Consider the following 121,896-nt stretch of genomic DNA (forward strand, 5'->3'; position numbering starts at 1 on the left):
CTGTTTACGACTAAATTATGCGTTTTTCTTTATTGGGTTTCTGATTCTTTATGCACTTTTAGTTTGTTTCTTCTTGATTTTTCTTGGGTTTTGAAGGGAATCTTGAGGCTTACTGTTTGATGGGTTGTTCTTGAATTCGATTCTGATTCTTGTTTTACACTGATTCCTAAGAATAAAAAAAGATTCTTTGATGGATCACAAGACTCAAGGGAGTTTCTTTCAGTGGAAGTTCCATTATTTTTATGACTTTGTTTAGAAATCTTTAGCTATAAGGAGACAATCTTTTCGGCTCAAAAGTTTTTGTACTTTGAGAATTTCATAACAAGATCTTTCCAGCATCTTTGATTTTGACATCTAATTTAATGTTTCAATCAGTGAAAAGGATCAAAACAAGATGACTAATTTGATTTTTGCTCATGTTCATATTGTAACTTGAATGAAAAATTTCTCTATCATATATCCTTACATATTAATTATCAAAAGCTTAAATGATTCTGAAACAGATCTTTTGTTTTTTAATTGCAGAAGTTTGTGCTGAAATTGGATTTGCATGATGACAAAGCCAAGCAAAAGGCTTTAAAGACAGTCTCATCTCTTGCAGGTATACATCTCTTGCATTTCTTCGTACCCTTCAAAGCTTAAAAAGCTTTAATTTAAGCAAATTTCTTTTCCTTTCTGTGTTTTCTGTGAGTTTAACATTTTACATTCATCTTTTTAAAGTATGTATCTTTGCAAGAATTCCATCATTTGAAAAGTTTAACTTTTTAACCTTTTCTAGAGGCCTCTCTTTAGTTTTTCAAATTTGGTGATGAGAAATTAATTTCTATAAAAACAAAGATTTTCGCATAAATTAGTGACGTGACTCTGAATAAAGAAAATTTCCTTTAAAAACGAAAAAATATTCATATATTATTTACTAGATAGCTGTCCAAATGTTTTCATATTAAACACTGAAAACGATGGGACTGCTTAATTTTGAACTTTGTTTTGGATTGTTTTGTTGTCTCTTGTTAAAATATCTCTTCTGCCAATGACTTGCGGATCTTGATGACAACAATTTTCTTCCTGCAAGAGGTATGATTTGTTTTTAACTTGAATCTAGATGAAAGCATATTAAAATGATTGAACTCATGGAAAAAAATTGTCGTCATGTGATTCTTCTTTGGAGCTAGATTTGTAGAAGGAATGGTTTTTCCTTTTGATTCGCTTTTTTTTTTCTATGCAAATTTGATAGGAATTGATTCCATTGCCATGGATATGAAGGCAAAGCAATTGACAGTGATCGGAACAGTTGATCCTGTAAACGTGGTAAGCAAATTACGCAAGTACTGGCCAACCGACATAGTGTCAGTAGGGCCAGCTAAAGAGCCAGAGAAGAAGGAGGAGCCAAAGAAGGAAGAACCCAAGAAAGAGGAGGAACAAAAGAAAGAAGAGCCCAAGAAGGAAGAGGAGCAGAAGAAAGAAGAGCCTAAGAAGGAAGAACCAAAAAAAGAAGAACCCAAGAAAGAGGAAGAGAAGAAAGAAGAGGAGAAAAAGCCACAGCCACCGCCAGACCCCGTTTTGGAGCTTGTCAAGGCCTACAGAGCATATAATCCTCACATGACCTCTTATTACTATGTTCAAAGCATGGAAGAGAATCCAAATGCTTGTGTTATTTGTTGACTAGGCATTGGTAAAAATGGTGAGGGATTTCTCAAATTGGTGATGGATTTGAATGTCATCGATGAGAATAGGAGGTAAACCAAAGAAGCGAACTCCTTTGTATATAGATGGTGACGCCTCGTTAATCCTTTTTTTCATGTATAAGTAATGTGATGTGTAGGGACTAGACTGAATAAATGAAAATTTGGAATTTGTTTTGAACCCATCAACCATGGCCCATAAATGTACTAAATTTATACTAGTCTTAATCATCTGCCAACTGTGCTTCTTTTTGAATCTTCCTTCATCCCCCATCCCAAGCCTCCCCCACAGCCACCGCCCAAACAAAAAGCTAAAGCAAAATCAAAATCAAAATTCTACCTTTGAATTTGAAACTCTTTGAACGTTAATGCAGTGCCACTCAATCAGTCAATTGATCTTTATTATTTTAGGCTACTTTTGCTTGCTACGGTTATTGGGGGAGGAGGGGTGGATGGTAGCTGAAAAGCCAAAAAGTTAGCTCAAATGTTTGACTACTCCATGTCCATGGTGAGTCTGAGAGCAATTCTCATTTGAAGATTTCCTTCCTGTCTACATGTTTTGTTACAATATGTTGTACATGTCATGTTAGGTCTGTAGCCTTTGTACTAATCTATCAATCAAACCTCTTACGTGAAAACAGATTGGTCCCAATCCATTGGTCGGTTCATTCAAGTAATCATTATTTTTTGCAGGTTTCTATCCCCTTACAGAATTTAGCCATTGTTAGCTGGAAAGCAGAAGGTTAACTGATTTACCTCATGTAATTTTCTGTATGGAGAAGCATACTTGTCATTATTCTTTTCATAAAAAAATTATTTCCTTGTTGAATCTACAAACTTTGGAATCTCCTGTACTTCACTGTATTTGTCATCTAGTAACCCACCTTAATTCGCTTCAAATTAAATTCATCAACTCTTTGAATAATAAATTAATTTAGCAGAACAAGAATAAAACACAGGTAACTGTTTTAATCCAATATTACACATGAAGACCACGCCATGGACCTATACCATTCATGTATTAAAATTGAAAAATGCATGTGATCCAACATGTGTCTACTTTTTCCATAATTTTATTCTTTCTTTCTGATAAATATTAGGTGGCTCCTCTTAGGCATGTGCACATGATCTTAAACAACTGATTAAATTAATTTTTTTATGTATTTTAAGATTTAATTCTAATCATTAAAATTAAAAATTCAATATTCTTTTAACATTTTACACAAATTTTACTTTTCAGCAAATGTAAAACAGTGGAAAGCTGAAAGACTTTGGAACCAAAGAAAATTTACCATAAAGAACCCCAGAGATACTGAGAAAATAATGACTTTGTTTTCAAGTTTCTTCATCATGAAAAAATGCTTTACGCAAACTTATCAATGTCTATCTCTTCAGCTTAATCCATCTTTGTCACATTGTCTATTGGCCAATAACAGAAGTTGTGTCTAAATTAAGCCTCTCAAGAACTTTATCGTACCTATAACCAATAATGTACATATCGTATATTGAATGCACTTAACCAATAATATCATTCCCCAGAGGACGTATTTACCAAGCGATAGAATCGGAATGCAAGGGCTGGCCCCTTCACTGCAGTATGGAAAAGAAGCCTAAGTTTAGCCAAAATAATTGTGAACCATCTTGTCTCTTCCATTTGTTTAAAAAGTTATAAAATGCCCAAAGATTTTCCAGGGTGAGGGATTTATATGTTAAATTTATTAATAAAGCATTTTCTACTACCGAAAAAAGGTTGATGATTCATCGGCATACATTATTGAAAAATCAATCTTTAATGGCAAAGTAAAGCCATAGCATTGAGCACGACCAAGTTCAGTTCCATCTAAAGATCAAGGCTTTTAGATACTATTAAAACATGATTAATGTTTTATGCTTGTCTTTAACCCCCCACATACTTGTAAGACATAATATATGAGAATAAATTTATCTGTCATATTTATTTACGAATGGTATATGAATGATGATATTTAACAGATGTGACATAAACTAATAAATAGTAATAATTTTGTCAGGTTGATTGGAGAAGCAGAGAGTAGAGACGTGAAGAGTGAATAAACCAGGGAACAGAGCATAGTTTTGTTTTGTCAAAGGGTCGAACCCCATTTAAACAGCTAATAATTGGTTAACAAGCATGCGTGCCTAATGTTCTCTTGACCTGATTGATTGTCGTCTCAACCTTATCAAATTTTCTTCACCTTCACTTCCATAATTAGTTTCGTGTTAGCTCTGCTAAGCTAGTAATCAATATAAACATGACGAAAGCAGTAGAGGGAAGTAGAAGCCATGGAGGGCAAATAGAAGCTTACGCAAGTCAATGTTCGATTGAGCTAACAAAGCCAAAATTTATCCTGTCTTCTTCACCAAAATAACAGCGTTTAAAGATTTGAGTGTTCGGTTCTGGACTCTGGTAATGAGATATATATATATATATATATATATATATATATATATATATATGGAAAGTAGAAAAACTGGTGTCATATATACAAGAGATAACTTGAAGGGGCAACCAACTGCAGGTTTGGTTACAAACATATTGCTCTTGGTGGGGGGCAGAATGCCTATTTTGGTTGGAGAAATTACTTCAATTTTACGTTTCTATAAGGATTCACATTCAACCAAACTGATGGAATGTAGATCCAATTGCCATCTGCCACTATCACAGTTTGGTTGACAATAATGACCTGTTTTTGCACTGATCGTAACAGAGAACATGTCTATATATATGTGTCCTGATGCTGATAAATTTCATCTATAACAATAAAATATCCATCCCTACATTTTTTTTTTCCAAAACATTGATAAGAGTACTTTTTCTTTTTGTTATATTAACTTTTTAATTATTATTAATCTCCTCTTTCTCTTCAATCGTATTTTCTCAAATGCACCAATTGAGTAAGATACAAAAATGACTTAAAAATGAACAGAGCATGCACAGTTGAGGTTGATTTTAATTAATTATTAACAATGCAGAAGTATATATAAAGATATTTAATTTGGAAGATAATCATAAACATGCATACAGCACGCACCATGCTAGTATCATATATAATAAATAAATAAATATATATATATATATATATATACCTAATTTTTTTACATCAGCAAACCTAAAGTTAGACGTCAAAACATCCATTGTCCAAACTTTTACGTAAACACATATATTTTTGGGAATCAATGCATTCATAGGTTACCAGTATACTTCTTTCAGGATTGCCATGGAATATTTAGCAATCGGATCATGACCTGAAAACTTCTCAATTTCATTGAGTCACTGTTTCAAATGGGGTATATATACAAATGTCCAAGAAAATTTGCATATAGTTTTATCCATAATGCACATGCCATGATCACATCATGTTCCATGCCATGGTTGTTTGTCTGAGCTGTTTTGTTTATATGTTTGCTCCACCAAAGCAAATTGAAGGCACGGATACTGTTATTGCCAATCCAATGATGTCATATTGAGTATTTAGCATCCACTTAGCTAACCTTTAGTTAGTGATTAAAATGTTAAATCAAAACCCATAAGAATGAAGATAATTGAGAATCTTAGTGTTCTCCACAGCGACCTCAAGCTTTAGATGCACACCACAAATTCAATTCATAAAAATAATTAGAATCCTAAATCACATTTATTATTATTATTACTATAATCAAACATCTTGGTACAAACTAAGACTCCTAGAATAGAACAATTACTACTAGTACAATGCATATCTCCACAAAAATAATGCTTACATACAGCATAGACTTTATAATTTGGAAAAAATTAATTAGAGAAAAAGATTATTATTCACCACCTAAGCTCTAAATCAAGAGGTTTAATAAATCGGCGTCAGACTAAAAAGACTTAAGTACCAAATTAATCTGAGCCATAATAATCTCTTAAAATGATATCTATGACAATGAATTTCCTATTGAACTTTTATGACTTAAATTACTAATTAAAGATGAATACGATGAACTACGAAGATTAGACATGCAATGCTACGTTGTAATTATTACTTAAGTCATCGCCGGAACGAGGGGCGAGTGAGGTATCGGGGAGTGAGGGGAAATCATGGGTGGAGACATGATACTCTCGTCGTATAACCTAGAGGAAGAGAAGCTGAGGCGAAGATTTTTCTTTTGCCAACGTTTTGACGTCTCTGGCGCCGCATGATCTTCTTCCTTTCCTTGAAGCACAAATTTTCGAATTCTGTCAAGTGCTACTTCCACTGTCTCACCATCCATGTTTGCAAAGCAGACCCTGAACCAGCCAGGTTCCGAGCATTGGAAAGATGAACCTGGAGAAACATTGAGTTTCACTTCATCGATAATCACACGCCACAATTCCATTTCTCCCTTGACAGTTTGTTCTTTAAGGAGGGGTCGCATGTCCATCCAGAAAAACAAACCAGCATTGCTTTTTAGACAAGAAATCCCCACTTGTTCGAGTCCCTTGGTGAACACATGGTGCCGTTTGGCTAACCTCTTTGAGCTTTCCCTTAGGAAATTCCCAACAAAATCCTCGTCAGAAAGCATTGAAGCAAGTAAGTATTGAGTTTGCGAGGAGACTAATCCGAAACTTGACATCTTGCGGGCACAATTCACAACTACATCATTGAATGAGTAAACAATGCCAACTCGAAAACCAGGAAATCCCATGTCCTTGGACAAGCTGTAAACAATGTGAATCAGATCACGGTTACAATCCATATCTTGTATAATCTCAGCAATGCTAATGAATCTAGGAGAGCTGAAGACTGTAGCTGCATAGATTTCATCGAAGACAAGGTGGATGTTCTGTTCGTTAATAAAACTGACTATGCTTCTCATTGTCTCTCTGTCCAAGATTGTGCCTAAAGGGTTTGAGGGGTTTGCTATGATCACGCCTTTGACATTGATGTTTGATCTTTGAGCTTTTTCATAGGCTTCTTCCAGGGATGCTCTTGTTATACGAAAATTGTTTGAGCTTTTGCAGTCAACTGGAACTATTTCTAACCCGGTGCGCCATCTTAGGTCCCGGGCAAATCTGCATAGTTTTTAAATAAAAAACAATTGACTAAAACTGATATAGGAAGAGTATTAGAAAAAAGAAGATTGACTATATATAAAAGAACAAGTTGTACATGAGCCTTTTATAAGGAAACCAAGTAAGAGGAGAATTGTCCAAACAATTGGCTAGCTATATCCTAAACTTAAGTCAACGTAAAGATCTACTGCATTATTAGAATTTTCTGCAGGTCAAAGTTCAATGACGAAAGTCCAATTTTCTTCATATACCATATATGTAATATTCATCATAAATTTAGCTATAAAATGTTTATTTATATATTTACTATATACTGCAAATTGGTTTCTTAATTTTTTTAAATCACGCAACCTCTGAGCGTGACCTAACCTATTGAATCAAGATATCCAACCAAGTTTGAATTGTTTTTAATGTTTACTTTAAAAGCCTAATTCTACTCTTCTAGGTATAGGAAATTGCCCCCTATCTCACTAGCATTCTATAGTGAGAATTAATAGAGCACTTGAAATTTTAATAAGCAAGAAAATAACCATTTTTGGTTAATATCTTCCAAAACCATGTAGCCGTGCCTCTCTTTCTATATTTCCAAAGAATACTTTTCTTTTGTAGTTTTGAAAACTTAAAAATTTCATCATCCCTAACCCACAAAATGTATTAATAGAAGCAAAAGTCCTAGTAAGAGTCGTATTCTATTTTGTATTGAAAAGTATAGTATTCTATGTTTGCAAGTCAAAACTCAAATTAATATAAAAAAACCCAAATGAAAATAAGAATTGACAAAAAAAAAAAAAAGAGAAAGAAAGAGTATGTACGCTGGATAATAAGGTGAAGGTACAAGAAAAGCGTCGCCGGGGTCGGCCAAGCAAAACATGACCGTCTCGTTTGCTCCTGTGGCTCCGCCGCTCATAACTATACGGTTTGGATCAAATGTGACCCTGTTTCCTCCTACCCTTCCCATAAACTTTGCCAGAGCCTGAAGAAGAAAGTAATAATTAATTAGAAAATGCCGCCATTATTTGTTCTCCATTGGGTTTGAACTAATATTTTGTTAAGAATAGAACTTAAATTTTATAATAGATTTATTTGAAATTGATTAGATATTACTTGATAAATAATAATAATAATAATTTTAAAAAAAATTATTCTTAATTGGTAAGTTTGACTTACATAACAAGAATTTTAAGGAGAAATGTATTTTTAATAGATAAGTTAGTATGATTATAAATAGTTGAAATGAGTTACTTATGAAAAAAAGATGTAAAAGAATTGTAAGATTTTTTAGGATAAACACCTTATAGGATTACTAAAAATTTACATCTTATTGGTGTGTATGTTAGAGTGGACTAAAGAAGACTAAGAGAATCTACATAAATATGGTGCATGTGAGTGGATTAGAAGAGACTAAAAGGGTTCATGTAGGTATGGATGCATGAGTATATATAGATTTGTATTTGTTTATGTTAAAAATACTTTATAGGACTAAAAGAGATTGAGAGGGTCTTATTAGTATTGACTATTGAGTGAGATTGGTATGATTTGTGTATGTTTATAATTTTTTATAACTAGTAGCTCTTTTTTCTCATCAGTAGGCGTAGGTCAATTGGACTGAACCACGTTAAATTGCTATTTCTTATGTGCTTGATTAATTATTTGATTATGTTTTCGCTGGCTTGATTTGATAAAAAATTTTTACCTAACAAGTGGTATCAGAACTGTAATGATCCCTAACAAATGATATTAGAATTGATGGTTTGAACCATAGGAAGAGGCAAACCCTGAAGAACTCGATACAAGAGAAGAGTTCGAATTCATGTTTTGATAATTAAAGATCAATTTACGTGAAATGTGAAGATATATAAAAGAAGATAATTGTGAGATTTTTATTGCAAGTAGAGCCAAATATATCTAGCATGAAGATAGATGTTTGATGAAATTTGAGTCAAAGTAGATATTGTTGGGAATAATAACTCAAATCCTATAAGAGATTTGTTTGGAATTGACTAAATATTGCTTGATGGACAAGAAAACTTACAAAAAAAGAATTTTAAAAGAAAAGTGATTTTTAATAGGTAAATTTGACTTACAGAAGAAGAATTTTAAGAGGAAATGAATTCTTTATAAGCAAGTTAATATGCTTATAAATAAGTGAAGTCTCAATACAGTTAGTTATAAAAAAAATGTAAGAGTTGTAAGATTTTATAAGATAGATACTCTATAAGACTACTGAAGATTTATTTATTATGAGTATGTATGTTAAAGTAGACTAAAAGAGACTGAGATGATCCACATAGGTATGGTGCATATGAGTGTATATAGATATGTGTTTGTTTAGGTTAAGAATACTCTATAAAACCAGAGAAGATTAAAAGAGTCTGATGAGTATTGACTGTTAAGTGAAGTTGATATCATTTGTGTATATTTATAATTCTCTACAATTAGTTAATCTTTTTTTTCATTCGTAAATATAAGTCGATTGAACTTAACCACATTAAATTATTATCTTTTATGTGCTTAATTAATTGTTTGATTATACTTTTGCTGATTTGATTGGATAGAGACTTTTTAGCTAACATGTTTAAGTATTTTCGTACCTCTATAAACTCTTTCAGGCCGTGATAATCTTGGTAGATAGCAATATCTTTGAACTTATCAACTCCTTCAGCAGTGCAGATGGAAGCATCAGGGTTTTCGAGCATCCACTTTTTTATCAAATCAAAGCAAAGCTGAGAAAAGAAGAAAGATGGAAGAAGAAAATGGTAACTAGTTTGCATGCGAGAAGTAGATAATTGTAGTGAAATTCAGGGTGCCACCCAAATAAAGGATAAACCAACCGACCTGATTCTCAGCTAGTCCCATTTGGATGACCCCATTAGGATTCTGAGAGCGGTGGTAAGGGTCGCTGTCGTACGCTTTCCACCCATCAAAATACGGTGAATTCTCTCCATGTCCGTCGTTAGTGGCTTTCCTAGATAAAAGCTGTTTATTCTTTCTAGTAAACTCCATTTGCTCCTCCTACAGTGTGCTGCTTTAAGTTTCAAAAATTGAAGTGGCAAATAGTGATAAAAGGAATGTTTTATGGGAATCGGTGAAAGGTTTGGCCTCGATGGCAGTCTATTTATAGGAAGAAGAATTAGACTGAAGGAGGCTGAAGGAACAATGAAACTAAAAGTCTATTTTTCATACACACATGGTTTGAAACTCGAAAGTAATTAATTTTGCGAAATCAAAGGGATAGTACTACACTATGTTTTAATTTTGGTCTTTTACACGAGCATCTTTATGGCCGATTGTCAAAGTTATCCCCAAATGTCTTGCAACTCACAATTATCACAATTATCATGGACAAGTGTCAATAACACATTTTCTTGGGGATCCAGCTTCCCCAACTTTCCCGGGGCTGCTTCTTCAGCCAGGGGCAAACTCCTCTTCGTCTCTTCCCTTAAAATGGCAAAAACTTATCTTCTCTTATTTGTTTGTGACTAACACAGCGTGAACCATCAATCCAACTAACAAATATAGGAAGCCAATTTCAGCATGGCTTGGGTAAAGCAACTAATGATATTTTGGGTAATTATACGATCCCTGCCGTCCACGATGATCGTCTTTGATTTTGCGTTTGACTTAATTTCTCCTACCAGGTTTCCGGGCATTAGGCATTAGACATTAGGCATTAGGCATCAGGCATTAGCCGTTTAAAACGTGATAACGTGTTTTTCGTAGCCAGTATTTCCTAGAGAGTTACTCCAAATTCAATCCAATGAAGCTGCTGCTCTCTTACTCACCTGAAGTAGAAATCAAAGTCTACAATACGACTCAGTTTTAACGTTTATCATGGATCAAATTAAGTACTATGTGATCAGTTTTATGTCAAGGAACCATAGCCTGAGAAACTTTAACCACGTGAAGCTTTTATATCCCGATGGTTGAATTTTGCTGCCATATTAACATTCATTGCTCGTGATGCATAAAATTTGAAAATTAACACAAAATTAGGAAAATAAAAAATCACATGCAATTATATATTCTAATTAAACATGTTTATCGTAGAAAAAATAAATAATCTTCATTACAAAAAAATTTTTTTTTTGGTATTTAAAGTTGTCAATGATTTAGATGTTTAATTTAAGATATAATGTTTGGACGTTTTCTTAATTAAAAATATTATCTTTAATTTTATTCAATATAAAATTAAATATTTTTTAGTTAAATTAAAATAGAATTCCATTACTACCGTGTAATACATAAGTGTTAAAATAGAGTGATAGCAAAAAAAAAAAAACAAACAAACAAACAAAATTGTCATTTAAGCTAAAATACAGCAATCATTTTCTCTCATTTTTCTACATTTTTTCTCATTTTCCTAGTCTTTCTCGGGCAACCAAACATTTAAAAATAACCAAGTCAAAAACCCAAAAAATTATCCTTCTTTTCAAGCCTAACCCATCATTTTTTTTTCCATGCTTTATCAACATCCAAATAGCTACAAAACATATCAAAAAACTCTAAATCAAAAAATAAAATTATATTAGATAACCAATCTCAAAGAATCAATTTTAAAAAAGAAAGCCAAACCCATAAAAATATTCCGGGAAGATTAAAAAAAAACTCCTCTAAAAAGGATCAAATTCTCAACAAAAAAATAAAATAAAATTCATGCATAAAAAAAACTAAACCTTTGTCAAATATTAAACAAATAAAAACCACTAAAACTAGAACAAAAAAAGAAGAGAATCCAAATTTGAAGAGGAAACAAAAACCAACAGTCTCTTTCCAATTGAATGAAAGAAGAAGTTAAAATTACCCGAATGAATAGCTCCTTGATTGAACCATTGGTGCTTGCGACTATTATTGAAGGGAATATTTTTTGACAAGGTTTCATTTTAGCATAAAAGATTATTATTTAAAAGATAAAAAATATTCCTTTTCTAAATTAACTTATTATTTTTTTCTTATTTTTTCACACTTTCTTGACATCCAAACATCCACAAAATATATATATAAAAAAAAAGTGAGATTCAAACTTTAAGGAGACAAGAAGTGAAGAAACGATAAGAGAAGCGACAAAAACGTAGATTCAAAAGCAAAGACAACTACAACAGTAAAGGAAATGCTTAAAGAACTATTTTTAAGATAATTTGGTTTTGAGTTTTTATTTTTTTTTGTCTAAAATTTTTGAAAAAATTAATATTTTTACTAATAAAGAACTTAACGATTTTAAAATTTAACAACGTGTACATTACACTTCTATTACGAAGTATTATTTTGAACCAGTTTGAAAATATTTAATTTTAAATTGAACCAAATAAAAAATGATATCTTTAATTAAAAAAACACTCAAACGTTAAGTTCTAAATTGAGCATTTAGTAATTTTTACTCACTAAACTTAAAAATTCAACATTTTATCAACAAATTATATAACTATTGATATTATTAAATAATTCAATGTAAACATTACTCATCAGTAAGAACTTCATCAATTCTACTTTATTCAATATGCCTAGCAAATTCTTTTGCACTACCAATAAAATAATTTGAAATATATATAATCATGTATTTCATTTTTTTTTTCATTCACTTAAATAGTTAATTGATCTTGTATGTTTAAGAAAATCATCCTTAATTGATTAAATCCTTCATAACTAAAATATTCAAAGAAAAATATTTTAACAATCAAAGAATCAAAATTACAAAAAATAAAATTAAAGGGCTTATGTTATTCTTTGTCAAAGTTAATTAGTTTTTGTTATTTGGTCATTGTATTATAATGTTAGGCATTTTTTAATTATGAAGGTTTACCCTACCTAGTAATTTCAAGCCCATGTTAGTTGAAACATATCACGTTCTGTCACAAAAACTTCTTTTTCAGCGAGTTATAACATTTCAAATATTTGAATAAACTCAAAAAAATTAATAATTAAATAACATAGAATCTAATTTTTATTCGATGGAATCTAATTTCAAATTCAAAACTTAGACAGATTAGAATCACTTCTATCTTATGAAATTTCAAATAGTTGAATCAGTCATATTTGAGTATCAAAGGAAGTCAAAGAACAATATACTTCCACAAGATGGAATTTGTTTCAAATATTTTATTTGTACTTTTGTTCCACATATATAAGAATGAACTTGAAAGCGAAGTCTGAAACCTAAACACGATCTGAGCGAAATTCCATACATTCATTTTCCACAAAAAAATCAAGTAATTGATCAAGTTGATTGAACGTCATGGGTGAGATGACTAGGATTGAAGTGTCAGACTTTACTAGATATGCATTTGTTGAAAAGTGTTGATTTTTTCCACACACACAAAAGCTCCGTAATTTCGTAGAAAATAACTTTTAAAAAATATTATCCTATCATATAGATTTAAAAATCTATAATTATACTTAATTTAAAGAATTATCATCAATCTTTTTTTAATTAAATGTGATTGATCATTTAATAAATTTATCATTTTAATGAGTTCTTAAGTTTAATTAAGAGTCCCTAAAATAATAAATTTTGATTTACTAATTAAAACAGGGTTCGAGAGTTTGGTTACATATGAGAAATGTTATAACACTCTCACATACCCATCTAAAAAATGTTATATATTTTATTTTAAATTATCTTAAAGTCTTAATTCTAATTGTCTTAAGTTTAATATTGAAAATAATTTTTAAAATTTCTCTATCAATCTTGTAGAATTCTTAAAAATATTTTCTCACCTCAAGAGTAGTCAAGAATCTAATTTATTTTTTTGAAGAGGCTCTGTCGTCGGAAAAAAGTTTGATCATTTTTTTATTTTACTTTTATTATTGATAATATATCTAATTATTTTACTATTTAGGTCAAATTAAAAATATCATCTCAACTAAAAATTTTTTAAATAATCAACAATTTATGATTATTAAGAATTTCACCATCAAAATTTATTTTTTATTTTAAATTTTTCACCAGTTGGGTCTATTTAAAAAAAATTTTCTATTTTTTCACCTTTAGAAAAAAAAATAATATGATAACTATTTTCTTAAAGTTTCATTTAAATTCTTCTACCATTTGGGATAAATTTAAAGAAATTTTTTACCTAGAGATTTTTTTAGAAATTTACATTTTTGAAATTTCTAAGAATCTTATTATTGGATAATTGTTAAATATTTTTCAACCAAATTTTTAATTAAAAAAGAATACAATTACTTTTATTAAAATTTCATCTAAATTATTCCACCATTTGGAATAAATTTAAAGAAATTTCTTACCTAAAGATTTCTTAAAAAATTTATTATTTGAAATTTCTAATAATCTTATCATTGGATAATTATTACATAATTTTCAATCAAATTTTTATTTAAAAAATAATACAATTACTTTTATTAAAATTTCATCTAAATTATTTCACCATTTGAAACAAATTTAGAAAGTTTTCTCACTTAGAGATTTCTTAAAAAATTTACCATTTAAAATTTTTAAGAATCTCATCAATAGGTAATTAGTAGTTAATTCTAAATTTTTTATTAAAATTTTTTTATTTTATTGATTGAAAATAAATATTAATTATTATTATTATTATTGAAACTTTATCTAAATTATTCCACCATTTGGGATAAATTTAGAAAAAAATTTCACCTAAGAATTTCATAAAAATTTATCATTTGAAATTTTTAAATATTCCATTATTGGATAATTATTATTTGTTTTCAAAAAAATATTTTATTTTGTTTTAATTTTTTATTTTTTCTTAAAATTTAATCATGTAAAAATACTTTAAAATAAATAAATAAATAAATACTAAATAGAATTGGCTCAGTTTCAGCGACTGCGACGTGGCTTGGCTTCAGGCATAGAAGGTAGCTCCAAAGATATGGCTCAAAAAGTAACTCGACTCAGCTTGAGACAAAGGTTAGAATGGGTTAAAAAGCAGCTTGGATCAGCTCGGCTTGAGACAAAGATTGGAACGACTTAAAAAATGGCTCGACTCGACTTGAAACAAAGGCTAAAATTGGTCAAAAAATGGGTCAACACTTTGAATCGGGTTGAGCCAAATAGAAACATGGATCCTGAGGCTATTAAACCTCTAAAATGATGTCATTTGACCAGGCATATAAAAGGATAAAATTTTTCTTTTTCTTTTATATTTCTCTTCCTATCTATCTCTCATCTTCTCTTTTCTCTCTTTCTATCTCTAGAACCCCAATAACACTGGTTGAACTTCATTAGATTCTGAGAATTTACGTCGAAATCTGGGTTGAATCATCAAAAGTTCATCGATTTATAGAAAATTAACATCGAAAACTGAAAATCATGCCGAAAACTGAGAATCTTGTTGGAAAGTTGCCAAAACTTCAAAGGTTGTCAATAAATTTAATTGAAAACTGAAAATTTTTCAAAAAAATTTTCAAAGAAAACCTGTAAATCTTCTTTTCAAAACAACAATTTCCTTAAAATATCTAACTTCTTTCATGTGTGCATTGTTTTACTTTTCTATGTGTCCTCTGCTTGGTTGATTTAGGTTTGTATTTATAAGGTTCAAATCAAGAGAACCTTATATCAATAGAGTTTCAATTTTCCTTTAATTCTCCCTTCAAATTTTAGGTTTAACTCAAACTTTACACCCTAGACAAACAATTTCATTTAAACTCAAACATTTGATTTCTTTTTCATTTTTTCATATGTTTTTCATTTTTTGAATTAACAAAAATAAATAAAACCCCAAACAGATTTGAGTGTCTACAGCTGCCTCTCTTTAAGCATTTTTTACGAAAGAAAAATTATGCAAAGACGTAGACAACCTAATCATGAATCAATTTGACACCTTTTTTTTAAGCATATTCAAACTTCTTGAATAATATAAAAACTCTTCTAAACAGAGGCTCCACAATTTTTAAAAAATAAATAAAGCTCTTCTAAGTAGAGGCTCATGACTTCTACAAAAATAAATAATGCTTCTCTAAATAGAAGCTCAACAACTTTAAAAAAATAAATAAAGCTTCTTTAAACAGAGACTCACAGCTTTTAGAAAAATAAATAAGGTTCATCTAAATAGAAGCTTAACGACTTTTGAAAAGCAAATAAGGCTCTTCGACAATGATGTTCAAAAGTCTTATAAATCATCAGAAGAAATTATAGGAGATTATACCCATAGGTCATACAAATCATTCCTAAAATAGAAGAATGCTCCTTTGAGCAAAGGCTTTACAACTTCTATAATTGTTTTTTCTTGAAACATATTTTTTCAAAGATTAAAATTTTACCTCAGAGGTCTTTTTTTTTTTCAAATAAAAATTTAAAGTTTTTTCATTAAAAAGTTTTCATATCAATCTTCTCCAAATGAGATCTTGAAATATCCCTACTTCATGCACTAGACATTTTTAAATGCAATGCATAATATGCACTAAACATTCAGAAATGCAATGCATGCTATTCAAATGTCAAGCTTTACTCCAAAATTTCAAAATCTCTTGACATGAAAATTTTCAATCTTTCATCAAAGTTAAAACTTTGTAAAGATTATCAAGATAATGATATAAATACATTTTTAATGATGCAAATGCAACAGTCTAGATTTTTAAAAAACTGTAGATGTCATATTTTAAATTATGATTCAAATGTTTATTACATGATGTAAGTGCATAGCCAAACCAAATTACATACATGTATTGTTCAAACTACAATGCAAACGTAATAAATGTAATGCAAATGTCACTAACATTAATGTCATGAAATTCTAATTAATTGTGGTAATATGGTTATCAAGACTCTACCATCTCTCTTTTTTTTTTTAGCCTCTCAACACTAGCCATTTAAAAATAAATTCTGTCAATTGATTCATATTATTTTTATCATCTAATCACAACTCACAAATTATGTTGATCAATCCATCACCATATTCATCACTTGGTCACATCATGTGTCATTTTAAATCATTTTTTGAGGTTTCTGCCATCTTTTCATTTTTTTTCTTTTTTTGCCCTATTATCTTGGATTTCTATTTTTTAAAAATGCAAGAATCTTTTATGAACATTATCATTCATTCAATATCATTTCAATTCTTCACAAAATATAATGCAATCAAATATTTTCTTAATTTATTCTGAAAATACAAAAATAAAAGAATATAAGGTGAATTGTGAGAAAGGTAATCAATACATAAATAAGTCAAGTACAAAAATAAATGGGCAAAGGAATAAATTCAAAGCATATCACTAGAGATGATATTGAATGGTACCATAATGTTCAAACAATGAATACTTAGATAATTCTTAACATTAATCCAGAATTCTTTTCCAAAAACTCATTCTATTGACTTTTGAAATCATTTTAAGTACATTAAACTTTGTCACAGCTTTGAAGAATCTTTAGATGTATTTAATTTTTCATATATTTGAACTATCTATCTAACTCTTAGTTCAAAAATTTTTTTACCCAAATTACCTTTTTAAATTTTTAATTTGAGTTTTTATTTTCTCTCATTTTACATTTTTTCATTATTCATTTTTTTATTTTTTTTTATTTTTTTCATTTTTCATTTTTTTTCATTTCTCATTTTTTCATTCATTATTGATATCTCTCATATATCAATCTTTAAAATAACATAACATGATTTCATTGTTCCATCATAAGCATACATTAGCTCAATATATGATCATTCAATTTAAACATTCACATTTGATCAAAATAAATTTTTAAAGGTTGTGATTTAGGCTATGGTGAGGGATCATGAAAGAAATTGATAAAATATGGTCAAAATATATGTTTAAAGGGTTCAAAATCAAATGATCATTTTTCATCATTTGATGAACTTGATATTTTGCCTCATTCCACATCATTTCATTAATTTTTTTTTCATTCATCTTATTCCTCACAAAAAGATTTTTATTACTTTACCCCAACTCATTTGTGGCATTCATTTTTTTCTCTTTTTTTATTTTTTTATTTTTTTATGTACATGGGTTCTTATTTCTCTTTTTTTTTTACTCTCTATCTTTGAAAGCTTTTGCAATCTTTTATCTTTTTCTTTTTTCAAATATGTTCTTCTCAAAATTTACCCCTTAATATGGAAGGTGATCTTTGGATGGAGTTTTTTAGAAAAAAACAAATCTTAATAGGCTCAAAATGGATAGAAATGGATGGTTTTATGAATGAAAAAAGAAAGATAGCTAATTTTCATCTCAAACGCGAATGCTTTATTTGAAAATCATCTATTTGATAAAAATGAACTCATAGATATTTATAAAGAATTGCATATCTTCAAAATATATCTATTTTATATTTGTTAGTAGCTTATTTTTTTTACTCAAATAGTCTTTACAGATTGAATGAGTTTTTAAAATTAAATCCTAAAATTATTGTTATCATTGTCTAAACATTCATTATTTAGAATTTGAGAATGAGAATAAAAAGATATAATAAAGCATGGAGTAATGGTTTGAATGAAAGAGCAAATATAATGTAATGTATCAACTTGCCTGTTTAAAATGATAAAAAATAAAATTTTATTGTATAAAAGTGATCCTAATATTTTTTTTAAAAAAATCTCAAAATGACGAGCAACTTTCAATTAGCCTTAACATCCTTGTCCTTTTCAAAATTATGCTCCCATGTGATTAAGTGAAGGATTTTTATTAACATCTGGCCTTCTTGATTCGTTGGAGCCCACCAAGCCTTTTCAGATCAAACCCATTTTTTATCCTCATTCAGAGCATTAACATTGTGATTGGGTAATGGATTGCCACTAGCATTAGGTGTTGTTATCCTTCTTATATCAAAGTTTATCATTCTATCCTTGATCAATCGTTACACTTTATACTTTAGGACAATGCAATTTTTAATGAAATGACTAACAATTCTATAGTGGTAGTCACAGTGAGTTGTATAATCATACCATTTAGGATAGAACGAATTGAGTGGCTTCAATTGACTAAGAGCAATCAAATGGTTGTTATAAAGCTCTCGATATAATTTTGTATAACTCAAAGGGATTAAGTCAAATATGAATTTTTCTCAGGTAACTCGTAACTCTCATGAACCACTTACTGGGCTAGCAGGATGAATTTGAGATTTTGTAGAAGATTGAGTATTAGGACTATACATGGCAGCTTAGAGTCTCAAAGTAGGCTGATATGTTAATGGGTATGATGGTTGTAAGGTAGGTTGATATGGGTATGGGTAGGGTGAGGTATTATTCACTGCAACGTAGTATATAGAGTAAGCTTGTAGTGGATAGAGTTAATAACCCCTGAATTATTATCTGTCAAAGCTCACAACTTGAGCTCTAATCTCTTTTTTCTTTAGAGATTTCTTAGTAGAAACTTCTTCTTCTTCTAACTTACTATTTTTAATGGCATTCTCAATTATTTCACCCGAGATCACTATATCAACAAAATTTTTTACTGCATTTTCTATCATCTTTTTATAATAGAGAGATTTTAAAATGTTGACAAACAATATTGTGATCTTTTTCTCAGTTAAAGAATGTTGCACTTAAGTAGCTATATCCCTTCACCTCTAAGCATACACTTTGAATGATTCAATTACCTTTTTTTTCATATTTTAAAAGATAAACAATGATCAAGAGCTAGATCTATGATATGACAATATTGACTCATAAAGTCATAGGTCATATTACTCCAGAATCGAATACAGGTCTTATCCAGCTGGACATACAATCTAGCAGCAGAGCTAGTAAGATTATCTTAAAATACGTGCATCAATAACTTTTTATTATTAGCATGTGCAATCATTTTTTTATAGTACATGATAATGTGAGTCTTTAGACATTTTGTACCATCATATTTTTCAAACTTTAAAATCTTGAACTTCGAAAGAATAATGACATCTATGACTAAACAGAGCCCAGCAACATCCACGAAACCATAAAAATCAATTTCCTCTAATGCTCACAACCTTTCTTCTACTATATGCATCTTCATGTCAGCTATTGAGTCCTTCAGTGACTCAACCTCTTTTGATTTTAATTTTTTTTTGGATCATCCAAATTAGGGATTTGAATTGGTTCTACTGTCTTTTCAGTAAAAATAAGATTTATATAGCTATGGTAATGCCCTAAATTTAAAGTTTATGGCATTCTAGGGTATGTGAATTATTGTGGTGGTGCCTTTTGTATAGACTAGGCTTGATGTGGCCCAAAATCAAGAGGGTATAAAGGATCAGCCACCTCTTGTGATGGATGGTCCAGTTGGCTAGTATTTTTTTTCTGTACATTTACCCTCGTTCAATTTATTCAACGCCTTTAAAATCTTACTCAATTTCTTTTCAAGCTTCTCTTGAACTCTCTCTATCTCTTATGATTGAAATTTTCTTATTACATTTATCTGGCTCAAGCTTTTATATTGTATTGGTGAGTTGATTGTGTGAGGTTCTTACTTTGTGAAGCTATCCTTAAACCATGAGTACCATAATTGTGTCATTATTAGAAATGTTATGCTTTATGTTTGGTATTTTAATGCATGAATGGAATATACATTTTCATGAATGAGATCTAATATGTGACAAATATTTCCTATAAGAAAATGATGCAAATACACAATGTTAAATATGACCATGAAAATAATGCATGATATGATAATGCAAATGCATAAACTTAAGCAAACAAAATTATTAGATCACAAACTATTCCTTCTTATGTCTTAATTTTGGGATACATCTATCAACGGGTAGGAATGACTCTATCTTAAGGTTGACCTCTTAAGTATAGATTATATGTAGAGTTAAGCGACTTTGACTACTAAAGGTTCTCAAATTGTTCCTTACATCATTATCTATCACAGACTAGTAAGGCATTTCATTCCTCACTCATTACAAGCTATGAACGAAAATGATTCAATTTAAGTAAGAGTATTTCTCTAGCCATTACGAAGATTATCATCTCACGAGAGCGTACATACTTTATTTCCTCCTAAAGGGACGAAACCTGGGTATAAAGCTTAATAATACAAATGCGTGTGATAATGTGTGTAAAGGAACATAAAATTTTCAACCCCTATAAATCAAATGAAAGACAAAAAAAAAAACATTAGTGAACAAATAACAGAATCTCTATGTTTTAAAACCATTAGATCACAGGATAAGATAAATTTAAAATTATTATGGTCTGATTCTTTATGGCTTGTCCCCAATAGAGTCGTCAAACTGTCATAACATATAAATTCAAAAATCTATAATTAGACTTAACTTAAAAAGTCGTCATTAATCTTTTTTAACTATGTGTGATTGGTCACTTAATGAATCTATCATTTTAAGGAACTCTTAAGTTTGACTAAAGGTCCCTAAAAGAATAAGTTTTGATCTACTAATCATAATAGAGTTTAAGAGTTCAATTACATATAAGAAAGGTTATAGCACCTTCACATGCCCATTCAAAAGATAGTATCATTTTATTTTAAACAATCCTAAGATCTTGATTCTAATGATCTTAAGTTTAATATTGAAAATAACCTTTAAGATTTCTCCATCAATCTGATAGAATTTTTAAAAATATTTTCACCTCAAGAATATTCAAGAATTTAATTTGTTTTCTTGAAGAGGCTTTATCGTCAGAAAAAGGTTTGATCATTTTTTTTATTTTGATTTTTTTATTAAAAATATGTTTAATTATTTCACTATTTGGATCAAATTAAAAATATCTTCTCACCTAAAAATTTTTTAGATAATCGATCATTTATGATTACTAAGAATTTCATCTTCAAATTTTATTTTTTATTTTATTTATTTTTTTATTTCTAAATTTTTTACTATTCGGGTCTATTTGGAAATTTTTTTTTCTGTTTTTATCTTAGGAAAGAAAATAATATGACAATTATTTTCTTAAAGTTTCATTTAAATTCTTTCACCATTTAAGATAAATTTAAAGAAACTTTCACCTAAAGATTTCTTTAGAAATTTACCATTTGAAACTTTTAAGAATCTCATCATTGGATAATTGTCAAATATTTTTTTAACCAAATTTTTATTTAGAAAAGAATACAATTACTTTTATTGAAATTACATCTAAATTATTTCACAATTTAGGATAAATTTAGAGAAATTTCTCATTTAGAAATTTCTTAAAAAATTATCATTTGAAATTTCTAAGAATCTCATCATTGGATAATTGTCACATATTTTTCAACCAAATTTTTATTTGAAAAATAATACAATTACTTTTATTAAAATTTTATCTAAATTATTTTACCATTTGGGATAAATTTGAAGAAATTTCTCACCTAGAAATTTCTTAAAAAATTTGTCATTAGAAAGTTTTAAGAACTTTATCATTGTGTAATTAGTATTTAATTTCAAAATTTTTATTAAATTTGTTGATTGAAAATAAATATTAATTATTATTATTGAAACTTTATCTAAATTATTTTACCACTTGAGAACAATTTAGAAAAAATTTCTCACCTAATAATTTCTTATAAATTTACCATTTGAAATTTTTAAATATTTCATCATTGGATAATTATTTTTTATTCTTAAAAAATATTTTATTTTGTTTATTTTTTCTTAAAATTTAATCTTTCAAAAATACTTTTAAAATAAATAAATAAATAAATACCAAACAAAATTGACTCGGCTTCAGGCACAGAAGGTAGCTCTAGAGATGCGACTTAGCTCGGTTGGCAGGAATAAAAGTTAGAACAGCTCAAAAAGCGGCTCGACTTGGCTTGGCTTAAGACAAAAGCTAGAACGAGTCAAAAAGCGATTCAAAGCTCTGAGTCAGGTTGACTCGAATAGAAACACACAAATCTTGAAGCTATTAAACCTTCAAAACCATGTCATTTGACCAGGCATATAAAAGGGTAAAATTTCTCTTTTTCTTTCAGATTTCTCTTCCTCTCTGTCTCTCTCTCCACTTCTCTTTTCGCTTTCCCTTTTCTCTAGAACCCCAAAAACACTAGTTGAACTTCACCAGATTCTAGGAATTTATGTCGAAATCTGGGTTGAGTCGCTGAAAATTCACTGGTCTTTGAAAGACTGACGTCGAAAACTGATAATCACACCAAAAACTAGGAAATTTGCCAGAAAGTCATTGAAATTTTAATAGTTGCCAGAAAATTCAATCGAAAACTAAAAAATTTTCAGATAATATTTTTTTAAAAAATAAAACTACTAATCTTCTTTTCAAAACAATGATTTCCTTAAAATATTTGGTTGCTTTCGTGAATACTTTTTCTCTACCTTTCTGTGTGTCCACTGCTTGGTTGATTCAGATTTGTATTTATAAAGTTCAAATCAAAAGAACTTTATATCAACAGAGTTTTGATTTTCTTTTAATTCTTCCTTCAAACTTTAGGTTCAACTCAAACTTTACACCCCAGGCAAACAATTTTATTTAAACTCAATCACTTGATTTCTTTTTCATTTTTTCATCTTTTTATTTTTTTTTTTGAATTAACAAAAACAAATAGAACTCCAGATAGATTTGGGTGTCTACAAATATTTATATTTTTTAAATTAAAAGAAATTTTTTGTTGTTTTAATGAGTTAATAAAAAATATTTTATGTTATCTGGTTATTTTCTAAAAAAATTATTTTTTAAATAATATTAATATAATTGTTAAAATATTAAAAATTATTTTTTATTAAAATTTATTAAAATTATTAATATAAAAAATAACTATATTTTAATAATAATATTTAATACTAAAATATTATGTTAATATAAAAATACTTAAAATAAAACTATTTATTATTCTTTATATTATTTATTAATATATTATAATATTATTATTGATAATATTTATTAATATATTATATTAATAGTATATTATTTATTAAAATATTTATTAATTAAATTATTAATATTTATTATTATATTATTTATTAATATATTATATTAATAATATATTATTTATTAATAATATATTATAATATTGTTCATAATATATTATAATATAATACTATTTATTAATATAATATTATTTATAAGTAAAATGTTGTTCAAAAATATTAATAATTTTACTTGTAAACAACTTTATTTCGAAAAATATCTTTTTTTTTTAATTCGTAAAATAATTTTTTAAAAAATTATCTCATTTTTTTTAACTAGTAAATTATTTTTTATTGATTAGCCAAATTTTTTCTAAACAAACACATAAAAATGTAAAAATTATTTTTCAAAAATCATTATTTACAAAATAAATAGAGCCAAAAGATCAACAACATTTAGTTTTATGAACAGTGCTCTTTTTAAGTAATATTCAATTTGCTTAAAAAGAAACCATTGATTTCGTTGACTCCAAAAAGAAACTGCACTTTCCCCTGTTTGGTGGAGGAATTACAAACTATACGCCATCCACTTTCGTATGTATACATGTTGACTCTTTGTCTCCATTTGTCTCGTATAAATTGATTATCAAAAAATATTTTTTAAAAAATATTTACATTTTTTAAATTAAAAAATATTATTTTAAGCAATTAATGAAAATTTTTTTTAATTGCTTGATTGTTTTTTGAATTTTTTTTTCAAATAATATTAATATAATTATTAAATTATTAAAAATTATTTATTATTAAAACATATTAAAATTATTTATTATTAAAATTATTACTATTAAAAAATAAGTATATTTTAATAATAATATTTAATTGTAAAATATTATGTTAATATAAAAAATACTTAAAATAAAAGTATTTATTATTCTTTATATTATTTATTAATATATTATAATATTATTTATTAATAATATTTATTAATATATTATATTAATAGTATATTATTTATTCATATATCATTATAATATTTATTAATTAAATTAATAATATTATTTATTATATTATTCTAATATTTTATAATATAATATTTATTAATATAATATTATTTATGAATATATTATAATATTATTTATTAATATATTATATTAATAATATATTATTTATTCATATAATATTATTTGTAAGTAAAATTATGTTCAAAAGTATTAATAAATAATTCTATTTATAATAGTTTTTTTAGAAAATATCTTTTTTTAATTCATAAAATAACTTTTAGAAAAACAATTTTATTTTTTATTTTTTATTGATCAATAAATTATTTTCGATTAACAAATTAATTTTTAGTCAAATAAATATTTAAAAATATAAAAATTATTTTTCATAAAACAAACGAGGAAATGTCCATCCCGACATTGATACGAGTTTTGTTTTGATTTGGTTTTTAGTTCATTTATTGAAAGTCTAACATTTTTTTTATCCCCGCGTTGAAAGTCTACAAACGGAGCCTAATGGTTTTTATCATTAGATCGAAAGTCTCACATTTTTTTTTTTTATCATTAATGGTTTTTATCATTAGATTGAGTCAGTCTGTTCACCTAAACAATAGGCTTGCTTGATCATTTATTGAGGATAACCCTAAATTATAGAATCTTAAATGATTAAACCCTAAATTTTAACACTAATTAATAACCATGAAAGAAAATTTTTAGTATTTATCTTCATTGTAATACAATTCACTTACAAAAATTAATATAACAAATACAGCTATTATACAAATAATTCACATCAGCTACTATACTTTTTTTTGGTACTCAACTACTATAATTTCATTACAGCGCTGAAGTAAAGTCTCACTACTGTTATTTACTACTGAGCAGCAACTCAGCAAGCTATTGTTTGTTTCTCTTCTAGTTTTTAAATTAGTTTTTTTTTTCATTATTAAATTATCATTGTCGTCGTTAATCGGCACTAGTAGTATATTTTAAATTTATAATACCAATTCAGTGTAAATTATATAAAACTTAAGAGAAATCAACGAATTTATATAACCGACACGGGTAAACTAATTAGGTGAGTGTTGACTTTCAATGTCAGCGGAACTGAAAATTGGTTTTAGTTTTCCACTTAGACCCGCCTGTTCGGTTGTCCTCCATTTGTTATTTTCCTGTTATCTTTTATTTTTCTTTTCAAAAAAAAAAAAAAAAAAGCCCGATTTCACCACTCAAGTCATCGGGGAATGACACGCGTACAGTATTTTGTGAGACAACACGTGGCAGCTGAAACTTTTGAAAAACATTATAGCCGTCGGTGACATACCAATACGTGACTGAGAAGTACGTTAGAAAGAAATTGTTTTAAGGTTTTGCAACGTGATGTAAATCTAGAGTCTAAACTGGCAAAAAATAAATAAAATAAAATTTACTAGTCATTTATAAGTTTCGTTTGATTAATATTTTATTATTTATTGATTTTTTTAATAAAAACAAATAACAAAAATAAAAAATCAATGAAACTAAACTTTATTCATTTTGTTGCCTCACATTCAATGTTTACATGTGGGTTTTACGAGAAAAATAACTGTTTTAGTTTAAATTTTTATAATATAAAATTATAAATATTTAACAATTTTTTACACAAAAAGTAAAAAATTCATAGAATTATTACAAAATATATATAAATTAAGAATAATACTTTTTTAAAAAAACCTACTAGTATAAAATTAAAATATTTTTAAAAAGGAAACAGGCATTCAATTTAGGACAGAAATTACTACTCTTCATGAATCACGTGCTTAATGATATTTTTCTTTTTAATATTTATCATAAATATATATTGAATCGTGCGCTTAATGACCCTTTTCCTTTTAAAATTTTATCACATAAATAAATATTTTTAAAAATTTATATTTGATGTAAATATTAATTAATTATTTAATATTAATTTTTAAAATATATATAATTAATATTTTTAAAAAAACTATTTATTAATAAAATAACATCACCTAATACATTTTATTAATAAAACGACATAAGTGCATCAAATATCAGTTTATTGTTTAATTAAAAAATTTACTTTCTAGAATGATTCTGCACCCTGATACAGTCTCGAGAATTTTCAAAATGCGTTAAGACTACCTATATCGCTTTCTAGAGTTTTTCTCTTAGTTCTTTCTACCCGAAAGACCACTTATACTCAAAGGTATATGGTTTGTTTTATTTTCGATCATTTTAATGCCAATTCTTTTACATGGAATAAGCAATATAGATGGAGCCAGAAAGTTCATATACATACTAAACTACAAGATACTGATGCATGATGTATTTAATACACATTCTGAGTTTGCTTTATTTTTTTTCTTAAACCTAAAAATTTGTACTAGACATAATTTTCCTTTTTAATTTCAGAGATGATAATCAAATCCATAAAATTTTAAAAAATGTCGTTCCAATGAAAATTCATGAGTCAGTCCACCAAAAGACTTGGTGCAAAAAACTACCCTCGACAACATGGCAGTCCGGAAGACTAATTTGGCGTTAATCTAGGGGCAGCCATAAATATCTGAATGATGGAAAGGGACTTGGCAACCTTCAAATAATCTTTGTTCTAAGTCTTTTGTATGAAGAGCATAAATACGGTCATAATCTTCTACATTTTTCAATTCTATGTCAAAAAAGTATCACTATCGACAGTACTTCATTCTCACTTTCGCTCAGGGTTATCTTTTTTTCTAGCTATGGCGGTGCTATTTGTTCTGGAATCGTCAATCTGCCTTAAAAAATTTGTGGTCTTTTAACTAATCTCGATACATAAAAAAAGGTTTCAGCAATTGTAATGAATCTTGACAATAAATCCAATACTGGCAATATGAGGTAAAGGTTTGTGAAGGCCGAATCCAGAGAAATCAGCAACACATGCTTAGTGAATAAGACAGCAAATTGACATGTTTTAAGACCTAGGAATAGGACTGGCAGACCAGTTTTGTTAGAAAACGTTTCCTCTAAAGCCATCGAAATTCTCACGCAAAGAAACAATAAATTCCCCAATTCATGTCTCAGTCTATCTAATCCATCCAGATCCACGCGTGACTGGTGTCAAACTTGGGAGGCACTTGGGAAGCCAAGAAGCAAACGACAGCAAAATAATGTTTTTCATTGATAGCATAGTAGCCGCAGACCACATTTTCCCATGTCACCTAGGGCAGACATTCAACGGAAAATAAGCAGGCACGAGGCAACTATTTAAGTCGTATTTAACCTACTTCAAACAGATGAAACACTAAATTTTGAACTGGCTTATTTTCGCTTACAAGCAAATTTTCTTCGCCTCGGTTCATCATTTCCATCTATTCAGGCTGCTGAAACCTAGCTTCACACTGCATCAGAACACAGCAAAATTTGACTTGATTTATGTAGAACAAGGGTCTGTTTTAAGCTAGTTAATTCTTTACCCAATCAAACTATCAGAATTAACGCGCATGAAAAGACTACGGAAGAAAATTACATAAAGCTTTTAACCGGTCAGTCAATCGGCCAATAACAATTCATGAACTGAATTATCTTAAGGTTAAATGTTAGTAATGAATTAACTCAGTTGTGTATACCAATGGAATCCTAGATACTATGTTATTTGATAACCTTCTTCACACGGCAGTTTGGTGTAAATTATAACCATTCCGCCGCCTTATTAGATTCTAGAGTGCAGTGAACTCCATAATGTCAGTCAGCATATAATTGCTGTTCTTGTTGTTCATAAAAATTGAATAGGAGTCTTCAAAGACCTACCGTGGGCTGTTCCTTCAACTTTCAATCAGTAATGGGCCTTTCCAAAGAAGTGCTCTATTTGCAAGCATCCTTGAGACTGCAAACTATTTGCTTTGGCCACATATTTTAATCTCTTTGCACTAACTGAATTCTCCTTATCCTGCATCGATGGAAGAAATCACATGTCATGACAGTATGGAAAAAGATAAAGAACCATATTAACACGATACTTAGGATAAATGTACAATTTATCCAAATGATTCTGTTCTATCAAAACATTCTCTTTGCTATATCAAGATAAAATACTGACTATTACCAAAGATAAAATGTGATCATTAAGTTATATATAAGTAGATAGTATAAACTGATCTATGCTTTATACTGGCCAAAAATACTGGTAAATGGTCAACAGTTAAAACAAAAAATTTTCAACTAAATAGACTAAGAACTAGTTTATGAACCCACCAATGAAGATTGATTCACAGATCGCATAACTTTAATTCTACCACCTCTCCCATCAGCACCAACAGTAATTAAATCACCACTACTTTTAGTTGAACCTTGTGTGGGCATTGATCCAAGCATCTTGCCACGCTTGCACCATTTCCCTAAATGCCATTTTGTTCCATCAGGACCTAGCAAACCACCAGAGAAACAAATATTCCCTGGAAATATTCAAATGTTCCAAAAAACCGATATAAGAATTCCAAATAAAGATTCTGTTAAGAAAAGACAATGTGGCAAGCCGTTCCAAATTCAACATATAAGATCAATGCGCTTGTTAAACTTTCGCCTAATTAACACCCTAGCAACCTACTTATCTGACATAAAACGGTCACAATAATATAATACCTTGTTCAGAAGGTGGAAGTGAAAATGGAGTCTCTGTTTTAATGTTGAACATGGGCTTTGTGGCAGCAGCAAGAGTAGCATTCTTATCATTACTTGAACAAGTTCTAGAACCATAAAATCCAATCAAGCTATCTGGCCTGCCAGCTCCGTTAACATCAGAAACTGCCTTTGACATTGATGTTGCAGGCTCTCGAACAATATTCTCACGGTGACATTTCAAATCTGGACTTGAACGTCTAAATGCATCCTCACCCATTAAAGGATTTATCACTTCATCAAGAACCACAGCACTTGAACGTCCTTCCCTACCATGATTTGTAACCATAGGACTACCAAAATGGATGTTTTCATTCATTGAGCATGGTGAGTCTTTGGGTGATCCTCCACTTAAATCCAAGTTACTTGAAGTTAAAGTGGATTGTTGAAACTGATGTTCTTTTGATGAATTTTTGGCAATTAAAGTATTGGAATTATCATCTACCATCAGAATAACCCCTTTATCAGTCTTCTTTGAAGTTTTAAGAGCCCTCAAGATTTCATTATCTTTCACTTCAATAGATGTTTCCAGTTCCTGGATTCTTGTCTGATGAAACCACATAACAAAAGAACTTTTCAGCAATATTACAGCATTCATGGAACAAGATATTTATAATGCTTCATGGCAGACTCACTTTCAGTTTGTCAATCTTTGCTTTTGCTTTCTCAAGTTTCTTCTGCAAACGAGCTTCACCTCTACCAAGAAGATTGCACTTGGCCATCAATTCTTTGTAACTCCTGTTGAAGTTTTGAGTATTGCCAAAGATTAAAATGCACCAGTAAATATGGTAGATTGCAACCATCAATAATACTTGAAAAATGAAATGGAAAAGGCAATTACAACAAATTAACTTGTTATTAAAAAAGATTATGGCTCGAACATTATAACAAAGGCAGAACATCAGGATAAAAACAATACCACTATAAATATTTTTTCATTTGTTTATCCTGCACATTCGGGATAGATATCATGAGAAAGATGAGCAGATATGCTATCCTAAATCCTATATTTTTGTTCTACAACTACTAGTCTTCTAGTCTACTACCATCCGATGATCAAATACATATTTGAGCATTTGAGATGGATAGGATATGATAATGTTATCCTCCACTATAAGGAGGAAAAATTATTGTCCAGGTCAGGAATGAATACATGGTCAACGGCAATAGCCAACAGAGCATCAACGATGAGCAGTATTAAACTTCCAAAATGCATTGATAAATCCTAAAATCAAGTTAACCCAGCAAAAATTAGCTGAGCTTGTAAAATTCATCAAATCCAGAACACACTTCTAGACCCAAACAATATTGCTTGAAAAATGTAAGCATATTCAAATGAAGATAACCAACTTACTTTTTATGGCTGGCCAATGACCTAATCAGATTATCTATTGTATCTTGGCTGTTGGCTTCATTCCCCAGTGAGGCAAGCTTTAAAATCTCATCTTGCTCCAGGTCCAAATCTGACACCCTAGCGTAAACCATACAAACAAGTAAGTAACAGATATCATAAATTAGAACCCAGCAACAATACGAATACCACGCACTCACAACTTTAGTACGGCAAGTTCCTTCCCTAGTGCCATATTTCTTTGTTCCAGCCTTGAACATTCCAAATTCGATTTACTAAGCTCCTAGATTACAATTGCAGAAAAAAATAAAGAATATTATTCAAATTTCATTTAACCGAATTTGCAAAACAAAATAAATTCTCCAATGGAATACATGATAGTCACCTCAGATTTAGAATTGAGCTTTTGTTGAATGAATGCCTTTTCTCTTAAGGCCTCATTCTTCAATGTCATTTCTTTCTTCATCTGCTCCTTGCAAAGACAAAGCTAAAACTCCACAATACAAAGGATTTGAGAAATTGAAACTACAAAAATCGAAATTTTAAATTCAAATTCCATTTTAATTTATATTATAGTTTTTGTTTTTCTTAAGAACCAACAAGAAACAAAAATTACCTCCTCGTTGATCTCATTGTGTTCCTTCTCTTGACGCTCTAAGGTGGAACTAAGCCCCGATACTTTGACCAGCAACCTCTTCACTTCGACGCGCAATGATTCTGCATCTTCTTCGCGATCGATCAAGTTTTGGGAGCAAAGCGAAACGGATTGATCTCCAACTGATTGGAAATAAAGACGAGTCGCATTGTGCCCTGCACATTTCTGCTTGCATACAGGGCAGTTGTATTTCTTGGTAGAATTCGAACAGTACTCAAACCACTGCTGTAAACTATACGGTTCCAAAAGAAAAACGCTGTTAAAATATAAATTTGTTTGAATATTAATTAATAAATCGGTGTGTGAATACTGACCAGAGCTCGTGGAAGACGTGGCCACAAATGGAGATGGATTGCAGATCTTCGACGATTGGTTTGAGATCTTCGTAGCAGATGGAGCATATGGTTTTGGAAAAGGAGTTATCGCCTATCATTTCTTCGGTTTCTCTCTCAGTCTGCTTCGGTGCTCTAGTTTTTTCTAATTTTCTCTTCGTTTTATCGCCTCCTTTTTCAATTTTTCTTGGGAAAATGGAGCGGGATTTGAAAAAGGGAATTACAAACGCGCCACTAAGGCGGGAAGAGGAGGGAAATGGTTTTAGGTTAACTGGTTGGCTTTAAAATTTGACTCAGCGCACATGCGGCACGTGCAAGCATTTTACCTTCACCTAAAAAAAATTTCGTAAAATCCAGAACGGTAAGTCGGTAATGATGAGCTGAAACGCAAAAGTTACCCCCAGTGATCTAAAATGTGTATGAATTTGATTCCATATTTTCCAAATACAAATCCCGATTCGTCCAATGAAACAATTAGAAGGAAATATTTTTGAAAGAAAAAAAGAAAGATGAGTTGAAGAAATTATATGGGTTTGGAAAGGCAACTACTTCGTTTCACAAAAAAGAATCCAATCGTTTTGTTTTCAAAATGAAAATTCAAAGGGGGAAATTGGAAAGGAAAACAAAACTTCCTTTTTTTCCCTTTTTAAAGAAGAAGAAAACGTCCCCTGGAATTGTTGGTTTCGGCTTCGTTTTTACGAAATCCACTCCTTCACCTTGGGCCTTCTCTTCTTTACATTTATGTTATCTATGGCCATAGGGCTGTATTGGATAGCCAGTGAGGCCCAACTTCACCATCGCCGTACGTTTTGTTGACAGCTTTTTTTTTTTTTTTTTTTACATTAAGAAACCTAGTATAAAAAATAGGAGGGGAGAGACTTGGCTCGAAACCAGAATTTTGATATTTCTTTAAACATCTTTAATCATTAAATCAAAGATTTTGAAACGTTAACAGTTAATTTTTAAATCTCCTTCAAAGCTTTAAATTTGTAATATGATAAACGATATCTTGTTTGTATACTCTTATTATCCTTTAATTACAACTATTCATTTTTTTTTTTAAGTAATAGTAATTTGAGAAGAAACTTTATAATCAATAAAAATAAAATTAACTTAAAATTTTTTAAATTTTGTTTAAAGCCAAATTAAGACACAAAATATGGGACAAAGTTACTTTAAACTTTTTATTTTAGGCCAAAATATGTAATAATTTAAGTTAATTATACATGTTATTATCATATAATCATATATGTATTGGTATGTTCATGCTAGTACAATCTATTCGATAAAGCTTGTAGCTATTTTTAATACTCTATTTAGAAATAAAAAGTTTTAATCCAAATATTGAGTAATGTGGTTATGAATCTCAATTATTAAGTTAAAAAAATTGTCATTTCTCTTTTTCTTTTATTCTTCCTACCACACCAAATAAAGCCTAAGTACAAGATAAATAAATTAGGTAATGCTAATCGGTTTCAGTATTTTCAAAATGCAAAGATGTATCCATTCATTTTCTTCGTGAAAATCTGCGTTTTATTTTTCTGGTTCTCGTATCAAGATGAAGGCAATGATGACTTCGTTGAATATAACAATGAACTCATTGACCTTGTTAAATTTATTGAGTGCAATCTTTCATATGATATTGTCTGTGGACTTACAACACTACACACGAAAATAAAACTAGAATATCTGCCCTAATGATGGAGACCGCACAAATGAAGGCGAAACACAGTGAACATATACCACAGTTTCCCTTTCCTGACCCCAAGTTCATGAATCACAAATGAAACGAGGAAAGTAGATTAAAAGCGTAGTTATAAGCTACTGAGTGTGACACCTGGGCAATTGGGCATTACTACCTTACTGTGGGTGGTGTGCCCCCTATATTCGTTAGTGTGGCACCTCCCCCTTCCACTATAAATTGTTTTCCTCCTTTCTTTTTCTCTCATGGATTTGATACAAACAAAAAGAGATTGATGGGAAAAAGGAAAAGCATGGTATGGCTTGGCTTGGCTAATCTCTTTGATAGTAGCCAAGGTGTCTATCAGAAAATCCAATTTCCTCGACCTCTCTAAGTGCTAAAATGTTGAAATTATTATAAATATAACCCACATATTCGGCATGGTTGTGAAGCCTGTAGAGTTGTAGTCATCGATCATGCTCCATGCATCCCAAATCTTTTCAAGTCTCCATCGACCTATACTCCATATAGCCAACCAATCTTCAATCTAGTATAACTGAAAATATCTTTCAAAAGTCCTGTTACATTCCAATGCCTAACTAAGACTGAAACAAAAGACAGGCCTTTGTGGGAGTGTAAATGTTGACCAACTTACCAAAAAAAAGCTTAAAGGATCCTCCCTATAATCTTGGTCTAAGGAGCTGTCACATATGGAAGATCTCAGCCAACCAAACCCAATCTTTAGCGAAAGATTTTATGCAATCACAAATCAATGGACATTGTACATTTTGAAAATTAAAATGTAATTAAAACAAAAAAAAAAAAAGAAAACTTAGGGTTTAGATCAAATAATTCATTTATTTTCGTACTCAGTAGATTTTTGTAAGATTAAAGTTTGATTTTTAATATTTGTAATTTTTCTTTTTAAATCTCTTAAACTATGGATTTTTTAGTAGAAAAAATAGTTAAAAAGAAAGATAATTAGAGTTTGAGAATTTTGCAAAGAGCAGGTCTTTTGGTGTAAGACTGTAGGTATGGAGATGAAGAGTGGACCAATTCTAGAAATGCTTATATCTGCGTCATTATTATCATCACTACTTTGTGGAAACAAATGCAAAATGCAATTTCTTTTGCTTTGCTGCAAAAGGCAATAGTGTTAAGGATCCATCACTTTGATGGATTTGGCAGGCTCTCTTTAGGGAACCGCTCTTTCTTTCCTTTTCAACTAAAACCTAACAGGATCCAAGGAAGAAGAACAAAACGTTGGGAGCTGCTATACCGTGAAAAAAGTTGATGAACAAAATAATAATGCTCATACCTTTGCTTTGCATTAAAGTTATCACTGACTTTTGTAAAAGCGTTTCCTCATCACTCTCTCCCCCACCAAAAAAAAAAAAAGAGAAAAAAATACTTAATTATATATATATATAAACACATGCAAGATTAATGTATGATAAGAGTAACATAATTAAATATATTTTTTTTAGATAAGCTAAAAATTGTATGTATCCAAAAAAAAAAAGGATTCTGCTACAAAGTACAAAGATAACAGATTACAACAAAAATAAATCAAACAACAACTCCTAATTCGAACCCCATTATTGACACAAAGAGAGGTTTGTAGGATCACAAGAAATAGTATGTAAATCATAAAGCTTTCGCCCTTACAATGCCAGCTATACTCTTCAGAAGTGTGTGTTAGTCTCCCTCCATGCATAATAAATGTCTACATTCTAAGTAAATTTGGTAATTCATCTAGTATAAAATATTAAATTTTATATATTTATATTTTATTTTATATAAAAATTATGTATTATAATTTATATCGATAAAAAAAATATAAAATATATTTTTTTTATTTTATTAAATTTATATATAATTATTACTATAATTTTAAATTATATTATTTTTATATTTTATTTTTATATCATATTCATATCAAATTATCATGTCATATTTTAAATTATTAAATTTAATTTCAAATAATTCAAAGCACAACAGAAATTAAAATCTTGCCATTTAGTTTTCCCTTAAATATTTCAATTTGAACCGAAAAAATTTATGTATTTTCATCAACAATCATAATTTTTCTTTATAATAGTTTAAGCCGTTAAAAATTAAATTCTGATTACTCATCAATTAAAAAATTTATATTTTACTAATATTGACATCGACCATCATTATTGATATATAAACATTTTTTAATTATAGAATTAGATATACTATAAAGAGCTAAACTTGATATTTATCGAAAAAAATGATAAATATTAATTAACGTATTTCAAACACTGATAAAAGTTTCTTGCATTTGCCACCATCACTTTCGCCTCTATCCTTTGCAGCCATTTCTGTCCTTTTCATCAGTACTTCATCTTGTTTTGAAGACCTTAATGTGCCAGATTTCTCCTGACCACTCACCACAGCAGACACCACAGTGGAGAAAATTATTATAGGTTCTCAGAGCATTTCTACGTGTTGAGATGATATGTATCGCCGTATTGACCCAACCCAAGAATTCCTCTTAAAAGAGATATATATATATATATATATATATATATATAGTACTCTATAAAAATATATCGTAACCCATCCATTTCGAATTGACAATCTGATGGGATAAGTATCAAATGGTCCAATAATTTAGTGGCAAAAAAGATAAAAAAAGATCAAACAATATAGTAGTAATACAATTTTATATTAGCTGTCTCCAACACTGTGATTCAAGCTTTTGACTGGCTCGATGTCACATATAATCCATATGAAGAGTTAAAAAAATCATTATTTAGTTATCATGCTATTATCTTGGAGATGAGGTGATTTGGAAATGCTTTTCTTTTAATTTTTGAGTTCTAATTCTCAATAACAGTAATAATTAAATCAATGTCGTAACTTTAGAGATTATAATTTATTAACTAAAGTTATATATTATAAAATTTTTTAAAATTTTGTACAAATTATTATTATTATTATAAATATACGTACGTTAGCTTAAAAGAGGGTTATAATGCAATCTCAGTCTAATTAATTAAAGTTAGGTATAAAAAGAAAATCAAATTCAACATTTGTCGTGATGTGAGTCTCATAAGTCGTAACTCTTGAGTCTTAGCCATAAATCTAAATCCTTGTCCTTTTTATCTACTAAATAAATATTATTGTATGTTACGCTTGGAATTTCAAACAGTTTCTTTATCATGCACAAAGTAATAAGTTGAGTAAAGTCAATGTAACAAAAAGTTTTATTATAGGACTTTGACACTTGAAATTGGATTCAAAATTAAGGTGTAATTGAATAAAGCTTTGGATGAATTGTTTGTAAATATATTTATTTTATATTTGTTTATTAAATTTAATAAATGATATTAAATATTATTTATATATTTATTTATTAAATGAATCCAATGAGAATAATTATTTATTTATTTATTTACGTTCATGAATAAATTCGTTTAAAATTTATTTTTTTATTATTCATTTACTAATGATTTATAATAATATTAATAAAATTATTTTTTTATTTTTTATTTTAATCTTATTTTTAAGTTTATTTATATTTATTTGAGTTCATTTATGTTTGTTTAAGATTTATTTGTTTAAATTTATTTAGTTATAATTTATTTATTATTCATGAATTGTTTATATATATATTTATGAACATGTTCGTTTAATATTCAAAAATAAATTTGTTTAACTTAATTGATCGAACACGAACCAAACACGAATAATTTATTATTTCAAACGAATGAATATGAACAAATAAAACAAATTTTTTAACGAATACGAATCAAATATAAATATTTTTAAAAATAAATGAACAAATATAAATATACATTCATTCATTCATGTTTGATTTATTTATAACTCTATTCAAAATCAATAATAAAAAATCAAATTTCAAACACATATATACTCAAATAGATTATAAATAATTTAAATACTTTATCAAGTCAGCAAGTTATTTAAATACTTGAATTCACCCTTTCTATATCACTCAACAATTAACGAATAGATTTAAATTAACTTAAATGCTAATTTCAAATAGTTTCAACCCTATGCTAATAAAAACTAACTAGGAAGAAAGGAAAGAAAGAAAAGGGTCTCAGTGACGAAGAGTAATTACCAAAGGTAAAAACTTCCTAGAAGTGGCTGCTATTGCTACGAGGATTGCGGTCTGTTCCTCTTGTTCGAGTTGCACTTTCCAAATCGACCCCACACGCTTGCAATTCAATGCCCTCGTGCCATCCACGTCGCTCTATTAAAATAACACCATTTTATCTCCAAACATTCAATTAATGCCGCGTCAACTGTTCATTTACGGTCAAAACCACTGATAGAAATAAAAGAACAAGACAAAGAAAAGGGTTTTAGCATAAAATCACTGATTCATAACCTAATTGGAATAATCTTCGGCCGTCGATCTCCCATCATTGGATTCTGTCAAAACAAGCAAAGAAAGTGGTTACGATTGATCACGAGCCACTCGATGCCGGTTGTAACGTAAAAAAGGAAAAAGAAAACAAGGGCCCACAAAATCTCCGAGCTCTTATTTGCCAACTCACCTTATCTCCTTTCACCCCCACGCGCTAGCCGGATTTCGTGTGTGAAATGAACAGCTACTCTCAACCGTCGATCTAGAAGACTGGTTAACTGGCAATCGACGCAAAGTGCTAAAACTCGCTACTTTCGAACGAACACGTGGCTAACGAGAAGTTGTCTTTCGGTGTCTTTTGCGTTTTTGCTAAGTCCAGTGAGAATCTACCAACGGCAAAGAAATAATGGGGTGGCGAAAGCAAAACTTTTTTCCTTTGTAAGAAAAAAAGTCAAAAACCAATGGCGATGCTCTGCACGTGTCAGTCACGGGAGAGACAGAGGTTGTCCCGCGTGCAGCGTGCCACTGTCGAAGGGAAGGTACAACACAAAAAATGATTTTCGGGAAGCCCCCAAAAACAAAATCCACCAACATGCACTGCCGCTATTATTTATTGATTGTACCCTTAATAGTTTACAAATTTTCGGTATTTATGGAAGTAGAGATTCAATGTATGCTAATTAAATACGGTTATCATTTTCTTTTTGAAAATTATCATCTCCCTCATTTTTATATAAAATTTTTTAATTATTGTTTAAGACCGTCCCAAGAAAACGAAAATCATGAAAGACTCCTTCAATAATTATCCAAATAAAATTTAAATAAATAATAAATTATTTATGTAAGATACAATAATTTAACATAATTTTATACTTAATATATTTATATTCACAATTATTTACATCAAACTCTGATTTCATAATCAGATGTTAAAAATATAAAAAAAATGATGATTAAAGACAAAAGCAAAAATAATTATTTACATTTATATTTCAACGTATAAATCAAAACATATAAAACCAAAATTAGAATAATAAAAAAATTAAGAGTAGTTTAAATTTATCTTAATAATGTATAAATTAACATATTTATAAGTAAGAAATGAATGATCATTAGAGAATAACAAATATTATATCGAGCTAATATGACACTAAATATGTCATATCAACTTGATATTTTAAGTTAGTATAAATGATAAAATTATTTTTAATTGTCAGGTGGATAAAAATGATAAAATTATCTTTAATTATCTGTTAAAGGTTTTTAACATAAAAAAATTATTATATTATTTTGATCACTAAATATTCGTAACAACAATAAAAAAAATATTAATTAAAATTTACAAACATATCAATATTAATACTCAATCTAATTCAAACATATATAAATTAATATCAATCCAAACTAACAATCATCACCACCAAATACATTCTCATTATCCTTTTTATAAAAGCAATCCCAAATCAAATATCTATACACTTTCATTATCCATTAGTCATATGGAATATATACACTAAATAGTTAAAAATACATAGATAAATATTCTTAATCTCATCATATGTTTATTATTTAAAATCTTACAATCTTTTAAAATTGTTCTTATATCTCATTTTATAATGATTCATTATTTATAAAATCTACTAATTTTATCACCAAAAAATTCCAAAATTATTGCGTTTCAAATTTATTATCTATAAAATAATATTTAACTAACTTTGAACAAAATTTAATTTAATATCATATTAAATCAATAAATCCTTTCATATTTTAGTCAATATCTTCGACTCTATAACTATATATATATTCAGTATAAATAGTCAAGTAACAATCGAGAATTCTTCATTTTTTTTTTCCATTCCATCTCTCAAAATTTGAATAATAATCTTAATTATAATCAAATAAATAACAAGATCAAGTATGGACTAGTAGGATTTAGGAACCTCCCTTTTCTTATCTTCTAATAAACATGGTAGCATACAATCACTTGTTTAACTGGTTAACCAGGTATGACATTCAAATGTCTCAAATTTTATATATACGTACTATTAAGTTGGATTTGGTCGGGCATTAATGCATATTAAGGTTTTGTCTTTGTCAAATTTTAAAAGTAAAATTTCAAATGTCCTATTATATAAAAATACATTCTTAAAAGCTGTTCAAAGAAAAATAAAAATATCCTAAATCATATTATTGAAAAATATATTTAAAATTTTTTTATCAAACTAGCTAAGTGTGAACAAGAAATATCCATGCATCATACGAAACAAAAAGAAGGCTAGAACCTGAAGCCAAAAAGAAGGAAGAAGAGGAGGCGACGAACACTCCATGAGGTGTGCGAGTGTGGGTTAAGCTGTAAGCCCCGACGACACACCAACGATAGGAGTAGGAGTGTAGGATCCACCCTGTATATTGATGGGAGCACCCAAATTAACTGGCCTATATTTTTTTTATTTTAATTTATGTTTTTGTTTCTTTCTGCATCTTTCTTTCTCTTTTGTCGGTAATTCACGGGCCACCATCCTCCACTCAGAAATAGGAAAAAGAAAGAAAGATAGAGAAGTGAAGACAGCCGTGTGGACTTTTTCACCATGAATTAAAATCCTCTTTGACAATGCCCACAAGTCAACTCCAAAACCAGAAACGGTTTTCGATGTCGGAAGCTAACTGTAAATCAAAAAATTAGAGAGACAAAAGTGACAATATAAGGCTTTGATATGCCCAATTTTGCCAACCCAAAATGCCACCTTTCGCTCTCTCTCTCTCTCTCTCTCTCTACGTGTATATAATTGCAAAACCCCACTCTAATACAACCCCCTACATTTTCTTATTTTTCTTTTTCTCTTTAAAACCATCGCAAAGTCAGCGCCTTGTTTTATTTTCTTCTCTCTAACAGTTTCTTGCCAGAGGAGTCAGCTGTAGATTCAGAAGAGGTTTTTTTTGTTTTTTTTTTTTAGTTTTTCCCCAGGATAGAGAGAAAAAGATTCAAGACTCATGGATGTTGATTGGGATTTGCATGCAGTGGTGAGAGGCTGCTCCAATGTTACAACAACTGGCAGCGGTGGTGTTGCAACCAGTTGTATCACGGCGGATTTGTACCCTCAGTCTTTTTTTTCTTCGTTTGGTAGTCAAGAAGCTTTTCAGGGTCAAGTTCTGTCTTTTCCAAATCAGTTTGAAGCTCGAAATGCTACGGAAGAATTACATGAACTTTACAAGCCTTTCTTCCCGAAATCTCAGCCTCTTTCGGCCCAGAGCACGCCTCTATCTTCACTTTCTTCTCTTGGCTTGTCCAAAGATCAAGCACAGATAAAAGAAAAACACCAACGGCCTAAGCCATCTCACGCTGGCTCTGTTACAACAGCTGCTAGCAATTCTGCAACTGCCAATTCTCATAATTCTCGATCTAAAAGAAGGTAAATTTGAGTATGACATGTATTTAAAAGTACATATTTTCACAGATCCATCTCACAAAATTGTCTCTTTTATCGATTTTATTAAAATTTTTTACTTTCCCTTTTATCAGAAAGAACCAGCTAAAAAGGGTTTGCCAAGTACCAGCAGAAGGTCTTTCTTCAGACGTGTGGGCATGGAGAAAATATGGTCAGAAACCCATCAAAGGCTCCCCTTATCCAAGGTAAACTCCTTTAGAAAAAAAAAAAAAAGGAGAAAATCATGTGTATTTGTTTCTTTGCATGTTGGATTATATTAAGTTTGGATTTTGCTTGGATATTCGATTACAGCTTTTGGTTGTTTGTTTCTTTGAAAAACAGGGGCTATTACAGATGTAGCAGCTCAAAGGGATGTTTGGCCCGCAAACAAGTGGAACGAAACAGATCCGACCCGGCTATGTTCATAGTCACATACACAGCTGAACACAACCACCTTGCTCCAACTCACCGAAATTCACTTGCTGGCAGCACCCGCCAGAAGCCTTTCACTGCACAAACAGTCACCGCTGGTGACTCCACCAAAACCTCTTCAGCTAAACCTGCCAACAGTTCATCTCCAGCTACCTCCGTAGAGGAAGAGCTTGTAGCTCAAAATACAAAGGTGGAGAGCAGAGAGGATTTGGCTGAAGATGAAGGGGAAGATGATTTTGGGATGTCAGACACGGCGGTGAGTGATGATTTCTTCGAGGGTTTAGAAGGACTTGCTGACATGATCACCGGAGATTGCTTTTCTGATCGTTTTCCGGCAAGTTTTGACCTTCCTTGGATTGCTAACAATGCAGCTACTGCCGCCGGTAGCATCTAAAAGTCGCCTGGGAATATTTCTTTCTTGGCTTTCTATGTTTTCTTTTATTCTTGTATATGTCATATACTGTAAAAGGTAGAGGGAAATGACTTATACCCTTTTGGTAGAATCTAAGCCAACAATGCTTTTGTTTGGTACCTTTTAGGATTCCATTCACGAGTCTTGTAGAGGAAAAAAAGAGTTTGTTTCCTGTTTCTGGTCTGGGGTAAAGTTAGTTACAGAGCTAGGAGAGTTGTAGTTTCAGACACCCCTTTATTGTTTGTAGAATTTCTTTTCCTAGTCTTGTCGGATACAATTAAAATGGAATCGGTCATTGATATATCAGGACGACAGGATCATGACCATCTTTGTTTACCTTTCTTGTTTGGATCTTGATTTTTAGTTTGATCCTCTTTGTATTTAATTGTATTGACTTTAAGGAAATTTGATGCTAATGAGTGGGGATATATGGGCAACAGCATTTGGTATATGCCTACCTGCCTGCCTGCCGTCAGATTATTATGGCAAAGGTGTTTGGTTTGATGTGCCCTTTGGTTTCTCAGTTATAAATAAATTGCAACATTTATGAAACATAGAGAGAAACTATTTGTACATGATTTATTAAGGTTTTTCAAATAGAATAGTGAATCGGAAAGGGTTTTGAAGCTGAATAATACACGGTGATGATTGCTAATTCAGGCAATCATATTAATAGTCCGGATAAAGGAGAATGAGAAACCAGTGAGATGCCAAAAACAGGATTGTGTTCAAAGTTTGGCTTCCTGATCTCATCTGATCCAGCTTCTCTTTTATGTAAATCATAATTCGAAGTGTCACTACTCACTAGGGAACTATTGTGCATAGCAAACAGTTTAATAGGTGAAATTCCGACAAGCCAGTTATAAATGAACTATTAAGAAATCTCTGTTATTCTCGAAATTTTCAATGGTACACGGCATAATGTAAAATTAAGAACATCCACTTGCCACATACAATGTAAGCCTCACTGTTTGGTTGTTCCAGAGTTGGTGGAATCCGCCGGTGAAACAATGACAGATAATTGCAGGCTCAAGCGGCTAATTCAACTACAAGTTCAGGTGAAGCGCTGCTGCCTGCCATTATGGCGTGAACAAAAATCGGTAGGCTGCAAAAACAGAGCCATTTTTCTGATTTCTTCCGAGCTCTGACAATGGCCAAATCATCAAATCAAGCCACAAAAAAAAAAAAAAAATCCAATAACACAATCCTCATCTTGCAGCCATTCTATGCAGTGGAGGTAGAAACCTTGCATCCTCGTACGAAGCTTTTTAATTTTTTTGATTCACCAACAGCAGAAAGCCATTCAGTGAGAATCTCCATGGTTATATAGTCTGGATTGCAAGCATGCTCAATCATACTGTCCATCAATATAAACGCATCTTCTAACAAATTCTTCTCCTTAAGGCCTTTAAACATTGCATTGAATGTGTTGGTATTGGGCTTCACTCCCTTTGCTTTCATATCATTCATCAGAGAGAGTGCGAAGTTGACATCGTTATTCTTGCACAGAGATTCTATGAGAATGTTGTATATTATGGTGTTTGGTGAAACCTTTGATACGGAACTCATGTCTTTGAAAAGCTTCTTGGCTTCCTCAAATTTTCCATTTATGCAGTATGCATGTATAAGAGCTCCATATGTGGCAATAGTAGGGACAAGACCTGCCTTAATCATCTGTTTCATCATCCTACAAGCAACTGCAAAATCCCCAGCTTTGCAAAAATAAGCAATCAAAGTGTTATACGTGACACCATCAGGCTTCATTCCTGCTTCCTCCATTTCCTTGATGATTTCATAAGCTTTATCTACCTTCTTCTTCTTGCAGAACCCACTAGCAAGAGAATTGTAGCATACAATGTCAGGGCGGAACCCGGCCTCTTTCAGCTTTGACAAAACATTGCTGGCATCATCCATCCTTCCGGCTTTGCAAAATCCAGAGATCAAGCTATAGTAAACAACGGCATCTGCAAAGCATCCACTTGTCAACATTTGATCAAACAGATCAACAGCTTTACCCATATTGTCAACATCACAGAAAGCAGTAATTAGTATAGTATAAGTAACCGCATTGCCCTTTAGTCCTTTCCCCCGCATATCACCGAAGAACTGAAGTGCACTACTGATCCTCCCGTGTCTGCACATACCATCCACCAATGCATTAAGAGATATCACATTAGGTGAAACCCCCTCTTCATTCATCTGATCAAACAACTGCTTTCCTCTCTCAATCTCTCCAGCTTTACAAAACCCATCAATCAAGCAATTATAAGTAACTGTGTTTGGTGCCAAACCCTTCATGGACTTCATCCGCTCCATCAACTGCAACCCTTCTTCTTGCCTCCCCACTTTACAAAGTCCATCGATTAAAGTATTATAAATAATAACATCAGCTTCAACTGTAACACCATCACTCCCGCTTCCTTCACCCAACTTGTTTAACACCTTCATCGCCTCATCAACCCTCCGTAACTTACATAACTGATTAATAAGAATCCCAAAAGTTACAACATCGGGCTGAATACCACTCTCCTTCATCTCAGCCATAACGGTATTCATTCTTTTAACATCTCCACTCCTCCCTAACCCAGTCAAAATTGCATTGAAAGGAGGAGTTTCAAGAGGCGCTCTCAGTCTCAGCAGTTCATGCAAAACATTCCAAGCTTGATTGGATTTCCCACTCCTACATAATCCAGAAATCAATTGGGTCAGCCAATTTGTCTTTGGAAAAACACTATGTTTCCCAAATTGTAAAACCAACTTAATCAAATCTTCCTCGCTTAAGTTCCTCCCTTTCCTGCCTCTCTTGACCAACGCGTTAAAAACAATATCCCCAGTAATTTCATTCGGCGGAACCTCGGATATCGGTTGAAGCATTTCATCAAGCACATTCATCGCGTAGTCAACACGACCATCTCTTAATAAAACATCGATCAAAACGTTGCGAACGTGCGTGTTTCTAAGAGAAGGGACGAGTTCGTTAAAAACAAGAACAGATTTGTCAACCATTTCGAGTCTCCCGAAATAGCGAATAAGAAACGCGGCGGCCTTGACAGTTAGAGGAACTCCCCATTCTTTCGAAGCTTGATGCAGTTCAGGTAACCGGGATGCTGCATCGGGTTCTCGACCCGTTTGTTCGAGAAGGGCTTGGAATGAATAAGAGAGGAACTGGGTGTCTTGAGATGACGAGTTTTGTTGAAGGTGTTTGAAGAAATTGAGGGCGTGAAAAGAGGAAGGAAGGCTGCGAGTAATTTTGAAGAGAAAGAGAGGAGATGGAGGAGGAGAAGAAAAGAGGAGAGATTGTAAAGGTTGCGAAGAGGACCATTCTTGGTGTGGGGTTTCGACGAGGAGTTGAATTGCTTGGGCGATTTTTGATTCCTTGTCTTGCAGTCGCAGTGGAGGTGGTTGGGGGTTTGGTTCGGTGCAGAGGTGACGGTAGAGGAGACAGGATGCCGGTAGGGGTTTAAGGAGGCGGCGGATTTTGGAGTGCTTTGATACGGGAAGTGCAGTGTTCATCCTTTTTGTGGGAAGTTACGTTGACGCTCGAAGCTTCGACTATTTGACAGAAAAATACGTTGGGTTGTTTTTCTCTATTTGATGATGAAGACTAAAGTCAACCCTACCAGGCTATGGTCTTTGTTAAGGGGCTTTCTTGGGCTTCTTCTGGGCTTTGTTCGAACTTGCATTTTCTTGGGAGTGCTCTGGCGACAACAATTTCGGCGAAATAAGGATGAAGCCTCATTAGGGCTGTAATTCTCTTTTCTGCTGTAATGTTTACACGATACGGCCGAAGATTGAACGTCTACATGGATGCTACTTTCAGGTTTTCCATTAAAATGCAAATAAGAATTGTAATCTGATTATTATTCCATCCAAGAGCAATTAAGTTCATACAAAAGCCATTTCTCAACCATGAAAAAAATGGGGCAAGAGGGATTAACTACGATAATTAAATGTCAAGCGGTATGAACTATGAAGAGCTTGTTAAAAGAAAATGCATTGCCAAAAAGAATGGCATTATTTGGTTCTTAATAAATTTGATTAAGGTAAAAGCCGAAGAAGTCTGGCCGTATTTTAGTCACTATGGGAATTCTTGGCGTCTAGTCATTGCTCTTTGTTCATCTTCTCAGCTGCTTCAGTTGCCGCAGATGCTGCCTGGTGCAAACCCAATTTCTCTAACTCCTCAAAGAAACCATTTACATCACCAGCATTCATTTTGTATGGGCTGTGGGAAGGACCTGGGAATGAGCCATTTGTTACTTCTTCCTTGTACTCCAAAAGAGCTTTATTAATGACATCTCCTACACGAGCATAGTGCTTACAAAACTTTGGAGTAACCTGCGGAAGGTAAAACAACCTTTTTTTTTTGACAAAAGTTTTGATACAGAAGGAAAGAATATGCAAGGCAAAGGGGCAAATGTGAGCTTAACCTTCGCATGATGCGGGTGTTGCAGCATTCCCAGTAGATCATGGTAAACTAGCACCTGTATCAACAGTGCAATTATAATAACTGCATGATTTCATGCATGAAACAAAAATGACAACCATTTCTTTCTTGAAGTAATAAAAGAAGATCAAGAGGTAGGGAACACAACCATTCAACTTCATGACAGAAAACCATACCTTTTTAGCCTCTTCAAAGCAAATATCATAATGTCATAGTGCAAACGCAAAGCAATATGGTTGAAAGAGTCGATAAAGGATTAAGATGAACTAAAAGCATTACTAATGTTCTACCACTAGAGCAGTACAACCATTTTAATAGAAACTTGTAAAGAAGCTAGAAAGCAACATGCATGAAGCCACATTTTTGAGCTTTTGCATCGAACGTAAGCTTTTCTCTACAATATTTATGAGAGAATTTGTGTTTTTAAAAACCTGCTATTGCATAAAGTCTAAGCTTTTCTGGATGACATAACCATCCAAATACTTTAGTTGAAACAGTTAAACAAAACTCCCGATATGAGTAAAACTCTGTTTTCAATGCAAATTTCAGCTAATGATTCATATATAAGAAGAAACTTGAGGTCCAAAGAATCCTGAGTGGAGATAATAGTGTCAGCTAAATAAGTTGGTTATATGTCACCAGCCCCGAATGGAGATGCTGATCAGGAACATGTTCTCTTCTGTTTATTTTAATATAAAGAAGAGACCACCTATGGAATCAGATAACAGTTATGCAATAAAACTAGTCATCGTTGACTCTCTGAATTCCCCAAAACTAAAATGCAATCTGTAGCTCTTCTTTTCTAATGAAATTTTTACAGAATAGGCAACCTACTATATGCTCTAAGCTTGATTGAACTACAATTCTTCTCTTTTTCTTATTCATATTGACAGGCAGTTATAAAAGCAGAAATGCATGTAATAAGTATGTAAACTTAAATATTTACCAAGACCTGCTTGTCATAATAAAGATACAAACAATCCTACAATTTATTATGATAGCAAAAAGAAATTGGTTAGTTTATGATGCAAACACAGAATTCCATACCAAAGGCAGGTACATAATTAAGGCACGGTGGGCACATAGATTTTAAAGAGAGAATAATAGTCCAAAATTAACCTGTCCACTGCAAAAAGGACCAGCTCCAATGCCAATTGTGGGAATTTGAAGAGCAGATGTGGCCGCAGCAGCCACAGGTGCTGGCACACATTCCAAAACAACCGAGAAGCAGCCAGCTTCCTGCAAAGCCATTGCAGTCTCTACAACCTGCAAAAACCAAACCAAATCAACATGCTCAGAAAACAAACATATGCACATATTCACAGGTAATGTAAAAAAGACTAGGAAAGAGACCTTGATGGCACTAGAAATAGTTTTGCCTTGTGGCCTGAATCCCCCAAGTACACTAATTGCCTGAGGAGTAAGTCCCACATGTCCTATAACGGCGATTCCAGCTTCAACAATAGCTTTTGCAGCAGTGATTCTCGCAGGGAATCCTCCTTCCAATTTGATAGCATCCATCCCTCCTTCCTTTAAGAACCTAACCGCCGTATCAACTGCCTGCTCATAATCCAAACTGCAATAATATCAAACATCACCAACTATCTTACACTTACCCCAAAAGCCAACTTCCAATAACACCGTTTGCTCCATCAGATTATCATAACATAAAAGAACAAATGGTCCTAAAAATGTAAGCACAAAAAAAGGAAAATTCATTCAAACAACGCTGCTTCATCAATTCCAAACAATACAATGTGAGAAAAAAGGGAAATTTCTTGTTGATGGGGGTACCTGACCGGTGTTGGTCTCATAGGTCCCAAAAGGCAAGTCACCAACGAGAAGCGGCCGATTGGCGCCGCGAGCAACAGCCCGGCAATGAACGAGCATTTCCTCAAGTGAGATAGGGAGGGTAGTGTCATGGCCGTGAACGACCATGGAAGCAGAGTCTCCGACGAGGCAGATATCGATGCCAGCGGTGTCGAGGTGGACTGCTGATGGATAGTCATAGGCTGTTACGACGGTGATGGGCTCACCCCTTCTGTATTTTTGCTTCAACTGGTTAAGGGTCACTCTCTGGTTGGAGGTTTGAGGCTTTGGGCCGCCATAGACGGTATTCTCCGGAAGGTTGCTCATGCAGCGACTTAGGCAGGCTCTGGCGAGTGAAGAAGCCTTGGACAGCTTGGTTAAAAATGCCATTTTGGAGGTTTTGAGAGAGTGAGAGAAAGAAGCTTTTAACGTTTTTCGTGTTGGAATGAGAGTGAGAATTGTTTAGTTATGGTAGTAGTTGGAGATTTGGAAAGTGTAGAGTGACAAATTCAGTGAGGCAAAGAAAAGGTTGAGGCGGTGTTTTATGGCAGCGCCACCGGCACCAACTTGGAATGAGGAGATTATTTTACCTGATTTCGAACCGCCTTTGCCCCCATTTTGTTTATTTAATCCCACGCTCTTATTGGCCCATCCCCAATCACCGCCCTCTCCATCTTCACTTTCTCTTTTTTTTTTTTTTTTAACTCAAATAACTGTAAGGAAATATTTGCACTTTTTTTTTTTTTTTACTTAACGGGATTATCAAATCTTGGAAAAGGTCCAAATAAAGGCGTAGGAGGTGACATAAGTAACCGGCAAAAAGCAATCCCAATTTTAAGTTTAAAGTTAGTAGTACTTGTGACTAAGTTAGATTTGTCCAACTATCATATTACTTGTTTGATATTTAATTCAGATCAAGAATAAAATTTTTTAAATTTGAGTTTGATTTAAATTATTATTTAATTAATATAAAATTATTTTTATTTAATTTTAATTTAAAATGTATTTAAAATATTTAAAAATTTATTTCTCAAATGAGCCTTCAATAAAGATATTAAAATATCAATATTAAAGATACGGTACCTGTAGCAGCTGCTGTATATTACGAGGATATGTATGTTAATTTCAGCATTGAGCTTGTATCTGCATCTTGAAATTCGATTGTGTGGTTTGTTTGGATAAATAATCATATCTTTGGATGTGATTTATGAGCTAATCTTAAGTTCAAATTTAGTTGCAAAACAAGTAAATGTGTTCTATTTCTTTGAGACTATTGTATTGAGGGTCTTGGTAAGGGGAGCTTGTTTAGTTCACCAAAGTTTGTATATTTGGGAAATTGAAGTTCAAATTCTACTGAATGCATTCGATCGGTTGAAAGTTTTCGGCAAAAGCCGAAAGCCTTCCTTTCATTGTTGTTCACCTAAGTTACAATTTACTTCTGACTTTGTTTTATATATAGAGGAAATTATTAAGATTTAAATTTTGTTCAAACTTTGAATAAATTTTGAAAACAAAATAGTCAAAATAAAGAGAAAATGAACTTCCATTAGCAATTATAAAAATTGAAAACCTTAAATTTGTATACTTTTTTATTTTATCCCAAAAAAGTTGGATTTTTTTTTTTTGGTTAAACCTGTAATTTTTGGGTGCAGAGTGCAAAATTTGCACATGCTACAAAATAAAGAAAAAAAAAAGAATTTCTAAATACAATTTTATTTTTTTCTCTACACACTAATCTTTTTTATAAAACTATTTTAGATAAAATTATTTATTTATTTTTTATCTTAATTTTAAAATTTTTGGATTTCAATAAATTATATAATTTATCAAAATTTCATATTTAATAAATTAAAAAAATATATTTAATTTTGAAAAAGAATTAGCAGAAAATATTTTGCAAAAATTTTTAAACTTATTTAAAAAGGTGGAAAGAAAAAAAAATATCAAATTTAAAAATGAAAAGGTGTAAAGAAAAAGAAAAAACAAAATAATTTCATTTAAAAGGAAAAATAAAACAACCACTCGATAGGAAATGACTCAAGGTCAGCCAAAACGAAAATATCGAAAGAAAATAAAAACCCTCGCCTCACAACTCTTTTACTAACAGGTGCAACACTCATTTCTTCTTTCTCACTATGGCTCTGCAACATAATTTTAGGGTTTAAGCAGGGTTTCTCAACTACTGAATTTCAACTTCCTCTTCTCATACGTGCGTATATATCTACGTATACGGTCTTCAAACCTTTTTCCCATCCCTCTAAAATGCTTATTCTTTTCAGGTCGAGAATGCATAGATCGTTAACGTCGCTGGTTCGGCCACTCGCGGGAGCGCGTGGGTTTTCCACGAGTTCTGAGAAAATCGTTGCCTCTGTTCTATTCGAGAGATTACCAGTCGTCATCCCCAAAATTGATCCTGTGGTTTATGCATTTCAGGAGTTCTCGTAAGTTTTCCTTCTCTTTTCTTTGCTTGGCTGCGGAGAAAATGTGGGAAAAGTTCCTGCTAGGGTATCTTAGATTTCCATTTCCTTTGAAAGCAAATTGATTAGCTCAGTTTTGCTAGAGAGGCACTAATTTCAAACACGGATGGTAAGAGAAAAGAAAAAGCTGAAATATTTACTGAAGACAGCCTGATCCGTGGCTTATTACTCGAAATTGTTTTTCTTTTTTGTTCAATTTTTCAGCCACTAACTGGGGTTTTAATGAAAGAGATAAAAGGCTTCGTATTTATGCACGTAATTGGTTTTGTTTTATGCAGCTTCCGATGGAGGCAGCAGTATCGACGCAGATATCCTGATGAATTTTTGGACATGTCTAAATCTAGGTAAGTATGTTTTATTTGAGCCTATATTCTTATGGAATTTGCTTCAGTTGTATTACATATTATGGTTTAGGACCTTTGTGATCCATATGTAAGCGGTTACTCGATAATAGTTCTTGATTTGATGCACCTGCATAAACTGATAAATAAGTAGATTAAAAAACTGGAAAGCAATTGGTTTATCAAAATGAATTGCGTGTCACATGGGATTTACAGTTATTAATTCTATGAAGAGGGGATTCAGGAAAGATTATGTGGAGTATTTTAGACCTAGTTTTTCCGATCTGATTATAAGAGGATCCTCAAGGTTGATTCAAGATGTCTATTTTTGGCTCTGCTATGAAAGTTTTCATGGAACATAAAAGTAATTAAAGTCAATTTTCATCGGGTTATATATGTTATGCTCTTTCTCCTTTCATTGCACCGTTGATGAATACATGCATACAACTGCAAATCTGCACATGCAGACAAAGTGCAGAGTGCAACATAGGTCGTTTTTTGTTCTCTGCTAATGAAGTGAAAAATTGGTACAAACAGGGGAAAAGGTGACTACCAAATTGAGTACCATCCAGCTCCAAGGATCACTGAAGCTGACAAAACGAATGACAGAAAGTAAGTGGTAGATTTAATATTGTTCATTGGAACATTGTTACGTGCTTATCATTTTGTTTGATAGAGACCAGGTATATCTGCGTGTTACAAATTTGAGAACAAATTTCTGTTCTAACTATTAGAACTGCTTCCTTTTGGAGGTTTTGGTCTTGTGGGGATAGAGGATGAAATTAGTAAATTCAAGCCATTATTAGTACAATATTCTGATCATGAAAATTGTGAACTTTCAATTTATTAAGGTCATTGCAGAGAGCACTTGATCGAAGATTGTATCTTCTTCTACATGGTAACGCTCATGGTGCTCCTAGTGGGAAACCTGTGTGGCATTTTCCAGAAAAAGTTTATGATACGGAGGAGACATTGCGCAAGGTAATGGTTGTTTTCTCTTCTTATTTCCTTCTTCATTTTGTTTTGTTACTCTGATATAAATAACAAATGTTTGCAGTGTGCAGAGTCTGCCTTAGAATCTGTAATTAGAGACCTTTCTCACACTTACTTCGTTGGAAATGCTCCCATGGGTCATATAGTTATACAGCAGTCAGAGAATGTGCCTGAACCATTTAAGGTATTTTAACCGAAAAGGTGTTAATTTTCTTCTTCAAACATGTTGATACAGTGCTGTCATTGCTAGCCCTTTTAATCACTACCTATCTCGTATTGATAACATGCATGCACTTCACTGGAGCTCCTTTTACTATATTTATTTCCCCACCTTATGCTTGTGCTTCTGTCAGCGATTCTTCTTCAAGTCTCAAGTGATTGACACCAACACGTTTAATATTGGGAAGTGCAAGGATTTCGTTTGGGTGACCAAGGATGAATTATTGGAGTATTTTCCTGAACAAGCTGAATTTCTTAAGAAGATGATCATCAGCTAATGGCAAATTGCTTAGTTTGATCTCCAAGCTATACCATCTTTATTATAACCCATTTTGTGGTTTAATTGTAATTTTGCAGTAGAGTCTACATCAGAATTTAAAGCCAACATAAGACAACAGAACATCTGAACATGAGTCATTGGTTCAGGATTGATTGAATATTCCAATTTTTTTTAATTTTCTTTTGTTGGTGACAATTGATGCATGAATTTGGTTTTTCTGATCATACCCCTTCCCTTTTATTATTTTTCCTCTCCTCTGCTGCAATAATGGTTGCGTCTAATTTGTATTTCTACCCTTGTTGTGATAGCCTACACAAGTAACTTTAGGTTTTGATTCTGCGATGATTGGCTGAACAATTCCTTTCTCGACCTTCTTGATGTTGATGACTAGATCCTATATTGTTTCCTTTAACTAGAGTGTAGAGAATACGGTATTTTGACCAGCAGACATGGTCTGGGAAAGAACCAATCTAGGAAGTCTGGCGGGTGGCCTAACAGGACTTCCCTCCGCAGCCAAGGGCTTACTGACTCGAATATAATGAGGATCTTGGGCCTAATTAATTAAACTCGTTGACTTCGGCTCTCAAAGAAGCCCAGTTAACGGATAAATGTGGAAATACAATTGCTTCTTTTTTTTTTGGCTCCTTATATAGGCAATTTTGTTCGTGTATCCAAAACAATATTTTTGTTCTTCTGTAGCGCCAAAAAAGTCATTGCCGAACGATGACAAACAGAATTTCAAAAGTCTGACCAAAACCATGGTTTCTTTAAAATGTAGAGCAATCAAGTGACCTTGCATTTATGATTTGTGGGTCTTCCTTTCTTTTTTAGAATTTGAATGATATCATTGTTTCGACTAAAAATCATGGGGTGTATTTTTTCCCTCGTGAACTTTACACGCATAAAATGAAAAAGAACGATTTGTTCCTGCATTCGGTTGGTGAGCTGTGCAATATTGGAACAAACAAATTTTTTTTTTCTCTTTTCTTGGGTTAAACTTAAATGGAACAAAGAATTAACATTTGCAGCGCTTAATTTAAACATGTGTCCAAAATAAATAATCATTTTAAGCTGGCATGGAAAAAGAAAAAGAAAATAATAGTAGAGTATCGCATATATATGCATGCTTTGGTGATAACGTCGATGCATGTTGGACACGTCTCCTCTTACTTGAGGGCAGGGGCAGTTGAACAGAAGTAGGTGAGATGCTGTTGGCTTCACCAAGGGTGCAAGAGAAAGGAATTAAAGACCCTTATTCCCTTCCCCTCTCTCAAACTCCATACTAATTCCTTCTTTTCTCTCTTGGATATCTCTTGTGGGGGCAGTCCAACCTCTTACACCTTCCACTACTTTCTTCTCCCTTTTAAACTTCATTACTCAATCATTCTCTGTTCCTCTCTCTCTGTCTCTCCATTTTCTCTCACTGGAGCCTCAGAAGTGAGAACCTTCATCATCAGATATGGATGGCCAAGAAAGTACCCCACCACCACTCCCACCGCCATTTGCGCCGCCCTTATTGTCACCCCTTAACACTCCTTTCCTCTTTGCACCCTCACTTCCATCCTCCTCACTACAGCCTCCTTTAGAAACTCAAATTCTCCCCGATATTGATTGGGTTAGCCTCCTCTCAGGTCAAGGTATGCTCGGTGAGAATAAGCCAATGATTGAAAGTGCTTCTAATTTGATGGCTCAAAATGGAGGCGATCAGGATGAGAAAGGCAACAAGGATAAGAGGAAAGGTAGTAGGATAAAAAAGACAAGCCGACCTAGGTTTGCATTCCAAACCAGGAGTGCTGATGATATTTTGGACGATGGCTACAGGTGGAGAAAGTATGGACAAAAAGCTGTGAAGAATAGCATTTATCCGAGGTTTGTTAATCATTAAAATCCCTGCTGTTTCTCTAACTATCATACGTTGCATGGCATGTTCGTTCATAACTCTATATTCTTAACTTTTGATGCATACATAGTTTTTAACGTAATTAAGTTTGCATAGAATAAGCAGTCGTTATTAATGCAATTCCCTCAAGCATAACTAAGATTATTAGCATGCATATATTTGTATTTTTTTATATATATTTAAAATTACCAAAATTTGATCACTAATCATTAAAATTAAGAGTCTAATACTTTATAAAAAAAAACCTCGTATTAGTCTTAATAATCAATATTCAAATCATGAAATCTCAAATAAAAAGTTCATCCTCTTACTACAAGAAAACTGATCATATACTTTAATTCCAAAGCTGTTTTAGATTCTTGTCTATGCTCTTTTTCGACCCTTGATCACTATCGAAAACTATTTTATTGTATACTATGTTAGAAATTTACTTAAATGATTCTCCTTTTTTACTTTTTTTTTTTTTAAATAACTTGAGGAGCTATTACCGGTGCACGCATCACACATGCAATGTGAAGAAACAGGTTCAGAGGCTCTCAAAGGACACCAGCATCGTGGTGACTACATATGAAGGAATTCACAACCATCCATGTGAAAAGCTAATGGAAACCCTAACTCCTCTTCTCAAGCAAATGCAATTCCTTTCTAGGTTTTAAGTTCATCCAGCCAATTACTGCAAATTAATAGTTTCAAGGACAAATCAAGAAGCCCTCTGTTCTTGTCATGAATATATATTTTATACTTTCCTTTTCCCATTTTTATGAGAAAGAAAAATCTGGAGTGCAAATATCATAAATAAACTCATCTTCTTGTTTTATGCATCTTCTCACTCTAATGCTCTTTAATCCTGTTTGATATTCAAATGGTCCAATCAACAACCTACACGCACTCTAAAAACATTCCTAGAGTTCGGATAATAAAAATCTTTATGAAATTAAGGTATGAACCTTTTCCTAACTTAAAATATTTGAGTAAAGAGCACGTAAAAATAAAATAACATAAGTTTGGAGAACATGTAGTGAAATTTATATATATATTTTTATTTTAGTGTGCGTTTTTATAGACGATAAAATTTTTTATTTTGTCGATTATTTTTTAAATCAGTTGACATATAATTAAAATTAACATTTAAAAATTACGGATTTCAAAAGATTTTATATACATAATGTCTTCTTCAATGAAATAAGAGTGATAAGATAAGAAGATATTTAAAAATAGATTAGAAAATTATTTTTTTTTATTTTACTTAACACATTTTCTTTTCGAAGAAATTTAAGTAAATTTATCTACATAATACAAATTTACAAAAAAATATTTTTTTTATAACTTACTAGCAGATTTAAACCCATACAAAAAAAAAAATAATACACACTTTTGCCCCTTGAATCAATCATCATTAATAAAGACACATATTTTTTTGTGTGATATATATATATATATATATTTATTTTTATTATTCATCAAGAATCATTCATAAAAGCAGCATGAAAATAGGAAAAAGGATTGGAATTTTTAAAACGCCACATTCCCACATGAATCGCACAAAATTAAAGAGGTGTCCAGACTCTAGTGGGGGAGAAAAAGAAGAAGCCGGAATTTGAGACAATGGCAGGGTAAAATTTTACTTTCAAATAAAAGAATTTGCATTATTCTCTTTGCCACTTGCAACAATTTGTCGAGTTTCTTTCAATTGTAAGTGATTTGTGAGTCCAGCAACTATCAATGGAGGTAATTAGTTTCTATTTCATTTCTTATTTTTGGTTGCCTAATTAATACTTTCCTTTGCCTTCTTTTTCTGATTGATAAACGAATTCTTTAAAGAAAATATATAGAAACGCCAACTTATATCCAAAATGGCATCGAGTTAACCAATAATCTCACCTTGAAACATCAAAATTGCAGCATTGGAAAAGGATATTAGAGCTTAATTACAAATGGGAAATTATAATTGATAATTCAAACCATCAAAATAAATTGCATTCGTTTGCATATTTTTCTTTTTTATGAAGCATTTGTGATATTTTTTATTGAACATAAAAATTTTTTTAGTTTGATCGGTATATTCTTTTTGTGATCTATCAAAATAAATTTATTTATGTTGAATTTAGTAAATTTGTGAAAAAAAATATTTACGACATTTTTTTATGATTGATAAGTCCATACAATGGGATTATATTAGGCGTGAAATTCTGCATTACCTACTCTCGAAAATGTATTAAATTTGGAGAATTTCTCTTATCGGGATTTGTACTTTTGAAAAACTTGAAACGAGGAAAGAACATTTTGAAATGAAATTCTTCAGTTAACTCAATTTCCTATACATATAAAGAAAGCTTGCAAAAAGAATAAAGGCAACAATCGAACCAAAGGTCAAAAAGCACAGATCTCCTTCCACGGAAAAACCACGATCTCTACACGTCTATTCAAAATGTGTTGACCCACCAAGCAAAATCTCAATTACACGTCATGAACCCAGATGACCCCCTATAAAAGAACAAACCTTGGGACGCTCCTCAGATCACAGCCTAAGTCATCGAACCCTTGAACAAAACCCTAAAAATCTAAAACTCTTGAGTTCTCACGGAATGTCGCAGTTGGTGGACAAGGCGAAGAACTTTGTGGCAGAGAAGATAGCCAACATGAAGAAGCCAGAGGCTAGCCTTACGGACGTTGATCTGAAACATGTGAGCCGTGAGGGCATCGAATATGGAGCTAAAGTCTCTTGCAGCAATCCCTATAGTCATTCTATCCCCATTTGTGAGATCTCTTATACTTTCAAAAGTGCTGGCAGGTTTGATCCACTTTCCTTCTCTCAACATCGATTTTCTATTTTTCACTTTCTTTATCCCTTTTTGTTTTGTAAAGATTTGATTTTGGATTTCGTTATGTGAACTCACCCGGCCTTGTGATCAAGGCATTGATTTGAAGTTGCACCATTGGATGCTAATATACGAAACTTATTCCCAATTTCCCTTCAACACTTTTTATTATAAAGATAATGGGATCAAGCTAGTGTTTGATAAATTTTGGTTGAACTTAGATCGATCTATTCATTCTGATTTGTGTTCTTAATCCTTTTATGGTTGGAGTTTGAAATGGGAAAAGAAAAGGACAAAAAATTATGTATATAGAGAATGGCAGGATGCATATATGCACTCATTTATCAGCAAGAATAAGATCCCTTTCTTATGGCTTTTCTCCCCCCCCCCTCCCACCTTTTTTTTTTTTTTTTGGAATAATGGCCTGTTGGAGCTAGGGTGAATTAAATGGTGGACATCAAAGGCAATAATCAATTGTAGAATAAGATATTGTGCTTTCAAAGAATCTTTCTTGTGAATATGCTTAGATTACAAATAATATTCCAGTAAATGAACCGTCTAAGACTTTGGAAAAAAAATCATGTGGCATTTGTTTTAGTTATTGATTATTTGTATTTGGGGTAGGGTGATTGCATCTGGGACAATACCAGACCCGGGGTCATTGAAGGCCAGCGACACGACGATGCTGGACGTGCCAGTGAAGGTGCCACATAACATATTGATAAGCTTGGTAAGGGACGTTGGTGCAGATTGGGACATTGACTATGAATTGGAGTTGGGACTCACCATTGATCTTCCTCTCATTGGTGACATCACTATCCCTCTCTCTCAGAAAGGAGAGATCAAGCTTCCCACTCTCAGAGACATCTTTTGAATTAATTATTTCTCTCTTATGATTTCTAAGCAACTTGAAGGATATGTCAAAATACTGTGCTTTTGAATATCTTTTGTCTTCTACAACAGATCAAAGTTAATTCCCAAATTTACTTTTTTTTTAAAGAATCAGAATAGTTTGCTTTATGTATTAGTTTTCAGTTTCATTTTATCAGAGAGTATAATTTACTTTCCGCTGCATTTAATTAAATTCAAGTCTATCCGTGCACTCTTTGGATTGTACATGGCCAATGTATGGCCTCCCCGTCTCAGATGGGACAATGTGATCATTTCCCTCACCCGAAGTAGAACTGTTGTAGCGTCATTAATGAAATGACCATAACTTTGCCAGCCTTGTCCAAGACGGGTCCTCCGAAACTTACATTAACAATCTTTGGCAAAAGTTAATTATGCCGGTGAGTGGTTTTAAAGCTATTGCTGGTAATGGAATGATGGCAATATTAATTTTCTATCAACCAAGAAGTTCTAGGTTTAGAGTTATTTGGAAGAATGTTAATAAAAAACTACTGTTGGCTGTCCTTTCCAGATGATATTTGTAGTGCTTCAAACAACTGATCGCTATCAATGGATGTTTCCATTAGTTCACATACTAGGGTGCTTTACTTGCTACTATTTGAGGTGGCTGCTGGACATTGGTTTGTCCCTAGTAGGTTTATTTTATTTTTTTCCGAACATGAACTCTTTCTTGAAAGAAATGCGGAAACAGGATAAACTTGTCTTCTTATATATATAAGAAAACTCCTATGTTAAAATGTCAGCGGCTGTAGCTCAGATGGTAGAGCGCTCGCTTAGCATGCGAGAGGTACGGGGATCGATCCCCGCATTTCCACGTTTCTTCTCGGTGCAGTTTGACTCGAGGTTCAAGCGTGTTCCAGAGTCCAGACCTCTAGTATCCTTGGCTTTAACATTTTTTAATTATTTTTCTTCTAAAATCTAGAATGAATTTTGACAAATCACCAAGCATGTTAAGTGCGAGAGGTACGGGGATCGATACCCCGCATTTCCACGTTTCTTCTCGGTACAGTTTGACTCGAGGTTCTCAAGCGTGTTCCAGAGTCCAGACTTCTAGTATCCTTGGCTTTAACATTTTTTAATTATTTTTCTTCTAAAATCTATAGTGAAATTTGACAAATCGCCAAGCATGTTAAGTGCTGATGGAGACAAACAATTTGTCCCTTCTTCTCAGGGCCAGATGCCGGGGAAAAGAAGGGAGGAGGATAAAAACAAAGTTCTCCTTATTTCTCTGCTTTTAATATTTTATAGTGCTTGACCTTTCTCGGACAATGACAGTCACAGGAATCGAAAAAAATAACAGCATTAATTGGTGAAATTTAAAGTGTGAAGGCTCAAAAGTCAAAAGCAACGCTTACAACAACTCTAATTTCTTTCCAGTCTTGATGGAAATTTCGTGACCCTCTCATGTCTTACAGTAATTCCAACTGCCTCTTAAATTTCCCACCAAAGGAACAAAAAAAAAAAAAGATCATCATTGCTCATAGCATTCTAGGATCAAACATATGGACGCCAAGGATCAATCAAAGCTTGAGAAGAACGATGAAGAATTGGAGATTAATTTATCACCGAAGGCGTTTCCAAAGCAAGGACGAGCCAAATGCTGCGGCATTTTAATTGCAGGTATTTTGCTTCATGTAGTAGTCTTTGGTGTGCTTGTACTTACTGTGTTTCAATTCAAAGACCTTGATATTAAGTTGCATTCGGTGACTATTAAGAATATTAGCTTGGTTCCTGGCGTACCGGCAAGCATCAATGTGACACTGAGGGAAGAACTTGTGGTAAGAAATCAAAATTGGGGTGAATTCAAATACGATCAGAGTGCTGTCATTTTGTCTTATGAAGGTGCAATAATTGGAAGAGAAGAGGTTTCAGGTGGGCGTATTAACACGAGGCAGAAGGGTTGGTTTGGGGTTGATATTGAGGGTAAGTTTGGAGGGTTGGGGACTAATAGAAGTTTGGTTTCTGATATGGATTTAGGGCTTTTGGCTGTGCATAGCTATATCAGGTTGAGTGGAGAAGTAAATATGATGAAGATGATCAAGAAACGAAGAAGTGGAGAGGTGAACTGCAGATTGATGCTTAATTTAACTAGGAAGGCAATTTCAGACATCTATTGCCGCTGACCTGTCGTGGCAAGCAACGAATCTAACTCAAGTTAGTTTCATAAAAAGGCAAAGGTCTCTGTATTGCATTATGTCAGTTATATACTGTTTGTTATATATACAATAATTATACTAAAGGCTTAGGGTAGAGTGCCGGAAGATGTATGGCTATTTAATTATCCTCTTATGGTGGAAAATGTTCTAAAATATGAAATGAGATTAACAAATCCCTCATGGCTAGCTTATAAGTAACAGTCCTTGATGGTTTGTGTGTACTTTTATAAGCTATTTTCTCAAAGAAGAATGTGATTTGGAACAAAGCCATAAAATGTTTAACTTGAAGTTGTCATACATTATCAGATGCAGCAGTTTTTGGTACAGTGATATTTGAACATTTCAGTTTTTCACCTTAATTATTCTCTTACAAGTATCTCTCCGAACAATCAACAAGGCCTACATGTGTAAGCCTTAATGGGTCTGGGAAATGGTTCTAATTACAGTGCATAGCAGAATGGGCACGAATAAGGTCGAACAAGTTGGTGGAATCTGACTGTTAGCTCAGAGAAGTTAAACAATCAGAAGAATAATATGCCTTTATTCCCTGACCAAATCCCTGTCCAGGTAGTGGACCCTGGTCATTTTCACGTGATTGCCAAGCTGCTTCAACGTTTTCTCTTACCCTGCAGCTAATTACATATTCAGTATATATAAATAATTTGTTGTCAATTTTTGGAAAAGCTTCCTTGCTTTTCACTGGTTGCTTCCTCCAAATTACAGACATTTCCTATTGGCATCTCTTTCCGGTGACCAACGCCAATAATGGTATTCTGAACAAATGAAAATTCATTTTCAAAGAACTAAAGCAGGGATCAGCCTGTCAAATAGAGAAACGTCTTCTTACAATAGAACTACACTTTTTTTCCCAAATAAATGGAAAGAAAGAAATAAGAAGAGCTGGCATTTGGCATTTGCTGTTTGCAAACTTGTTAATTGTTATGGCTGCTAAAGAGAATGGTGAATTTCTACTAAGATCTTTCAATGAACGAAAGAGAGATATCGGTGTAGAAGTAGCTATCCGGAAGTGCGACGAGTTTTATCAACAACAGAAAATTGCATTTTACGGGAGTATTGCTGCAATGCTGGTCTTGATACTTGTATTTTTTTTTTGTCCTGTTAACGAGAAAATCAAGTGGTGTTCGAAGTATTTGCTGTTTTTTCTGATGAATTGTTCTTCTCTGAAATGGGGTCTCGCTATTTTTGTCAGTGTTCTTTTTTAGTTGACTAAATTAGCTTTTACGGTTATGCCTTTGTTAGGAAAATAGGGTCCAATCCCATATAAGTGGTTTTGAACAAGTAAAGGCCATGAGTCTTGATCTTTTATTTTACACAGAGCCCTAGCTACTTAATAAAAAAGAGGTGGGGTTGTTTTAGGTGTATGTCGAAAACCAAGCAGAGAAAGAAGAAAAGTCAGGAAAAGTAGAGAGAGAAAAAAAAGAAGGGAGAGTTGGTTGAACGGAAGTCGATCCGTGGTTCGATTGAGTTGGAACCTTGTCAGGAGCTTTATGATTCAGAGTTCTACATTCTGAACGATGAAGATCGGGTTTGAAGCTCTCTAGGAACAAATCCATGGTGTATTTGTTGAGTCACTTATTTGGTGAGATTTCTCCAATTGTTTCTCTAGTTGTTGATTAGCTCTAGTTTTAGCTAGAGAAGAACTTTGTATAATTATTATTTGATAGTGAAGATTTTTCTGGTGGCCGGTAGTTTTTTCCCTCTACACTGGAGGGTTTTCCACGTAAATCTTGGTGTGCTTTATTTTTCCTACGTATTTGATTATTGATTGCTGTCTATTGCTTCTGTATTGTTGTGATTATTGCTTCAGGCGCAACAAATGGTATCAGAGCGAGGGTTATTTTGAGACATCGATACAGAAGCAACCCAGGATAGAAGTAAATTCTGTTTGAGATCATGGAGGGTGATACATGTTTCATGATAAAATTGACAGCATCGAATTATTCAATTTGGAAGCCTATAATGGAAGATCATCTATACTGCAAAGATTTGTATGAGCCAGTATTGGGTGATTCGGCTAAACTAACGGATATGAAAGATGAAAGCTGGAAGAAGCTAGGTAGAAAGACGCTGGCTACAATCAAAAAATGGGTTGATATCAGCGTGTTCCATCATGTAGCGCAGGAGTCAGATGCTCACATTGTTTGAAAAAAATTGGCAGCATTGTATGAGAGAAAAATAGGTATGAATAAAGTTATGCTTGTTAAAAAGATTGTAACTTTATAGTACAGGGATAGACGATCTGTTACAGAGCACTTGAGTGATTTTTAAGATATATTTAATCGGATGACTACTATAAAACTTAAGATTGATGATGAAATGAAGGTGTTATTTCTTTTGAGTTCATTGCCAGACAGCTGGAATACTCTAGTTGTGACTGTTCTTAATTCAGCTCCTGATTATAAGGTGACATTGGAGATGATAAAAGACAGTATGCTTAATGAAGAAGCGAGGCGAAAAGATGTAGACCCTGAGAATCAAGCTCTAGTCACAGAGAATAGGGGTAGAAACATCGACAGAGGTCAGGACTCAAAAAGTCGTGGTAAGTCTAAACATAGATCCAAATCTAGAGGTAAAGTGAAGTGTTTCCATTGTGGTAAGACGGGTCATATAAAACGAAACTGTAGAATCTTAAAGCAAGAGCGAAAAGATGAGAAAGACAAGAGTTCAGATGATGACAATGTTACAGCAGTGAATTTAGATAGTGATTCAGTTACTTTGATTTATACACATGGTGATTGTAATCATGTTAGTGATCCTGGCATTGAGTGGATAGTTGACACATGAGTGGCATATCATTGTGTTCCTAAAAGAGAGTTGTTTACAACCTACAAAACATGAGACTTTTGTTGTATCAAGATGGAAAACAAGAGTGTGTCACAGATTGTTGGGATTGATGATATTATTGTACAAACTAGTATAGGCTGCATGTTGACTTTGAGGGATGTCAGACACATTCCAGATATGAGAATGAACTTGCTTGCTATTAATATCTTTGATAAGGAGGGATATGAAAGCCGACAAAAGAATGGACAGTGAAAGCTTCTCAAAGGATCTATGGTAGTTGCAAGGAGAAAACTATACTGCACAATGTATAAGACATGGATGCAATTGAACGGTAACCAGGTAAATACCATTGAAAATGATGCTTCAGCAAACTTGTGACACATGAGGCTGGCACACATGAGTGAAAATGGGTTATAAGTTTTGGCAAGGCACTCTTTCATTCCCTTGACCAAAGGTATGTCTCTCGATTCATGTGATTATTATTTGTTTGGTAAGCATCATAGAGTTTTTTTTCGTAAAAGTTCTCAGAAAAAAGAAAATATATTGAAATTAATTTATTCTGATGTATGTGGTCCCATTGAGGTTGAGTCATTAGGTGGTAGCAGATATTTTGTTACTTTTATTGATGATGCTTCACGTAAGATTTGGGTGTATATGTTGAAATACAAAAGTCAGGTACTGCAGTATTTTTAAAAATTTCATGCCATGGTTGAAAGGATGACAGGGTTACCCTTGAAGTGTATTCGAACTGATAATGGTGAGGAATATACATCTAAAGGCTTTGAAAAGTATTGCTCAAAGTATGGGATCAGGCATGAGAGGACAGAACCTGAAATACCGCAGCATAATAGTATAGCTGAAAGAATAAATCGCACCATTGTGAAAAAAGTCAGATGTATGTTAAGGATGACAAAATTACCAAAGCCATTCTGGGGTGAAGCAGTCAACACAGCTTATTATTTACTTAACAGGTCACCATCAGTTCCTTTGGGCTTTGACATTCTAGAAAGAGTGTGGATAGGGAAAGATACTTCATACTCTCACTTGAAAGTTTTTAGGTGTAAAGCATTCATGCATGTGCCGAAAGAGCAGAGATCAAAGCTTGACAGTAAAGCTACACAGTGTGTGTTTGTAGGATATGATGATGAAGAATTTGGCTATAGGGTATGGGATCCAGTAAAAAAAAAATAGTCAGAAGCATAGATGTGGTCTTTCATGAAAAAAAAAACCATAGCAGACCTTGAGAAAAATGAGAAGACTACATGAGTTACTGTTAAGTGTGATGTTTCAACACCGACAGAGATTTCACAGGAAAGAGCCACAGATGGTGAAAATGAGCAAGAAACAGAACTTGGAGATATGAATGAGCCAGCCATAGTTGGTGATAGCTAGATGCTATTAGTTTTAAGCAGGGGGAGCAATCCTCTCTACCTGAGAGTGTTGAGTAGAGGGAGCTACCTTCAGCATCAAGTGATGTAGAGTCTCAGCCCGGGAGATCTACTAGAGAGAACAGGCCATCTACTAGGTATCCAAGTTCAAATTTTATTTTAGTTACCAGTGAAGGGGAGCCAAAAAACTTTCAAGATGTGCAGGCTACTCCAGATAGAGAGCACTGGTTAAAAGCAATGAAAGAAGAGATGGAGTCATTGCGAAAGAATGGTACTTATGATCTTGTTAAACTTCTAACAGGGAGAGGCTATTAAAGAATAAATGGGTGTTCAAATTGAAAAAGGATGGTGACAAACTAGTGAGGTACAAAGCTCGATTGGTAGTAAAAGGTTTTTCTCAGAAATCAGGCATCGATTTTGATGAGATTTTTGCTCCAGTTGTAAAAATGAGTTCTATTCGAGTGATACTGGGATTAGCAGCTAGTTTGAATCTTGAACTTGAGCAACTTGATGTTAAAGCTACTTTTTTGCATGGTGATTTACAGGAGGACATTTATATGAATTAGCCTGAGGGTTTTGAAGTGAAAGGGAAAGAATACTTAGTTTGCAAATTGAAGAAAAGCTTGTATGGCTTGAAACAAGCTCTGCGACAGTGGTACAAGAAGTTTGATTCTTTTATGGTGAGTCATAATTATAAAAGAACAGCAGCGGATTCTTGTGTGTATGTTAAATAATTTTCTAATGGTAACTTAATTATCATATTATTATATGTTGATGATATGTTGATTGTAGGACAAGATGCTAGTATGGTTTACAGGTTGAAAAAACAATTGTCTAAGTCTTTTGATATGAAAGATTTAGGTCCAGTAAAACAGATTCTTGGTATGGACATTATCCGGGATAGGAGAGTTGGAAAGCTGTGGTTGTCACAGGAAAAGTATGTTGAACGAGTGCTTGGTAGATTCAACATGCAACATGCTAAATCAGTTAGCAGTTCACTTGCCAACCATTTTCATCTAAGTAAGAAATCTTGTCCAGTGTCTAAGGAAGAGCAACTAGCTATGTCTAGTATTTTTTATTCTTCTGTAGTCGGTTCTTTAATGTATCTTATGGTTTGTACAAGGCCTGACATTGCTCATGCAGTTGGTGTAGTGAGCAGATTTCTTTCTAATCCAGGGAAGGTTCACTGGGAAGTAGTGAAATGAATTTTTAGATATTTGAGGGGTACCTCAAAAATGTGCTTGACTTATGGAGTTTCACAACCAATTCTAGAAGGGTTTACTGATGCTGACATGGCAGACGATCTTGATGGTAGGAAATCTACTTCAGGGTATTTATTCACTTTTACAGGAGGAGCTGTATCTTGGTAGTCTAAGTTACAGAAGTGTGTTGCTTTGTCAACTACAGAAGCTGAGTATATTGCAGCAACTGAAGCATGTAAAGAAATGCTTTGGATGAAACGTTTTCTTATTGAATTGAGGTTGAATCAGAAAGCGTATGTGATATTTTGTGATAGCCAGAGTGCTTTAGATTTGAGTAAAAATATCATGTACCATGCTAGAACAAAGCACATTGATGTTAGATATCATTGGTTACGTTCAGTGACTGAAGAACAGCAGATGTTATTGAAGAAAGTCCATACTGATAAGAATGTAGCAGATATGTTAACTAAGATACTTTCCAGAAAAAAGCTTGAGCTTTGCAGTAACTTGACCGGAATGAGTTCCCTGGCCAAGGTAAGTTCCAAATGAAACTGCTATGGTGATGAATCTCCTCCTAATGGGGCTGGAGGGGAAAATTGTTAGGAAAATGGGGTCTAGTCCCATGTAAGTGATTTTGGACCAAGTAAAAGCCATGGGCCTTGATCTTTTATTTTACACAGAGCCCTAGCTACTTAATAAAAAAGAGGTGGGGTTGTTTTAGGTGTATGTCGAAAACCAAGCAGAGAAAGAAGAAAAGCTAGGAAAAACAGAAAGAGAAAAAAAAGAAGAGAGAGTTGGTTGAACGGAAGTCTATCCGTGGTCCGATTGAGTTGGAACCTTGTCAGGAGGTTTATGATTCAGAGTTCTACATTCTGAACGGTGAAGATCGGGTTTGAAGCTCTCTAGGAACAAATCTAGGGTATATTTGTTGAGTCATTTATTTGGTGAGATTTTTCCAATTGTTTCTCTAGTTGTTGATTAGCTCTAGTTTTAGCTAGAGAAGAACTTTGTATAACTATTATTTGATAGTGAAGATTTTTCTGATGACCCGTGATTTTTTTCCTCTACATTGGAAGGTTTTTCACGTAAATCTTGGTATACTTTATTTTTCTTGCGTATTTGATTATTGATTGCTATCTATTATTTTTATATTGTTGTGATTATTGCTTCAGGCGTAACAACCTTAACTTGTATTGTATTAGCTTTCTTTTGAATGCTTAGCTTGAATCAAACTGCTGCATATGATCATTTTTCGGTGCAGTATCAGTCACATGCACGATGACACCAGCAAATTTCTTAGATTGGTTAACCTCTTCCACCATATAATTTTGATTTTTTTTAATCTAACAAGTAAATAAGAAAAATCTGGTCCAACTTTTTAACCAAAACGGACCCCGCCGGGGTTTGGACTTTGGGGGTTGGTGGACTGCACTCGGGCTCCACTTTTCGAACTTGGTCCACAAAATTAAAGGGCAAAAAAAGATTATCCTTGCATTTCGTCAGGCGACAGCAAAGATTTATGGCCTAACCCGGCCAAGGTTGTGCAGTCGTGTCTACTTGGCTGTTTGGTTGAAAGTCAAAGAGAGTAGAATTTTTTGCTTGTGTGTTTATGGCGAATTGTAAATTTATATCTCTCCATAAATTGTTAATTTAGATAAATTTTCATCTAGAAGCTTGATTAGGAATATTGCGCGGTGACTAAATGGTTAGGATTTGGCCAAGTCAAAATCAACATTCTCAAAGGCGGCTTCCATGTTCTCCTATTACAAATTATACCTAAATTCCATCGTGAAAATTACCAGCCTGCAAATTACAATCATTACAAAATCATGAATTCCTGGAAATTCACTAATCTTATTACTCCAGCAATTTTTTAAGCTTTTATTAAAATTTTTATTTGAATTTATTAAAATTTAAACTTTAATCATTAAATTAAAAATCTAATATTCTACCAACACCCAACAAGCAATTTTTACTGATATTTGTTAAGGAAATTTATATGGTCAATTTGGGTTGCTAAATGTCGAATATATATCACATTTGAAACTACCCTATCAAATTGATTGCTAGGTTAATTCACTTAGGAAATGACAAGGAAAAATGGTTAGTGGTTGCCACTATGACGCTGATGTTGATCAATTTGTCAAAGCCCGGAATTATGTTTGTTGAATTCCAAACTTGATTCAGGCGTTTGTCTTATCAAGGTAGGCCGCACTAACATTTAATCTTGCCATTGCTGAAAACAACTACATAATTAAAATTAAAAACATTTTTGCCAAAAGCAATATTAAATGTTGACTAGCTATAGAATTATTGACGTATTACAGACAACGTGAGAATTCATTTAATCTAGTGGCTGGAAATAGCAAATAATAGACAAAGGAGAGAACCATTTTCTTAAAGTGAATCAATTCATTTGTAAATTAATTGTGACTAAAAGTAAAGAGGAAACCATTTTGATGTCAACTGTGCAATGCAAGTATAAAAAATGAGCTTCAAGTCAACATAGAGCAGCTTGAAATCTTGGGTATGAACATAAACAAAAAAAATCTAACCAAATGATGTCAATTGAAACAAACAAAAGTCCACCACTTACATTTCCACTCGCATTACTAAAAGATTATAAAACCACAAATGAGATCCCTCCAAAAATCTCCTAAACCACCTTCCCCTACCAATCACCCTATCCTTTCCTTTCGCAACCTGTAGCAATGGTGGAAAGGGACCAGGTAAGGCCTCTGGCGCCAGCTTCGGTCCTTCCAAGCAGTGACGGTGGAGAGGCAGCTTTGCACCTGAAAACAGTTCGTCGCAAGAAATGCATCAAATGTTGCGGTATCATTGCAGCTCTAATGATCATCCAAGCTGTGGTGATCATAATTTTAATTTTCACGGTGTTTCGGGTCAAGGATCCAGTCATCAAAATGAACGGTGTTATAGTTACAAAACTGGAGCTAATCAATGGTACAACTCCTAAGCCGGGGTCCAACATCTCCTTAATAGCCGATGTTTCTGTCAAAAATCCTAACGTCGCATCATTCAAGTATAGGAACACCACCACAACTCTTTACTACTATGGAACAGTAGTTGGCGATGCCCGAGGTCCTGCAGGCCGTGCAAAGGCTCGTCGGACCATGCGGATGAATATTACTGTTGATATTATCACGGATCGGCTATTGGCCAGTCCAAATTTGGTTGCGGATGTGGGCTCCGGGACATTGACTATGAGCAGCTACTCAAGAATTGGAGGAAGGGTGAATATGTTCAACATTATAAAGAGGCATGTTACAGTAAAGATGAATTGCTCCATGACGGTTAACATCTCCAGCCAGGCAATTCAAGAACAGAAGTGCAAGCGAAAGGTTGATCTCTAGACTCTAGGCTATGTTTGGTTATGTATATATATAACATTATACTATATAGTTACGCAAACATGAGGTATGATAATAATTTTTCTTGTTAGAAGACAGATTAATAATTTAGTATTGAAGAATCGATGTAATTTAACATGAAATCTTTTTGAATTTGGTATAATCGCTTTATATTTTCCTCATAAAAACATTTCTTTTTGTTCTTGACACAAAATTAATCAATTCAACATTAAATGCACGTTTTTAGCAGAAAGTAGGCCTTGAATTATATGGAACCGGTTTATATTTTTGTCTTGATTGTAATTTCGGACGCCAGAGAACAGAACAGAGCAGAGCAGCATTGGACTGCAAGTGCAGTGGTTACTTTGTCAAGTTATGATGATAAATTTTACTTCTAAACAATGGCCCCGTCTCTTGTAGGTTGGTTTCATAGGAAAATATATAAAGGCCAATGGGGACCGCCATTGGTACTTCCTCCAAATGCCTTAAATTCTAACCAAACTTAGTAAAAAAAAAATTTGTCGGATCTGTATTGTTTCAATCTTTTTTGCTTTGATTCCTTGAATAATTGAATAGCTCTTAATAATTTGACCTAGCGTAGCCATAGGCCAGAGCGCATTCAAATGAATTTCATTGAAAACAAAAGACGAAGGGAGAGGGGACAATTTTTTTTTTTAAAAGGAGAAGTGATGAGTAGCTTTCTTGAACAAAGAACTTACTATTACTATTATTTTCTGGCCCAAGGTTGCCATCATGGGTTTAATTGTTATTTTCAATATGCATCGGATGGTGGCGAAGACTATAGAGTTCCTGGATTCGAGTGAATTTTAACTGAATTATAATAGCATTATTATCAGTAGTATGAAAAGGTGACAATAAAGTATTTGGGACTACAAGAAAAGTGGGAGCAAGAGCTTTGCTTTAGCCTTTAATGAAGCATCAGACTGCAATCTTGCTGTGGTCCGGCTCCATCAGGTTGTTAATTTGTTGTGCTTTTTTCATACAACCAAACCCAATTTTGGGAGTAAAGTGGTGCAATATTATTTTCTTTTCTTACCAATTAATTGTGATTAAACTCTCTTTCGGTGGGTCAAAATCTAGTATTAGCATTCCCTCACTTCGAAGAAAGAAAAGAATTTACCAGCTTTGACCCAAAAACACTGAATGCAATCTATTTAAGTGGTGCCTCTGTTTTTGAGGTCTTACTAAAGTAACTTTAAAGTTAATAGTTAGAGAACAGCTGGTGCTGCCATTGTTGCAAGTGCGATGGGCGACAAGTCCAGCCAATATAGTCAGAGCATTAGATGTTAGTGCTTTGTGAATAAATGCATAGAGGAAACCTATCAATGGTAGATAACTCGCGTGGAAGAAGAAATTGCTAGTATTGACCAGTCATCTACAATTTTTTTTAAAGACAAGGATATATGAAGAACTTTCCACCTTTGATTTTATTCGTATGAGCAATCTTTCCACTAAAAGAATCAAGACAGAGTGTGTAAAATGCGGAAGAAAAAAAGTATCAGGTTCACACCGAAAAGTTAAAGAATATTGTCGAAAAAACAAGAAAAACTATATATGCCAAAATAGTATGAAGTTGACTAAAGAGGGATGGAGCAAGAAATTAGGAAAGCATTTACTAGCAAGAGTCACAAATTGTTTTTGGATTGTTTGTCACGACAATTTTGTGTAATTTGCAAATAGAAAGCATGAGCTTTCTCTATTGTTGTTGCCTTTAGTAACTGTAATTTTATATCAAGAAAGAACAAAGTTGAGTATCTTTCGGGAATTGGGACCAATCCAGGTGAGCTGCAAGTTGCTCTCATCCAATTCTAGGAAATTTCATTGCATTCACTATTTTTTGTTTTTTTGGGGTACATGTATCACGTTTCAGAAGTAAACATAAATCTCCACTTTCCAAAATGTTTTTGATTGTTATAGTATTGGCTTTGGTCTCTTGAAATACTTTTCAGATTGAAATTTCAACCCACTTTTCCTTTTGGTGAAGTCCAAAGAAAAGAACAGGGAAAACGCTGTCTTTCGATTTCAAAAGCAAGAAAAACTCTTATTTTCATAATATAAAAAATTAATATTATAAAAATTAATTAATTTTCATAAATATTTGATAGGGTATTTGTGAAATCTTCTGAAAACATCATTATGTAAAACCCTAATTCCAAAATGAAGAAGCCAGACATAAGCCCAAAAGCAAAACTCCACTTTATTTTTCACACAAAAAGAAATTGAAATCACAAAACAGGAGGGAAGTGGAGATGAAATGAGGAAGCAAAGCAAAAGTCACCAACACCACAATAAATGCCACCCCGCTGTTTCCAAACTGAGTATTAAATGCTGCAGCTGGAGCATCATCTACCCATCTTCGCTTCATTGAACTTTCCTTTCTCTTTCCCTTTCCATTCACCCCATCAAATGGATCCTCCTCTTCCCCTCCAATGTCCACCCCTCCCCCTTCTGCCCCTAACTATCTCACCAACTTAGGCCTCGGCTATTCCATCGCCATCGCCCTCGGTTTCCTCGTCCTCCTCTCCACCATCCTCCTCGCTTCCTACATCTGCTGCCGCTCTTCCTCTTCCCCTCTTGCCTTCTCTCCCAACCCCATCTCAGCTACCGGCCCCGACTCCGATGGGATCATCCTCCCCAGGATTATTTTCGTTGCTGAAGATGAAGACAATGAAAACGTCGTCGTAGGGCTTGACCAGGCCGTTATAAATTCTTACCCCAAGTTCCAGTTTAGTAAAGAGGCGGCTGCCGCGGGTTCTAGTAACGTGAACACAACATGTTCGATTTGTTTGTGTGAGTATAGGGATTTGGAGATGTTAAGGATGATGCCTGAGTGTAGGCATTATTTCCATGTTTCTTGTATTGATGCTTGGTTGAAACTTAATGGGTCTTGTCCCATTTGTCGGAACTCGCCACTTCCAACTCCACTTTCTACGCCTTTGTCAGAACTCGTGCCTCTGTCTCAGTACGCTGCGGACCGAGGGAGGAGGTGACTTTTTGGGTTGTTTTTTTTCTTTTAAATATCTTAGTTTTGGTGGATGATTTCTTTCTCTCCTTTTTTAGGGTGTGTTGGATTGTTTGAAGGGGGAAATTTGTATATTTTTTTCTTTTGTTTTTTTGATGGTTAGGTAGAGAACAGGGTGATTTGGTAGTGGAGTTTTTTTTGCTAAATGGATTGTGATTTTTGTTGTTTTAGGGGGAAAAAAAGTATTAGATGCTTGGTGCTGAGCACAAATTGAGTGATAAAAAGTGATTCACATCAATTGGGAGTCTTTTTTTAGTCAAGGAATTTGTTTCTTCAACTTATTTGTGAAATGCATAATTTGCACCAATTTTTGTTCTGTATTGTTTATTTTATTGAGACATTGACTGCCGTATTTCCAGCCCCCTATCTAATTGCTTCAAATTCTTATCAAACAGTTGACAAGAATTAATGGATTGAAAATTTCAGTTCATTTTCCCATTTATTGTAAATTAAGGTACAGAAATAGATTAAACTTGACTGGGTACTACTTTTACCGGCTTATTGCACCGGTTCATATTCAACTTTTTTGACCTTTTTCCTGTACTTTAATATTCATCAAGCTCTCAGCTCGGTAAGCTTCTGTTGCTTTGCAGAACTCTGTTCTGTCTTAGTTCTCACTTGTCAGCTAAGTCTCCTCCAGGAGTTTAATCGACCTAAATTTTTTATTTTATTTGAAGATAAAGCTGCCTGTCCCGAAGGCAGAGACCCGGCAAAGGAACAAAGAGAACTTCAGTTTAGTACTGGGTTCTGAACTTCTGCCGATCGTTCTAGCTAATTTGAGTAAAGAAATGTATGCTTTTGTTGGTGACAACGTGTGCGTTGACCCCCATAATAGGAAGGAAGATTTCCAAAGCTCTCTCAAATCTCAATGACCTCAAATTAACCTAGTCACTGAAGTTAGCCCTACTTGTTTTTTACATTTTTGGTCACTGTTATCTCGTGACGAGAAAGAATTTTTTATTAATGGAGTTTGCTTCAAACTGTTTTGCTTAACCCTTTGGGCAAAAGATTACTAATTTTTCAAGCAAGCGGAGGACTTTAATTGGTTGATTTTTGGTTCTATTGGGATTTTAACACATAAAATCGTTTCCAATGCTTTGTTCAAACTTGGTACCCTCGTCCTTACGATTCAAATTCATCTTTTCATAAAGATAACTTAAATTGTAAGAGATTTGTCTGAACTTGGAGATTGATGCTTTGTAACGTGGGAGTGGCATGTTAGGACAGGATGATCTAGAATCTCGGTAGTGTTCACTCGAAATTACAGTACTGTACAATGCCTTTCCGGATGCTCAAGGCTCAATGAAAATTTAAAAGTAGGAGCATCAGCCATGTGCCCCAACCTCAAAATCTTCCGATCCCCTTTTCTTCAACTCTTTTTCCCGATTAAAATATATGTGACCTTGGTCAAATTCACCTTCATTTTCAAGTTTCAGGAAATTTCTATATTTGATTAATTTGTTACTCATCTTCCAACAATGTAATTTCTTGTATAGTAAGCATTTTCTGCTGGGGACGATTCAATAGGTCCCTTTTATTTGTTAGATTGAACTGCGATTGGAGATGATACTTCTCAGTCTTAATGAGATAAAGATGCCAAAACTAAATAGCATGGGGAAGTTGGGAACATGGAAGAGTGTTCACAGGACTATCTTTATACTAGGTACTTGTGCTCTTCTCGTTTCTGTTGCTACCTTGTCTAGATCTTACTCTATTAAATCTCTCCTTGTTACTGATTCCTTCTGCAATCATGTAAATCCTGAGAATCCAAGTAGAAGTGAAGGCGATGTGAGAGTAAATTTTGAGTCTGTTACTCAAAGAATTCGACAAGAAATGAATGAGTTGAGAGGCATGGCACAAGAGTCATCATCATCAGAAATCTTGGTGAGACACAGTGCTTTTCTTGCTGATATTCTCGGTCTAATTGAGTCAATGCAAGCATCTTTGACATCAACTAGACAGCAGAACACTGAAAACAAGGCCGTCCATCCCCTGGTGAAATCAAGTCAACAATCTGATGAGCCTGCGGACTACTTTCTGATTGAAGAGATTCGAAAGTATGTCAGGGTCAAGCCAAACAGATTAGGAAAACAGAACTTCATGGGAGCTAATGGCACATTCACAAGTATTGGTCACACTTGTTTTGCGATGAAGAGAGAGCTAGAAGAGTACATGGATTACGATGTTGGTGAAATCTGCAATGATGACTGGAAACTAGCTCAGAAACTAATGATTCATGGTTGTGATCCATTACCAAGAAGAAGGTGCCTTGCAAGAGCCCCAAAGCTATACAGCCAGCCATTCCCCATTACCGAGTCCATGTGGAAGCTTCCTGATGATCGCAATGTTCGATGGAGTGGATACAGATGCAAGAACTTCACTTGTCTGGCAAACAATGCTACTCGCAAGGGATTCTTCAAATGTGCAGATTGCTTCAATCTTTCAGATCATGAAATGCCCAGATGGATTAAGCCAGTGGATTTAGACCCTGAAACAAATTTGACTGCAGATTTTTTTATACCTGAAGTGCTGGATATCAAACCTGGGGAGATTAGAATTGGATTGGATTTCAGTGTAGGAACTGGGACTTTTGCAGCCAGGATGAGAGAGTTCAATGTCACGATAGTTTCAGCAACAATCAACCTTGGGGCACCTTTTAATGAGATGATAGCTCTTCGAGGACTAGTGCCACTTTATTTGACTATAAATCAGCGCCTCCCGTTCTTCGACAACACCCTGGATTTGATACATACGACGAGATTTCTTGATGGTTGGATTGATTTTGTACTCCTTGACTTTGTGCTGTTTGATTGGGATAGAGTTTTGAGGCCAGGGGGTTTGCTCTGGATTGACAGTTTTTTCTGTTTGAAGGAAGACTTGGACGATTACTTGGAGGCATTCAAGGTTCTAAGGTACAGAAAACACAAATGGACAGTTGTTCCAAAGCGAGATAAAGATGATCGAGATGTGTTCTTTTCTGCTGTATTAGAAAAGCCGCCAAGGCCATTCCGATGACCATATACATTGTAGTATCGTATTGTTATGTTCATTATACATCTATAGCCATGCGGTTCATAATTTTCATGTAAGAATGCAGGCAAAAAATTGCATCCAGAACTGATTCTAGTTCCTTATCAAAATGTTTGTAGAAGCCAATCTAGAAACATTACACTAATTTCTGCATTCTGGTATTTGTTGTATTTGTTTGTATTGAGCAATGCTACACATGTGGACAAAGCGTAGATGGGTGTAAATTTGCCTAAAAATTGTAATCTTTTGAGGTACGGACAGAGAAACAATCGGATGAATAAGAAGCGTCTCTTTTTGGTGAGGCTCTTCTTTTCTTTGCTGACAGTGAGTGTGGCTGTTGAGACAGATTTTTCCACGTTCAATGGGCCAAAGCTTGTAAAAATGGAATCGGGCCACCAAAACAGATAAAAGTAACCATTTACTACTGTCTATACTTTGTTTTGGGTTGGGCGAGCGTTCATTATTCACACGTAAATTATTGAAAAGAATCCCCACAGCAATCCTGTAAGGGTAAGCTCCCAAATTCCAAATTGAAGGCCTTAATGTTTGAAAATAAGAATATGTATTATATTTCTATTGATTTGCATATTTCGTATCATTTAAAATACGCAATTATAAAAATTAAGAAATAGTATTGTTGGATTCACCAACCTCATAAATTGAAACTCAATCTCATTAATTTTTCAAAAAAAAAAATCTACATCTCATTAACTATTCATATTTGCATATTTTTTAAAAATTTTTGTTAAAAATTAGAAAAAAAACTTAAAAAACTGGCCAAAGTAAAGCCTAACGTGGAGCCCACTGATGGTAACCCGAAGCGACCACTAAAAGGCGATGGCCGCCCATGACACCACCATCCCATTAAATGTTCGCCACGTGTCCTTTTCGGTGAATCTTTTCAAGAGCACCGCACCGTCCTATCTTCAGTGCCTCCACATCCCTGTCCTTCGAATTTCTGGACCCCACTCCATCCATCATAGCCCCGTCAAAATCTAACGCCGTCAAGTCTTTTGATTTAAAATTCTCCCCGAACCATTAGGTTCGGCTCCACACCTCAGGCTAGACCCCTCTACGGTTTATATATCCCCATCATAAAACCCTATATTGCCTACTTATACACACATACACATTCACTTCGATACTTTTCGGACACCGTAAGAATCGGAGACAAAGAATCCTTCTTTTTAGGGTATTGGTCGGGAAATTTTTTAGCAATGGCGGAGGAATCAGAGAGCAAGAAATCGGCGGTGGGGTCGGTGATAGAGAAGATCAGCGAGAAGATTCACGGCCATGATTCATCTTCGTCTTCAGATTCGGATTCGGATCATAAGAAACCGGCCTCCCCATCCCCCGTTAAGGCTAAGATTTATCGGTTGTTCGGAAGAGAAAGGCCCGTTCACCATGTTCTTGGTGGTGGAAAACGTACGAACCCAAACACGTTACACATTTTTTTATTAAAAATTTAGTTAATGAGATCAGGGTTTTAGATTTTTAATTTTGTTTATGGATTTGATGGAAATGTGAGTATAAAATATATTGCAATTATTTTACAGTGATTAAAAAGGTTACTTTGATGGAAGATTAATGGATCTGTATTTTATTTTATGCTTTATGATTTGTTTGATAGTTAAGAAAATGCATGGCGTGAGTCCCATTTTTGTATTTTATTGATTCTTTTTGTTGAAATTTTTACTTCTCTTTAAAGACTTTATAAATAGATTTTGCTTAAAAATCAAGCTATTAAAATCATCTTGATTCTAATATTTGAAAATGATGTACTCATCTAAGCAGGTTAGTGTATAGGGGACTTTAGAAAGAGAAAGTCTTTTTTTTTTTTTCATCGGGTTGTAGATTATTGGTTTTTGTTTGTTTTAGAAGCTGATGTTGTCTCTTTCCACGATATTTTGGTGGTAATGATTTGGTGCAGCTGCTGATGTGTTTTTATGGAGGAAAAAGAAGATTTCAGCTGGCGTGCTTGGTGGAGCAACTGCAATCTGGGTCCTTTTTGAATTGGTTGAATACCACCTACTTACTCTAGTCTGTCACATTTCCATACTCTGTCTTGCAGTAATGTTCTTGTGGTCCAATGCCCATACCTTTATCCACAAGTAAGCTTTATGGTCTTTGTAGAAACTTTATTACGTTTGGTAATTAAGTTTAAGATATTGTATGATTTCTTAAAGACGATGCCCTGAATTTTTTTCTTATATAGGACTACACCTCGCATCCCAGAAGTTCATTTACCAGAGGAGCCATTCCTCCAAGTTGCATCTGCTCTGACAATTGAACTTAACCAGGCATTGAAGCTGCTGCGAGATATTGCATCTGGAAGAGATCTGAAGAAGTTTCTTATGGTGTGTTTATTTTTATGTCTGGTGATTTTATGAGTGCTTCATCTAAGTTTGATTGGGGGAATCACTTATATTTCCACTGTTTGAAAGAACGCCATCCATGATTTGGATTTCAGGTTATAGCTGCTTTCTGGATCCTGTCAATTGTGGGGAGTTGGTGCAACTTCTTGACCTTGTTCTACATATGTAATGAGACCAAATCGCTCACTTGTTTTTTACTGCTAATTTTATTTATCTATATAATATTATACTGAATTTTGTATGAATTCAGCTTTTGTTTTGCTGCATACGGTGCCTGCTATATATGAGAAGTACGAGGACATGGTTGACCCATTTGCGGAGAAGGTGATGATTGAGATAAAAAAGCAATATACAGTTTTTGATGCCAAGGTTCTGAGTAAAATTCCAAAAGGTCCCTTGAAGACCAAGAAGGTTTAGAGAGCTCAGGTGTTTAGTCTCCAGCAACTTTTGGTTAGTTATGGGGTTTCCAGGGTTTGGTTGTGTTCTATATTCACATTAGAAAGAGGCATTTCTTCCTCAATCAACAGTTCTCTAATGTTTGGGTTTGCAATTCAAAATATCATCATTAAAAGCAATCAGTTGTTTGCAATAGGCCGAGCTTGCAGATGGCACCATGAGGTGATGATTTATTATATAACTTTGTTTCATTTGGATAACAATCAGCTTTTTATATATGGTTGCCACCTGATTTTGTACTGTTATGGTATGTGTTATTTCCTGATTAATATGGTACTTTGGTTGTTTCCTTATGGTTAGTCCTTTTAAGAGTTCATCAATTTGAGCGAAACTGTAAATTGGAAAGTCCAGGGAAATGAATGTAATTATAGACCAAACTAACTGAATTTGTCATAGATCATGTGCAGTATTTACCGTTAAGGTAGAAGAGCTCGGAGGAGTATACAAAATCTAAATCAAATATCACAAAAACGAAATTATCATTTTTATTGTCATTTGCAGTGTTTGTCACCAATATCCATTTTCATAGCAGTTGGGCATATAAACACTTGACAATGAACAATGGAGGGATTTCTTCTCATTTCAATTATGAAATAATTGATCGAAGTGAATATCATCATGGTTACAATATCAACAACGAAACTATACCTTTGAATGATTACATCATCCAAGAAACTCAGTATTTTGGTAGTAGTCTTGATAGACCACCACCACTCTCTGATGACGTGAGAGGAACAGTCGAGAATTCTGAATCAGAATGTTCAAACTGCCGAAAATTTCTTTGAGAAGGTAGGGGGATTGAGTTCTGGATTGGAGAGAAACCAGAAGCAGCAGTTGTTTGGTCAGACACAGATGAACTAGGTCCTGCAGCATTTGGACTTCTTCCATGAAGGTCTTCTCTGGAGCTACTAGCATCTTCCGCTAATTCCCTCTTTTCTCTTTCTTCAGTTTCCTTGAGCAGAAAATCAACCCACAGATCTGCAATAGACTGAGGAGAAAAAGATGCTTCAGTCTTGGATTTTCAACTGTCCTCGTACTAAAATTGAAAAAGGAGGCGGAGCTATATTGATGGTGGCAGCTGATCAGGTCAAGGCTGAGCTATATGTGATGATTTTGAACATTCACATTTTCATTGAATTGGGTTGAGTCAGCTTTTACCCTCTAATGCTCACCCAAGTTCTAGATTCTGGTAGCATCACTGGATTAAAGAGATAAGAGACTGTCCTCTAATGGAAGACATGATATTTAACACATTTAATGTACAGAGTATTGATTTATTTCTCCTTCCTTCCTTTTTTTTTTTCCTATACTTTTGCTTGGGGAAACATGTACAGATTTTCGACCATATATTGTCAATTGTCAAAGCTAAATCCCAGGCTCAGTTGCAAAATTTTCTAAGGAAGAGCAAAATTAAATGCTAGAGTTAGAGATCTGTTAAATAGTGTGAACACTAAGGTGACCAAGGAACATAAGATTACCTCCCAAGAGTGGCAATCATAAATGTTAAGAAGGGAGAGGTGGGGTTATTGAGGATTTGTTTACAGGGGTGTATATAGGTTGCCAGCACTAACACACTGCCCACTCCGGACAGCAAAACTTAATTAATAATTTGGGAACCTTGAATGCTACGTGACTTGCATGTCATGGATAGTGAAAAATGCAATGGGTTTCAGAGCCTACAGGTTGACACATTAGGCCCTAATACTATTTATCTTGAACTATGCTCTGAACCAATACTGCAGAAAGAAACCAAATTTCAACAGTTTCGTCATAAATTATTGAAACAGCTAAATACGAAACATTATTTGTCCAAAGAAATTGGACAATCAGTTTTCTGAACAAGGTAAAAAGATACCTGGTTATCAGAGGCCATATTTGCATGTACTTCAGCTGAGCTTCCACCCCAGATACCACCAACCAAACGACCAGGTAGACCCAAAACACCCCGGACAACACCTTTGCCAGCACCATGTTGAGCAACACCTATCCTCTGCTTGTCTTCATCCGAGAACCCCAGCATCCGAACCATAAGATCCAAAACCTAGAATTCATATGAATGTTTGTAAGTGCAGGAGACAGCATCTATTTTAACCCAGAAGTGCAGTTGAGATCAGTGCCGTAAATGATGTAAGCTATCCTACTGTGCCACAGCCTTGATTATCAAATATTAGTAAACAAAGGGAAATGAGTAGAGAAAATTCATTTTCTAGTTTTGTTGCAAAATTACTCGAACCATTATACCTCTTTGCTGTGGTTTCTCTGGAAGTAGGTCACAAGTAGTTTGATCACAATACGCCTGAAAAAATATTAGTCACATTATTAACATTCTAATAATCCAATGACACAGAAAATAATAAAAGAATAATATAATAATTCAAATATACTCAATAGAGATAGAAGAAGTTGGCATCAGTTAACAGCTACTATCATGGTTAAGCTGGTTTTGAAGATCAACTGTTGCAGAAACAACACATCTCGGTTCTGAACTTTACCCCACCAGTAACGGCCAAAGAAGTTCAGCATAGGGTCCACCTTCATTGAAGGCTTATTTTTATTTGAAGGTAGATGGCTATTTTCTTGATAAAGAAGTTTCTTTACATGGCATAGAATGCTATTCAATTTAATGCAAATGATGCAATCTATTATCAAAAGGGGGTTTCATCAGTCCATCAACAGAAAAGATAGCTCCCATCCCAAAATTAAAGAGAAGAAAACTGAGAGCATATATTCATGTACATACATCCAGTTCTAACATGTAGACAATTCCTCATGGTAAGAATCTGATTCAACATTTAAAAAGGCTAACCTGTCAACAAGATAATCAGAGTCCATAGACATTCTGTTAAGCCTAGTCATGCTCTGCTCAAGAGCACGCCTTAGTTTTCCATTATCTTCCTCAAGCTTGTTTATTCTGGTTTTCCTTTCTGCTAGCATCCTTTCAGTTTGCGAAAGCTTCACCAGTATTTCTTCCTTTTCCCGCTTTGATAATTCTGCATGTTCATCTGCATCCTGGAGAATGCATAAATGATCAGAAAGGAGAAGCATGGAAAAGCACTTTGACCTCAAGACACATGCTTTTCCACATTTAGAAATCAGGAAAGAAATTGCAAGGTAACTAAACAGCATATCTGATATACAGAATAAAACTCGTAAGTCCCATTTTTTACTTAACCCATTAATTTAGAGAAGCAATTAACAAGGATGGAGGACTATACTCTGAGAAGACCAGAAAGTCTAGCTGATTCTTCTCTTGCCAGAGCCAAATCCCGCTCCAAATGTTCCTATAACAGAATAATATTAGCATTAAAAACTAAGTTTTATTTGGCCACCGCTTTTGAGAATGTCTGTACATACATAATACTAAACATTTACTTACCTTAGCTTCAATTTCAGCATAGTACTGACCAAGAGCGGTTTGAAGATTTAGTAGTTCAACATCTTTTGCATCTATTGTTCTTATACAGTTTGCAAGTTTCTTATTCAGATCATCAATGATTTCCTTACACTTCTGAATTTCATTGTTGTTTATCATCTTAACTTCCTCCTGATTTGCCATTCCCAACTTCAGGGCTTTCTCCAAATGTACAATTTGAGCTCTTTGATATTCATTGCTGTCCCGAAGTTCCTCAATAATTTTGCTATCTTCATCCATTTTTTCTGATTCTTCAGATTCCTAGAAAATATTCCAGCAAGAGAAACCATCTTCAATTTTGACTGCAGAAATCGTAAGAAATTACATTTACTCAAAACACACAGGATCCAGGATCCTCATAGAATCTAGCACAGGAAAGAGAATGTTGAAGTTGATCCTAAAGAAAGCTTAAAAGTTAGGCAACCACACTATTGTTTTTTTCATAGTGGAACGTACCCAACATCCTCATCCAATAAATCTATCACAAAATAGAACATCAACATAGACACTGTAAAATCAAGACTAGAATTTTTAACATAAAAAATCAGAAGTCAGAATTCTTGTTTTATTTTTTCTTTTTTTCCCCATCATGGAGAGGGTGAATTACAGAAACAACGTAGAGCAATATTTTTCATAATATATGGGAATCAAGGCCAGATAATCACCGTTGCATGCAAAGATTAAAGACTAGCTAGTGATTGCAATATCAAATTGTCAAGAGGAACAAATAAATCCAACTGAGTAGAGCATATACTCTACGCTAAACAATTTGGGAGATGCCATTTCACTCTACAAAGTGATAGTAATATCAATTGGTCACGAGAAACAAATAAATCCAATTGAGCAGCATATATTCTACAATAAACAATTTCAGAGATGCCATTATAAGTGAAACTTGAAGATGTATAAGGTTAAATTTTCACCACAAATTCCATAAAAGTTCAGGGGACTGCAACCTTTTCTAGCAAATGCTGCTTAAGACGAGCCAATTCTTGCAAAGCCTTATCCCTTTCACTGCACGTTTCTTTCAGATCTTTTTCCAATTTCTGCAGTGACAGTTCCATTTCTTTCTTTCCAGAAAAATTTCCTGATGAATCTAACTTCTGGTAAAAAAATAGATGCATATGAAAAAATTGATAAAATGGAACAACCACCAATTTAATGTTACTTGAAAGAAACGTAACTCTCTCTCCAAGACATACTCTCACACAGACTCACAAAAAATAAGACCAATAATCAAATTCTATATGGATTAAATTTAGCCAATGCGACACATTGGGCACATGCACACTAAAACCAACCAAATATAGCCCATTAATAGCAAATTGCATATTACCAGAGTCTCTGAAGCATTGGGATCAATCTTGCTGGTTAAAGATCTCCTGGTACTCTCCAGAGCCGCCTTGAGTTCATTCTTCTCCATCTATGAGAGGATACAAATGGAAGTAAATTCAGGATATTAATATAAAAGAGCAATATATTTTTCATTGATGATGATACATTTCTCCAAATGGCAACAAAATTAACAAGGAAAGCAGGTATCAACCTTTAGATGAGTGTTTTCATTCTCCAAGGTGGCAATCACTCTTTTCAAATTGTCATGTTTATCATCTGCACTTTCATTCTCCCGTCTATTCAACTCCATTTGCAAACGTCTTATTTCTATTATTTTCTCATTCAATTCATTGCGCATTTTGCTCAACTCTGTGAAGCTCTGTCAATGTTCAATAGATCAAGAATATTTGACAATAACTCATAAGTGAAAGAAAAACAGAGAAGAGCTTATGAATGATTCCTTTAGCCATGGAACAAATGAGGAACTCAGAATGGCCTTTTAACTAAGATAGATCAAAATGATTTTCTACATCCCAAACGCAACTCAAATGAAGAACACAATCACATAAAGTAGCAACCACTAACAAACTAATAAAATTAGTACATATGTAACAACACATAAAACATCCATAAAAACATACTAATTTCAAGGAACACCCTAATACCAGGATTGAGGCTAAAAATACAGAAACAAATTATACTATTGGAAACATGCTAATGTGAGGCAATACAAAGCACGTAAAACTCGTCATCACTATTCTTATAGATAATTAACTGTAAAAGCCTGTGAAGACTACCTGAATCAGAGAAAATAAAATGTTCAACTTTGTCGTACTTAAAAGTAACCATTAAGGTTCTATAAAAAAAAGGTTAAATTTTACGTAGATAATTAAGTGTAAAAGCCTATGAAGACTACCTGAATCGGAGAAAATAAAATGTTCAATTTTGACATACTTAAAAGTAACCATTAAGGCTCTATTAAAAAAAAGGTTAAAGGTTACTTTATGCAGCCAAATCAATGATAATGTCTATCAATGCCAACCAATTCAGAAGCTTACTTTATCCTTGTCTGACTTCAGTAACTTAAGCTCCTCCTGAAAAGACTCATTCAGCTTGTGCTCCTCTGGAAATTTAAAATAAAGAAAAAAGAAGGAAAAAAGGAGATTATTTTTCCTTTGTTTGACAATGGGTGATATAGCAAGTATCATAATTGGGTCTTCAAGGTGTACAAATATACCTTGTAATCTTATCTGTAGATTCGCTAATTTATCTTGTTCTTTTTCAAGTTCCATCTTTAACTGCTTTATTTGTAATTCATGACTAGCTTGAACTGCCTCCAGGGACTTATTTTTCTCTTCCAGCAAATCTGCAAGCTCCTAGAAGGCATTTATATATCTTTTTGTCAAGTTCACTCATTATCTAAACAACCATATAGAAGTATGGATGAAAATGTTCTATATTGGAATAAAATGGACAAAATCAATAGAACGGGCATATTATACCCTGTAAAAGGGGGGAAAATAAAACAGCAGAAGGGTGCATGCACCAGGTGTACACCAATTATATCCAGACAGCATAATAATGCCTCTTATTACAAAATAGAACAAAATGAACAGTGCCATTACCTTTTCTTTTCCATCGTGTCTATAGGTAAGACCATTAGACATTTGGTTTCCAGCATTACGATTTTTTACTAGACTTGTTGGCTTATACTGTCGGTTTGGTGACATATCACCATTTCCCTGCATAAATTTCCAAAGTCAATCGGCCAATAACCAATGGTTTATTTCTGACTTGGTGGAAGAAGAACCAAAATTCAAGACAAACTCAATAGATCAACATATCCAGTGGAAATAAATGCATGTTCCAGTACAAGAGTAACAAAAAAATTCAACAATAATACATGCATGTTACTTAATTGAGCCACCAAACCATCCGAGTATACTAGCCAACTCATTTCATAGAGGATAAACGTCAAGACCTTGTTATAAGAATTAAAAGACCAATTTCTCATTCTTAGACAAAGAGCTTATCTCTACATTCAAGTTTCTATGACATCCGCTTCATGGGAGATTGCCAAAGTTATGAAAACACAATAAAATGAAATCCCATTTTATCTATATCTGCTTCTTGCACGATAATTACAGCATAAATTACATCAGAAACAGCACCCTCACTGGCAACATCATGTTAGCTTAAAAGTGAATTATTACATGAAACTACAGATGACTTAGAATTGAGGAACCTATTGCATGAATTTCACAATTTCTCAATAAAGCATTAAATCTCAGACAACTCTAACTGAGACTCTAGTACCTTGAGTGCATTAATTCCATTCCTTGATAATTTGGAACTTTCGCTTCTAGCTGTGCTCAGAGCTGCATTTGTCACATTCAAATTTTGTTTCAATGAGCCATTCTCTTGGTTCAGTCTGGAAATTAGCTCCTGGAAGCAGATATGTTAATAGAACGCCTCTAAGATTAGCAAGGCAGGCAGTGTATGACATGAGTTATAGAAACAATCATGATAGGAAAAGAATGGAGATACTAACTCTAAGCATGATATATGATGTAACACATAATCTGCCATTTTGTAATCCTCTTCAGCTAACACCCATAACTTTGGAGTTTGGACAACCCCAAAAAGATATTTTAGCCAGAAGGTTCAACTTAAGTGACAAGGATTTGCAATTCAAATGACCAATCTAACATCAAGTACAGTTTACAAAGTTCTCAGGATGTATCACAAAGGAAAACAGCAGCATTCACCCTTTTTTTTTTTTAATTTCTATATGGCTCCCGCTAACCCAAACGTTCCTCTTAGGCCTCTTGTAGTACTAACTGATAAACTGATATTTCAATTCAGTTTTGAAAATTATTTATTATTTGAGCATTAAATGCAGAATCATAAGTCAAGTATTTGTTAAATTCAATTGTAAAATGGATGATAAAAGCAAAATGCTTCATTAAAATTAGTAACACATTATGGATCCCAAATATGATGAATGAAAAACAATTTTAATTATTTGCATTATTATCATTTATAAGATTTGAACTTTAGACCAATTTGAGAGATAAAATACAAGAACTACAACCAGCTATCGGGTACCTCTTTTTCTTTTAACAAAGCCGCATAATTGACTGATAAAGCCTTAATTTCTGCCTCAGAATCCTGAAGCTTCTTAATTTCTTCTCTGTATCTTTCAATCTACCAAAAAAAAAAAAGAAAAGAGACAGTTTAGTTATCACGAATGAAGACAGGAACACCACAAATGCCACACCTACTAGTATGGTAGCATCCATGAGATTAAAGAATAAAAAATCATGCTTACAAATTGACTCAGTCAAAAAGCAGCCGGAATGCTTGACACTAAAACAGGTCCATATGAAACCCCAAAATTGGTTCAGTTTCAAACCTAAGCCATTCATAATTCAAAAAATTATAGTATACACCATAGTACAAACTTCAATCAGTTTTTCTAACTATTTATCACTCAAATATAAAAATTACTATACCAAAAAGCATTAAACCCAGCTACTTGGGTTCTAGAGGTTCTCAATCAACACCAAGGACTCAAGAACTATCCCCGTGACCAATGTTACTAGGAAAACTCGTTAGACTCATAATAATAATCAAATAAAAGTTCCATGCATTGATATAAGGATCCTTGAACTACATCAGCACTATTTCATGCTATTAAGAACTTCGAACTTCACCAAGAATATATAAGCAATAGATAATGAAAAGAAATTAAGCCATGAATATTTAGAAATTGAATTTATCTAGTCAAAGTTTTGGATCTACCATTGGGTCTCCTACAAACAGAAGTAATAACCAATGCAAAATATCGAATTCACAATACAGGTTAATTTCACGCCTAAGCTATGATTCCACAAAACCTGATTCCAGATTGCTCAGAAAAAAAAAAAAAAGTTACCTACTCGGTGATAAATCCCTAATCAAAGACCGATACTAAAATCCTCAACTAATAGCCACAATGCACTCATTCCTAAACTCAAAACTGTAGAATCTCAACTAATATCATTCCATAAATTTTCAAAGGCATCGAACAACCAACTGAATCTACTCAAAGCTCCGTGAAATAAAAACATGAAATATTATTAAAAAAAATTCAAGCACAAAAAGTAAATGCAGTAATACCTCAGAATTAACCGGCGAATCAATTCCATTGGCGACCGGAGAGAGGGAAACGGGCTTTGAATGGGCAAACCTATGAGAATTCCGTCTCTCAAAGAATGTCGAATCGTCTCCGTTTCCCGAGCCATAGATCTCGAGTTCTTCGTCGTCACCGTCATGCACATCAAGCGCGATCTTATTCAAATTCTCTTTCAAATTCGCAATCGAACTCCACATCTTCCAAAGCTACGGCAATCAATTTGTACAAATAAAAGAATACTTGTAATTATTCAAGAAAAAAAGGAGGGTTTTGAAAATATCTAATATTTTCTTCAATGAAATTAGGGCAAACAAAATTGATATACTGAATAACGTGCCAAGGAAGATTGAATTTGATTGAGGATTTAGTTTTTGCAGGTAGATCTGATTGATAAATAAGAAAAACAGTAATTTTAGTTTTTAAAAAAGGTTTAGATCAGCCTGGCGCATATGAAACGGGTACCTCCCCTTTCGTTTGGGACGGTACGACTACCGACTTGTTATTTATACAGGTAAGGCGGTCGAAATTTTACGCGAAAAGAATCGTAACGGCTTCCATCTTTGAAAATAAAGTAAAAAAAAATTTTTGTTCAATTACTGGAAATTTGGAAATAGAAACATAAATAATAAATAAAAAGTTACAAACAAATATTTTATTTGGATCACAACATTTATGGACTATCCTTTAAAAAAAGAATTAGACTAAATTTTTATATTTTTATAGTATTTTTTGACAAAATTTTAAAGTAGTATACGTGGAAAACCGGATTGGTTTATTGGGCCTGAGCCAGAACCTACAGTTAGCGGGCTTCTCTATCGCCACAATGAATATCCAGCTCGCTCTTTATAACGAGAAACCACCCACCTTTTCTCGCGCTGTTTAGGGTTTGGGTTCTTGTGTGCGACTTCTCCTTCCTCTACTTTGTTCCACTTTCTCTCCCTCTCTGTTTCCCTATTTTTTTTTTTTTTATCGTTTCCGTTCTCTTTTTATCGGTTAAAAAGTTGGGATCCATGCGATGAAGATAACGCCTGGAAAGGAAATTCGATTGTGGAGTAGTTCATAACTGTTCTGCAAGATGAATCCTTGATTTTCTGGTTCGTATTCACTGAGCATCAGTTTCTTTCTCCAGGTTTTCGATTTATAAAATCGGTCTCTGTCCCCTGTCTTTTTGGTTGCAAACAGCAATTTTCTATTCGGAGAAACGAAGGACCTATGGATGGAGTGCGATAACAATGCACTTTAATCCAAGTTTGCCTTCGGAAATCGATATTGAAATTGGATCATCCGAACCAACCTTCATTTTCGGTTCGGTGTGTTATTCGGGTCTGATTTTCGAACATTTTTATTCTTAACAAAATGGGAATGATTTTTTTTTTTTTTTTGCAGCGGCGAAGGTTCCAGCAGGGAGGTGAGAACTCGATGAATTGAGACCTCTCTAACAAATTAACCAAAATGACCTCGCAAATGTATTTTGCCGAATCGTAGGATGCCCAATCAGTCTATTTTTGGAGCGTCTTGAACCCTAGGCTACATTCACTTCTCTTTTCCAAAACTCGTTTCTGTTTTCTTTTTCTTTTTTCTGTGTTTCGAAGCGTTTTTTAGGCAGAACATTCAAAGCAAAAATCAAACCCAAACATTTTCAATTGAATGTTCCAAGAGCTAGAGGTCTGTAAACTGGAGCAATGAAAAAACAAGTTGAGAATGAAAGAAGGTACAAAAATGCAAGAGGAGGATGTAGGATTTTGAAGATGGAACCCCATTAATATTTGGTTAGACTCTTTCAGCGAAGAAATAAAAAAAAACTTGATTGGCAGCAGCCTAGCCTATGCCAGAAGTAAAGGGTGCCAGAAATTAATTTTGAAACTAATCTCCAAAAAAAAAAAAAATTAAAAAAGGACTGAAAATGATCAGGAAACAGGAGAACTAAAAAAAAAAGGATTTTATCAATTCCTTTTTTGGAGGTTTAAAATGGCTGCTGTAATTGTATCAATGTTGCTATACAAGAAAAAATGCCTGTACACGGGTCGTACTTGATACAGCATCCATGCAATCTAACAATCCCCCTCAACTTAGCAGACTAATAAGGTGTCATTTAGGCCTTACCGGGTATGAATATGATGCTCATATTTTATCAGCTGGAGGTGGTGGGTGAAACTAGTGACCTTGGATGCGGCTGCACTGAAGTTGTATGGAAGCGTAATAAGTTGCTATTCAAATGCTCTTGTGCTTTCTAATGCAACATAAAATAGATGGTGACTCTAACCAAAAAGTGGAAATGGAGGCTTAATTGTTCATTCCGATATCTTTTTCTCTTTCATTTCTATATTCATCAACTACAAGTGCAGAAAATTTCGCTTTGAAATGCAATTGAACTAGTACCTTATGTCTAAAAACATTAATGATTAATGAAGTGCGCTGCAGGAAAGTTTGCTATACTTACCTTCCTTCTGGTCTGATATGGGCATCCTTTGTCCTTCTAACCTGCATGTGAAGATTCAATAAATGGAGATGAGTATGAAAATGCAGCTGAATACAGATGCTTGTATATGCATGCATCAGCCATCAAACTTGCACCATTCATGCTCATAGAAAAAGCAAACTGCCTGCAAACACTGGCATTCGTATACTCCGCTTGAAAGAAAAACATAGTGCCAAGCACCAATGCATCTAGACTTTTGAAGAAAAGTAGCTGAACCTACCTCAATAATCGTGCCCATGTCGGTATTGCTTCCATGGTAATAGTGATAGAACTCAATTGTTAAATTGATTAAAGAATCATAGGCCCCAGTGTAACCATATCCCTATTAGTGATGTATTTTTCCAGATTCCTTATTAGTGATTGTACTAGAGTCCTCATTTGGTGTTATTTGGTCTTTGCTCTCCTTGTTCTCAAGTTGATCACAGATAAGATCTTTTGAGAGGGGTCTTTGATTCTGAGTGACCTTCCTAGTTTCTTCGGCAGTTGCAATGGCATCTTTAGCAGCATCTGTATCAGCTACCATCAAAGCTTGTTTCTCCTATTCCTCAACTGCAGCTTGAACTTTCTCAAGAAACTTGTCATCCTCCTCTGGAAGAAAATGGCCTGCACAAGTTGGAAGCAACCTTAAAATTTCACTAGAACCTGAGACAGTATAACCTGTTGATATCATAGATATATAAACACTCTAATGCGCACAGAGCAGGGACTCCTTATTTTAATTATGGAAAATTCAGGTAAAAGTTTTGGAATATGAAAGTCAATCTTCCGTATTGTATTTTGTAATGGATGTTTCTGAAGGTATTAATTCTCAATTAATATGTAAAATATAAAGCACATGAACTCAGACTTAGAAGGAAATGCACAAATTTACCCACAGAAAAATAAAAAAAGAGCATCTATCATAAGCCAGCGTACGAGTTGTTGGATTTAGCAGCTAAAGTCAATATTACATAGTGCACTTTGATACAGGTTGAAGAAAGAAGTATAAAAGAAACCAAATAATCTAATCACAAGACACAGAAGCTAATTCAGTCTAACAACTTAAAGCCTGTATAATTTATAATACCTTGTTTCTTCAATTTCTGGATCCTCATGAAACGCAAATCTTGCAGCTTTTCCACAATCAAAACTAGCTCAAGCTGACATATAAAACATACTATAAGAATAGACAAAACGTATAGAGAAAATAGCGAAAATAAAAAGGAAAGAAAAGAAAAGACACCCCTAAAATTAGCATTTTTCTAATGTTAATCTTGCTAGAAAAGACATATTGAGAGAAAATCTACAAAAAGTGTTGTATCAAAAGTACATAGGAGAAGCATCGAGGAGGTTTTTGCAATCAAACTGTCATGCTACTATCACGTTGAAAAGTGGACAATAAATTATAAACTAACAGCAGATAAGAAACTTCTCATATTGATGGTGAGAAGAAAACAGTGCCATACCAAACATATCAGTATGTGTTAGCATGCTTCTTACCATGAAATTTTTGTACATATAGTAAATTATTAATTAATTTTATTGTCCTGGGCCAAACAGAAACAAGAAAGACAAAAAGGTTACCAGAACATTTTGCAATGACTTTACCTCGGATTCTAGTCTCTCTTTTTTTTCCTTTGGCTTTAAGCTTTGCTATTTCGTACATCTTTTCCACCTGCAAATCAACTTACCTCAGTTATTACTAAGTGAAAACAGTTTACAACAATGAAAATCAGTCGTAGGTTAGTAGCAAGAAACCCTTCCAGAAACACCAAATCACAGAACCTTGCGGCTTGCAATGTCCCTTGCAATCTCTCTGGCTCTCCATTCATCAGCTTCTCGATCAGCTCGATCAAATCGTTCATGCTCCTAGCATTCATAACAACAACAACAACAAGTGAGCCACTTTAAACACAAGCCAAGAGAAAAAAGCAACGTCAGGACAAACCTTACTATGACAAATCAAGCAAAACAACCTTTGCAAGCAATTCTGCAAATCGTTTCCTCTTTCTTTTCCTCCAAAGTTTATTCCTTTTAGACATCTTAATTTTATTGGTCGGTCTAGCTGCTGCTGATTTCTCCTCCCACGGGTTCGCTTCATCCACCACATATCTAAAGGGCTCCAACTGAACTCTTAGCTTTGACATCAAAGAATTCCCCGCTTCCATAGAAAGTGATTCTTGGGTTTCCAAAATAATCCTCCTATCTTCTAGATACTTCAAGAACTCGGAAACAGAAAGGTACGTTTACCCATTTTTAATCATCGTTAGTATTTCCAGCTCCTTTTGCCTTTGGAACTGTTGAATTTTATTACAGTCAGAAAATAAAATTGAAAAGAATACAGCATTGATAGTTGATGCTATTGAATCATTTTAAAAACCAGAACTAACGTACATTGCATTGGCAAGATTAAGAGAATCTTGCAATTCACTAAGCCGATCACGCACATTTCTGGTCTCCTAAATGTACTCGAATTTGGTGGTTCCGGCGGTAACACTGGGAACCAAGACGGAGCCGTTGCGGGTTGGAAGTGAACCGGATTCGTTGCTAACGATGATTAAAGACTAATCAGTCAGAAATTTTTTTAAAAAAAATGGAATCAAATATTTAATAAAAAATCCTGATATTTAACAGGGATATCCTAAAAATTACTATTTGTCTCCCTTGGATATTCTTCTATCAGATGCTAAAAAATCATTAAATATGTGTATTATAATGATGAAAATAAGATATATGCAATTAAATTGGTTTTTACCAAATTGAAACCTAGAATTAAGGAAACTTAACAGTGAAATGAGCAGTTTAATTTATCTAAACAAAAATAGAAAGAAAATAATACAAATCAAAGTAGATTTTTATATATTTATTATATTATATTAGATTTATACGCATAAAATAATAATTTTTAACATAATTGGTGGGTGAATAATTAAGAATTGTTTCTTAAAGTAAAATTCCTTTCATTAGTCAGATTATCAAAGTAATAATGTGGTAAATAGTAAATTTAATTTTGGGAGTCAATTAATGTAAAAATTTTAATTGATTAACCATAAAATTTTGCATTAACTAATGGATACATGATATAGCATTAATTTAGATGGTCCATAAGTGAAAAAAATAGATTTGTTTTTGCTAATTTTTTTGGATTTTATATATTTATTATATAAGATACTATATAAGATTTCATTTCATTGCAATATTCAAGTTAAGTTATTTTTTTCATTTAAAAACAATTACTTTAGATGTAATTATGTACGTGAATTTTCAGCCAGCGGGCCTGACAATTGGGTGCTAAGAACAGCTTGTGGGCTGTGGCCTATTACTGAACATACAATTTAGAACACTTCGGATCCAATCAGGCTAGAGGTGGACCTTGCAAACCGAAGTTAAACAAGCCCAAGCATCGACCAGAAAATCAGTAAGATGATCATCCAGGTTAAAACATGAATCAAAATGTTCAGAAAAGAGTCATTTGATAAAATGACATTAGAAAAACTAATTTTTGGTATACTCTGGGTGTCTTTGAACTGAATAGACAACAACCAAATGATTAGAAGTTTAGGACATAAGTTCTCAATCCTTTGCCCCTTGTTTTTTTTTTCTGTAAGCAAGACAATTTCTGAAACTTACATCCAAAACTGAGCTCACATAATTTGGAGAACAATTGCACAAATATCTTTGTCCTGTTGAGTTTGTCACAAGACAATTATAACATAAACAGTAATGAATAGTGATTAATAAATGGTACAATCACCATGTGTGTGTGTGTGTGTGTGTGTGTGTTTTACGTCTTTGTTTTGTTAAAGTAACTAATCTCCAAGATTCCAAATGCATGAATCAGAGAAAATATAGCATAAACCATCAATGGACACAAGAAGTCGTATGCTTTGCTACGCTTTCAATGGTAAGAACAACGACATATGGCCGACATTTCCAACGTGCAAGGTATAACAATGTTTTTGGTCCCCCCTCATCCAGGTTTGTCTATGGTGACTTGGCTTGTTTGATTGAGAAATACGTAAAGAGGAACGCCTTTGTTCATAAGATTGCCGTCTCTAACTAGATGATTTTTCAACCAAAAGAATAAAGTTGCTTGACTAATGAACTCGAAATCATTGTCAAAACTACCTGATGAATACATACTAACGATTATGTCCTTGTTCTAAGGTAGTAAATTTCTTGGCATTGCATTTAATGGAGGAGAATAATCAATCCATCATGACTCATCCTCATTTGTTAGGAGATGGTCTGAACAGGGACAATATTTCTGTGTCTGAGAACTCGGATGGAAACCGGAAAGTCTGGTAGTGAAGACAAGAAAGAAGCAGCAAGGACTTGAGTCCCCCCACTTGATAGGCTAGACTTCTAGCTACAAGAGAAAAACAAAACTGCTATAGTGACATTCATTTGGGGTGTTTCTTCGAAGATATGAAAGAAGATCCAAGAAGAGAACAAAAAAAGAAAACGAGAAGCAGAAAGGTGATATCAATGACTGGAATTTTCTCCTAACAAAGCTTGTTCATGTCCCCTTCTCTGTCTGCTTGTTTCATGCAAGAAACACTAGGAAATCGTGTCTCTGTATCAATAATTGAGGTTATTGGCAATTACGTTGACATTAACTAACATTCACACAAGATTTTATGGGGGCAATAAGATTAAAAGGGTTTGCAAAACGAGTTATTTTCGTTCAAGACCAAATTTCTTAAAGAATTTTAAAATACTTTTTGTTCTATATCAGGCACCTTCAAAACCCAAGTTCAGGTTAACTAATTGTAGAGAAACGAGACTCTTTTTTTTTTTTTCCGTCATGTTTCTTTGGGGCATCTTATCATTTTGAGAATTATCAACTATGGACAAAGGTAACCATTGGAATATTGAAAATGGTCCCCTCGAAGCTAGATGAAGTGAAACCTTGGGTGAGACGAATGCATTTTGCTTTCTCCATGCTCTCTAAATAGAAAAAGATAAGAAGAAAAGGCACAAACAAACAAGTTTTTTATTTTAACTTCCAACTTCTAAAAATGAGGCAAATTTACCATTATCTTTGATAGTACTACTTATTTCCTGTAAGCGAATAGATGGTGGTGGCTGAAGCCATGATGAGAATCGCTAGGTCTGGAAAAGCTATAATTTTCCGGACAATTTAATCATGCAGTCCGGATAAGCTGCAAATATTTTAGTTTGAAGGCCAATCAGAAGTTCAAATCTTAACTTCCATGGAGTCCCACCCCGTTGCTTATAGTATTATGTGAGATGCCAATACAATGTCTTGCAAAAGCACAAACTAGAGGATCTCACGCGCCCGAGAGCATAGCATAGGTTTGCCCACAGAAATGACAAGTGAAGAACAAGAGAAAATAATGACCTTGGGAGAGCCCTTAAGATGATTTCTACACCAACCACAAAAATAATAAAAAAAATTGACTTGTTATTTTCATAAGCACGATTCACAGCGAGGGAAAGAATTCTCTTCCGTGCTTTTGTCATGGTCGTAAACCTTAAACTGGACGTCCTGTTTTGCCTTGCAGAGCATATTAATCAGAAATGTCAACCATCAGGTTCCTCACAGTGGAATGCTGGAAGTCTGATTCCGTGGATGTAACCTTGTAAATGGTCTATTATGAAAGACCTAGGTAAAAGTTTTCATTTACATTCTTCCTTAGAAGCTGGAAAGAGGGAGAGAAAAAAAACGCAACATGAAAATCCATATCATTGCAAGGTGACAAAGACAAATATTCTATGATACCAGTTTAAGCCTTATGAAATAAGGAAACATATCATGTATATTAGTTTAAAAAAGTTCTCCCTTGTTTAAAAGAAAGATATGTATAAACATCTAGGGGAAAGAAGACAGATAAATGAGACAAATAACAAGTTGACGCTTGATCAGCTGCCATTCATTTCTAGAAGTTCTTTTCTTTCTTCTCCTGTTATTTTTTCCTCATCTGACCATGAATCATTTTTCTGAAAGGAAAGATAAAAACATAAGAAACTATCGAGATAATTATATTATACAGAAAGGAAATATTGAAAATACCTATCGATCTTTTGCAGTGGAGAACAGCCTCATAAATTGAGTTCTCAAGATGACACGAATCACCCATTGAACAAGCTGTAATCTGTTGTGGAGATGCTTGGGGTGAACCGTTCCAGCTCTTAACTTTCCACGTCCTCCTGTCAGTATCATCAACCCTGGTACTTTTTCTTAGGCACCTTACCTTATGGCAGAAAGTTCTGAGATGTCCAAAAAGATTTTGTAAGATTTGCAGTGTTGATTTTCTCCACTTTCTAAGAAAGCTGCAATGAATCCTCCCTGTTGGAATTTCAGTTCTTGAAGAAAAGGATGACCTAAGTGTCGTTTGGATTGAATCCAAGGCATTGCATGACTCTCTCTTTGAAGAATCAATATAAATGGGTCTGATGAAGCCATCGGTAAAAAGCTCATCAGCATGAATAAAAGCTGCAGGAGTTTGAGCAATAGCATCAAAATTGAAGTTCTGGTCTGTCGGAAATCTATTGGACCCTACCATCTCATAGTTGAATTCTTCTGAGGTACCTCCATAACAATTGTCAATAGATGCCCTGGGGGGCTCATTGAGGCCATCTAAGGAGGGTTGATAGTCAGACAACCAACTATAGGAAAAACTCTCAATGGCTAGAGATTGTGAGGTTTCCATTAGCAACTATTAATGTGTTTGAATAGTGAAGATTAAAATTTTATATACTCTTACAGGGGGAAAATGACATAATTGGTAGTTTAGAGTGACCACAAGACCATGGTGACCACAAGGGCACACATTGTCTATTCTGTCAAAGTCAAGCAGGAGATAAATGGGCCAAGGTAATCTGTGAACCAAATCGACGGTAGGTTGTATGTTTAACTTTGTTTTCTTGTATAGCTAATCCATCGTTACAAAATGATCCGTGTGATTGCCAACTGTCAGGAAAAGTCTTCACGCGATTGCAGCTAAGAATAGTCAGTCAAATTTTATAATAAATTTATTCAACATTTGTTAGATATTATTTAATGGATAAAAAAAAAATTTTAAATTTTTTTTTTAAAAAAAAATTTAATAGATAAATTTAACTTGTAAAAAAAAATTATAAAAAGAACAAAAATTTTAATAAACAAATTTATATGTTTATAAATAAATAAAATTTCTATAAAATTAAATATAAAAAAAAGTAAGAGAGTTGTAAAATTATATAAGACAAACACTTTATAAGATTACTGAAAATTTATATTTTATGAGTATATATATTTGTATGTTTATGAGTAAATTATAAGAGATTGAAAAAATCTGCATAAATATAAATATATAAGTGCGCGTGAATGTGTTTAGATTAAAAATACTCTATAAAATTAAAGAGAATTGAAAGAACTTATAGATATTAATTGTAAATGATTGATTTGATATTTATTTATAATTTTCTACAATTAATAAATTTTATTTATCATCTATGGACGTAAATCAGTTAAATCAAATCACGTTAAATTATTCTTTTGTATGATTAATTAATTATTTGACTTTACTTCCACTGACTTAATAAGATATAAACTTTTTAAACTAACAAGTGATACCAAAACTGTAGTGATCTCAACAATTGCTTCAATTGCTTTCATATTTCGGTAAGGAGATAAAATTATCAATTTTAAAAGTTCCTTTTCTCTAACACATTGAAAATTCAATATTGAACGTGAAAAAAATAACAAGATTCCTTGAAAATTTACAAAAAGAAAAAAGATTGAAAATAGAAATACCAGTTGCCCATGCATACACTCACCTTTCTTACTTTAAGTAACTTTCAGAACAGAAATGGAAAGAACAAGCTACTGATGAGTATCATGCCTATAATGACAAAATATCCAAATTCAAAAATGGTGTCATTGAAGCTCCTCACATTTTTTTGATGGTCTTCTAGATTTCATATTACTATATGTATTAATACAACAAAATTTGGATAACCTATATGCCAGAAACTTTTTAAAACTACATTGCAAAATATTGTTGACAATTTCAATATACTATTTTGATAATATATCAAAAACAATGTAACTGCCTGATTACTGTGAATCTGAAGTGGTCATAAACAAGAACTTCTCAAACACAGCTATGTAGCACACAGTGACCAAAGTCAGCCAAAGGCAGCATAAAACATTACTTAATATGCTTTAATACTGATGCTTGAAGTTTTCAATGTACAATCATGTCCTCCCTGAAAGAAATGGAGCAAATGGAACAAAGAAGAAAAACAAAGACACATGTACACAGACAATTTAAATCAACAAATAGCTAACGCCCTTGGCAGACTAAGCAAAGTTGTGCCAGGATTCTAATGCCAAATTATGTGTGCATTGCATGATACCATAGATGAGAAAATGAGGATTTATTTCCAAATAAAAAACAAGGTTAGAAAATGCATACATAAATTGACCACAATATAATGCTTATAACTAGTGATAAATAGGATTTTCAGTAACCACACAAAAGATCGAGGTATAATTACATGAGAAAGAAGAAATAAATGCCTTCCAAATTTTGGTCATAAAAATGTTAAATAGTAACATTTGAGGGAGGTAAGGTATTACTCTTTTTAACCAATATTCTACTATAAAAAATAAATCACCAAAGGTTTTTGAAAGGTAAAGGAGGGAGCACTACAGCTTAAATGAAGGATCTCTACCAAAAGCCTAGCACACCCTCGACACTCGAGGTAACCCAGAACTCTAAAGCATCAAATCTTTAACAAAAGAGGAAAAAGAACTGGACAGGGGTCAATAACTGATTAACTGGTCAGACTGGAAATGGATGCCAAAACTTTTCCGAGACATAAATTGAATAATCAGGATGTAACTAAAAAGAAAGTCAAAGGTTCCCTCATTTCCTTTCAACACTGAAGCAACTTCTGGATGCATCCCATGTGTGACTGTGCAATATGATAGGCCAACAAATTCCAAACCCTGTAAGTGATTGGCCACATTATTTGATTTGTGTGATTGTGTTGTAATGTTAAAAAATCCAAAATCCTAGAATCTCCATCTAGATTATTTGATTTGTTATTTCAAACACACAGGGAGCATAACTAATGTGCTTAAGCAGTAAAACATGCACAGATGGATGTGAAAACAAATTCCAATTATATCACAAAATGGGGAACATTCTTAAGAATTTTGCAAAAGACCAAGATGTTTCAATTATTTGCATTTTTTCACCTTTTTTTTTTTTTTTTTTCAATTCTAGCTTGTGGAAAGGAAAGAAGGACTACAAAAGCCTTCCCCCTGAAAGTATCAGTCTATGGTTGATCTTCAGGAAAGGAAGCTTATGTGAACCATATTATATATGCTTAGTTAAGCAAAATTGATAATATGTTAATGTGGGAATATAAATAATGATTCCCACATTTACTTGAGGAACTCTAAATCTAATAAAAGGTGAGTGTATTTAAGGAAAGACAAATATACTAGTTCAGACTCAGACAAGAAGTCAGAACAAGACTTGCTCAAGTCAAGAGTGCAGTTGATCTAGTTCTAAAGAACATGTCAGATGAAAACAGGCAGTCGCTTGATTTCACAAAGCCACCTGCTCAAAACTCAAACGTGAAGGCCTAAAAAAAACACTTTTTCTCGACCAAAGATACTCGACAGATCGCTAAACCAAACAAGAAGGGAGCATTGCTTGACACTATTCAATGATTTCAATGAGACAGAGAATATGGAGGTGCAAAACAAAATAAATGGACAAAATGCAAGCAAAACCCATTGCAATTTTAGGGTATTGAGTTGAACTACATTGTAAAACAAGTTCTTGAGTACAGAAAAATCTAGTAAAATGGCAAACAATAAAGACAAGGAGTGGTGGAATATACATACATACATACATATATACATACATATATGTATATATATATATATATATATATATATGTCGAAACAATGAGTGGGGGAACATATTAAAAATAGTGTTTAGTCTTCCACCTTTCTAGTGGCTATGAGGATTTTACGGTCCTGGTCTCGAACAAAAATCTCCTCCCTTCTCCCTTTGTAAGGGTTATGACATGCCCTCCCCTGCACATAAAAAAATAGTGTTTAGGGTATTACCCAGAGTTCAAAATATAGGAATTTTCAAGTTATCAGAGCCATTGTAATCTAATATATATAATTGTTGAAAAATAAAACTGGGTCTTACTGTGTTTTCCAGTGCAGTGAAGTTGTGCAGCTGAAAAACAGAAGGCGGCTGAAGGGGCAACTACCTACCGCCAACTGCAAAGGTCACGCGGTTAGACTACGCCGTTTCATGAGATCTCCCCACATATTATATTAATTTTATTTCCCCATCACAATGGCGAATTTGCTTTGGTTGTTGAATTTGAATGGAACCGTCCTTCACTCTTAGTAGAGATCAGAGTTGGGGATTATAAGAGAGATTTTATTGGGGGTGGCTCTGAACAGACGCATATTTTCTGTCCACACTCCTTTTTTTTTTTTTAATTACCTGATCTTATTTCTCTCTACATTTTCACAAAATTTTATATCAAACTTTTGTATCTGATAAATTTAAAATAAATTATGTTTAAGACTTTAAAAAAATCAATTAGAAAAAATATCCTAAAAAATTTTCATACCATCAAAAAAAAAAATCATTTTAAATAATTATAAACTCATTTATATATTGATAAAAAAAACTATTCATGTGAGTTTTAGATTTCTTTTTTATTTTAACATTTTGAAAAAAAATTGAATTTATAAATTTTAAAATTTTAAAAATATCATATTTACAATTTCAAAAGTTTAAAAATAAAAGGATTACGAAAGGAAAAGGAAATTAAATAATTTTATTTAAAACTATTTTTTAAAAAAATATAAAAAATAAACTGTGTTTAGAACCACTCATTTTATTGTATGCAACCTTAAAATGACTTAGTAAAATACCCAAAAGAATCGTTGAAATTACAAAAATGAAAAATGAAAAAATAAAAATTGTAAAATTTAGACCTGAAAACGTGAATTAAAAAGGTAAAATTTAGATTTGGAAAATTGTAAAATATAACCAAAGTCTGATATTCATATTAAAGCCAAAAAGAATGAAATTTATCTTCATTAATTGAATTAAGCTTAAGTGATTAGATAAATCATTAATTATTTGAACCATAAAATGTAAACACTCTTTGCATTAATTATTTGTCTATATATATATATATATATATGTATGTATGTATATATATATATATGTATTGCGATAATATAGCACAAGAATAGCAAATATGCATATAAATTTGTAGGAGAAATTCAGTGAAATTTGGTAGCATGACTTTTAACAGGATCTTTCCAGGAAAAAGCCTTCTGATTCTTTCAGGATTCACGAGTTTGAGATGTGTTTAAAGTTTCTGCTCAATACTCCCAGCTAGGCAATGCCCTTGCCGTGCTTGAGATTTTCTAATATAAGTGTTTTAAGGATCAGCTAGCAGGCGATCGCTTGATCAATACGAACTCACCAAACAAGACAAATTGATTATCCACTCAAGGAAAAAAAAAAATCAAAACGCGTAAGCCTTCTAAACTGACATTTATGTCTGGAGGAATTTTACATTTCCAAAGACTTGGTCAGTTCTAATTAAATGTATTCCTCTTGACAGTTTTCTGCGAAGAGTGTAAACAAGTCAGATACCATGGAAGCGGGCAACAAAAGCCAGAGATAAGCCAGTTTTTGAATGAAATGGTGTTTTGGCTTCAAGGACCGAGTCTTTGCAAGCCCCGTTACCCATCATTTGAAATGTTCATGCATGATAGCACGAGACAAATTGATGGAAGCGGCAAACCATGAGCGGCAGATGCAGAAAAATGTGTATTAAAATATCATTAGCAGTGGGGACATCCTTTTGTTATAAAAGCCATCCTTCTCTAACATAGATTGGCACTAAAGTTAAACAAAAAAAAAAAAAAAAAAAAGGTAAAACAGAGTGAGCTGTAGCATTATCATTTATCAGGCTTGTTATAACGGCATTTCAAGCAACAGTCTTGTTTCCTTTTATTTATTTTCTGATGCTAATGCTAGCAGCATGCTCTAACGCTGGTGACATCGCCATCTACTGGGGCCAGAATAAAGATGAAGGCACCTTGGCAGATATTTGTGCCACGGGAAATTATGATTTTGTAAACATTGCTTTTCTGCCTAAGTTCGCCAATGGTCGCCAACCCATGTTAGACCTTAGTGGTCATTGTGATCCATCTATTAATTGCTGCACTTTTCTAAGCTCTAACATAAAATCATGTCAAGCCAAGGGCATCAAAGTTATGCTTTCTATTGGTGGAGATGCTGGTCGCTTCTATTCTCTTACCTCATCTGATGATGACAGGCAAGTGGCAGAGAACCTTTGGAATAACTTCCTGGGGGGACGCTCGGACCAGCTGTTCTTGGTGGAATTGACTTTGATATTGAGCTGGGATCAAAGCAACACAACGATTATCTTGCGAGGTACCCTAAAGGGTTTAGTAAGCAAGGAAAAAAAGTGTACTTAGCTGCAGCTCCTCAATGCCCTCTTCCTGATACATTTTTAGGAAGTGCCCTTAAGACAGGTCTTTTCGATTATGTTTGGATCCAATTCTATAACAACCCTTCTTGCCAGTACTCCTCCAGGGATGCTAGCAATTTTGAAGATGCATGGAAGCAATGGATATCAGATATCCCTGCTACAAAGATTTTCCTGGGGTTGCCTGCATCTTCTGAAGCAGAAGAAAGTGGTTTCATTCCTGTGGCTGATCTCACTTCAAAAGTTCTTCCTGCCATTAAAGGTTGTCCATGCTCTGGTCCAAGTTTTATGATGATAAAATTGGTTACAGTTCATTCATCAAGGGCCATGTCTAAAATTTAAATCAAGATTATCTCATTGACGTATGCCCCCTAAGTTGCTAGCGACAAATTATTTTAATTTCTGTAATATTCTTTATTCATGTTCCAGTCTATCTTTGAAATATATGCAGATTTGATGTTTTAGCTTCAGTTTTCTGTTTCGATTTTTATGCTAATTAATTATCATTACCATGGGAGATAAATCAATTTAAACAACTAAGAGTTTTTTGAATATAAAATGGATAAACTCCGCTGATTATAATATGATTTTACAGTGGCTTGACCTGATATGGTTGGACCTAATAAGTGTGGTTTCGTTCATTTGTATGATCATGGCAACCAATAGCAATCAATCATATCAATTAAGGTTTTTTAGGAGCTTGAAGGAGTTAACCTGATCGGAAGAAACTTTTTTTTTTTAATTTTCAATTTAAAAAAGCATAAATATCAGCTCTAAAATTTCAAGCATCAGTTATCAGTTTATAACAAATCTATTTTGAACAAGTGTGTCTGAATGAGATTAAAATTAACTAAGCACATGAAATTTCCGTTTTGTAGGTGCTTTTCGGGTGACAAACAAAATTATTTGGTTACTTCTCATCACAACATTATGGTCTTCTCTGAAAGTAGCGAACATAAAGTAAAAGAAAACAAGGAAAGAAAAAGAAAATTTTGAAATATCATGATAATTCTTTAATGTTTGAGCAGCCGCCGGTACAAAAGGTATAAATACAATTAGTATACTAGTACGGCAGGCAAATGAAGTGTTGAGGTCTAATGTCCATGTTTTTATATTTCTAGATTGGACAGGTATTGAAGAGAGGATTAACAGAATTGGACAGGGTGTCTTAAAAAAATGAATTGGACATGGAGCTGTGGGACAGGGTGAATGCCCTAGGAATTAATGTTCAACAAAAGAGTCCTAGGAATTGCCATTAAATTGGCGGGTTGCTTGCCTGAAGCCTGTGGCTAGTCATTAAAATATTCAGACAGGATAGGATATTTAGACGAAGTACCCACCAAGTTACGTTCTCAAGCGCAAAAGCTCAGGATAGTTGTCAGACTACAAGCGGTATTTTCTACTATAAATGTGCTGTTCCACCACCATAGTTCAACACGCAAACAGCACAACGGTAATAGATTCGTAAAGTAACTGAGCTGAGCTGCCAACCTACAGCGCCCTGAGAATGGCATTTAAGCTGAAAATATCAGTTTCGTTCTTCTGCTTGATGTTTTTGATGCTAGCAACTGGTTCTAATGCTGGTGGAATTTCCATCTACTGGGGTCAGAATGGTAACGAGGGCACCCTAGCAGAGACTTGTGCAACAGGGAAGTATGAATATGTGAATATAGCCTTTCTGGCAACATTTGGTAATGGCCAGACTCCCATTATAAACCTCGCTGGTCATTGTGATCCCTATAGCAATGGCTGCACTGGATTAAGCTCTGACATTAAGTCATGTCAAGCCCAAGGGGTTAAGGTGATTCTTTCTTTGGGTGGAGGTGCTGGTAGTTACTCCCTTGCTTCCTCTGACGACGCCAGGCAAGTAGCAACATATCTTTGGAATAATTTCTTGGGGGGGACGTCCTCTTCTCGACCACTTGGACCCGCTGTTCTTGATGGAATTGACTTTGATATTGAGGGAGGAACAGGCGAACACTGGGACGAACTTGCAAAGTACCTTTCCGGATATAGCAATAAAGGCAAGAAAGTATACTTAACAGCTGCTCCTCAATGCCCATTTCCTGACGCTTGGGTTGGAAATGCTCTCAAGACGGGTCTCTTTGATTATGTTTGGGTCCAATTCTATAATAACCCTCCTTGCCAATACACATCTGGAGACATTGGCAACCTTGAAGATGCATGGAAACAGTGGACTTCAGATATCCCAGCGACTAAGATTTTCCTGGGACTACCTGCATCTCCTGAGGCAGCAGGGAGCGGTTTCATTCCTGTAAATGATCTAACCTCGCAGGTTCTCCCAGCTATAAAGCATTCCTCCAAGTATGGCGGTGTTATGCTGTGGTCCAAGTATTATGATGATCAAAGTGGATATAGCTCTTCCATCAAGAGCCATGTCTGAAATCTATATTTTCACTGTCATATGTGTATCTATCTCTACTTATATATAAATATGTTCCGCTATTTGTGAAAGTATTTTCAATTATGCGGCCCATCTTAGAATTGTGATATATATAGATACACACACACTTGCTTAACAGAATCCGCTAGGCTGTTGCTCAAAATTCCTTCCTCAAGCCACAATCTTAGCATTTGAGTCTATTTAACACGCATGATGCCATGATATACTGAATCTTATGCTCAGACTGTACTATAAGTTTCTTCAATATATGGCATATCTCATATTTTCAATTAAGAAGGAGACAATAAAAAATACTTTTAGAGTCTCTTAGCTTATAGTAATTTGATTTCTCGCATAATTACAAATTTGGTGATGTTCGTTCTATTTTTCTTTGATGTAATTTCTCCAATGCGTTCTGAATCCAACTTATGTGTGCAATTTTCAACTTATAAATTTTTTTTTTTAACTTCAGACAATTTGAAGCTGACTTTTCCATTACAGTTGTTATATCATGCCCTTGATGTGGGTTTTGTCAAAAGCTATCCGCCTTAATTGGGATAAAATTAAGATCAGCTATCTTGAACATAAAAAATAAAAATTGTTCAAAGGCCATTTTATTTAAATTAGGAAACTTATGCTTGGTCATCAATTGATGAATGGACCCAAGTTAAGATTAGTTTTAGGCTTCTCGAACTAAGATGTCCAAAGCGGCAAAGCCAGCAAAGGGACTTTATTGTTGATTATAAAAATCGTTATAATTTAGGTTTCATTCGGTGCAAAATTCCAAATCTAATGCAAGTTGGTTAGAAATGGCTTCAGAACAGAGGACTCAATGACAGGGCAAGACATGCACTCAGAGCTCCTATTTCCGCCCAGGCTTCAAAGTTTTTGAGCTCTAACCTGAATGTTTTTCTTAACAGTCAACATAGTAGACAATGGTTTTGTCCATTTCTGTAAGAAACATGAAAGAGGAATTTTCTAAATAAATTGAAATTTATAAGCCACTTTGTCTGTTGGATAATGTGAAACCTAGCTTTCTATTTTGAACTCATACGGCCTGAAAGATTTTAAGTTGCAAAACCCAGTCGTTAAGGTATTCGGTTTACATTGCACAGCCACTTTATGGGTCAACAAAACCATTTTTTGAGTCATTGCATTTTGCATTGCACTAGAGCTAATGAGCTATACTTGTATTCTGAACAGAATAAAAGGTCTCCCATGAAAAGACGTAGAGGGCTAGAGACCAAAATTTTAACTGCTAATGAGAGCAGTTGTAACCTTCAGTATCTCTAGCATTTGTCGCCTTTCAAATTGTGAGTCACATTTGATAGTTACCATATACAAGCAACTAAAGGAAAGGGGACAATATTAAGGCACCAAAATAGTAGATAAGGCTGGAAGTTGGTTCATCTCGTGAGTGATCAGACATGTAAAGACGTGGAAATTCATTTTATTTTCAAACAAGCCGTGTACGTTAATCCACAACCATATGCAGTTGATCCAGTGGGGACTACGTGATTAATCTTCTATAGCAACACAGAACATAGCCATCACTGAGCGAGGCTGTTCTTCTCGTATATATAAGAGCGTTTTCTACAAGCACCTCAAGCATCAAGGAGAAGGTTTAGCTATAATTGCAGTAACTAGTGTAGGATCACCAGATCAAGATGGCACTAAAGCTAGAAAGCTAGCAAGACCTCTAGCTTTTCTCTGCTCACTGGTTCTTTTGCTAAATGTTAATGTTGATGCTGGTTGAATTGCTATTTACTGGGGTCAGAACGGAAATGAGGGTACCTTGGCGGAGACCTGTGCCTCGGGTAACTATGACTTTGTGAACATAGCTTTGCTTGCAACATTTGACAATGGTCAGACTCCCACGATCAACCTTGCCGGTCATTGTGATCCCTACAGCAATGGCTGCACTGGATTAAGTTCTGACATTAAATCCTGTCTATCAAAAGGAATTAAGGTAATCCTTTCAATTGGAGGAGGAGCAGGGAGCTACTACCTTACCTCAGCTGAAGATGCTAGGCAGGTCGCTACTTACTTGGGAACAACTTCTTGGGGGAAAATCCTCTTCACGACCACTAGGTGATGCCGTTCTCGATGGAATTGACTTTGATATTGAAGGAGGAACAAACCAACATTGGGATGACCTTGCAAGGTACCTTTCAGGATACAGCAAACATGGTAAGAAAGTGTACTTAACTGCAGCTCCTCAATGCCCTTTCCCCGATGCTTGGGTTGAGGGCGCTCTGAAAACGGGTCTATTTGACTACGTTTGGGTTCAATTCTATAACAACCCACCATGCCAATAGACATCCGGAAATATTGGAAATCTAGAAGATGCATGGAAGCAATGGACTACTGATCTTCCTGCAACCAAAATTTGTTAGGACTTCCAGAAGCCCCTGCCGCAGCTGGAAGCGACTTCATTCCCGTAGCTCATCTTGCCTCAAAAGTGCTCCCTGCTATCAAAGGTTCAGCCAAGTATGGAGGTGTGATGCTGTGGTCAAAGTGTCACGGGCTCCGACCTTAGACTCGGAATCCGTGCGATCTTAAGCTTGGAATCTCCTCCTTTATGTCTAAGTCAGCCTAAAACACAAGCGTGCGGGCACTAGAACAATGGGAAGGGCTGATTACGCAAGTTAAAGAGAAACATGACAGGAAGACAGAATTCTAGAAATGCTCTTGTATTCACTGAAACAGAAGTGTTTGATGGTGTCCAAATGAGGGTGGAACAGCCCTCTATTTATAGTTGAGGCTCCAGCTACAACTTAATGGCATATCCCTAAAATAAAGGCTAAAATCATGGGATTATACAGATTACAATCAATCAGGATGCTAACTCCTGATTTTCAAGGTCAACCAAATCTGTCAGGATGCTGATGCTGATCCTGCCTGGTTCCAGAAGCTTTCCTTGCGTGTCCAGCACCTTGGGCCCTTCTAGATGTGGTGCGGGCAACTTGTATGCCAGGCCTTGGTCTCATGGGCTGGCCTGCAAGATGGGTGGGCGTTTGGAGCTCGTTTGCTAGGCTTTGCGCACAGATACCCGCCAGCACGCCTGGTCTGCAGGCCTCAACCTCTAGCTCGCCTGTTGGTCCGCCTGATGTGCCTGGCGCGCCCGCCCAGGGCATGACATTCTCCCCCACCTGATTGCGCAACGCCCTCGTTGCGTCTTCTGCATGGTACTGCCTGATCTGGTCCCCGAACTGCCATAAGTCCTCTGCTGGTTCCCAGCTCGCCTCACTGTCTGAAAGTCCCTTCCAGCGCACCAAGTACTCTTGTTTTGGTTGATAGTTCTTCCGTCTCACCTCCCGGTCAGCCATAATGCTGTGGACCTGCTTCTCATATGAGGCCCTTGCTCCCAATGGTGCACGCTTTGACTCTGCCCGTCCTGGATCTCCCTCATCCCCATGGAACGGCTTGAGCATGCTCACATAGAACACCGGGTGTACCCTCGGCTTGGGTGGCATATCCAGCTTGTAGGCAACCTTGCCTACCCTCTTGACTACTCGAAAAGGTCCCTCATACCTCCGGACTAGGCCTTTGTGCAGCCCCCTATGGCGCACAATGGAATGCAGCTTCACCAACACCAAGTCTCCAACCTGGAACTGCACGTCCCGCCTATTCTGGTCTGCCCACTTCTTCGACCTCTTGGCCGTCTTGTGTAGACAAACTCTGGCCAAGTCAGTTTGCTCCTACCATGCCTTGGCAAACTTATATGCTGCTGGATTCGGCCCTGTATAACCTGCAGCAATCAAACCGGGTGTTAGTAGTTGTTGCCCTGTCACAACCTCAAATGGGCTCTGGTTCGTTGCCTCGCTTCTTTGCAAGTTGTAGGAAAACTGCGTAATATCTAGCAGCTTTGGCCAGTCCCTTTGTGTGGCACTCACATAGTGCCTGAGGTAGACCTCTAATAGTCCATTTACTCGCTCTGTCTGCCCATCGGTCTGCAGATGCATGCTGGTGAAAAAGTTCAAGTCTGACCCTAACAGCTTAAACAACTCAGTCCAGAACCTGCCCGTGAAATGTCCGTCCCGATCACTAACAATGGTCCTCGGCACTCCCCAGTACTTAACCATGTTCTTCAGGAACAATCGAGCTGCCTCCTCGACTGGGCACTCCTTGGTTGCTGGAATGAAAATTTCATACTTGGAAAACCTGTCCACCACTACCATGATGCTTCCAAACCCCTCTGTCTTGGGTAGACTGACTATAAAGTCCAGAGAAACACTCTCCCATGGTCACTCTGGCACTGGCAATGGCTCCAAGAGACCGCCTGGTTTCTTGTGGCACACAAGACAAGTTTTCACATAAGCCTCCACATCGTCCCTCATGTGCGGCCAGTTGTAGCGATCCTCGATCAACGCCAAGGTGCGGCTCACTCTGAGGTGTCCAGCCCATCTTGAATCATGACACTCTTGCAAAACTTCCTTGCGGAGCTTCCCGTGCTGCGGCACAAACAGTCTACTGCCCCTGGTGTACAGCAAGCCATCCTGCAACCAAAACCGCCTAGTCTTACCTTGCTGAGCGTACTCCATCAAAGCCTTGGCTGTAGGATCATGCGCAAGTCCCTCATTGATGCGCGGCACCAGTGACCCCTCTGGTTGGCTAATGACAGCAAGGTTAGCCTTTTTGCTCAGGGCGTCTGCCACTAGGTTCGCCCGCCCCGGCTTGTACTCCATCTGAAAGTCAAATTCCGTAAGAAAATCTTGCCATCTCGCCTGCTTGAGGGATAACTTCTTCTGCGTCTGGAAGTAGCTGGTCACCACATTGTCCGTCCTCACCATGAACCTCGACCCCAACAGGTAATGGCGCCAAGTGCGCAAGCAGTGCACCACTGCAGTCATCTTTTTTTCTTGGACCGTGTACTTGCGTTCAGTCTCGTTCAGCTTCCTACTCTCGAATGCGACTGGACGTCCCTCTTGCATCAACACGCCCCCTATGGCAAAGTCTGATGCATTCGTATGCACCTCATACGGCTTGGCATGGTTTGGCAAGGCCAAGACTGGCTCATCGATCATAGCCCGCTTCAACCTTTCAAAGGTTTCCTGGCACCCTGCGCTCCACTCCCATGCTCTCCTTTTCTTGAGCAAGTCAGTCAATGGCGTGGCTATTGCAGAGTGACCTTTGATGAAGCGCCTGTAGTAGTTAACCAGCCCAAGGAACGATCTCAACTCAATGACCTTGGCTGGCGGTTGTCACTCCAGGATGGCATGTATCTTGCCTTCATCCATGCGTATCCTGCCACTTCCCACTATGTGGCCTAGGAACGGGATCTCCTGCTGGGTGAATGAGCACTTTTTCCTCTTGACAAACAGCTTGTGCACCCGTAACACCTCGAACACCTATCTCAAGTGGTCTACATGCTCTCCCAAAGTCTGGCTGTAGATCACAATGTCATCCAAATAAACCACAACAAACCGATCAAAGAATGACTGAAGTACCTTGTTCATAAGGGTGCAAAATGTTGCTGGGGTGTTCATGAGTCCGAAAGGCATCACCAAGAACTCATACGAACCATACCGAGTGACACATGCTGTCTTTTGCTCATCTCCCTCCGTGATCCTGACTTGATAGTAGCCTGACCTCAAATTCAGCTTGGTGAACCACCTTGCGCTCCCAAGTTGATCGAACAAGTCTGCAATGAGTGGGATGGGATACTTGTTCTTGATGGTCAGCTTGTTCAAAGCTCGGTAGTCTATGCACAGCCGCAACGACCCATCATGCTTGCGCTGGAATAGAACCGGTGCACCATAGGGTGCTTTCGATGGCCTGATGAAGCCAGCATCAACTAACTCCTTAAGCTGCTTCCTCAACTCCTCCAACTCTGGTGGAGACATTCGATAAGGGGCTCTGGTTGGTGGCTTGGCCTCGGACACCAGCTCGATCTTGTGGTCCACCTCCCTCTTAGGTGGTAGCTTGCTAAGCAGCTTTGCGGGCATCACATCACTAAAGGTCTTCAGTACCTTTAGCACCTCTAAGGGTGACTCAGTCTCCTTTTCCCTTGGCTCATCATATTTCAGGGCTGCCAAGAAGGTGTCTTCTTGTCTGCTTACCACCTTGGCAAATTGGATGGCTGACACCACCCTCGACCCAACTCTAGACCCTCTCCTCAATGGCATTAGGCATTGGCACCGTGCATCCAAGATGCAAACACATTCGGCAAAAGGCACAAGGAGGGCGTTAATCCGAACAAGGAAATCCAACCCAATCACAAACTCATAGTCATCAAGGGGTATTACCTCAATGGTCTCATTGCCTTTCCAGTCTCCAAGCTGTAACTCCACTCCCCGTGTTACTTCAATGACTGAAACCTCCTTGGAGTTCACCGTTTTAATGGTACCAGTCCCTTTCTGCACCTTTAGTCCGAGCTTCTGGGCTCCATCACCTGAAATAAAAAGATGTGAGGCACCTGTGTCCACCAGTGCGCTCACCTTCTGACCCATAACCATCAGATCCACAAACATCAAGCCCTTTAGCTTGCGGCTCCCCTTGCTCTGGACAGCATTGAGCACCACGACCCAAGTTTTACTGCCCCTGACTCTGGCTTCTTGTCAGACTCCTTGTCTACAGCAGCCAACTTGCCCTTCTGCGGGCAATTACGTGCTATGTGGCTTTCTCCACATAGGTAGCATGCTAGTGGCTTTCGGTCCCCCTTTGCTTTCCACTTGCCTGCTGATGGCTTCCTCTCGCCATCCTTGGTTAAACGGTCTCGGTCCCCATCCTTGGACTCTCGATCATGGTCCTTCCCATTGGACTGCTTCTTTCGATCCCTATCGTCCCTGCCCTTACCCTTGGGCTTGGTAGACTCGAACTTGTTCAGAGGCTTGAACTCTATCAAGGCCTCGACAGTAGTCATGGCTTTAGCCAAGTCATGAACTCCTCTCTTTTGTAGCTCATGCTTCACCCACGGCTTCAGCCCATCCATGAAAGCAAAGAATGAGTTCTTCTCACCTAGATCCGAGATCTGTAGCATCAGTTCAGAGAATTTTTGAACATACTCTCTTATGTTCCCTTGCTGGCTCAACCTGCGTAACTTTGGCCGTGCCTCATCATCGGCATACTCCGAGTAAAATTATTCTCTGAACTCTTTTTGGAACTCTGCCCAGGTTCCAATCTTGGCATTCCCACGCCTGACATCATCACACCTGCGCCTCCACCACAATAAGGCTACATCAGTGAGATACATAGTAGCGGTGCTTACCTTTATCGCCTCGTCTTGCATGCCCATGGCCTGAAAATACTGCTCCATACCCCAAAGGTAGTTATCTACTTCCTTGGCCGCCCTAGTCCCCTTAAACTCCTTAGGCTTGGGGACATCCAATCTGGATTTAGACACTCCAGCAAACATGTCATTCCCAATGGCAGTCTTGCAAGTCACGAGCTCACTGGTAAGCTCCTCCATCCGCTGGTGCATGGCCTCCATGCCATGGTGCATGGCCTCCATGCCATCTCGCAAAGTCAGCACTTCTACCTCCAAGGATTCATTCTTTCGGGTGATCGCATCCAGGCCATTGTTGAGAGCAGCTGCTAGCTCACTTTGAATCTCCTCCCCCATGGAGTCTAGCGATGCAATGTGAGTCTTTACTTCCTCCAGCTTCTCCCCCATGTCGCCTATGGTCACCTCCACCTTGGCCAGCCTACCGTCATGGTAGACCAGATATTTCTAGAACCAGCTTTCTTGCCTCTTCCTCGCCCATGCTCCTGGGCCTCTGGTTGTTGGCTAGCAACGTCGCTTTGGGATGCCATCTCCTCAATCATGATCTAACCTGCACAACACAAACACGCAGAATCGAACTTGCTCTGATACCAATTGTCACGAGCTCCGACCTTAGACTCAGAATCCGTGCGGCCTTAGGCTTGGAATCTCCTCTTTTATGCCTAAGTCAGCCTAAAACACAAGCGTGCGAGCACTAAAACAATGGGAAGGGCTGATTACGCAAGTTAAAGAGAAACATGACAGGAAGACAAAATTCTGGAAATGCTCTTGTATTCACTGAAACAGAAGTGTTTGATGGTGTCCAAATGAGGGTGGAGCAGCCCTCTATTTATAGTTGAGGCTCCAGCTACAACTTAATGGCATATCCCTAGAATAAAGGCTAAAATCATGGGATTATACAGATTACAATCAATCAGGATGCTAACTCTTGATTTTCAGGGTCAACCAAATCTGTCAGGATGCTGATGCTGATCCTACCTGATTCCAGAAGCTTCCCTTGCGTGTCCAGCACCTTGGGCCCTTCTGGATGTGGTGCGAGCAGCTTGTATGCCAAGCCTTGGTCTCACGGGCTGGCCTGCAAGATGAGCGGGCGTTTGGAGCTCGTTTGCTAGGCTTTGCGCACAGATACTCGTCAGCACGTCTGGTCTGCAGGCCTCAACCTCTGGCTCGCCTGTTGGTCCACCTGATGTGCCTGGTGCGCGCGCGCGTAGGGCGTGACAAAAGTACTATGATGATCAAACTGGGATACAATTCTTCCATCAAAAGCGATGTTTAATTTCTGTGGACTCGGGCTATCATATTTTTATATGAAATCTTGTAACAATGCCATGAACTTTATCCTACAAATATATTTTATTATGACGTACGTGCTTCTTTCATAACTGTGGCGTAAATTTGAATTTTTTTTACTTATACACTCAATATAATGAAACTTTGCCTACCAAAGTCTTAAGCCAATGACTATAAATAATTATTCGGCCACCAATAGAAAGACAGCTAAGGTTTCAGTACAAAGCTTTATACTACGTTATAATGATTCTTTATCTTCCTGTAAGGAGTAATGACACAGCGCCTTCCCTACCAACAGCATAATTAAAGTTACGCATTTAACTGGGTATAAGCTTTTGCGTTTTCTAAAGACGATAAATAACTGATGTGACTAAAAGAAAGAGAAAATTATTAATATTAATAATAAATTTTTTATATTTATAAACGAAATATATTTTTAAAATATATTTTTAAATTTTATAAAATTAAAAATTTATATTAAAGTGTATAGAATATTAAAATATACGTGAAAATTGAAACCTATATTCAAAAAAGCTCGGCCCTGGCCCGGGAGGGCCGAGTGCACGGTTATCAAAGGTTGGTACGAGCGACTCTGACGACGAAAAAATAGGATTCTTCATTATTGGCACCAAATTTCCGTTTTGAAAAAAAGTAAGAGTGTTACATTCCAGATTTAGCCCCTCATTTTCCGTCAAATCCAAATCTGAACAGCTGTTACTTTCCAAACGTATGTAGCGGTTGACAGACGCATCACCTAATCAAAGATCTAATCCTCTCCTTAAGTTGAGCTGCTCCAATCACTTTTTCCCATAAAAAATAAATTAATAAAAACAAATGCAATTTTTTAAAAATTAGAATATTCTTATATATAGTAAATATGAACTAAAATTTGGAATAATTAAGATGGAGAGCACATTACAACACTTGTTAAGGAAATGGTAGACATATTCGTTTCTCAAAATTATATTGGGATTATGTCTTTGTTTGCAAGGTGGGGAATATAATTTTATTGGACCAGCCTATTTATAACCACCGGCTTTCTTTTTTGGTTCCTTTTGCATTCATTAATTTCCTTCATTTATACAAATTTATTCTTTATATTTATGGAAATTATTCCTTGATCATATCTAAGGTAAAGAAAAAAAATACTATTCTGTTTTTAACATGATTGATAATTAGTGGACTAAATTTGGACGCCATGTTCACCCTTTTAAGTTAAACCTTTATTCCAAGATTGATGAAATTCATGACAGCTTCATGGAAACAACATTCATCCAATAAAAAGGCAACACGGTTAATTCTTTTACTTTTTTTTATGGGAACGCGGTTTTATACTTCCTTTAATTTCCCATAAAAGATAAAAAATAAAATAAAATAAAATTTTCTTCTCAATTATAATATTAAACGCATAGCAACACCTAATTTCGTTTTCTTTTCTCAATGTTTGACTTTTCAAAATAAAAATGAAAAAAAATGCGAAACATTGTCTGTCTGTCACTTGTCCGACAATAACAGAGCAAAGGACCGGTCTTTCTACGTAACCCACATGCGACCCACAAATCTCCGTCTCCGTTGCCCAAAATATCTTCAAACAGTGTACGAATTAAATGTCCTGCAACGCGGTCTACATTAAATCCATGTGCCCTACTTCATCACAACCCTCCACTGACAGATGGCCCACAAATCTTGTTCCCAGCAACAAAATTGAGCACTTATAATTCTGGTGTTGGTAAAAGTGTAAATGACTTGGGTACAATACATAACTACGCAATGCTGTTGCTTGACCGCGTGGGCTTCGCTGTCAAACTCAAAATAAGCTTTTCTTTATGCGCTGTAGTCGCTAAAATCTCTTCAAAACCAGAGTATCAAAAGACGGGCAGAACATAGATAAAAACATTGCGAGAGATAGAGGGAGGGAGGGAGTTTTAGATCAAAAATCAAATCAAATCAGAATCCCTGTTATTGGGGTGTTTTGGTTGAAACAATCCAATCCCATTTGAAAGTGAGAAACAAAAAAGACGAAGCGGGATCTCTTGGTTTGATTTGTGTATGGTGTTTAACCCTTCTCCCCTTTTGAATACTTTGTCTTGTTATTCTGGTTTCCAACTTGCAGTTTTATAAAATGGAAACTTTTGGTACTTTTGGCTTAATGGAGGGTGAGAAAAAATACATTACTGCTGAAGAGCTGAAAGAACACAACAAGCTTGGAGATTTGTGGATCTCTATCCAGGGTAAAGTTTACAATGTTTCAGATTGGGCTAAGGAGCATCCTGGTGGGGAAATCGCGCTTTTGAATCTGGCTGGACAAGATGTTACCGATGCATTTATAGCGTATCACCCTGGAACTGCTTGGCAATATCTTGACAAGTTCTTTACTGGGTATCATCTCAAAGATTTTAAGGTCTCGGAGGTATCCAAGGATTATAGAAGGCTTGTCTCGGAGTTCGTAAAAACTGGTATGTTCGAAAAGAAAGGACATGTGGCCCTTTGTTCATTAACATCTGTAGCTATCATGTTTCTTGTTGTCCTTTATGGTGTTTTGAGATGCGATAGCGTGTGGGCTCATCTGGGTTCAGCCATGGTGTTGGGTATGCTTTGGATGCAAAGTGCATATGTTGGTCATGATTCTGGTCATTACCAGGTAATGGCAAGCCGTGGTTACAACAAGCTCTCTCAGATTATTTCTGGGAATTGTTTAACTGGAATTAGCATTGCCTGGTGGAAATGGACTCACAATGCACATCACATTGCCTGCAACAGCCTGGATCATGACCCTGATCTTCAGCACATTCCAGTTTTTGCGGTATCTTCTCGTTTATTCAATTCAATAACGTCTTACTTTTATGGAAGGAAGTTGGAGTTTGATCCTTTTGCAAGGTTTCTGATCAGTTACCAGCATTGGACATTTTATCCTGTTATGTGTGTAGCAAGGGTAAACTTGTATGTGCAGACATTCTTGCTATTGTTTTCAAATCGCAAAGTCCCAGATAGAGCTTTGAATATAATGGGGATCCTTGTATTTTGGACTTGGTTCCCTCTCCTGGTTTCATGTCTACCCAATTGGCCAGAAAGGATCATGTTTGTGCTTACCAGCTTTGCTGTTACATCCATTCAACACGTTCAATTCTGTTTGAACCATTTCTCGGCAAATGTATATGTTGGACCTCCAAGTGGCAATGACTGGTTCGAGAAGCAGACAAGTGGGACATTGGATATTTCGTGTTCTTCCTGGATGGATTGGTTCTTCGGTGGTTTGCAATTCCAGCTAGAGCACCATTTGTTCCCCAGGTTGCCCCGATGCCAATTGAGGAAGGTTTCTCCAGTGGTGAGGGATCTTTGCAAGAAGCACAATTTGCCATACAGGAGTCTTTCTTTCTGGGAGGCCAATCAATCGACGATTAGGACTCTCAGGACTGCTGCCCTGCAGGCCCGGGACCTAACCAACCCTGTTCCAAAGAATTTGTTGTGGGAAGCGGTTAATACTCATGGCTGAGGATTTGTTTCTTGGCCCCGGCGTATATTTTTCGGGGGTAAAGAATTCAATTTCATTTGACTGCGGCGTTTATGATGAAAATTCCTGCTTTTTAGATAACCAGATTTATGTGCTCTGCTTTTTTATATACGATTCAGATATTCTACCTTAAATTATTTTATTTTCTATTTTTCTGTTAATCTCAATGAGCAAAGGGTTGTTTAAACCTCTCTGTCTCTCTCTCTTTTTGGCTTGAAGCAAAGGCTCTAGTAACGATACATCCATGATTGATCTTCCTTTTCCGAAAAATTGTTGACTTTGATGCAACTGGATCTTGACTTTGATCTTTAAAATCTCTTTTCTTTTTCCGAAAATTGTTGTCCAAGTTTTTCCTAAGTTGAACTAGGTTTGCTTTTCCTTCGATTTTCATCCAATTGCCATAGATTCACTAAAATTCAGCTATCCATCACCTTTTTTTTTTTTTTTAACGCCCTTTTTTCAATTTCCAATTTTCCCTTTGTCTTTTCACTTTGAGTAACTAAGAACAAAAAATAAAAATAAATTAAACAAAGAAATAAATAAAGAAATACAAATAAATAAAATAAAATAATTTCTATTTTTTAATTATTTGGACTTAAAAGCGAATTAAAGGAGTCCAATAATATAAGATTTAGGACAAAATGAAATTTTTATATACACTAAATTTTAAAAACTTATCAATGATAAATTTTTTTTTTGGTTGCAACAAGGGAGCAAAACTCTAGTACAAGTAAAGAGGAGGAAGAAAGCTTAGCTCAAAATCATACCTTTCATGTTCTCTCAACGTCTTTAACTATTAGACCAAATGTTTAAGAACTATCAATGATAGATGACAGTATATAGTCTATTGATAATGCATAATATATGTACACATTGTCATCCCATGAGATATAAACTTTTATTTGAATTAAACCTTTTATGTTTTTTAAAATAATAAAATATAGTTTATCAAATATATGAAGATTAAGGAAGACAACATACCCAAAATTGTGTAAAATTTTTAAGCTTCTATAACTTTTTTACTTGTTTCAATCAAATTTTTATATAAACGAAATTTTTTTTTTAATTCTGTAATATAAAAATATTTTGTTTTATGTTCATCAAACAAGGATAAATAATTTAAATGTAAATGAGAAAACAACTGAAGTGAAGATAAAATAACGTATCTATGATCCTAACTTATAGTTTGATTGATTAATTTATACTTTATTACCATTAAGCTAAGTCTCTACATTTTGAAATTTTTCATCATTTAAAGGATTAAATGCTTCATTTTCAAGCTCAAACTTAACAATTACATTAATTTGGTAGATATTTGATCAAGAGGACGATCCATTTTCACTTAAAAATCCAACAAATAAGTAGTTTGATACTTTTTGAATAATGTTTTTGGAGCAATACTTAATTTGTGTTTAAAATTTAATATTATTGTTTAATTATAATATAGATAAAATTAATTTGTTTATTACACGAATCATAAACTAGTTTAATAATAAAGTTCGAGTTTAATTATAAGGTGTTTTTATAAATAGTATATTTCTTTTATTATTTATTACATATATAAATTGTGTTATAATATATATGTATATTTTAATGTTAAATTTAGAATTAAAAATTTTATTTCATATAAATAAAAAATGTATAATAATAAAAATATTACATTTCATACAACCGAAATCCTATAAATATTCGGTGACATGTGTGCCTTCTTTCTAAGTAAAAATCTAAAATACTAGTTGTATGAATTAGCGTCTTGCTTATTATTGCTATTCATGGCATTTTCGAAGTACAGGCCATAGTACATCTCCAATCTTACTTCCTTTTCTTTCTTTTTTTTTTTTTAGGTTCAATGCTGAAGATTTACAGTTCATCAAGATTCTTGAATGGAAATTGATTTACGGTTCATCAAGATTCTTTTCTTTACTTTTCTTTAATGCTATTTATGTATGGTTTTCTCTTTCCTATATTTATGGAAATATAAACATCAAGAATGGAGTTTATTTAATCGTTTCTTTGGTTTTCCTTATTCAGCAAAAATATTGAATACCTCATCTGCGAATATCTTGAGCACTTGGATTTCGATGCTCAAGCTTTCAAAATAAAACTTGCCCACCACCCTCCGTTTCGCTTTAAAGACGAGATGAATAAATTGTTTCAACTCTTCATCAACAACGCTAAGGATTTGCCAACCCAAAAACTTATTTTGCCCTTCTTTTCGTACCAGCGTTTGGAAGATTTTCCCCGCCGTCAAAGACACAGAAGGGAATCTGACTACTATATTGGAAAGCAATGGGATTGCCTTCATGAGTTCATATTCCAATATCTTCAGCATTTAGGATATCATGGCTGGGATTTCAAATTTAGGGCAATAAATCCGAAAAAGCCTGAGCTTTTAGAGATGAAGTGGTTTTCGGGCTTCCTAAAGAGACTGGTAGAATTTGAAGACCAGCAGACAGACATTGTTCCAGCAGAGAACAATTTGCCTGGCATATCAGAGTTTCCGCTTGAACAATCTGACCTGCTGGTGGTATCGCGTGATCCTATAGTTAATATGGAAAATTTGCCAGGCACATCAGAGTTCCCATTTGAACAATCTGACCGACTCGTACGTGATGCCGTGGACAATTTGCCAAGCACATCAAAGTTTCTGCTTGAACAATCTGAACTGCGGGTATCGCGTGGTACATCAGAATTTCCACTTAAACAATCTGACCAATGGGTATCGGATGGTTCCGCAGTTAACGAGCAACTAGATTCTGAATTTGGGATGGAACATCATGTTGAGAGATGGGTAAATGAAGACTGGAGCGAACTCGATAGTCTCTTTAATTTTGAAGCAGGGAAACAAGCTGTGCAGCTAGAAATGGATTTGCCGACTGCAGGAACAGGACTCACACATGGTCCAGATTATACTGATCACTTCTTCCAAGGTCCCGCATATCATGCTTCAGTACAGCAAATGAATGCAGCATTGAAGTCAATAACAGGCCAAGAAGATTTCGTGCTTGAAGCATCTGACCAGTTGGCTGTGGTGACCTCCTCACACTCGCAAGCTTTGCAGCAATCTGACCTGTTGGTATTGTCTGATCCCGTAGTTAATATGAAAAATTTGTCAGGCACATCAGAGTTTTCATTTGAACAATTTGACCTGCTGGTATCACATGATCCCGTCGTTAATATGGAAAATTTGACAGGTACGTCAGAGTTTCCGCTTGAACAATCTAACCTGCCGGAATCGCATGATTTAGAAAATTTGCAAGACACGTCAAATTTTCCGTTTGAACAATCTGACCTGTTGGTATCCCGTGATTCTGTTGTAAAACGACCCACTAGATTCTGACTTTGGGATGGAACAACATGTTGAAGGAAGGGTAAAAGAAGACTAGACCGAAGTTGGTAGTAGAGGAACAAGCTTTGCAGCAAGATCAGTGCTCCGTGAGGTGTTTTTTCGCTATTGCGAAAACCAAAGTAGGTATTGGTATTTGACTCTTACGTCTGAATAAAGGGGATATGGTGTGTTTTGCTATGGTCAATAGTCTGTTTAGCTTTACAAGGTACCTAAGATATGTGAAGGATTTGATCATTCAATGCAGAATGTCCGTGAGGGAAGCTAGCTAGCTAGTTAGTTTTAAAAAATGCAACAATCAAGAGCTTAACAGTTTTAAAAAATGCAACAATCAAGAGCTTAACCAAGAACCCGTAATGAAACCTGTGCTTGAATTAGTGCGCCTGATTGAAGGCTAGCAGATGATAAAGAATCACGCCGAAGTACAAAGAAAAAACTAGCTGTGGGCAACAAATTTTTTCGACATGCCATTTCAATGGAGAATCAGAATCTACCCTGCAAGAGATACTTGAAAAAAGTGCTACTTCGCAGGTTTAAAGAGTAAGCTTGCATGGAAAAAACGATAAGAAGAAAATTTGATGAAGAATATCAACAAAAGATTCATCAACAACGTTTATTTTCTTCTCAAGAAAGCAACGGTATATAAAAATGAAGAACTGGACATAGAAGAATTTTAACGAGTTTGAACCCATACTTATGAAGATTAGAGATGGATTTAGAGGAAATTACATGGTTGCTAGAAAGAAAATAGGCGAACAATTAAATAAGAGTACAGGGATTACATAGCTTGCTTCAATGAAAAGAAAAATGAGCCTGAGCGGATGAAACATGAGAGACTTAAAAAATTGCTTTTCAGGTCTGAGAAATTGATGAGTTGGAAGGCCGAGATCCCTTTAATCCATGGATGCTAAAGAGAAACTTGCATTTTCCCATGGTCTGAGGAAGAAAGTTGTTTAAAAAGAATTAAAAACTGTCTCAGCCGCATGAGTGAGCGGCTGATCTATTCAAAATAAAAAACATTGACATTGTCAAGCCGGTCGTTGACTGTTTTTAAAATGCATCACTTTTGTTCATTTTTCCCCCCGAAGAAATGAACTGACTGTACGTAATTTTTATTATATATAATTAAATATTTCTTGATACCAGCCAGACGGAAGCCTAACTGCACTTATGAATTATGACTTCGGTAGTTCTTAAAATCCATAATATTTTTGGGGCATATTTTTCCAAAAGCGAAAATGCTTAGTAGCTAAGTCAGTATACTAATTGGTCAATTACTCAGTAAACTTTTATATTAGAAATATTTGTTGGTAGCACGCTGATGCTGGTAGTGTCTCTGGCAAGAACTAATTAACAGCGTACCCGAGCAAAATTTCCCGTAAAATAAATACATGAACTCGAATTCCATCACATATAGACCATTGGGAGCATACAGTCGAGGGAATTAAAATTACAAAGCAGAAAAAAAAAAATTACCCAATAACCAATCCCTGCTCTCCACTTGGCTTGGACTTTCTTGATCGTATGTACTAAATGTAAAAGGAAAGCGCTGATCTGATTATAAATCAACTACATGGAAATTGTGAGATGGAGAATAAAAGACTCCGCCCTGTCAGTGATTGTGAAGCCAAAAGGGGAGCGAAGCTCATAAAGATGATGCTGTATTGCTGCTGCAGTGCCGGTAACATTTTGACCTTAGAATTTTATATCTTTAGATCCTATTAGTTAATATATAAATATATATATTCATATTATATATATATATATATATATACATATTCATATATCTATTTTATCCAAGGCGATTAAGGGGATTGGAGATGGTTGGGATCATACACATATTTTACATACTTCTTTAAAACCTTTTAATCATTAAATCAAAAAATTAAACATATTTTTTTATATTTTTTTAACTAAATGCAGATATATTGATAGAATATTAATCTCTTAATTTTAATAATATAAATTTAAATTTTTATAATTTTAAATATTAAAAAAATAAAATTAAAGTACGCGATACAAAATTAGAGGTGAGAATTGCCACTAACTTAGGATTACTTAGAATATTTTTCGTTCATATTTTTGAAGCAAATTTTTGATGATGGTATACATTATTTGGTTAAAAATGAAGCATATAATATAGATTGCAAAGAAAGCAAAAACTAAATTATATATATAAGTAAATAGCATATGTAGTCCCTATATTTTAAGTCAAATTTTATTTTAATTTTTAAATTTTAAAAAATTTTAATTGAATTCTCAATTACTTAAACGTATAATAATATAATTTTTTCATCTATGAAACCATTTAAATTAAAAGTAAATATCAGCTGACATTATGTGATAACGTTTACTATCATTTTCACGTGATAAATGATAAATTAAAATAAATTTTTTTCAAAATTTAGTGATAAAAATAAAATTTTCACTTAATTTTAACTTAATTTTAAGCGTTAAATATTTATTTTTTATTTAAAA

General features: G+C 34.4%; 17 protein-coding genes, 2 long non-coding RNA genes, 1 other non-coding gene and 4 pseudogenes across 32 annotated transcripts in view; 16 read left to right on the forward strand and 8 right to left on the reverse strand.

The window, feature by feature from the left end:
- LOC111304782 (heavy metal-associated isoprenylated plant protein 39-like) overlaps positions 1-1,871 on the forward strand; it is a 2,292-nt gene extending 421 nt beyond the window's left edge. Inside the window, exons 2-3 of one of the 2 annotated variants that reach the window (XM_022901714.2) lie at positions 526-601; positions 1,235-1,871. In XM_022901714.2, coding sequence (XP_022757449.1) covers positions 526-601; positions 1,235-1,662 — 504 coding nt within the window. In that variant the 3' untranslated portion in view covers positions 1,663-1,871. Of the gene's footprint in view, positions 1-525; positions 1,075-1,234 lie in introns of both variants that reach the window. The other variant, XM_089750783.1, reaches the window with a different exon arrangement.
- Positions 1,872-5,313: 3,442 nt separating this feature from the next.
- Positions 5,314-9,804, reverse strand: LOC111304783 (1-aminocyclopropane-1-carboxylate synthase). The gene is made up of 4 exons (XM_022901720.2): positions 9,553-9,804; positions 9,309-9,440; positions 7,530-7,690; positions 5,314-6,717 (listed from the first exon to the last, which is right to left on the reverse strand). Exons 1-4 carry the CDS (start codon positions 9,718-9,720, stop codon positions 5,709-5,711), a joined length of 1,470 nt encoding a protein of 489 aa, XP_022757455.2. The 5' UTR covers positions 9,721-9,804; the 3' UTR covers positions 5,314-5,708.
- A 17,190-nt stretch (positions 9,805-26,994) lies between these two features.
- Positions 26,995-31,674, reverse strand: LOC111305944 (RING/U-box superfamily protein). 2 transcript variants are annotated; one of them, XR_016331656.1, is made up of 11 exons: positions 31,385-31,628; positions 31,032-31,302; positions 30,801-30,902; positions 30,616-30,698; positions 30,419-30,535; positions 29,700-29,802; positions 29,029-29,611; positions 28,642-28,841; positions 28,198-28,336; positions 27,723-27,788; positions 27,005-27,608 (listed from the first exon to the last, which is right to left on the reverse strand). XR_016331656.1 is itself a non-coding variant. In XM_089750957.1 (10 exons), exons 1-9 carry the CDS (start codon positions 31,501-31,503, stop codon positions 28,223-28,225), a joined length of 1,692 nt encoding a protein of 563 aa, XP_089607083.1. In that variant the 5' UTR covers positions 31,504-31,674; the 3' UTR covers positions 26,995-27,788; positions 28,198-28,222. The 2 variants fall into 2 exon arrangements, 1 of the variants encoding a protein (XP_089607083.1); XM_089750957.1 differs by having other exon boundaries at positions 26,995-27,788; positions 31,385-31,674.
- Positions 31,675-40,177: 8,503 nt separating this feature from the next.
- LOC111304786 (WRKY transcription factor 22-like) lies at positions 40,178-42,134 on the forward strand. Its single transcript, XM_022901726.2, has 3 exons — positions 40,178-40,859; positions 40,970-41,080; positions 41,217-42,134. The coding sequence occupies exons 1-3, from the start codon at positions 40,441-40,443 to the stop codon at positions 41,698-41,700; spliced, it is 1,014 nt and encodes a 337-aa protein (XP_022757461.2). The 5' UTR covers positions 40,178-40,440; the 3' UTR covers positions 41,701-42,134.
- A 416-nt stretch (positions 42,135-42,550) lies between these two features.
- LOC111304784 (uncharacterized) lies at positions 42,551-45,424 on the reverse strand. The gene has a single exon (XM_022901721.2). It carries the CDS (start codon positions 45,229-45,231, stop codon positions 42,943-42,945), a length of 2,289 nt encoding a protein of 762 aa, XP_022757456.2. The 5' UTR covers positions 45,232-45,424; the 3' UTR covers positions 42,551-42,942.
- Positions 45,425-45,552: 128 nt separating this feature from the next.
- Positions 45,553-48,688, reverse strand: LOC111304785 (3-methyl-2-oxobutanoate hydroxymethyltransferase 1, mitochondrial-like). 2 transcript variants are annotated; one of them, XM_022901723.2, is made up of 5 exons: positions 47,957-48,688; positions 47,516-47,722; positions 47,282-47,428; positions 46,146-46,199; positions 45,553-46,053 (listed from the first exon to the last, which is right to left on the reverse strand). In XM_022901723.2, exons 1-5 carry the CDS (start codon positions 48,359-48,361, stop codon positions 45,820-45,822), a joined length of 1,047 nt encoding a protein of 348 aa, XP_022757458.2. In that variant the 5' UTR covers positions 48,362-48,688; the 3' UTR covers positions 45,553-45,819. The 2 variants fall into 2 exon arrangements, with proteins under 2 accessions (XP_022757458.2, XP_089607044.1); XM_089750918.1 differs by having other exon boundaries at positions 47,516-47,738; positions 47,957-48,634.
- A 1,273-nt stretch (positions 48,689-49,961) lies between these two features.
- Positions 49,962-52,505, forward strand: DECOY (decoy). Of its 3 annotated transcripts, none has more exons than XM_022903829.2 (7): positions 49,962-50,078; positions 50,251-50,412; positions 50,727-50,792; positions 51,327-51,401; positions 51,641-51,770; positions 51,847-51,966; positions 52,136-52,505. In XM_022903829.2, exons 2-7 carry the CDS (start codon positions 50,258-50,260, stop codon positions 52,277-52,279), a joined length of 690 nt encoding a protein of 229 aa, XP_022759564.2. In that variant the 5' UTR covers positions 49,962-50,078; positions 50,251-50,257; the 3' UTR covers positions 52,280-52,505. The 3 variants fall into 3 exon arrangements, with proteins under 3 accessions (XP_022759564.2, XP_022759563.2, XP_089607046.1); XM_022903828.2 differs by having other exon boundaries at positions 50,026-50,180; XM_089750920.1 differs by lacking the exon at positions 49,962-50,078 and having other exon boundaries at positions 50,190-50,412.
- Positions 52,506-52,642: 137 nt separating this feature from the next.
- LOC111305947 (putative WRKY transcription factor 43) lies at positions 52,643-54,976 on the forward strand. Its single transcript, XM_022903831.2, has 2 exons — positions 52,643-54,150; positions 54,660-54,976. Exons 1-2 carry the CDS (start codon positions 53,741-53,743, stop codon positions 54,835-54,837), a joined length of 588 nt encoding a protein of 195 aa, XP_022759566.2. The 5' UTR covers positions 52,643-53,740; the 3' UTR covers positions 54,838-54,976.
- A 1,711-nt stretch (positions 54,977-56,687) lies between these two features.
- Positions 56,688-58,074, forward strand: LOC111304787 (late embryogenesis abundant protein Lea14-A). The gene is made up of 2 exons (XM_022901727.2): positions 56,688-56,972; positions 57,625-58,074. The coding sequence occupies exons 1-2, from the start codon at positions 56,767-56,769 to the stop codon at positions 57,872-57,874; spliced, it is 456 nt and encodes a 151-aa protein (XP_022757462.2). The 5' UTR covers positions 56,688-56,766; the 3' UTR covers positions 57,875-58,074.
- Positions 58,075-58,149: 75 nt separating this feature from the next.
- On the forward strand, positions 58,150-60,259 carry LOC149512766 (late embryogenesis abundant protein At1g64065-like). The gene is made up of 2 exons (XM_089750921.1): positions 58,150-58,289; positions 58,421-60,259. The coding sequence occupies exon 2, from the start codon at positions 59,412-59,414 to the stop codon at positions 60,030-60,032; it is 621 nt and encodes a 206-aa protein (XP_089607047.1). The 5' UTR covers positions 58,150-58,289; positions 58,421-59,411; the 3' UTR covers positions 60,033-60,259.
- Positions 60,260-68,041: 7,782 nt separating this feature from the next.
- LOC111304789 (late embryogenesis abundant protein At1g64065-like) lies at positions 68,042-68,981 on the forward strand. Its single transcript, XM_022901729.2, has one exon. It carries the CDS (start codon positions 68,172-68,174, stop codon positions 68,829-68,831), a length of 660 nt encoding a protein of 219 aa, XP_022757464.2. The 5' UTR covers positions 68,042-68,171; the 3' UTR covers positions 68,832-68,981.
- Positions 68,982-71,171: 2,190 nt separating this feature from the next.
- LOC111304788 (uncharacterized) lies at positions 71,172-75,054 on the forward strand. Its single transcript, XM_089750567.1, has 3 exons — positions 71,172-71,579; positions 72,595-72,608; positions 73,459-75,054. Exons 1-3 carry the CDS (start codon positions 71,279-71,281, stop codon positions 74,884-74,886), a joined length of 1,743 nt encoding a protein of 580 aa, XP_089606693.1. The 5' UTR covers positions 71,172-71,278; the 3' UTR covers positions 74,887-75,054.
- Positions 75,055-76,018: 964 nt separating this feature from the next.
- LOC111304792 (reticulon-like protein B5) lies at positions 76,019-78,025 on the forward strand. The gene is made up of 5 exons (XM_022901739.2): positions 76,019-76,326; positions 76,832-77,012; positions 77,117-77,258; positions 77,372-77,441; positions 77,527-78,025. The coding sequence occupies exons 1-5, from the start codon at positions 76,119-76,121 to the stop codon at positions 77,691-77,693; spliced, it is 768 nt and encodes a 255-aa protein (XP_022757474.2). The 5' UTR covers positions 76,019-76,118; the 3' UTR covers positions 77,694-78,025.
- Positions 78,026-78,192: 167 nt separating this feature from the next.
- Positions 78,193-87,132, reverse strand: LOC111304791 (golgin candidate 4-like). Of its 6 annotated transcripts, XM_089750565.1 has the most exons (16): positions 86,641-87,132; positions 85,811-85,894; positions 85,588-85,686; positions 84,796-84,924; positions 84,105-84,221; positions 83,717-83,855; positions 83,538-83,602; positions 82,691-82,858; positions 82,481-82,567; positions 82,101-82,247; positions 81,109-81,405; positions 80,948-81,013; positions 80,539-80,741; positions 79,974-80,028; positions 79,588-79,773; positions 78,193-78,720 (listed from the first exon to the last, which is right to left on the reverse strand). In XM_089750565.1, the coding sequence occupies exons 5-16, from the start codon at positions 84,207-84,209 to the stop codon at positions 78,409-78,411; spliced, it is 1,830 nt and encodes a 609-aa protein (XP_089606691.1). In that variant the 5' UTR covers positions 84,210-84,221; positions 84,796-84,924; positions 85,588-85,686; positions 85,811-85,894; positions 86,641-87,132; the 3' UTR covers positions 78,193-78,408. The 6 variants fall into 6 exon arrangements, with proteins under 6 accessions (XP_089606691.1, XP_022757469.2, XP_089606689.1 ...); XM_022901734.2 differs by lacking the exon at positions 85,811-85,894; XM_089750563.1 differs by lacking the exons at positions 85,588-85,686; positions 85,811-85,894.
- A 303-nt stretch (positions 87,133-87,435) lies between these two features.
- On the forward strand, positions 87,436-88,956 carry LOC149512767 (uncharacterized). Its single transcript, XR_016331384.1, has 2 exons — positions 87,436-87,750; positions 88,043-88,956. It is a non-coding gene; the product is annotated as an uncharacterized LOC149512767 (long non-coding RNA).
- LOC149512768 (small nucleolar RNA snoR145) lies at positions 88,043-88,193 on the forward strand. The gene has a single exon (XR_016331787.1). It is a non-coding gene; the product is annotated as a small nucleolar RNA snoR145 (small nucleolar RNA).
- A 127-nt stretch (positions 88,957-89,083) lies between the features above and the next one.
- On the reverse strand, positions 89,084-91,778 carry LOC111306376 (U11/U12 small nuclear ribonucleoprotein 59 kDa protein-like; annotated as a pseudogene). Its single transcript, XR_016331383.1, has 7 exons — positions 91,509-91,778; positions 91,063-91,411; positions 90,900-90,983; positions 90,723-90,789; positions 90,202-90,274; positions 89,356-89,738; positions 89,084-89,137 (listed from the first exon to the last, which is right to left on the reverse strand). The product of XR_016331383.1 is annotated as a U11/U12 small nuclear ribonucleoprotein 59 kDa protein-like (transcript).
- A 3,017-nt stretch (positions 91,779-94,795) lies between these two features.
- LOC111305948 (putative membrane-associated kinase regulator 6) lies at positions 94,796-95,909 on the reverse strand. Its single transcript, XM_022903833.2, has 2 exons — positions 95,152-95,909; positions 94,796-95,078 (listed from the first exon to the last, which is right to left on the reverse strand). Exons 1-2 carry the CDS (start codon positions 95,789-95,791, stop codon positions 95,071-95,073), a joined length of 648 nt encoding a protein of 215 aa, XP_022759568.2. The 5' UTR covers positions 95,792-95,909; the 3' UTR covers positions 94,796-95,070.
- A 2,950-nt stretch (positions 95,910-98,859) lies between these two features.
- LOC149512769 (uncharacterized) lies at positions 98,860-99,570 on the reverse strand. The gene is made up of 2 exons (XR_016331439.1): positions 99,302-99,570; positions 98,860-99,180 (listed from the first exon to the last, which is right to left on the reverse strand). It is a non-coding gene; the product is annotated as an uncharacterized LOC149512769 (long non-coding RNA).
- A 915-nt stretch (positions 99,571-100,485) lies between these two features.
- Positions 100,486-102,195, forward strand: LOC111306377 (hevamine-A-like; annotated as a pseudogene).
- A 444-nt stretch (positions 102,196-102,639) lies between these two features.
- LOC111305949 (acidic endochitinase-like) lies at positions 102,640-104,387 on the forward strand. The gene has a single exon (XM_022903835.2). The coding sequence runs from the start codon at positions 103,150-103,152 to the stop codon at positions 104,044-104,046; it is 897 nt and encodes a 298-aa protein (XP_022759570.1). The 5' UTR covers positions 102,640-103,149; the 3' UTR covers positions 104,047-104,387.
- Positions 104,388-104,744: 357 nt separating this feature from the next.
- Positions 104,745-106,693, forward strand: LOC111306378 (acidic endochitinase-like; annotated as a pseudogene).
- Positions 106,694-114,309: 7,616 nt separating this feature from the next.
- Positions 114,310-116,233, forward strand: LOC111304793 (delta(8)-fatty-acid desaturase 2 pseudogene; annotated as a pseudogene). The gene has a single exon (XR_016331340.1). The product of XR_016331340.1 is annotated as a delta(8)-fatty-acid desaturase 2 pseudogene (transcript).
- Positions 116,234-117,887: 1,654 nt separating this feature from the next.
- On the forward strand, positions 117,888-120,500 carry LOC111305950 (uncharacterized). Its single transcript, XM_089750580.1, has 2 exons — positions 117,888-119,148; positions 119,267-120,500. The coding sequence occupies exons 1-2, from the start codon at positions 118,213-118,215 to the stop codon at positions 119,318-119,320; spliced, it is 990 nt and encodes a 329-aa protein (XP_089606706.1). The 5' UTR covers positions 117,888-118,212; the 3' UTR covers positions 119,321-120,500.
- The last annotated feature ends 1,396 nt before the right edge of the window (positions 120,501-121,896 follow it).

The sequence above is a fragment of the Durio zibethinus genome, chromosome 21 (genome assembly GCF_047325235.1).
Source record: "Durio zibethinus cultivar Kanyao isolate XHJ-2024 chromosome 21, ASM4732523v1, whole genome shotgun sequence".
NCBI classification, from domain to species: domain Eukaryota; kingdom Viridiplantae; phylum Streptophyta; class Magnoliopsida; order Malvales; family Malvaceae; genus Durio; species Durio zibethinus.

Bases quoted from the DNA above. Each gene is read 5' to 3' on its own strand.
- LOC111304783 (XM_022901720.2), bottom strand. From the start codon at position 9,720: ATGGAGTTTACTAGAAAGAATAAACAGCTTTTATCTAGGAAAGCCACT. The intron at 9,441-9,552 runs GTCGGTTGGTTT...TTCTTTTCTCAG, and splicing joins TGGGACTAGCTGAGAATCAG to CTTTGCTTTGATTTGATAAA. The intron at 6,718-7,529 runs GTACATACTCTT...AAAACTATGCAG, and splicing joins CCTTCACCTTATTATCCAGC to ATTTGCCCGGGACCTAAGAT.
- LOC111305944 (XM_089750957.1), bottom strand. From the start codon at position 31,503: ATGATAGGCGATAACTCCTTTTCCAAAACCATATGCTCCATCTGCTAC. The intron at 31,303-31,384 runs GTCAGTATTCAC...GGAACCGTATAG, and splicing joins CACGTCTTCCACGAGCTCTG to TTTACAGCAGTGGTTTGAGT. The intron at 29,803-30,418 runs GTAAGTTGGTTA...AAACTTCAACAG, and splicing joins TCATTGGCCAGCCATAAAAA to GAGTTACAAAGAATTGATGG.
- LOC111304786 (XM_022901726.2), top strand. From the start codon at position 40,441: ATGGATGTTGATTGGGATTTGCATGCAGTGGTGAGAGGCTGCTCCAAT. The intron at 40,860-40,969 runs GTAAATTTGAGT...CCCTTTTATCAG, and splicing joins AATTCTCGATCTAAAAGAAG to AAAGAACCAGCTAAAAAGGG. The intron at 41,081-41,216 runs GTAAACTCCTTT...TTTGAAAAACAG, and splicing joins AAAGGCTCCCCTTATCCAAG to GGGCTATTACAGATGTAGCA.
- LOC111304784 (XM_022901721.2), bottom strand. From the start codon at position 45,231: ATGAACACTGCACTTCCCGTATCAAAGCACTCCAAAATCCGCCGCCTC.
- LOC111304785 (XM_022901723.2), bottom strand. From the start codon at position 48,361: ATGGCATTTTTAACCAAGCTGTCCAAGGCTTCTTCACTCGCCAGAGCC. The intron at 47,723-47,956 runs GTACCCCCATCA...GATTATGAGCAG, and splicing joins ATGAGACCAACACCGGTCAG to GCAGTTGATACGGCGGTTAG. The intron at 46,054-46,145 runs GTTAAGCTCACA...TACCTTCCGCAG, and splicing joins AACACCCGCATCATGCGAAG to GTTACTCCAAAGTTTTGTAA.
- DECOY (XM_089750920.1), top strand. From the start codon at position 50,234: ATGCTTATTCTTTTCAGGTCGAGAATGCATAGATCGTTAACGTCGCTG. The intron at 50,413-50,726 runs GTAAGTTTTCCT...TGTTTTATGCAG, and splicing joins TATGCATTTCAGGAGTTCTC to CTTCCGATGGAGGCAGCAGT. The intron at 51,402-51,640 runs GTAAGTGGTAGA...CAATTTATTAAG, and splicing joins GACAAAACGAATGACAGAAA to GTCATTGCAGAGAGCACTTG.
- LOC111305947 (XM_022903831.2), top strand. From the start codon at position 53,741: ATGGATGGCCAAGAAAGTACCCCACCACCACTCCCACCGCCATTTGCG. The intron at 54,151-54,659 runs GTTTGTTAATCA...AAATAACTTGAG, and splicing joins AAGAATAGCATTTATCCGAG to GAGCTATTACCGGTGCACGC.
- LOC111304787 (XM_022901727.2), top strand. From the start codon at position 56,767: ATGTCGCAGTTGGTGGACAAGGCGAAGAACTTTGTGGCAGAGAAGATA. The intron at 56,973-57,624 runs GTTTGATCCACT...TATTTGGGGTAG, and splicing joins ACTTTCAAAAGTGCTGGCAG to GGTGATTGCATCTGGGACAA.
- LOC149512766 (XM_089750921.1), top strand. From the start codon at position 59,412: ATGGACGCCAAGGATCAATCAAAGCTTGAGAAGAACGATGAAGAATTG.
- LOC111304789 (XM_022901729.2), top strand. From the start codon at position 68,172: ATGGTGGAAAGGGACCAGGTAAGGCCTCTGGCGCCAGCTTCGGTCCTT.
- LOC111304788 (XM_089750567.1), top strand. From the start codon at position 71,279: ATGTCCACCCCTCCCCCTTCTGCCCCTAACTATCTCACCAACTTAGGC.
- LOC111304792 (XM_022901739.2), top strand. From the start codon at position 76,119: ATGGCGGAGGAATCAGAGAGCAAGAAATCGGCGGTGGGGTCGGTGATA. The intron at 77,259-77,371 runs GTGTGTTTATTT...TTTGGATTTCAG, and splicing joins ATCTGAAGAAGTTTCTTATG to GTTATAGCTGCTTTCTGGAT. The intron at 77,442-77,526 runs GTAATGAGACCA...GTATGAATTCAG, and splicing joins CTTGACCTTGTTCTACATAT to CTTTTGTTTTGCTGCATACG.
- LOC111304791 (XM_022901734.2), bottom strand. From the start codon at position 86,853: ATGTGGAGTTCGATTGCGAATTTGAAAGAGAATTTGAATAAGATCGCG. The intron at 80,742-80,947 runs GTATAGTCCTCC...TGCATTCTCCAG, and splicing joins GACTTTCTGGTCTTCTCAGA to GATGCAGATGAACATGCAGA. The intron at 78,721-79,587 runs GTATCTTTTTAC...TTTTCTCCTCAG, and splicing joins ATATGGCCTCTGATAACCAG to TCTATTGCAGATCTGTGGGT.
- LOC111305948 (XM_022903833.2), bottom strand. From the start codon at position 95,791: ATGGAAACCTCACAATCTCTAGCCATTGAGAGTTTTTCCTATAGTTGG.
- LOC111305949 (XM_022903835.2), top strand. From the start codon at position 103,150: ATGGCATTTAAGCTGAAAATATCAGTTTCGTTCTTCTGCTTGATGTTT.
- LOC111305950 (XM_089750580.1), top strand. From the start codon at position 118,213: ATGAATAAATTGTTTCAACTCTTCATCAACAACGCTAAGGATTTGCCA. The intron at 119,149-119,266 runs GTATTGTCTGAT...AAAATTTGACAG, and splicing joins TGCAGCAATCTGACCTGTTG to GTACGTCAGAGTTTCCGCTT.